We start from the raw sequence: 107,716 nt of genomic DNA on the forward strand, positions 1-107,716 counted from the left end.
ATTTAAAAACCCACCAGCTACCCTGTCACTTTATCTGAGATACTGAATGGTTCTAGATTGGCTTAGTGGTAGTCCAGAGATGTTCCATGGAGAAAAAAATGAGATCTCTCAATCTCTGCTTATAGAGAACTAAAAGGAAGGAACTATAAGGGAGTGGTATCATTTATATCTCATGAATAAACAATAGGTCAGGAAAGATAAAGTAGGTGTATGTATCTCCCTCATCTGTCAGTAAAAGAGTGGTGGTACTCCCAATAAACTTGAAAAGTCTCCTGTCTGGAAATACTTTTTTGGTACAAGAGGAAATTACCCCTTAAAACTGGGTGCTGCTATCTTCAGATCAAGAATATGCATTTCCTTTTAATGGATCAGAAATCTGAATGAACTGCAAGGATATCTACTTTCATATTAAGTGGATGATGAAAGATGAGAGATGCAAGTCTTTATAGCTTGGTTAATCAGCCAGATTCAATCACTTGTGGCTTGAGCTTGGCCAGGAAGGATGCTTAAATAAATGCACACCCTGTGTAAGGAGGGTGTTTAGAGCTGCCCATTTGGAACCTTAGCCAAGGTACAGGGAGGGCCCCTGGGGCTGCCCCTATTCCGGGGTGTGGTGCAGCAATCCCGTGTCCTTGGGACTGGCAGTGTGGCTGCTCCTCTTGAGCAGAGAGCAGAGAGGAGGAGATATGGTCAGAAGTGAGGTCCACCTTCCTTGGAAAGGTTGCCCTATATTTTATTCAGGTTATTACTTGTCTTGTTAGCAGTCTTGCATGGCCCCACTTGAAATCAGAAGTAAATAAATTCAGAGTAGGACCACCAGAAGATTATTTTACAGTAAGTCATTATGTATTTCTGTTCCTTTTGGGGAGTAGCTGAGCCTGCAACTTTGTAGTAAATGTTTCATTGAAAACAGTATGCCTCTGCACTAAAAAAGTCCATGCTGTGGTTTATTCAAAAATTGTTGTGATCTTGTAAGCCCCACAAGAAGAAAGAGTTGCACATTTCACTGTTACACAAACTTCTTACAGAAGAGCAGGGTAAAACACAAACTTGTAGGTTAGACGAAACCGTGTTGCAGTCAATTAGTGTGTCACTGCTGTGATACAGACTAATTCAGTGCCCCATGGAAAGGATAGGGGGAGATTCTTCCAGTGGTGATTCTTTGCAAGTAATTGAGAGAGTAAAACTAATTTTAAAACAATGGTCAGTTACAGTTGCTGTCACAAACTCCTTCAATTGGCTTTTAAGGAAATTGTTCTCATCTCCCCAAACTTTTGTTTTGCACTTTACATATGCCAACACAATTTTTACATACTTGCTGACATGCCAGATATTTAATTGGAAAAGATTGTTGGAAATAGTGCCAGAAATATAAATTGGAAAAGACACTATATGTCTCCCACTCCCACATAGGGGGAAATGTGTTATGTCCCAGAACTAACGAACTAATTTAGTTATCTGATATGTCTAAGTAGCACAGAACTTCCTAAAAAGCATAGAGTTCTTATGGACATTCATTGCACATTTAGGGGCTTCCTTGAATTACAGGTGTAAAGTATTAGTATTTTAACTGATGGCCATAGCATTACAGGTTGGGTTATTTTTCTTTTTCTCCTTCACCTCCCCACAACCCCAGCCTCCAGCAGCAAGATATCTGCTATCCTTTTTTGTTTCAAGGCAAACATTGGTTTGCAGTTGGATTTAATGATCCTAAAGGTTTTTTCCACCTAAATTATATGATTCTAAGTACCCACCTCTCATAAGTACAGTGGAGCATTCCTAAGTAAAAGCTGATTTACAAAGTTTTTAATAGTTTGTTATAACCCTTTCAAACATATCAGCAGCCCCTTTTCATTGAACAACTTTAGTGAGTGTTTCCCATACACAGGAAACGTCTGATTCACCTGTGGGGAGGGAAAGCAAGTGTCCTGCTACTGTTTTCTTTACACTGGTAATATTCTTTTTCCTCTAACCACCAGATCCCAACCATATGATCTCCCACGATGCCTGAATACAGGCCTAGTCCCAGTTTCTCAAGGAAAAAACAAGCCAATACCAACTGCACATGCTGAAGACTGCATCCTACAGTAATTTACTTTAGAAAATGGAAGACCTTTTACTTTTAGGAAATAGATGCCATCAAAATCTATTTTTTTTTCCTTTTAAATATAAACTCAAAAGGAAATACCTATGAAATACGTATAATGACATACTAGTTATATTACATGCTGAAGAGAGAAACAGTTTCTTAGAGTATTTTAGTATGCCATTAACTTGATTAAGTATGATGAACTATCACTTTTAAATAGCATAATTACATACTTAAATATAATATATATACATACATAATTATTACAATTATTTAATTTAGTTTTTATGACATGCCATATATCATGCTCTATACCTTCACCATGGATGTGGTTAAAGTGTAACATCTTTGCTGGGCAGTTTCTTATGATCAAAGAAAAATATTGCCTGACTTGTATGAGTCTTGCAAACACTGAAAGATTCAGCAGTAATTGATATTTCAACAAACAAAGACAGGTGAGAGGTTTTGGAAGGGAAGCAAATTCTCATGTCTTTAATTTGGACAAATCCCATTGCCAGCTTTGATATTACAGGAATGTACTTGTCACAAGCATGAACCTATAAAGCAGTTATAACTTTTTCTCTACACTCTGTTCCCTTTTCTCTCTTGCCCTTTTTTTGTCTTCCATAGGTACTTTGGTAACAGGACTGCACAGATCATGATTCCATACAGTCGCAGGACACAGGTGGACATTTTGCACTGGCTGATGTTAATCTGGGGAATGTTAGAGTACCTAAAAAATTGTATGCATTCATTTTTAAAGAGCACACAAAACACATAATATGCTTCAGGGGTCTTCTGGGAAAAAGGCCTAGGACCTCTAAGATTTAAGGCCAAGGTATAGAGCTCTAATGCATTGATTAATTACAGTCACTGTAGATTTTTCCTCCTACTTCAGTGTTCATTAAGATTAAACCCACCCAAATAAGAAGGAATTTGGCTTCCCCTGCTTTCAGGGGAGAGATATCTTATAGTATGCAAGTAAAAGCAGCATGCCCTGGTCCTTCAAAAATTGAAATACCCACATCCAGAAAAGGACAAAAGGGTTGTGTTCCTATGGAGTGTGGTCAGTTGTGCCCCATCCATGGGTTTTGTGTTCTTGCCCTCTGACAATGTAGTCCCTCAATATCTGATCAACACTCAGTCTGCCTTGTGGCACCTCTGCCCCAGAGGGCTCAGGAGAAAGGAGCACAAAGGTGAGGCTTTTCTGCTGTGTTGGTCACAGGTCATAGCACGATGGGTTTGGCAGGGAGCTCTTCTCTCAGCACAGAGCTTTCTGAAAAGGTGATAGAAAATAGGGAGCCTTCTTCAATCACGTTCCAGCCATACTGGAGCTCTTACCTTTTATATCTCCCTCTTAGTGTAAACAGAGACTTTCCCTAGTTGGGGAGGAGGAGGTAAGTGGTTGCTGGGAGTTAGCACGCTCCAGCACACAGCTTTTTACACGGCAGCTATCCCAGAGCCAAACAGCTGAAGGTGCAGTAATCTGCTGCTGAACTCAGGCTGGTCCCTCTAGGACAAAAATGCACTTTTCCAGAATGCAGGAACAGTGTGTGTGATATGTGCCAAAAGTGTGGAATGAGTATTGCAGCTGAAGAGGCAGGTAAATTGCCTGGATTACACATACAGCAAACTAGTCAGGCAGTCTCTAGGGTTACTTGCATGTGCTCAAATATATTTTTTGTTGAAGCTGATAGCAGTCCCATATATGTATGGAGGAAGAGAAGAATATAGACTTTCCTGTTGGGCTTCAACCAGAGCCAACCAAAGGAAATGGGCATTCTTGGTTTTGTCATTGTTTCTGGAGAGAGACACATTATACTCTGTCCATTCTGATGTCTATAGCTTCTTACTCTTTGGGGCTAAAGCCCTCCTTTGTTTGGTCTGAGCTTTACCCTCACAGCCACAATCTACAAAAGTTGGTTGTAAATGTGTTTACAGATGGAATTTCGTAGGATAAGTGCTATAAGTATGCCTCTGAAATAAAACTATAAATTCTGTCTTTAACTTCAGACCGTGAAATCTGGAATACTTGGGCTAGTAGAACCACTTGTAATTTTCTAGACCCCCCACTTTTTTGTTGCCAAATGCAATTGAAAAAAAACCCCTGTAGCTTACCATGTTCAGGTCATCAAATCCTCAGAGAGAACTTTTCCTAGGAAACATTGTACATTTCAGTTAGACACCTGATACTGCTGACTGCAGTGTAGTTCCATGCTGAATTCTAAAAGCTTTCACAAAAGCATCTGCACGGAGGATAGTTCTCATGCTGTACATCTCACAGGAGCCAGGCGGATTGCATGGCGTGCTTTTCATATGAGAACCAGTTACTGGTTCCATACATAAAGGCTGTGGTTATTTCTTATACTAATTTAGGTTTTTGGTCTGGTTTTTTTTTTTTGTTTGTTTGTTGTTTGTTTTTTTTTTAATTCAACTGTGGTTGAAGTTTGAACCATAGCTTGCCAGCGTATGAAATGATTTTCAAAGGAAGTGAAACATCTTTGCCTCAGTTTCCCTTAGAGCTTTGAATTGCAACTACAGAGCTTCTTGTTGTATACAAGATAGTAATTTAATGCACTTTATTTAAAAAAGGCACAAATTATTTTCTTTATAAAATGTTACAATTGCACTATGCTGTAAGAATTGGTTACTAAATATGAACTGTACAGTTTTGTAGTCAACATTGTAAGTGCTTAGTCATAAATGATTGAAATAATTACATGTTTCAGTTAAATGTTAATTTTATATGTGGTGTATGTAGCCATAAATAAATTTTCCTTTTTAAAAAAAGAATGGCTCATTGTTTCATTTCATTGACTTCCCCATTCTGTTTCAAATAACAAAATTATTTCCTTTCTACAAATATAAGATTTAAGTGTGTTCCAGTGCAAAGAGATGACAGATGACACTGACTGAACCTGGGGGATTAAATTCAGATGTGCAAACTTAAGTTGAATTTCTGTAGATCCCCTACATCTCCTAGCACTGCAGAAGGAAATACCAGGCACTACAGACAAAAACTCTGAAAGAGGAGCTAGCAGGAGTTCTTGAATATAGAGTTGCAAGTGAAAGCCAGAGTAACCTTCCATGTTTACCTTTCTTATTCAAGTTAATTTATCTATACTGCACTCCCTTCTGACACATTGCCTTTTATTATCATTGTATACACTCAGTTTTGGGGAACAAAATGTAGTATGGATTATAGGAGGTTCTGAATTTGGTTCTTCTAAATGGATCTAAGTACTTAATATTTGTGCTAGCAGTCATTAACTGGGAGATGTAAAAGTTACTATGGAAGTAAGAAACTAGTGTTTCTGTGTTAACCTAGATTTTTTTTAGAAGTTTGGTCCTAATTCTTGAATTAAGTAACTGAAAAATCAGATGCATGATCACAGTTCTGTATTTCAAATTTGACTGTTTTAGACAGGCTAAAAGGAAATGGTGGACTGTCTCATTTTCCAAATTAAATTTTTTTACAAAATGTATATCTTAATTCCTCTGAATGGTTTTCTTGCACACTCATCTTATTCTCCAGGCATATAAATTAATGGAATGAGTTACATCTCTAACCGTAGGACTGACTGTAATGCACCATAGCCATTGAAATGGGGCAGTGACTGACAGATATCCAGGTAAATGATCAACAGTGAGGCTGCTTCCTTTATAATATGCATGTCAGATGGATCCTGGAGGAGATATTCTTAGAGATTTTTACTTCTACCAGATAAAGCTGTCCTCTCCACCTCTCACATCAGCTTTAGGCACCACCTGTTTTGTGTAGAGAAGAAGAAACTGGTATCATGGTGCAAGAGTAGAGACCCAGTTTGTTTCTCTGAGGTTAAACTAGGTAAACAACTGAGGTTGACTGCAGCCAAAAGGACTGCAGCACAGTGGGGACCAGGATGTCTTTGATAAAGGTAACAGAATTATGAATAGTGGGTATGCAACAGAACACTTATGTGGCCAGTAATAGATGGCCACTGTACTTACAAGGATAGAACAGCTGAAAGCTGTCAGGACATGAAATAATTTCCATGCTACAGTAAGCAAAACAAAGTTTCATTGTATGAAGCCCACAAGCAGAAATTGAAAATTGTAGTTTCAGTGTTCTTTAGGTCAATTATGCTTGACTGCATCGTTCCAGGTGTGCAAGCCTGTTCTTAGGTTCATTTAAGTGTCTGTAAGTCACATCAGAGATGAGCTGCTGAATTGGACAGACTTTTGGACACAGTGCAGCATATCTTACCCTCTTAGTAAATACTTATGAATTGCCCTAGGTATAACAGGATGTCAGAGTGTCTACTACCTCACCACTGTCCTATACCATGAATCTTTGATGTCCATGCAAAGCGTGAGGCTTGTGCAGTTAATGGAGATTTTACTTTCATTACTTTCTCATATAGGAGAAATCATCAATCTGGCATGTATAACAAAGATAACTCCATTTGCAGGTCTTTAAAAAATCCTCCATTTTAAAGTTCTTTTGAAATTATCTGTTATCGTATACATCCAAATATTTTTTTTCTCTAAAACTGATTTCAAAATTAGCAGCTCAAATCTAATTTTTCTTTTTAGTTTTTTTTTTTTTTTTAAATTGAAATGTCATCTTCATAATGAAAATGCTCCATGGGGTTGGTACTACTTTGCATTCCTCTAATGTGGATATGAGCTGAGCAACCCTACTGCTGTATAATACGTTACAACCAACACTTGGTTACTACATGCAGATCAGCTCTTACCTGAGCATATTTTGCTTGCAAATTTTATTGGGATTTTCTTTCATATCTGTAAAAAAAGCCTTTCATCCCTGTATCTTGCACTAATTGTAAAGCTGGTGGCCTTTCAATGCAGGCATTCTTCATCTGACAACAAAAGATATTTTAATGTAACCAGGACACTGCCTTCCCATCAGTGACCTAACAGAGTTGCTTTCACCTTCATTTTTATCATGATGTATAGCATTTAAATGGTGCTTGACAGAAAGCCTATATAAACACATTTTCTAAGATACATTGAGTTTGCCATCATCATCATTTTGAGCTGTCAAGCTCAAAACCACACAGTTTCCAGAATGAGGATCAACACATTCCAAATCATTCAGCTTACAAGGGGAATACAGAGGATATGGCAAACTAAAGTGGGAGAGAGCCCTTACAGCTTGAGTTTCAGGCATTAGACAGGTCTAAATGGGGGCAGAATGTTCCAAAATCTCAAACTAACCTCAGGATTTCCTTTACTCCACTGGTTATTCCTACTCTTTCACCTTTGCATGAGCAGTGATAAAGAGGGGGCTGATTCTCTCTCACATGGCATCAGTTACTGCAGTCTCCAGCTCCACTTTTGTTTTTTCCAAGAGCTGGAATTCCTCAGTGGTGCCACTGGTGATCCAGTGCCAGGACATACATGGAAATTACTGTTAACGTGGCAAACCATGAATCTGCAAGGGCATCAGGCTGGCGAAGGAAGCAATCGCAATTTGCCAGTTTAGCCCACCCAACCAAAAACCATTCCCTGACGTCCAAGCAGGTGAGATAGCCCCACTGCTTTCAGGGGGAAGCAAGGCCAAGCTCCCAGTCCACTGGCCCTGGCCCAGAGGCAGGGACTGTTGGAGTGGAAGGACTGATCCCTGCCCAGCCTGCAGACACTCCCTTGGCTCTATTAGTCTGCAGATAGGGTTGAGTTCCCTGCCTGGCAAGGTAGCATGTTACACTGAACCAGGGCCACACAGCTCATCTCTCCCTTGATGCTTTGGATCCTTCTGCAGCCTTGTTTCTTGCTCAGATGGGCTCCAGGATTTATTGTCAATGCTGGATTCCCAATCCCTTCACAGCTTTTTGTGGGAACTAATAAACAGATCTTGTTCTTGTTGTTTAATTAACCAGCCTATATTAGTGTCCCTGGAGCTCTCTGTGCAGAGGTTATTTTTGGTTTGAGTTTCTACCCTCTCCCAGGAAGATGTCACAGAAAAATGGTGTGGTTTCTTAATGTTCAGTCCATTTCATTCATCGTGCTTTTTCTGGAGAGTGTTTGTTTGCCTTCCACCCAGCCACAGCTTATGCACAGCCTTTACAAAAACACAGTAAACCTTGCCAATAAATGTGTCTGGTGTTAGATCTGCAAACTCTGCCATCCCAGGGTCGTTCAGGCTGGCTCCCGTTCAGCAGCTGCATGTCAGCTGTGGAATTGCACTCAGAAGCCGCCCCCTCCTTTCCCGGGAGCAGCAGCAGCGACCTGCCTTTGACAAAATCGGGTGTTTCTGCTGGCAGAAGGGGCGCCCAAGAGAGTGTTCCCTGGTGTACTGTTTGCTGTGGTCATCACATCCCTGGAGCCTGGGGAGAGTGGGAGTGAAGGACAGACAGCAACAGGCAGCATTCAGGGAGGCTGATTTCCTTCCCTTGTGATCCCAGGCTATGAGCAGGTGTAGGAACAGACATTTACCTGCTCAGGATATGTTTGCTGCTCAGCCATCCATGGTGCATCTTCCCTCTAAGATTCACCTGGCTAGCTGGGTGCTGCCAGACACCAGCCCTGTCCTGTGGACACACAGCGAGGCTGTGCTGTAGGAGTGTCTACACTGCAGACCTGCAACAGCTTGTTGGCTTCCAGCTCATATCAATTCCATATATTTCCTTGCCTTACCAAGGAATGTTGTATTCTTCTGCAGAGATGAGATAAAGCATTTCTCAGAGCTCGGTGGTTTCCCTTATTCTCTTCAGTGTTTTTCTGCTTCTCCTTGATTCTATTAGAAGCTGCTTTAGTGAGCAATTGTTGATCGCACACATCTGTCTCTAGAGATCTAAACAGCAGAATCTCCATAATTTCCACTGCTTCACAAAATGATACAGTGTTTCATTAAAGACAAGTTAAAAACAGAACAAAATACTGCTCTATGTCCCTTTCAATCACCTCACCTTCAGCAATCATTTTCAAAAAGACTGTTTCTTTCTCCTCTGCTTAGAAGTTATTTTTTACACTATTTAAATGACAGCTTAATCATATGATAAAAGGACTTCCCCGAGCACAGGTCTTCCCCTTGTGTCAAAATATCAGTGGATTCCATATTTAACATTAGACACAGCTGCATTGCAGCCGTAGGTGAAGTTTCCCCTGTGAATAGCTTGCATGATATTATATCGCTGTGGAGAGAGTTTCCTGTTGGAAAGCTGTTCAGAGACAAAAGTCAGCAGGGCTCCAGCCCCCCCAGTGGAAATCAGCAGCAAAAATCCTGAGCAGCACCTGTAAAGATGTCAGTGTTTGTGGAAAGTTAGGGCCATTATAGCATAATTCAGACCTTTTATGATAAAGTAGCAATATTGTTTGGAAAGATACAGAAGGCTTGATAAACGCCCATAAAGTGCTTCACAACAGATGGCAACTTGAGCACAGAGGTCATATCAAGCATGTGGCAAACACAAATATCTGCTGCTCTTCCTTCTTGCTTCCCTAAATGTTTGCTGTGAGAATGTGGCAGATAAGACTAGTGCTCTCTGTCACTGTGCATTTGTGGGATTAATGTCTAAAAGAAATTATTACAGTGAGTTTAACATTTACTTAAAAGTTCAGAACAATTTCCACTCCTGAGCTAGGCTACATCACATTACATCACCTGTGTGTCTCCCTCTCAGTAGCTTATATCATCTGGAAGAGTGCACCACCAAATAGCAGGTGTAAAGCTAAACATAGTATTGCCTTCTTTCAGGCTTAGGGTGTAAAATGGGCTGAATATGCAGAAGCAAATATGCAAAAGCAAATAGCAGTGTAAAAAAAGAGATGGCAATTTGAAAGGCTTCCAGTCATGGGGCAGGGGAGAGATAGGGATACTTCACAGATTCTGCAGAGCTTTGGACACTGTGCCTCCCCTTGCACGCTGCAGTCTCCAGTCTGAGCCAGGGAAAACCCAAGGGGAGAGGCAGCAACTGAGAGTTTCTGGGCAGTGCATCATATGAGGCCTAAGGTTTATTTGACCCATTAAAAGTTACTAAAATCATCTCTTCCAGGAGGGTTTTACCAGATGCTTTTCTTTCCTGGAGAAGCTGGAGCCCGAGAGGTATTTTGCAGCTAGCATCCATTGGTTCAACTGCAGCAGAGGTACAATTTCCTGCAGAAAGGTCACAGGCCATTTGCAGCTTTCCGAGTCAAAAGCAATCCTTAAAACTCCATCTAAAAACCAGCTGGCAGCAGTTGTCAAGCACTGTAATTGCCCCTGTGTTGTAGCAGCTGGCTGAGAACCAGAACTGGAAACAAAATCCTGCCCAGGAGAGATTACAGGTTTGTTACTGATGGTAAAAGCAGAGCAAATGTGTAAGTGGAAGAGCAGGATGTTGCTTTTGAGTGCACAGCACCATGGCTGGGATACGGTGTTCCAGAAATAAGTGGGGTAATGAGCTGGTGCCTGTGTTAGGTGAGAGCTCATCGCATTTACGTTGAACATTGTAAAGGAATTCAGGAAGCAATGCAAAAGCTTTTTGATTGCTCTGCTTTCCCTCTGTTTCAGCATCAGGAGAAGGAGAGGTCTGGGTGGCTGGTGAGGTATAGAGATGGTATTTCAGATCACTGTGAGACAAAAAGCTTGGAAGCCAGCAGGGCAGCTGAGAGGGACTCAGCTTGGACCAGCCTGAAAGAAAGGATTTTAATGTTGATGCCTGAGTTTTGATATAAAATCAAATTTAACAGATGAAATTACTAGAGAGGAAATGATGGGAAGCTCTGACCTTTACGTAAAACATACAGACATCTGTCCTTTAACCTACAAAGGTTTTATAATACCTTAATTGTCATCAAGATAACAGAGGTCAGACTGCTCAACAAATTGACATCATCTTGTGCTGCATTTGGGCGTTAAGGGGTTTGTTTTATAAACAGACACCCCTACAGGTTAAGTCTGGGGGAGCTTGGCTCATTCAGCCTGGATAAGATCTGGCTTCACAAGGACCCAGCAAAGCTTGTGGAGGTGTTACCAAGACAGCAGGTCCAGGATCTCCACATGGTGCATGCTGAGAGCCTACAGGTCCAAGTGAAACAGTGAGGAGGAGACTAGATATAAGGAGAAACTATTTCCCCATCAAGACAGCCAGACAGTGGCACAGGTTGGCCAATCTCTCTTGGAGGTTTTCAGGACTCTGCTGGATAAAACCTTGAGCAACCTGGTCTGACCCTGCTTTGAGACAGAGGTTGGACCAGAGACCTCCTGAGGTCCTGCCAACCTGAACTATCCTGTGGTTCTCATGGACAGTGAGACACAGCTGTGGGTGCCCATGTCATGATCTGGAAGGCTTAGACCTTGACAGAGAATTATCATAGAATCACAGAATGGTAAGGATTGGAATGGACCTTAAAGATGATCCAGTCCCAACACCCCTCCCATGGGCAGGGACAGCTCCCACTCAGCCAGGCTGCTCAAGGCCTTATTCAGCCTTGCCTCGAACACTGCCAGGACTGGGACATTGACAGCTTCTCTGGGCAGCCTGTTCCAGTGTCTCACCACCCTGACAGTGAAAAATGTCTCCCTAATATCTAACCTAGATTTTTGGTCTTTCAATTTGTACCTATTACTGCTTGTCTTATTTTTAGTTCATAACAAGGAGGTAGATAAAGATCAAGCCTTGGAAGATACTCCCTAGGAAATGGGGGATCCCCATCTTCTGACATGTAGATCAGCTGCTGGAATGGCTTGAGCCAAGCACAAACTACTGGATTTAGTAGAAGAATAAATGACTGACAAGTTAAAAGAGCCTATAAAATACTGGTGGTCTAGCTCAAGGATCTAGTGGACATTTCTGGTGTTAAACCATAGGAATCGATGACTGTGGTCACAACAGAGGCACTGGCACAGCCTCCACAAGTTACATATTGGATCTTCCTCCTATACCTCTTGGTATCTGCTGCCTTGAACAGTAACAAACAACTTTGATGTCTACCAAAGGGGAAGGGTAGAGGAAGAATGGGCCACCAGCCATTTTTTTTTTCCACTTTTTACACTATGCCCTTCATGATTTTAAGGATTTCCCCCATTATTCATAACACTGGGTGCTCATGGAAGGTAACACATTTTAAAATTTCAGACATTACAAAAAGATCTGCCTTGGGGCATGAACATTGGAAATAAAATGAATTAAAACTATACCAAGGTCTTCATTGGCCCACAGTGGGTTTATGTTATATCAGAGGCAATATTTAAAAAGGAAAAGTTAACACTTATGTGTCAGTCTACCAGATATCTATTTATCTAACAGATAAACCAGAACAGCAAAAAGATCAGAATTAAAGCATGAGGCAGCATTAGCATTTGGATTCTGAGTGGGAGAAATTTCCTAATACCGTTAAAAGCATGTTCTTTGTCAAACCAAACAGCTCACAGCCACTCAACTCCAGCCCAGGCTGTAGGCAGATTCCAAGTCTGCAGGGCCATATCATGTAGAAGAGTTAAAGCAGAACCTTGTGTCTGCAGGGTACCTGGCACAACATACCTTGGTCCTCACCTTAGAATCATAGATAACCTGTGCTTAATACAAATACAAAAATATGGCTAGCAATCACAATTATGAGTTCACCATGATTTATTTATCTACTTGAAATAATTTGAGGGTATCAGTCAAGTTGGTGGTGACTGTTCCATTATACCTTTGATGTTTGACTCTTATTCACAGACTGGAAAAGAATCAAGAGCACAAAAGCAACTTAAAGACATCCTGTCCTCCGTAGGACTGAGGTACAAAGAAAAGCTTGCACAATTTCTGGATGGAGTGAACCTTCCAGTCACCAGGACTACCAATGCTGAAGTCACAGGGAGGAAAAAAAAGGAGGAAAGAAAATCCTGCCTCCACCAGCATTACTAATCAAGTACTAATGGTTTTGACATGAACATTTTCTGTGGCAGCTGATGCATTTCTAAACTAATACATGTATTCCTTAATACTATTTTCTATATTACTATGTCTGGCATTATCTCTTTAGAAATAATACAGTTTTGCTACTATAACAGAATAAAATACTACACATCCACAGTTTATAGAAATTCCTGTTCCCTGCTCTGTCTTTACAATGGGCCAAACCACCTGAGTAAGTGAAGGAACAGCTTGTTTATCAGTGTCCCAGCCACTTGTGAAAACCCCTTGCTAGGAATCCTGGTCAAACTGCTTTCAGGCTTTTGTCCTATTGAAAAAATTCATTGAAATTCTTGAATCTGCAACAGGAACTTTTTCCTGACTTATATTGCATGCATGTTTAAGAAACATTCACCCTGAAAAATATCTGATGGAAATCTCCATATCAGCCATCTGGACCAATTACAATGGGCCCACCACCATCCTGCCCAGCCAAAATGTGCTCACCTGGCAGCTTTCATCTCTGTCAGCCAGAGACAGAAGAGTGTCCGCAGTTCATTTGCAGTTGGTCACTGAAAACCCCAAGTACTAACTCCTGAGTGACATTCAGGGAGCCCACCCTGAAACAGACCAGAAGGTACCCTAAAAAATCCTCAGCAATTCTGCCTTGGAGGGTGTGAGGCTGACAGGGAAAGTCAGCACTTAGCCTGGGGATAAGGGAGGGTGGGGGAAGGTTTGTCTTTAGGAGAATGTGGGTTATAAACTGTGCCAGGTTTCACCTTAAAAAGATTATTTCCTAACTTTTCATGTAAGGGGAAAAAAAACATATCCACACAGAACAGGATAAAAAAAATGTCCCTCCTTGCTATTGAAACCTGGGCTCTCTGACCTGGCTCTACTGACCACCAAAGGCCACCAAACCTCTTTGCTTTGGGTAGGAGGGAAGTTCTCAGGGAGGTGTAGAAAGTGAGACTTGGGGGACACTTGCTCACATCATTGCCTGAACACTTACGGAAATGAAGGTGTGTGGAGAATCTCTTCCACATGGAGTGTATTCCACAATGGAGACTAACAACAGCAAAATCATGAAGCTCCAGATGTACCAAAAATAACAGTATCATACACACATTTACACCCATCCATAAGGTAAAGCCTGTCCATCACCACTCGGCTCCCTGACAGGAGAAGGAACAGCTGAGGAGAGTTCCTGGGGGTACCTGCTTGGCACTAGTGTGTTCCCAAGTGGGGTCTGAGCAACAAAATGAAGTAGGGCTTATACAGCCCAGCAGAGCTGCCCACCAGCTGTGTGGGGTACCTGCACCCTACCTCTGATACAGTACAAAATTCTGCATGAGCCCCGCCAAGAAGCTGATCTGAGGTGCACCAGAGCACATTCTCACTTGAAAGACACAGAAACTGAAATAAAGGAAGAAGTTCTGTCTTTATGAGTACAACTCCCAGGACAACAGGGCTTTCCCTCAGCTCTATATAACCAATAAAAAGGAATTACAGAAAGCACATTACTAAAATTGTCTTAGGCCCATGCATATTCCTGCAAGCATTAGGAACGGATTAAAACCAGAGCAGCTAGTGACAGTGCTATCTCATCCAAAAGATTTGCCTACCAGAGGGATGAGCAGGACAAGCTGCAGTGTCACCTCCCTTTTTGTCCTGTTTTTTTTTTTCCCCCTGTCCCATTCTAGCAAGTATTCTCCCTTTCTGCCTCTTCTCTGCCTCCTGCCAAAGTAGTTCAGGAATTAGCAGGGGATGCTCTTTGGCCTCCTTGTCATTACATTTAATTAGAAGACACCCTCATTTGCTTTGCTTTTGCTCTCCTACCTGGCAGAGTAATTTGCATTTCACAGGCCATTCTTGAGTCTTGTTCTTCCTCTGCCTGAAGTGAGCAGCACAGAGGGTCACACTGAGTGGCTTAGCAGCAGCAGCTTAGCAGCTGTGGCACAGTCAGAGTTGACAGCTGAAAGGACACCTGGAAAGTCTACAGGACTGGTTAAAAATTAATGAAAAGGGAAAAATGCTGAACATGCAGTAGGCCTGGGCTGTCTGAGGTCAGTGAAGACACAGAGAGCATCACAACTAGGTGGCACACAGAGAACAAATCAAGCCCTAGGCACCTCTCCAACACAGAGTGGTAAGAAATTCATAGCAGTTGTATGATCTACCCCCATTGCCTGGAATATCTTGACAGCAATATAGTTCTAGAATTCCCATCTCCTCTTCAAATGGCACAGCAGTTCAGCTTCCAGGTCCCTTTGCTGTCAAGCTGTGCCAGTGTTGCTACCAAGAGCAGCAACTCATACCAGATCCAGTGCTGAGTCACATTTTTGGCTTCATAATAATATGATGCATAATTTGCATCAGCAGTATCATAACAAACCATCTGCTTTCAGAGACCAGATATCTTTGCAACCCCATGCCGTAGGTTAGTAATACAGCAATGGGTGCCCAGATGAAGATAATCACAAACACTTCCATAATGTATGAAGTAAATCCAGTCTTCCAGGGACAGTCACCTTCTCAGTGGATGCTGAGTGTTAAGAGCTTTTCAGATCTCTAATAGTACAGATTACATTGAACCATTTCAGATTGCTCTTAACTTCGCTTTTGTCCATGCCTATCCTTAAGCCATGCTTCTATGGCTGAAACTTCCAGCCTTCAATACCTACAACTAAAATTTTACACTTTTGATGTGTGTAAGCTTTTCCTCAGGTCCACTCTTAAACTGACCTGGAATTATTAAAAGTACTAGTGGGCCAGGAAAAATATGTATGTTGCTACATCACATCCTGAAAGAGAGTCGTTGCTGAGGAGGCAATCTAGGAACAGAATGATGAAAAGAATCCTGCCTGCTCTGTTTCTTGCCACCTGTTCCCATGAGGCTTTTTTAGTCTGGTTCACTTAAAGAAACAGCAGTCATCTGGCAGAGCTGAAATGCAAACACAAATCAAAATGCCAGCCCTGGAATTTGTTTTGGCTAGAGATCTACATAGATAGGAAAATATGATAATTGTACAACTCACAAACTCTAGGCATTTCAATAGAATTATGTAGAAGCCAAGTTAATCACCTTGAGAGAAATAATTCAGAATCTGCTCTCTTTCCTAGAAAACATCAATGTTTAATAAAATCTGCAGTATCTAAAGTTTTCTTCCATATTTTTTTGCCTAGATAGGGCATAACCAAAGAAATCAAATTAATTCCTCATGACAACACGAGAAATAAGGAATGCATAGTAGATACAGGCTTTAAATGCTGCAGTAGAGATGTAGTTTTACAGAAAACAAAATTGTCTGTCTGTAGATGGTTTTGCTGTACACACAAAAGCAGCTGCATTACAGAAGGCTGTTAATCAAATAGGCTCAGCGCTTTCATTTCAAATCCCCAAGAAATTCTGAGAAAACCTTAATCTAAAGAAGTCACAGTTTTGAGTAAATCACTTGGAAGTCATTATGTGTTCTCTGAAAAAGGTAATTTTTCAAGCTATTAAAACAGCCCATCTGAAAAGCCACCTATATTCCTCCCATTCCCACAATTTTGTCATCCTCTTCCCCCTACTTCACTTCTCTACTACCTGCTGGTTCTTCTTGCACCATTGTAAGCACAGAAAATTTAAGACAGACATAACTTGGTTGTGCAAAGCTGATTAAAACCAGAGGAGAAGAGGTGATGTAAAGAACCTGAATAAGTTAATCTTAGATTAATGGCTGTATTCATCACACAGAAGAGAAAGCATTTGCAGGGGGGAAAAAGGGGGTGAAAGAAAAATAGCACAACTTGGACAAGGTACGGAGAAACAGCCAGGGAGTGTCAATACGCCAGCACATCATGTTCACTGAGCTCTGCTACTGTGAATCACAGCACAAGGTTTTATGTACCAACCATGGGCACTCAGTCAATTTTAATTGTATTTCCTGTTGTGACATGCCTTTGGAAAGAGACATTGTTCTGACTGAAGTGTTTTCTTTCATTCTCACTTTTCCCATCTATTCAGAGTCAAAGCAAATTATAGAAAAATAGAGCCTTCAGAGCGGCTGAAGCAGATTGTTATATGGCTCCAGTTAGCTCAAAGGAAAGAATAAAAAAATATAAAGTGGCAGCAATGCCTTTCCAAGACACAGCAGAGATGGATGCTGGACTGGGAATCGCATCATTGCCTGTAGGAATGTACTGGCAATGGGTTCTTTGCAGAGAAGGCTGGGTTTAATCTGAATCCACTCTCTGCTTGGTATCGGTACAGCGTTAAATTGAGTACAGTTTGGTCCATAGCAAACCTCTCTGCTCATGGGTGGGCTTTGAACCAGGAAAAAGTCAAGGTTCCTGTTCAGATAATCTGGCTGCCCACCAACTACCCCTCAAATTCAGATCAGACTGCAGGGACCACCTTTTCTTTCTGTGTTTATACACCACCTGCATTGCAAGTTTCTGGCCATAACCTCAAACAGTAATAAAATGACAAAGACTGCAACACATTTCTCATTCTGAAAGAGCAAAAACCCCATCTGGAAAGTGCAGATATATCAAATTTATTAAGAGAGGATAAAACGATCTTTTTTATGTTATTAGTACTATTGACTTGTAATCTCTTGATGCAGTTTAGATATTATGGAATTTCAGACTTAATATTCTACCCAGAGGATGATATAAAAGCCATTATTGATTTCCACTCCCTATAAGCAGACTTCATATCTATGTAAATTAAAGCTTGTATAATACATTTCACTATATAGATTAGTTGTCATTCAAGTGTTGATCTATTCTCATACCAACAGGCAAATTCCAGGCAATAACATACCCAGTGAAAACTGGATAGGCCCTTGCCCACTAACACTCACATCTACAGGCACATCATCAAACACCATAGGGAAAATTTGGGATGTATTTTCTTGTGAGATGAGTGGTGTACACAGCAATGCTGCAAAAAGCACCACTCACCATCATTTTCACAGGGGAATAATTACCCCCTTTATATTCACCTGAGGAGGACAGGGGAGCATAGCAATATCTTCCACCTACCAACTACTCAAATCCTTCAAATATTTTGAGAACTTCCAGAAGAGGGAGAGTAAAGCAGCAGCATCAACATGGGAAGGTCTCCCTGACAGCACCCCAGCCAGCTTCTCCACTAACACATATGTGGGGAGCAGGGAAGGTGGGCACTGCCAGCAGCTCTCCCCGTACCACAGCAAGGTGTTTCCTATGTGCTCTTCCCTTAGTGGCCAGGAAGCATTTGTTGTCTCCTCCTCAGAGTGATAAAGACAGTGATCTCAATCATTTGGCAGGGGAAAGCTTAACCCTGCCATGAATGTCCTTGTCACACACTGCAGGGAAAAACCAAAAGTTACTGCAGGCATCAGGGGCCACATCAAGCCTGGAGCAGCTTGGTTTGACCCTGCTGCGAGCAGGATGCTGGACAAGAGAACTCCTGAGACATCCTCCTGCCTGAACTACCCCGTGATCCTATGAAAGAGCTGTGGAAAGGCTTTCTGCTAAGACTGGCTTCCACCACACAAAGGAGCAGCACTAAGGAAACAGCATCAGCTCTTGTTGCTGAACATATTTCCCTTCCTGACAAAGAGATGGGTTTCAAATCACACCCCCCTTCCCCCGTCCAAACCTGTGCTTGCACATAACAGAATGTGGAAAAACTTAAGTCTGCCAAAACTTAACCCCACTCTGACCCTCCAGTCCTTTTCTAAAAGGCAGCCACAAAACTCTCATCTCCTTGAAAACAGCCTCACCAAAACCAACAAGGCCCTCAGATTACTTCTCATTAGGCTGCTGATGGGCTTTAGAAAACCTCACTGGGTGGTGAAATTCAAAGCACATCACCCAAGTAAGGCTGGAGAAGAACAATGAAGGTTTTCTAGTTTTGTATTAGGTGCAGCTCCAGCCATTGGAAGTCTGATGATGAAACTTGCTATGCAACTAACATCTTTTTTTAGTTATTTTTATTATCGTGTCACTCAGAAGCTGAACAGCACATCCACTTCTAGTCATACATCATCTTCCTTATAAAAAGAGAGGCTCGAGATTTTTAACTCAAGCACTGCATTTACAGCAACACAGTTATTAAGCATTGATAGGCATCATAGAGCTCAAGCACACAACTGAAAGCCATGGGCACAAAATGACACACAAGAGGTTCCCTCCTAACATCAGGAAATGCTCCTTTGTTGTGACCCTGAGTGGGCACTGGCACAGGTTACCCAGAGATGCTGTGGAGTTTCACTACTCAAAGATAATCAAAAGCCATCTGGACGTGATCCTGGGCAAACAGCTCTAGGTCATCCTGCTTGAGCAGGGGGCTGGACCACATGACCTCCACAGATTCCTTCTCACCTCAAGCCCCCTGTGATTCTGCGAATGAGAAGTTTAAAACATCCAACATTAAGCTGCTGCAATTCATATCCCTCTCCCAACTTCCTTGGAGGCCTCCTCTTGTGCAAAGTCACATCACCTCACAACCAGGGCAGGGGACTTGTGGGAACATTTACAGGTGGGAGCTCAGCCAAGGTGCAGTTAGCCCCTCAGCTCTCAGACCTTGTCACTCCAGTGCTTTTAGCTTCATGGCAGTTTTACATTTCAGAGCACTCTGATCCAACTCAAGGACTGAGACTCTGAGCCTCCAGCAGTCAGTACAGCTGCACATGCACAGAGATTTTGCTGTACATCCACTTTCACCACACTACCATTTCATAACAGAGAGGGACGTCTCTCTCCAACTCCAACTTCTTCATCTCCTCTCTGTCCTCATTCAGCTTCATTTTAATTAGAACAAGCTCTTATGATTGCCCCGTTTGTCCACTGGAGGTCAGTCTCTTGCTACAGAAAGACTGTCCCTCTTACCTGGTGGCTCTGCAGGGGGCAGAAAACTTACAGTAGCACCTCCTTTTCCTGTCACAGGATTTTAAGGCTTTGCGTACAAGATGAGGACAGAAGCCTGGTGCAGTCCATAATGGAAGGTTGCTCCTGGAATGTCCTTTCCCAATCAAAGTGACACAAAAAATTGCAGGAAGGAACAGTACTCAAATGTAGTGTTTTCCCAGCTATTGAGTAGGTTCGATCCAAAAGCTGCGAGTTCCCTCCTGCAGCTCTCCCACCACTGCTGCAGCAGCCAAGTGCCAGACTCTGTCTTGGGTACAAAAGCATCTCGTTGGGCAGGGCATCCGTAACTGATGAATGAGCATTTTGAAACATTTTCACGCTTTCTGCATTATCTGGCTTTGTGTGTAAATCAAATACTGAAGTGTAATTACCAGCCAATAGATTTTTACAGTCTAGTTAATCCTCCTTGGCTCGTGTGCCAGGATGAGCTCCAGAGAAGGCGGCTGTTTCGGCTGCTGCTCGGGCTGCGTAGGAGAGGTGCTGCACCACGCTGCTTGCAGCAACACCCGCTCACCAGCAAGGCTTCCTCAGCTACTGCCAACACTTTGCCAGACATTCAGCACAAAGACACGGGTGTTTGCCTCTCCCAGCCTGAGCAACAGATGATGTTGGAGGATGGCAGCAGCAGCGACCAGGAGCGAGGGAGTGTGGCAAGGAAGGGTGAACAGCCAAGAGAACGGGGCTGTTTGGCAGTCACACACGGAGCACAGGCACTGGAGTCCATACCAGTACTTCTGGCTTGGATCAGAAGCAAGTCAGCTCACTCCGTCTCTCCATGCTGTAATTCCCATGATGGAGCAGCATGTGGATTTGATTCCTGCCAGATGCAGGTAGGCACGAGACCTGCTCTCACTCCAACTCCAGGCATTTAGCTTGCATGAAGCAGAACTGAAGCCCAGCACCTGCCGTGGCCTGGTCTACAGGCTGGCTGCCTTTGAGCCCCACTTCTGTGTCACCTGGACATGATCTCACCAGCCAGCTGACATCAGGGCTGTCTAGGCTGCAGTTCCAGGCATTAAGATTGATGAGATGAGACAAGTCCCCATGCTGTGGGTCTCAAGACCTGGAACTTACAAATTCTACTTTATTTTCTCTAACTGCCATGCTAAGAAACCAGTGGTGCCTCCTGTATCTTCAGTTCTGTCCTGCCAAGATCACTGATGTTCTCAGAGGGAAATTCTGTTCTTTTCATCCCACTACCTCTCCATTTCATTCCATATATGCTTCCTGAGGCAACAAATTTTTCTGCATCCTTTCTGCAGCACTGATGCCCCTGTTAGCATTCAAGCAGTTGGGTGAGAAAAAATGGCTGCTGCCCAAACCCAGAGAAAGGCAATACCTGCAGCAGGCTGGTAATTACAGCAATTGTGCAAAGTTCACATCTGGAAGCCTTAAAACAGAACAGCACTTTGGAGGTGTGCTTTATCCACACATGCTTTTTATATATCCTGCCACCCAAGTATAGTATATTTCACTTTCTGAGCAGAACACATTACCAGTTCACTAGACTCCTTTAGCCATTTTTGTAGTCATGAATTTTAAAAAAGACCTATTTACTATTTAAAATGTCACCTTAAGTCTCTTTATCCTAATCAGGTATCAAGGCCGGCAGCGCTGCCAGTGCCATTTGTACCCTCATGTCTCATCTGATCAGTGAAGGAAATGAAAGCTGAAGCAGGCAGATGGCTGAATCGAAGAGAAAGGTCATTGCATACTGCAGCTGATAAGGTGAAGAGAATAAAATAGGGAAGGTGATCTTCAGGAAAAAGGTTAAAATGAAGCCTCACCATTTGGAGGCTTCTGTATGGAGATAAAACAGAGAAGTATCATCAATTTCACCAAAGCACTTTCTCCTACTGTTTAGAACAGACGAAAAATCCAGACCTTTCTCTTCTTCCTCATCTATGCCATAAAAAATCTTTATTTTCTACCTCCCATTTAAGAGACAGAAGAATGCCACAGATCTGTGCTGTTAGTCTCCCCATGTAAGTGAGGCAACCGTGCTTAAATGCTTTTACTTGGCTAAAACAGTAAATAAGCAGCAATGTTACACAATGAGACAACTCCCACATCTCCTCTCAAATATTTCTAGCTGTTAGCAGCTGCCTCACCATTTGGTGTATTTTAACTAGGTTTGAAAATCCCTAAAGTAAGGATTTATTATCTCTTTCAGCAAAGTACAAAGTAAATCCATCAAGCCATATAAATTATTCACATAAATTCTTGAAACCTAGCAAATAATACAGGGCAGGAGTGGTACCCCAAGAGAGGGATGGTGCATCCTTTACTTAAAAGCCTGTGGTAGACCTAAATTCAGTTTTCTAAACAGACCATGTCAACTTACAGAATAAAGATGGCTCTTAAAAAATTTTAAAAGCATGGGTCATCATGACAGTCAGTGGGGGTTTTGAAGAGAGTACAGGGGATGATCAAAAACAGGATACTCTTTCAGGTAAGCACTTGGCTGATGGCAGTCAGTTGGGTGCAAGGCAGCAACCTTGATTATCTTTCTTAAAACATTTGTGAAATTTCACATTGGTGCTTTGCATCACTTATGGCAAATCAGTGACTGGTACTGGGAGGAGCAGTGAGCCAGCAGGATCCAGGTATTTTAAGGTAAACCCCAAATGCCCCAAGGAACTGCAGACATTTATAACAAATCAAGATTGCATCACAGCACTGCACACCTTATACACCTTAACAGTCTCGACAGAGTCAGATTAAATATTCTGATGAGCCTATACAAAACTTCTTCATAGCAACAGTTTACCATCTGCTGTAAGCAAAACTTCTAAACCTTTGTTACAGCAAAATGTGCCATGCATACAAATTAGATAGACATAAATTTATGGGAAAACTTTAACAGCCATCCCTGAAAACATTACTTTGGTTGTCATTCTGAGAGTATGAAGCAAACAAAAATCCTTCTTCCTCAAAGACAGAAGTAATGATTGCAACATAATGGCAACTATAAGCAGTGTAACCAGCTGTGCGAAGCCAACCTAAGAAGAGTTTTAGGAAGCATACTAAATTTGGGAGGAAACACAAATAGAACAGAAAAACAAACCGCTGCAGGTATTGCTGAAAACACCCAAAAACCAGAACAGAGAAAATTAATACAAACAAATGTGAAAGAGTATCTCCGGTGAGGCAAAGGTGAGGGCTCACATGGTTGGGATAAGCAGCAACTTCAAAAAGGCTTAGCTTAGTGATGAAGTGTGACTCTATGGTAAATAATTCTACTACCATCACCCTCCTCCATGGAGAGGAAAAGCCCTGTGCCCTGAAGCAGCACCCCTTTTAACACCCACTGGTACCAGCATGCTCACAGAACAAGGACCCACCCAAGGGATCCCCATGGCCAACCAACCAAACCATAGGTCCTGCTGAAACAGGGAATATCCTTGGCTGGTAACATGCAAAACATCTGCTGAAAACCAGGAGGAGGAGACTCGCGAGAGGAGGAGGTAGAGGGACAGGCTGTGGGTGACAGCCCGTGCTGGGACGTGGAGTTCAGGAGAGCAAGGGCACTGCCACCACAGCTGGTGACGGCATCCAGTTTGTGAAGGGTGACAGGCAGTGGGCATGGGCCATTCAGAAAGTAGGAAGGTGACTGGCAAAGGACTAGAAAGTTAAACTCACTAGTGAAATCAAACATTAACAGCAGGATGACTCAGGAAAACTTGACTAAAAAATTTGTCAGCACTGGCAGATACCAAGAGAGCACCTGATTTCCAGCAACAGAAGAGCTAAGTTCTGCCACCCCCTTCAGTGTGGTTGGCAGGATTTCTGTTTAGAGTTGCTGCCCCAGGCAGAGAGGACACGCTGTCCAGTAGTAACTGGCATTAGGGTAACTCAAGCAGATTCCCAGGCCTCTCTTCCCTCCTCTACCCTACACTTGACTGGCAATGAGTGACTGCTGAACAGAGCAGTTTTCACGTGGTGTGACAGCACAGAGGATTGAAATGCCGAGTGACTCAGAAAGGCAACATGCTTAAAACAAGCTGCTGAGACATCTCAAAGCAGTTGCCCTCAGCTCTAATCTCCAAATCACTCTGCACATAACCCCCTGACAAGAGAAAAGCACAGAACTCCACCCTGCTCTGGCTAATCAGTTAAGAAGTTCTCTATCTGCAGCAGTAAGAATAATCTCCAAGAGACTACTATATTTAGCTAAGAATCTTAGGGGCAACTTGTCTTCTTATGTAGCTGAAAAGCCCAGCCCAGCACAAACCTGAAGGTGCATTCCACTTGTGGGAGTGCACTTCTATGTCACCCACAGATGAGAACACATTTCTCCAGAGAAACCTACGGAAACTTGACAGCACATGAAAAGAGATTCTTTGCCTGTTAGTAGAGAAAGCAAGATATGAAATTCCTCCTCCCTGTTTCGTACCTAAAGGACTTCTTTTTCTCAATGTTCTTGTTCTTTTCTTTTTAGCAAAAGATGGTCAGCTGGGAACCCACAGTCCTTCTGGAGTAGCCACACTTCCTTTAAAATCCAATGAAATTGGGAGGGGTGTTCAGTGATAACCTCAAGTCTCTCATGACTGTTCTGCGGCACACACCAGGGCCTGAGGGATTCTAGCAGGGATCATAATTTATTTTTGTTCCCTATATACCACCCTCAGCATTTTAGTGCCTGAATGCAGATCTGCCTCAATACGCTAAAAATCCTTGGACTTGAGTTCATGTATGCATGGACTCACTCTTACCAGAAACATTTGAGACTCAGAAGTAAAAATCCACACAGGGCAAGCACTTTTCCCCAAAGCATATTAGAGCAGGTTGAATTTCTGTTTGCTTTTTCAGAAAGAAAAAATGTATAATATCACCTTAAAGAAAATTCACTGTAGAAAGCCATCTCTGGATAAGCTGTTCTAATATTTATTTTAATTCCTGACTAGGAACTAATACCTCAGCTCAAAATTTAATTTGTACAACTTCAGCTTCCAGCCAGAAGATTCTGATGAAGTCTTCATTATTATCAGGCTTACACTCAGATCAGTTTACAGTGAGATTTTAAACATTTTTAGAAATGACATCTTTGATGTACCCTGAGGTATGTTTTTTCAAGGGGAAAAGAACCTCTTCATTATTAAAACAGTGCCCAGCACAGGAGAGAGAACATAGTTGAAAAATACATCAAGAACCAATTTCCCAAAGAGACATTTTCCTTCCTCCCAACTCCATCTGCCTACTGCAAATGAGCTCAATTTGGAGCTTGTTCTCAACACCATGCACCTACAATAAAACACCATGCACCCCCCTCTTACAATAAAGGTGTTTTTCTTCTCCATTCATCTTGGTAAGAGAAATCTCAAATACCCAAAAATCCAATTAATTTCAGTTCTGTGGAAATTCTTGAAAATTCAAAGGACAACCACAAATGCTGTAGAAGCAGCATGCTGAGTGACCATCAGTCCTAACTCCAACCAAGCTACAACAAGCAGTTATAAATGCTTTATTAAGAGAACCTTTGAACCAAAAAAAAAAATCAAGCTTGCATATTCAGCTTCTATGTAGAATTGGTGTCTAAGAATTGTGCTCTAAATTATTTGAATTAAGTTCAAATCAAGAAGTGGGAAATCTGAGAGAAGTAAGAACTGAGCATCAGAGGGACTACGGTTTTCAGCTGAACAGAATAAAGATTAATTTCTTTTCCCAAGAAACAATAGAGTCTAAGATGCATAAACAAATCTGTTTAGTTTACAATTAAGCTACTATATTACACAATTGGTTTATATAAGTTCTAAGTAGGATGAAAAGCCTCTCCTGGCTTTAATCTGATTACAATTAAAAGATTACATTTAAAGTACATGGGTTTGTATTTTACAGTATTGTGCTGAGTGTCAGTAACCTGCAAAGATGACTGCTTATTAAAAAAAGCGGGCAAGAACATTTGCTGATGTAATTGTATTTTCTGCCTTGTTCTTTCTGGAAGCAAAGCTGCCATTTAATGCATTTCACTGGGGAACAAAACCAAAACCCTAAAGCTATCTGTAGGGAAATTCATACCTGCTTAGACCAGCCAGGAACTTGGAGCTTGAATCAAGGCTGCAAAATAACCAAGTATGGATGTTAGCACAGGAGCAGCAGTACCTCAAGGGAATCTGGTTTTGCAGACTCCAACCTTGATCCCAGGAACACCATGCCCTGGGATTAGAGATTGCATTTGGAAGCCTTAAATTTTCACTTCTGTTATTGGTAAGTTAAAATAAAGATTAACAGCAAAATCTTACTAATCTAAGGACAGAAACACAGGCTCAAAAGTGAGATTTTATTCGTATTTGTTACTTATGCACAACCCGAAGTATGATAAAACTGATAAAAACAGCCTAGAATAGTGTTTACATCACTAATTTCAATTCACATTTCGTCCATAAAATACCAAAAGGAAAATGACAACATTGCAGGTTCAGAAAAACAGTTTGGCTACTATGACTGAAAAATTTACACTATCTTCACCGGTCACAACTGATTTCTTGTTTAATGCTTATTATTTAAAATAAGCACAAATTACAAAATGTCAGACACACCCAACTTCTGTGCTCATAAAATATATCTTCTGTCATATCAAATTTCAGTAGATTGGGAAGAATTTTCTGCTGAGATACTTCCTTTCAGCATGTATCAAAAGAACACTGAGAGTGCTCTCACCACTATGCAGTGATGTAACACTGAGGTCCCAGTTGCACGTCCAGCTACCTCTCCAAAGAATCATTTTGCAGGCCACTGTGCAAGCACAACATGATGGTCAGGACAAGCCATCTCCCACATAGTGATGAAAGCCACCATCAGGCTACAGCCTAAATTCTGTCCTCCCTGGTGGACACACAGACCTCAGACTCCAGGACACAAAACAAAGCACACTTCAGCTCTGCATTTTAAGGCAAACACAAAACCAGCTCCAACTGGGACGGAGATCAGCCAGTCCCAGCAGCTGCCCCTGGTTACCAAGAGCTGTGGTTGCTCACCACTATGCAGAGATTGGGCATACTTTGTGTGAAAAATTTTAACACCAGCCCTGAGGCAGCATGTTATCCCTCTATCATAAAGGCAGCCACCATGGATTGAAAAGTCTTATGAAGATTAAACAGCAATGCAGTAGCCAACAGTTTGCATGCAAACATCGTGTTAGACTGTTACATTCTCAGGACTAAAACTGTTAATGGTGCAAACACAGGTTAGATAATCACCTTCCATTTATCTCTTTATTTTACATACTTCTTTTAAGATCAGGAGGAACGAGGGGGAGCCTCACAGAACAAAGGAGTTTTACCAAATGTTAGACCTGGAATTACACAGACTTCTCTTACAAAGATTAAAACTGTAATCTGGTAAGGAAAGAACTCTTCCCCTGCTATGAATAAAATTTAAAAGCCTCATTAGGCAAAGCAGCAGCCTGACTCTTGGTCCAGAAAAGAAAAACAGAACAAACCATTTTAATACTGTACTGCTGATAAAAAAAAAAAAGGAAAACAAGGAAAACAGAGACAGTCAAAGCAGACTTTATGGCAACAACTATGCCTAGGAAAGGACCGAGGAAGTGAGTGTGTGTATATATATATGGCATAGTACCTCCACAGACATGAAAACTGCTTTAACTGCCCGTGTTTTACCCATGGGATGTACTGGGAAAGAAATACATTCAAAGTAAGAGTTTTGAGTCAATGTGCTACATGACTACACATGTATAAATCAACAACAACAGAACTTATTTACACACATGTTTATACCTACAGGAATAAAGACCAAGTTTAATACTTGTGAAATGTATCTGATTGCTAGATCCAGACAGTTCCAATCTTTAGTAACAGCAGTAGCATTTCTGCACTGCAATACCCACACGGTTTCCATCAGGTCTATCCTGCATCCAGTTGATCTTATGATCATAAGACTGAAAAGTTCTACAGGTATTTCCATTTTCATTTATAACACAGACATGCATCTGCTACCCAGCAGAGATCCCCTAACATGCTTCCCAACAAAGAGCCAGCAACTTAGAGCTGGTACTGTTATAGACATATCCTGTCTGCTCACCAAATGTTGGTTTTGGATCATGTGGGTTCATTCTTCAAAGTATACATTTCATCATCTGCTACATTTTTAAGATAAAAAGGAAGATAGTAGAAAATCAATTCTGTATGCATAAAAACTTAAGCCCAAAAGTGGTTAAAAATAGACTAAGGTGGGCATAATTAGTACCTAATAAAAAAGCTAAAAGTCAGTTTAACGGAACTCAACACTTCACTCAGCCATACAGTTAGCTGCCCTCAAAGACTAACAACCAGACCAATTCACAAATATCTAAGTTGTTTAAATAATTAAGAGTAAGATGTAAAGTCAAAAAAAATATATTTTATCCCTTCAAGAACGGGAAAGTAAAATAAAATGCTGGTTCTGTAACAGTGCAACAACTGCAGCATATTTTGCACGCAGCACAAGAGTTGCTACACTTAGTGGCACTTAAGTATTATGCAGTAAATACTGAAAGTAAGACAAGTTTCTGATCTGCATAAGCATAATCACATCATTATTACCAGAGTTGCTAAGCTACAGCATTCTGAATAATACCAATTCAATTTTAGCGCTTCCCTCACTAGCCTTAATACACGTCAACATCCTGCTTTACATCTTGCTAACAAAGCAACCACTGAAGCCAAGTATTTAATGTAGTTGCCAGTAGGCTTGGACCACGTTCAATCTGACCAGTCGTTCTCATCAAACTCGGAGTCGTCGTCGGAATCACTGTACTCCACGGCAATGCGCCTCGACAGGATGGTGGCCACGTCATTGCCAACGGGCTCGCGCTTTGCCTCCTGCTCACGCTGCTCCTGCACCTTCTTCAGCTGAATTCCTGCAGACACAATTACTCTCAGACAAAGCTTTCCAGGCAAGAGATTTCATATTTGGCACTGTTATTGGTGACTTTGTTGTATTCTTACAAAATACTAAGGAAGAAGGAGGGGAATAAAGAAAGCAAGCACTGAGGTAAGAGAGCCTCCTTGAGCAAGGAGGAGGGAAAGACAAAAAAGGCAGATGGGAAATAATTCTCAGGCACTGAATACTTCTGGACTTCTAAAACTGTCAACAATATGCTGAAGCTAAATATTCAAGACTGTACAGGTCATTTTGATCTGAAGATGAAAGTTTTCAAAACTGTATTTGTGAATACTATCAGACATACAGCTCCATATTGTAAGCCAGGTCAGGTAGAGCCGTAAGTCACTGGTTAAAAAAAATCAGTGGGCTGAAGCCTGGTGTTGGGTAATTCTTCTGAACAGAAGAAAAAAACAGAACAGAAGAAACACAAGTGCTGTGTTCATTAGATTATGTCTACACAAACACTAGAACACACTTGACAAATATGTGCATCTTTCAATGTTAGATCCAACCTTATGGCTGACAAATATCAGAACAGGGGTCTGGTACCTGTGGTTAATGAAATCCGCCCAGCTGGGAAAAGCAGCCATAAAGTCATTTCAGTGGAAAAGACTTTGCTCTCCCTGAAAAAAAGGAATACCTGAAACTCAGTGTGCACTTACCCATCCTGATGGCAGCCAGAAGATCGCTCCGAGCATCGCTCATTGGTGCCTGCTTCGCCTCCGAGGCCGGAGGAGCGTGCATGGGGGAGGAAGAGAGGGATGCACCTGCAGCAGGAGGGCCTGGAGGGGGAGGAGGTGGGCCAGGAGGAGGAGGAGCAGTGACAACAAGCCCACCAGAAGGAGGAGGATGAGTAGATGTGTATGTAGAGCCAGTCACCAGTCCAGAATGGGAAGGTGGCACAGGAAGCTGAAGGGGACTAACAAATGCGGTTTGTGCTGAAGGAATCATAGGGGGTGGAGGAGGAGGGGGAGGACCTGTAGGATTGTAATAATCCACCATCTGAGCTGGGAGCATCCTATATAAAACAGAACAAAAACATTTAATACATTCAAAGTGAGGACTCAGAAAATTATCTCCCCTTAAACTGCACTCATCCAACCTCAGGTAAAACAAAAATCAAAAGCAATTTGAACTGGTGACTTAAATATGCAAGTGAATATACATGTAAGAATTATCAAATATTCCTGATATACTGAGATTTAAGACAAATGCTGAAGCTAATGGCAATGTCCTTTCAGCACTCTACAAAGTGAGCTTTTCATCTTAATTCTCCTACCTAGTTAAGTATAAAGCTACATTTCTTATTAAACATCTACTCTGTGGGACTGTTAAGTTCAAAATCTTTGATGAAGAAGGGACCAAGAAAACTTCAGACTACACCCTTCAATTCCATAGAAGGTCAAGAGGTAATAGAGGACACAGACATGGAGGACAATGGCAAGTATGAAAAGAAAGATTTACCCCAAGGTAAATGTATCTCAAGTGCTTCTTCAGTTAAATTTATCAGTTTAAATACCATTTAATTAAATTGATACATTTGATTGATTCTTTAAATAGTAGGCACAGGGAAGAGCTCATATCCTTGTTAAAATGTCATTGAAAGAAATCTTAATCAGGAAAAGAATGAGAATTGGTAAGAGTTATGAAGTAGCTAAAGAACCAGATACAGGAGACAGGAGCTGAAGCCAGGTGAGTGATTACATTGAGTGACACATGCCAGTATATGACAACTGCAACACCCTGACAGTGGTCATGGACCTGAGGAATAAGCACAGTGATGTCTTACACAATGGAAGCAACAGAGAAAGGGCAGGCTGGAGCAGCCACTCCTAACTGAGTCATCTATAGCAGCCCGATAGCCATGAATCAGGCAAATGCTATCCCAGGAAGCATCAAGCAAGGATGACAAACCTTGGCTTGCATAGTAAAAAAACAACACAGGCAAGAATGACTACAACTTTCCTGGGGTTACAACTTGAAAGTTTAAGCTATTTGCACAAAGGAACAGACTCGTTAGAAAACAGATGTTTTCTAGCTACAGGAGAACCAGAACTCTGGAGCAAGCCTTCCTTCAGAATGCATTCAGGCAAAATATCTACACAGGCATTCGATAACATTCTGCCTTGAATTACAAAGTGGCATTCCTCCTGTGGTAGTATGGAATTTGTGTCTGAAGAGACCCCTTCCAATTCTGTCAAAAGCTTCTCTAAAAAGGATTTCAGACAAAGACTGCCAGATTAATCACGATCAACAATACTCTTTCTGCACACTTCCTGAAGTTTAAAATACTCTCCAAATTATTCTTTAACTACTTTCCACTTTAAAGGAAAATTATGTTGTCTTCAATATTGCAATTAGGCACCCTTACTATTTTACAATCATATTGACTTTACCAATACTTCCACTTCATTCAACACAAACTTGGTTATTTCTGCTTTCACTACTTCCTCACTTAAATTCAGTTCATACACAGAAATTATAGCCATTTTCTCATGGCCTCCCCAAGGAGGTAACTAATGTATTTGGGGTCTTTGATGCATTACACTTTAAGACGGTTATGAAAAACATGCATTCCTCTGGTTTTGCCAAGAATCCCCTAGAATAAATCAGATTTACCCATATTCTGCTGGTACCACAGGTACTGAGCTGTGCTGGCCATCTGAAGGCTGGGGTGGAGGTGGAGGGGGTTGCTGAGGTCTGTTTAAAGTGGCGTGTCTTACAGTGGTGGAGGGTGGTCTGTATTCATGCTCATGGCTTTGGGATGCTGCCATGTACTGTGGACCATCTCCTGCTCCATAGGAAGGCATTGCTATCTGCTGATGGAGGGAATGATTCGGAGTAGCAGGATAAGAATAATCTGTAACATCAGATGCATGGGACCTAAAATTAAAGTAAATTGATGCAGAAGAATAGATTATGTGAGTGTAACAGGGCATTATCTAAATAACTGACAAAAGAAGCTAAAAAGAGTACAATCAGCATTATTTTTTTTGCAAGAGGATTCTCCGATTTATCAAACACCACTCCCTTTTAAGTCCACAGAAAGCACAAGAATTTTAGTAGCCATATGGAAGCTTATGGTTTTTGTCAATTATTTTGACAGTCCATTGTTTGAAATTATAATACTTACCAGCCTGCCTCAAGTTAACAATGGCAGCAGAAAAAGAAAAGCAATACTACAAGCACTTGCAATTATGCAGAAGAACATATTTTACCAATGCAGACAAAACCAATTTCAAAAGTTAGAAAATTATTTTTGTTTGCACAATTAATTTTGCTGGAAAGGCTTAAAGAAACTGGGAAATATAAGTATTAGTTGAGCAGAGAGTTCATAAAGATACAAAGACTAGGATGCTCTGTCAAATAAGCCCAAGAGAGGGAGCAAAAGGATCTTTTCATCCCATTACTGTGAAGACTTGTTTTAGTAATGAACAATGGTGCAGCCTGGCTTTTAGTGAACACAGTGAACTGATGCACTTATATGTGAGCCTGGAAGCAAGGTAAGCAACAAAAAGCCAGGGCTTTGAGCAAAATGAAATAACAAACCCTTTGGGCATTTTGTCCTCTTTCATGCTTCCTGCCTGTTCCATTTTCTTTGCGTCACTCATGAACTCAATGCCCATTTTCCTTCTCTCCCACTCTTCTTTTCTTGTTCTTACTTTTCTCACATTAATTTGCTGGTTTCTGTTTGGATTCAGCTTGTGTTTCTCTCTCTAAAGCACAATAAGTATAATAAATACATTGTAAATTGCCACAGTCCAAACACTGGGATGTCAACATTTAATGCTCAAGTCTTAAAATTACCAAAAGAGACCCTTTTTTGTTTTTTCTTTGCTTTAGCAGTAATAAAAAAAACACAGTATAACCAAATACACTTCTTTGGGACCTGATTTACAAAATACTGCTCCTGCAGTAGCTGGCAGCATGAAAATATCTCTCAAACTGGTACATATTTCTAGATGTATGGGTTTTTTAATCGCTTAAGACTACTCCAAGGTGAAAAAATAGAAAGCCCTTTCTCCACCACAGTACCATTCTCAGAATTAACCCTTCATGGATAAAACATTTCAGGATTCAATCTCAGATATTTGATTCACTGAAATGTAAAATACTCCAACATTTATAAAATATAAAAAGCTTATGTAAGCACAAGATATCTGTCACACAAGCAACATCAAAATCCAACACAGATATGCATCCTACAATTTCTGCTTAAAAAAAAAATCCCACAGATTGCAAATACCACAGATATCTGCAGACAGCCAAATACATGTTGACATTGCTGGGAGATAAAAACATATCACTTCAATACAACAATTTTAACTCAGGAATTCTGGAAGCAAGGTGTTAAATCTGAAAAAAAAAGACTCAAAAAGTGTGAAACAACTCCTGATGAAAAAATCCACACCTTTTGCTAGATCAACCTATGCAAAGCGTTGCCAGGCTGCAGTGTTTCATTAAGACTAACAGGAGACAAAGGTCTGCATTAAAAACTGTAAAATAAAACCAACCAAACAACAGTTTTTAGACAGAGGGAGTCTGAATATATTATTAAAAGACCAATAGCAATATCAAATATGTTTCATTACTTTTCACAAAGACCACAACATTACAAAGTTCTGAGCAGATTTTTTTCTTCTAAATCAATCTCCACTGGACAGCAGACTAAAGGTATCAGTCCACACTCTTACAGTGGTTGCTGCCTCCTTGACCTAGCCATTCAACAATTTAAACACTTTTTTTCCAGTGGACTATGTTTATTTTTGTATTTATTGCTAGCATTTAATCACAACAGACATAGGAAATAAAATAAGTGGGAAAATCCTCTACTGAGACCAGCTTAGTGTAAAAACTAAGACTTCAATGCACATCAGGTAACTCCCACGAAGCTCAAAGGGAATCTCAGTCAATGAAGATGAATTCTTCTGCGTATCTCTAAGCAGAGTTTTTTGTTATTTCAAGCAATAACATCTCATCTGGTTATCTGGTTTTGTAGCTTGCTTTTTAGACTAATGTAACATCAAAAAGCTGAATTCTTCTCCCACCAAAGCATTCTTTGCAGGCAAAAGTATTCTCGACTGAGTAGATCACAGAAAAATTTAAAATTTATTAAGCTACCAGCAGAGCACCAAACAACAAACTAGACACTACAGAAGAACTACTGACATTATCTACTAGAGGCTTTGTAACTACTGCTACTGAAGATCAAATATAAAACATGCAGCAAACACTTCTTTCTCTGCAATACATAATATCATGATGATAAAATGCTCATGTGAAGCTGAGGAAGAAAAAAATCGTTACAGAATCTGTTACATCATTTATGGTCTAAAATAAACTTGAAAAGAATGTTTTAAACATGCATTGTATGCTTTGTCTAACTACTCCCATCCTGTAAAAACACCTAATTCTACTCAGTATTGCTGAACATACAACTGTGGTATAACAAACAGCTTTGCTGTAAACAGACCTAGTATCTGGGGACAGTGATCCCTCGGAAGATGCTCCATGGTACACACTTTGAGACAACCTGTTGTCAGGTCTAAGCTCTTTGTCATATGCCATCATATTCCACTCCTGGCGTCTGTTCCTGGCTTTTCTAACCTTTTTCACCTCACGGGTGGTGCCATCTATACGCTTTTGCTCCTAATGTCCAAACAAAAGAAATAAAGCATGCAAAGAGAGAGAAAAAAGGAAAGGAAGAAAGCTGGTTAAAATGCAGTTAGAGTGCATGAAAATAAGACCAGATTTACAGATGAAGCCAAGTCTTCTTAAAATTTCTCTGGACTGAAAATAAGAATATCTCCTTACACTATGAACCTCATTAGTAGCAGGACTTTTGATTTGCCTGTGTTCTGTAGGACGCTTGTGCTACTGTGATGACAATCTCCTGCTTTTCCTAATACAGAAATGTGACCAATTTTAAAAGCCAGAAAGCCAAAGTTCTTCCGACATCATGTCTTTTATTTAGACTATCCTGAAGCACTTGTAATTTTCATCTCCTGAAAATCAAACTTCTGAGAATGTTAAATAAGCTCAGGGTTATTCTGGTTATTCATTATGGTCACAATCAACAGGGCCTGGGGATGTATGGAGAAATTGGACACAATTTCTTATCCCATAGTCTATGTGAAATTACTTTTGTTTGTTTTAACTTCCTCTCCCTTCTTAGATCTAATTAACTACTGAAATTCCTCCTAGTTTCCCCTCATCATTGTTTCCCATTATCTGATATAAAAATGAATCACACTAATTCTCTCTGCAGCGAGTCAGTAATATTCAGGCCAGCAGTATATTACAGCTTGACAGACTTGGCTGCTTGTATCTTTCAATATAACATCAGGCTCAACCAATGTCAGTGTACCACATTTATCTTTACCTCACTGATAGCAAAATCTCCTAATACTGGGACCCAATGCTTTCACACCTTGGAAATGTTGTACTCACCTACTTCTGACTATTCAGTGTAAGTATAAAATCATACTAGTGCTTCAGCACAAAAAAATGAACAAGATTGCTCATTCAGACTGAGAAGGGTCAGCTGCTCCTTGTCTCAGTATTCATGACAGCACAGGGTTTTTTTTCAATCCGCTCTAGACACCTTAGAATACATGTTTTATCTATTAGTAGGTTGATATTAGCCTTTTGGCTGCTAGAAAAATAGTTCCTCAGGAAAGAACTAAATTGCTATTCTGAGAATGCAGCCAATGAATTGCATTGAGAGAAGAGCATAGTCAAATTCTGGTAGGCAAGCCTTCTAGTGGGGAATTTAGACCCACAAAGGTCTAATATATGGATATTATATGTAGATATAAAGGTATAATGAAAGGGATAACAGCTGGAAAGCCAGCTCAACAAGAAGTTCATCACAGATGAATACAGGTTTTTTAGTCCAATTGTCAAACAGCACAGAGTAAATAATTCTGAAATAATGTGTTTGGCACTACATAACTAACAGAAAACTATCAAATGGCTTACTTGCCCTTGTTTTGGCTCTCTTGCTCATTTATGCACATTTGCATGAGGAACATGCTGATCCTGCTAACATTTAGAGTGACAGAAAAGACTTCTTGAAGTTCAACACCCAAATGTTTTGACAACTCTTGCTCATTTCTACAGTAAACAGATTTTTGGTCTAATTTATGTTAAATAACAATGATCATCTTAATGGTTCTTAATCAGTTCTCCCAAAATATTTTTCCTCCACAAACATTTTAGAATCACACCCTTTTGATGTCCGATAGTCACTCACATCAAATTCTGCCAATCCACGATTTGGAGCAGAAAGGACACAGGTTCAGTCACGCTTTATTTTAAATATATAAAGTTTTGATAATTGCCATGGTTGAATATATGCTTGTTAAAAGCTTTTCATCTGTCTTTTTCAATTACTTGCTGCAAATGTTTTGTTTTTTTTTTAATTTTTGATTTTTTTTTAATTAATTTATTAAGATTTTGTTACCCAAGTCATGTTATATTTCAGAAGAAAGCCCTTTTCACTGGAAACACTTGGTCTTGTCTTCTTTCAGAACAACAATTTTGTCATCTAGGGGTCACAACTACATCTTTTTTTGCAAAATTCTAAATAAACTAAATATCCACCTTTTGACCAATATATGATGCTACTGGGAAGACAATCATTTTGATATCCTGTACAATTATGAGTGCATACATGACTGCTTTCAGTTACTGCGTATTATTTAAAGAGATCACTTGTTTTTTATGAAAAGGCAAATACATATGGATGTATAAACAACAAAAAATAAACACAGAGCTTAGCTGATTTTAATTGGATCAGATTTCATCTGGACAGGTTGTTCCAGACCAGCATCTGTAAGTATGCTAATGAATAAAAACACTTGAATCCTTTCTACTCAAGCAGTACTAAACCCTATTGGTAGTGATATTTTGATTAAATATTACATCACTACATCTCTCTAGAACATTAAATGTTTTCCAAAACAGTGGGGCAGCCCTACTACTAGCACCTGACAAAGCTACATATACCTCTAAGAGTGGTTTTAAGCTGTTCCAGTAGCAGTTTCATTCCTTTGACAATGCTGACAGCTCTAGCTTTACTACCCAGGGCAAAGATGACAGAGCTGTAGGGGAGCTGAAGCCTTTCTAGATAACTACAGCTGGAAATATTTCTCAAGCAATTAAAATAATATTAAGAGGAGTTACTTTTTTTCAATTGACTGTAATAGAAGCTGTGGCAGACAAGTGGGTGTTGTAGATTAAGACAGAAAACAGGTACATCATTCACGTTGGCAGGAAATTATTTCAGGAAACACAAAACATATTAGAGTCTTCAAACAGGGTTGAGTTAATTGTAAGTTTGATATTTGCATCAAGAATTAGCAAATGACATTTCAAGCATCTTAATAAAGAATTAAGAGCTAGTAACAAAAAGTAGCTTCAGCAAGTATTTGCAATACTTTCAAAAAACTGGAAGCACAAGTCTAAAGTATTTTCCTGACCACAAATGTATAAGATCCTATCGAAACACAAGTCAACAAGAATGATTTCTGAAATACAAGCTTTCCAAATTTGAAAGTTTTTACTTGCTTGAATAGCTTATTATTCTCAGATAAAAAGGCAGAACAATGAACAGCAAATCAGAAGAACTTTCCTTTGTTTCATCACAACTGCCCTACCTACAGTCATTTCATACAGTCAATTTAGAGAACTACTGATACAAACCAAGACAAAACTATACTGATCTCTCATATATATGAAACTATACTGATCTATAGAAAGTAAAAAAAAAATAGACTACACAGATTTTAAACTTAAAGAATTAAAATTTCAGTTTTCTTCAGAAAAAAGTTCACCTGAAAGAGCCAAATCAAAGGAAGCCTGTTAGATATTTTCAATTAAACTGTATAAAGAAACAAAAAGCATAATATTTGAGGCAAAAAGATTACACTCTTCACAAAACTCCCGCTGTAACAGCTCCAGCACTTAGGGCAAATTACCAAAATAATACTGGAAAACTGATGCACTGGTTCTGATACTCTGATACACATCTGATACTCTCAGATTTCACCAAGCACCTGAAAAATTGAGGCTGAAAAATTGAGGCTAGCTGCATTTGGTCAGCTGATGAGGAGGATGGCATTTGGATGTCTACCTTGTACTTTCCTAAACAATACACATTTATTTCACCTGCAGTTTCTCAACAACTACCAAGTTTTGTGCTTCTGTAGAGTACAAATTGAGTAAATAATTCTCATTTAACAGATTGAAAATTTAAGTTCAGCTATCAAATTGTTAATAAATGCTCTGGATTCATTCCTGGTTACTGCTACCATGAGGACAAGAATAAAAGAAAAATTACATTTGGTTCAGCAACCTGTGGAATAAAGTGTGCCTGGGAGACATCCCACCCAAACCATCCTGCTCTTTAAAGGACACAGATCATGAAATGCTTGAAAACCATCTTCTGGAAAGCTAAACCTCAGATTTCTACCCATCACAAAGTGAACTTTATCCATGCAAACTCAAGTCTATGCTGCTTTCTTCTTAGTTGGACTTGGCATACATTTAATCAAATCAAATAGCACTTCAGCTAGAATTTATCAAGGGGCATTTCTGTGATGCACGGCTATAATCCTACATGACTGGAATTGAGCGTACTTATGTTTGTAGACTGTAATAAGACAATTAAAATCTACAAAAAAATATACCATGGATGGAAATAAGCAAGATGTGTTGCCAAGTCTAAAAGTAACTTACACATATAACAGTTTTTTAGAAATTATTTTAAAGGAATAAAGAAATGTTCAAGTGATTTTAAAAATTCTTATGAAAGCATCTGTATTTTTTCCTTTAAAATAAGAATGGAAAAAATGGGAAATTAGAATGGAAAAAGCTGTAATTCCAATTCCTTTCCTCTCCCATTACGATGTCTTTTTCTAGAGCACAACAGGGCCATTTTTCTAGGTAGCAATTAGCAGATACTGGCACAGGATTCAAGAAAACATCTTGGAAGATAACCACTTGCCCTCTTAAAATACAGGATAAGCTATAAAAATGCACTAAATCCACAGCCACACAAAGAGCAACAATCTTTCCACTCACACAAACTAAGTATGACCTGGCAATTTTTATGCCTGGATAACTGCACATAAAATTGTAACGCACAAATGTGCTATTATATTTCTGCTTTTACCTTTTGTCTCCTCTTTTCTTTTCGCTTATCTTCAGTATCTTGTAACATTTTTTCTTTCCAAAGATCAAAAAAATAGGAAGGATCAGTATAGAACTTCAATCCATCTTTCTTATCATCCCTGGAAAACAACAGAAGAAAAACTAAAAATACATGAATTAGTACGTTTTAAATCCAAAAAACTTACCTTTTATGATCATCCAAGCCTCAAGCTGTTCAATAACAGCCCTTTTTAACTGGATCTCCATAAACAAATACCACCATTGTCTGCAGCAGCAGCAAAACCACCATACTTTAGTCATAAATACTTCCCATTTACCTTCCAACTAAAAATTCTTTATGTTAAAAAATAAAAATCAGATACACTGCAAATGCTGTACTATACCATTCTTAAAAAATAAATAAATCATTTATTGCAGACTGGGTTTTATCAATCTTGAAAAATCAAATCTCAATAATCAATATAGCTTTTCCCTTCTGATATAATTATTCTCTGCATACAATTGAGAAATCAAGGGCAAAGTACAAGAAGGTAAACAATTAGTACTTCCTTACCTATATGGTGAAAGAATATTCAGAGGTGGTGGTTTGTCACTTTGATTATAAATATCAGCCACCGGGTTCGGAATGCTGTTCTTTGAAACTACCTGCTGGTCTTGAACTGTTGAGCTCTTGAATGCTTTTTTCATGTTGATGTCCTGTAAGGATACTGTTAGAAACAGAAATACATTTACCACAGGTCTGAAACTACTGAAAGTCGATATACATCATCAATTTTTCACTAACTATTTCAAATATTTTCAGTAAGTTAACAAAAAGACAGGTTTTTCCTTAGTGGATAATCCTGATATTTAAGCACAAATGCATGTAAGAATTACTGTAATAAAACAGATTTAAGTCTCTCTTGATCCAGAACCTCATGTAAAATAATGGGACCACGGACTCTATCTTGGAAGATGATGCAAGAATGCTGTCACATGCATATGTCCAACCATTTTCCCTTTTTATAAGGTTTATCCTGGAGTTCTAACAGCAAAACAATTGGCTTCAAGACTGAAACACAAGGTCTGGTATTCCTCTGACACAGTATGTTTTATAATTACACATGGTATCCATACACATTCCACCCCATTCTAAGTATAATTAAATTACAGCTGCAACAACCTCCTGTGACAGTTCCACTTCTTTTCCTCTTTCAACTCCTAAGTCTCCTCAAATAATTGAATATTCCTTCCTCCTACGTTTTGCTCATGTCTCTACAGAGAGAAATACTTGCACTCTCCTACTTTGATTTTATCTTTTCACATACACAGCTCTGGGGAAACAACACCAGGCTTTTCATTCTTTCTTCTCAAATGAAAGATTTAAGTTGGTTTTAATTGTTCCTGTCACTTTTATCAGAGTTTTTTTCCCTCTTAATACAAGTTTTCATGAGATGCAGCAAGCATTGTTAAAGAAGATCCAGTTAAATACTACTCACAATTTAAAAGTGGCAGTAAACTCTTATCTTCCAACCCTAAGCACCCTGAAATACAGAGTTTAGACTGCAAGTGAAGAGGATGCTGAAGTCTACACTGGGCTGTCTACATGACACTGACCACTTCTGGATTTGAACCAAGTGATTTTTAGAAGAGTGGAAGCTGTAGGACTTGTGCAAACTACATGCACCTGCTTAGTCTCTTTATTCCTGTTGCCATTTCATAAAATACTTCTTAGCCATTCATCTAATTTATTGACTCCCAAGGACAAACTGAGAAATTTCACAAGGTAAATGAAGAGTAATAGCCAAAAATGTAGTATAATGATAACCTGAAAAAAGAAAAAGGGATGAAATTTTGCATGTTATTGTTTGTCATGATGGGCACCAAATCCCACTCAGACTTCTCTGCCCAGCTATTTTTATTATCTGTGCTGAGGCTTTGCTTCTCAATCCAAGAGCTACTTAGTTTCTGCCGTAACTTTTACAATAGAAAAAAATCAAAAATGGAATATTTAATGTCTAATAGTCATTCTCCCATTAACATCATCTGAAGTATCAAAACATCATTTCTGAAAGTACTTTCTGTTTAAACCTGCCTGCAAGTACAAGGTATTTCAGGCAGACTTTTCAGATGTGTATATCTGAATTGTTTCACTCTTGTTTGATGGAAGACATTCAAAAGAATAAAAAAAATCATTTTGCTGGAGATTTTTAGAAGAAGTTATTTATATATTTTTGAAAACTTAACCTCAATTATTTTAAAATGTTTCTTTTCAACTGTAGCATTTTATATATAAATTATTTTTATATACACTGTATTAGTTATAGCTAAGAATATAAGAAATCACTGATGCAATCAAATCTGAAGGGCTTTTTAGAACAACCTTGCAACTGACATTTTGCTTAAATGCCGAAGCTATCCAGAAACATACTATTTCTGACAGTACAATGAATTATTATAAAGACTTCAATGTCTAGAGTGAAACAGCTAATAAAATTTACTACTGACACTAAGATGACAGCAGTCTGTATATATAGCTTATTAATATGACGTATGATTAGCAATGCAAGAGTAACAACTGCTGTCAATTTAAAATAAACACTGATTAAATTCTCAGTCCATACATTAGTTTCCCCTCCCAAAAGATTGCTTTTAATTATTCTCCAAACTCGGAAAACTAGATGGGTGGTACTGCATAGCACTAATGAGACATTAATGAGGCATTAAAAAAAGGGGGGAGGGGGAAAGAAACAGCAGCAAAACCAAGATGACAGCTGCATTTCCAAAAGTACAGTATATTAATAGAATCTAGTTTGCTCATATTACTAATACAATATGCCTCAAAAAAAAAGCTGAATAGCGATCCCATAGGAGCTTATTTTATGTTCACATATAGCTCTTGACTCATAAGATAGCAAAATGCAGGTGCTTGTACCAAAAAATCAGAGTGGTTTGGTTTGGAGAGGACCTTAAAGACTATCTCATTCCAATCCCCCTACGATGGACAAGGACATCTTTCACTTAACCAGGTTTCTTTGGAGATAAGGCATCCACGGCTTCTCTGGGAAACTGATAGTCTAAACAGTTAATATGTTCCAAAACCACAAAACAACGACACGTAATAATTTCCAGACAGTAACCAGCTAAAAAAGGAAGGCTAAATATTACACTAGGCAGCATTACACTACTAAATATCAACAGTAAAATTTAATATTGGCAGTAATAATTGTCAATATAAATAAATAAACTACAAAACTCTGAATGGCAAGTAAAATATATAAACCATATAAATATTAAACATATCACAAGTAGCATTAACTACTACTGAGTCAATATTACACTACCATACTGATAAAATAAGCTTTCACATTTTAGTAAATGTCAGGAATCATCTAAACGGAAAGTATAGGCATTGGCTGGCTCAGACACGTAGCATGATGGCCAGAATGCACATTAACAGCTTTTAAAGCTAGACAGAGAAATGCTTCATCTACCCAAAAAAGTGCTTTCAGACAATATAATGATGTTACTGAAATCCTTTTTTTTTTTTTACTGTGTATTTATGAAGTGAATGACCAAGCTCGTAAGTGGGAAATATTTTTAAAGGAAATGCACTTTCTAGTGACTAGAACCCCGAAAAAAATTCACCTCGTTGATCCAAACACAGTGCCTTGTTTAGATACAGAGTATTATAAGATCTTTGATGATCACAAAACAGATTAACATATTAAGGTAGTTTGTGACCACCCTACCCTGGAATTAATAGGGACACCCAGTGTCTCAAACTTTTTCCAATATCCTGACTTACTTCCAGTAAAGTCTGTATTTTTCATTTATGATTTACTACACTCACAACCTCAAATTTTTCCTCATGAAAAAGGCAGCTTAACAGCTCCATTACTACAGGGGCTTCTTGACTCAAGAATACTTTTACTTGCTTGGCTAAAGTGATTATTCCCAGCTTGCCTTACTGAGACAACAAGATGAAATATCGTTACAGTATTGCTTTGAAAAGACAGAGGTTATTGTGCAATTAAATACTGTACTCTTGTAAACATCACTTCTGGCTCAATGCTTTCATGCAATTACCTACCTTCTTCCACTGTTGAATCCAGCTGGGTGACTTTGACAGCAAGGCGATCAATTCTGTCTTGGAGGGAATTTGCTCTGATGTAGAAGCTGTTGGCCTCATTAAACAATTCACCAAATATGTCTTCAGCATGTTTGCCTGTGTAAGAAAGAGAAGGAAATCCCTTTGCTAGTGGCTTACAAAACACAGGACAAATGGCTTCAATATCATGAATTATAATAAAACAGTAGCTGTAGGATCAGAGCAGCGCAGTTTGTCATTCAGCAAAATTTGGGGCAACAGATTTGTACAAAAATGTCTATACCATAAATTCCACCTGAAGTCTACTCTTCTGGACATCCTGGTTAGCAGTCTTCTTAAAAACACAGGGATACTTAAAAATTCTAATCCTTTTGTACCTGAACTAGTGCCAACTAACAGACGACTGAACATCAAAACCTGCCTCTGTGATGAAAAGGCCTAAAGTTACTGCAGTCCATAAAAGTACATTTTAAAATAAAAATCTTGCAATCCATAGTAACCAAGATTTGATTTTAAGCATAGCCACAGGGCAACATCAAAATTAAAGCAGTATAAAACATAAAAACAGGGATTCTTCTGCAAGGCAGCCCACTTACCTCTACAAATGCCAACTGCACATGTTGCTGTCCCTGGAGACATTTGAGAGAGATGCCACTAACCACATTTTGCCATGGACACATGGGATTTGCTGCACGACCTTTTCAGCCTCCCTTTCACCTGCTGGATGTTCTCAATCACTGTGAGAGTGGATAGTGCAGTCCAGATCCCCAGATCACTGAAGTAATTAGGTTGGAAAAGACCTCTGAGGTCATTGAGTCAAACCTGTGTTCAAGCACTTTCACGTCAACTAGACCTTGACACCAAGGGCAACATCCAGTCTTTCCTTAAACACCTCCAAGGGATGGTGACTCCACAATCTCCTGAGCAGCCAATTCCAATGTCTAACATTTCAGCAAAAAAAATTCATCCTCATGTCCAACCTAAACCTCTCCTGAAGCAGCTTAAGACTGTCCTCTCATCACTTCCTGCCTGGGAGAAGAGGCCAACCCCCACCTGCCTACACCCTCCTTCCAAGTGCTTACATTACACTTGTAGAGTGCAATAAGGCCCCCTCAATCCTCTTTTTCTCCAGGCACAAGACTCCCAACTCCCTCAGCTGCTCTTCACACTTGTGCTCCAGACTCTTAACCAGCTTTGTTGCCCTTCTCTGAATCCACTCCAGCACCTCAATGTCCTTCCTGAACTGAGGGGCCCAGAACTGCACACAGTACTCAAAGTGTAGCCTCACCAGTGCCCAATATAGATTTGCAGCCTCATGCCCTTCCCTGCAAGTGCTACAGTAGACAGAAGGTGCCACACAATAAACCAAATCCCTCCCTGATGCATAGATCATTGCTCATGGCCATTCCTCTCCCAGTCCTCCCACAGAACTAGGCATACTCATCCACACTTGGACTTTATGTCCCAGTCCACAACTCTCATCCACTCCAGATCAGTGGTTCCAGATCCCCAGTTTCATAGTTCGCCTGCCCGAGAAGTTCTCCTAGAAATTTCAGATTCCACCCAAACTCACTGCTCCCATTCACTGAACTGATGGTCCCTCCTACCCAGACACTGTTCTTTCATTTAAGATGTTTCCCTCTACAATTTCTTCAGCCAAACCCCCTCAAGAAATCCTTGCAAAAAGGAAAGTCCTGCCTCCTGCACTTAACCATGCTTTTTAAACAAAAACAAATTTTAAAACTCTGCTTCTGAATTAAACTCATCTTGCTACAACCTGTATCAAGAAGAGTCTGAAGAGCAGAAATGGAAGGGCAGGAACAAAGTCAAACTATCTAACAGTTGGAAGAATATGGAATATGCATAAACCACCTAAAAGACAGGGACTTCCAAAGCAGCCATTATTGACATTTTAAGTTGGGTCCAATAACCAACCTTAACACTCCGGAAAGAAAAGTAAAAATACAATGAAAATTTCAGTTAAGATTCCATCCTCTGGACATCTGCAGATAATAATTCAATGTAAAAAGGTGGCCACACTTAGGAAGTCAACAGGACAATATGGCCTTTTCTTGGTCACCAGCAGGAGATGGGGGGAAGAAGCAACAACTAGACTAAAACATTATCACAAAACACTGTTTGTGAATCACAAGAAAAAAAAAAGTGATTGCTGTTGAATGAAGGACTTTACCAGTACTAGTTTTCATTACTATGTGTAAGATTAGCCAATAACTAACCCACAATATTAAGATGACAGTGTACACAAGCTCTGCTTCACATATATGTATGGAAGGTGGGTAAGAAAGGTAGGCTATCTACCTGCTCCTAATCTCCTCACCTGCCAAAACAAGTCACACACAACCACAGAACAGCCTAAGTTCAAAATCATCTGGTTGAATTCCCTGCTGAAAGCACAATGAGACAGAGCAGATTCCCCAGGACTCTGACCAGCTAGGTTTTGAACACTTGCAAGGATGGAAGCTCCACAACTCCTCTAGGCTACCTGTGCAAGTGTTCAACTACCTTCACACTGAAAGTGCTCTCTAAGTGTTACCAGCAGCTAGCTGAAATTCACTTATAATCCCCCCTTGATTTAGCTGCTCCAAATGAAGATGTTACTCCAAGCTATGGAAAAAATAAGCCTTTCAATTCTTCAGCTAAATAAAGCAGTTATTACATTCTTCAGCCACCAGTATTCAGAGCTCAATCAATTTTAATAGATGTTAGTTCATGTTAATATATTGAAATCAGCCTGCTGAGAGAGGACTGCCACATCCTAGGATTAAACACATCACCCCTAGAGAAGTCAAAGAGATGGATGTTTGTCAGTTGTCTTTCAGAAGGCAAAGTGGGAGCATAGGGAGCATATTTTTTTTGTTTGATTTTTTTTCAACATTTGCCAGCCCAGAACACATGAAAGACAGATTGTCAATCTCCTGTCTGTGAAAACAGTGACATAGTAAAGCTGTATTGGACATGCTGGTGTGATTAACATGATGCAGTAATACTTCAAGTGTTTTCTATGTTGCCATTGTTTAAATCAGATCTTTAACAAAACAGAAACAAGTAGGAAAAAAGCCTGTATCTTTCAATTTAAGAACTGATTTTGGTACTGTAAGACAATAATTTAGAAAGAACAGGTGCTGCCCAACATGTGGCCAACCTATACATTAATTTAAAAATCCATCAAAGAAATTATGCATTCTTTCCTTCTAAGGTTCCCTCCAGCTACAGAAGATAGTGATTCCACCCACCCATTTGTAACTGGATTAACTGAAAACGTCAGGATCATACTTTACCCCTCCTCTTTTTTTAAAGATGCAAAAATGCCAGGCTGTTACTGACTAGTCTTGATTCCGAACTCCTTTCTCACAGTACCTCTAGCATGATACTTAATGGCAAAAAAGCAACCTTTCCAACCCAGTCTGGTTCAGCAATACTACAGAGGAGAGTGACACAGATGGGTGCAGTGTGCTCAAGCCTGCATGAAAAACCAGGAAGCAAGTTGATGGATGTTGCTCACTGCATGAATGAAAAAGTCTTCCAAGTCTCCACAGATGACACTTCCTTCATGGTACATGGAGGTAGGGGCTGAAAATGCTTCCTGTCCTGCCCGTCCAGTAAATTCTCTCCTCCCAAGGGGAGGTGAATCCCCTAGAGAAGATTCTGCCTTACATAAAAGTGCACAGTTACATACAGAATGCCACTCACTCTGCCTGTGCTCCGAGCCAGCTGGCTGGAAACAAACCCAAATCTGAAAACGCAATACAGAAAAAGCTCTCCTGAGAGCACATTTCCTTTGGATAGGAACTTGTCCATGTCTCCCAAAAAGAGCAGAGGCAGAATCAGGCCAAGTTTGTATGCAGCAGAACAGACCTGCCAGTTTTTAAAATCCACACTGAACTCACGGTGCAACACTAAAAAAACTGTTTTTTAGTGCAAGATAGACCTGAACTTGCTCACTCTATGCCTCTAGCTGTGAGGACACCAACCAGCTCTGATGCTGTCAGCAGGACATACTACTTCAGCTCCAGCACAGCATTTTTCTGTGATCATTTCTTTGCACCCAGTTGGCTCAAAAGACAGGCAAAGCAAATGCTGTCTGCAGAAAAAACCCTCTGCAAACATGACATATTTTGGACTGTGGATGAGAATGGTGGTACACTTCACTTGTTAAATACCAAGTATTCATCTGTTAAGACTAAGGACACATAATTTATTTGCATACATCTTTAACCTGATACTAACAGAACTTTAGGGGCTGTCTACAGAGACTTCAGATGACCCTGGAAATCCACTAAGGGAAAATTGTAGGATATGAATATAAGTAGTCAGTTCCTCAGCAACAATCATAATAGGATCTAAATACAGAGTATAACAGCCCCAAGACTAAATCTGGATAAATGAAAGCTGTACACATTCCTAGAAAGTCAGACAAGTAAAAAGTATATTATCCACACTTGGACAGTCACTGCACAATACCAAAATGAGGTCTTATCACGTCTCCTTCAGTAAATTAGAACATTAGCCATTCTTCTCACTTTTCTGAAACTTAAGGATGTTACTACTAAGCAGCTGTCTGAGACAACAGTAAATGAAATTCAATGACAATGTAAACACAAATTAAATAACATCAGACACTAAATCATCAGCTGCTGTTTAAGAAAGAGGATCACTTGCAAGCTTATCTGAAAATAATAACTCAATGCTTAGCTACAATCAAAATTCTACAAATTCTTAGGGCAATAATGATAAAACAGAAGTCTGTTTTGAATATGATCTTAAGTCCTCAACATTCCACCTTAAAAAACCCACAATATACCCTAACTTATATATAACTTATATACCCTAACATATCCAAAGCAGAAATAACAGTGATCAGAAATACAAAATGGTTCCTATTCAAAAAGATCACTTACAGATCAGGATGCTTCAACCTGGAAAAGATATCACCAGGAAAACAGGAAAAAAGACTTAATAAAATGAAAAATTACTATGAAAATGCACAAGATGAAAGCACCTTTCATTATTTTCCACCACACCAGAATGAGAAGGTATCAAAAGGAAGAAAGGTCAGCTTCCATTGTGGGGTGTTCTGCCATAGGTCATTGGTCAAGAAAAAGGCGTAATCTCTATTTCAACAGATCGAAGCAATACCACAGATGATAGCTTTACAAATGCTCATTACATAGGATGATTCAGATGGACCTCCAGCTCAGAAAAATCCCTAAATCACTGACTACTGCAAAGAGGAAATGCTGTGTTTCTTGTCCTCTTTCCCTATCATCATGAGCTGAACACCAGTGGGCCCCACAGTCTGAGCTCCATACAGACTCTCAGTTTTAAAACCACATCCATTTACAAAGTGAAGCAACTGATGAAGCAGTAATTTCTTTTCTAGGACCAGCGTTATCAGCACAAACAACAGCTGCTGATTGTTAAAGACTGTCTGAAAAACATCTCATGCCTTTCATCAAAAATATTGTTCATCTTGCTAACACTCCAGTCATGCTTCTAGAATTGCTAGTGGTGGTGTCACCTGACAGGTGTGGTGTGTAGACTATTCTGTACAGAGACGATGTTAGCCTGCCTCAACAGTAGCCTGCAGGCTTGCTCAGCAAATATCCTTTCAGTCTGCTTAATTTCATTCATATAAATTGAGCACATATATCTATATAAAAGAGAAGGCTTCAGAAATACTACCACAGTACAAAAAACTAAAATTTCAGTCAAATGTGTCATTCGATGCCAAGAGGCAGAAGAGTTTGCTGGCTCAATCCTGTGGAACTGAAAGGCTGGAACTCAAGTGTTGGTCTTGTTTGTTTCTTGCACTAATTTCTCTCACCTTAAAAAAAATATCTGGTTTTCTATGATCCAGTTTTTTGGTTGGGGCTTTTCTTGGTGGTGGTGGGTTTTTTTCCTGCTTGTTTTTTTGTTAATTTGTTTTTGGAGTGGAGTTTGGGGGTGGGTTGGGTTTTTAATAAACTTCAAAATAGGGAAGAACATAAAGGCAATTAAATTATTATTACAATACATAAGTGGTAACATCCCATACCATACTTCTGCTATTTAAAACAATCCATCTTAAAGCTTTTCATCTCTTCAGTTCTTCAGCATGAATCAAATACTTGCAGGAAGTTACAGATACTTACTTAAGCTGCTTAGCTGGCGTATGATAGCAGCAAGGGTGCTATTCGTTACACATTCCAGTTCACTTGTAATTCCCTCTGGCAGAGCTCCTCGGCAGAGATGCCGTGGTTCAATGTTCCTTTTCACCAAAGGCATGGCTCACAATCTGGAATTTACAAACAAATACGTATGACATTTACAGAAATGAAATTAAGAGCTCTGAATCAGTGTAGTAGATATTCAGGCTTTTTTTTCTCCAAAAAATACTTCACCTTTCTTCTTTTAAAGCCTTGCTTCAGCCTTCCCAGTGTAAGATACTGTACAATTCCTACTGGGGCACTGGAGCTGTGCATTCATGCCAGAATATGACAAGAGCACTGCAGAGCAGCAGAGAACACAGCCAATATAAGTAATGTAGGCTTTTTGTCTTAGATTTGGTGTAAGATTTACTGTACGCACAGACCTGTGCTGCAGTTCCAGAATCACTGGTCTTCAGTGCACATTTGCATTTATAAAAAACTGGCAGTCCCCACAGGAGCAGCAGGAAAGGTCGCTGTCTGGAGCAGGCTGGCATCCTGCCTTGGCAAGCTGGCCACCAACAGACTGACCAAGCACTACAGCCCCTGATGATGTCAGACACTGACCTACTCCAGCTCTGACAGTTTTCAGTAAAAATGATAAATTTATCTGATGTGTAAGGGCAAGTGCCTCTCAGAATTAGGCTGCATGCGGAAGATGGTTTTCCACAGGTGTATAGCATTCTGAATGGGGTATGGGCGTGCACTGAACAGCTTTTGGGAACATGCCAGATGCAGGAAGACATTTATCTGAGAAAACTAATGGTGTCAGAAGTGGTTTTCTTGGAAAAATGAAATAAATGAGGATAGTGTCTTGGTTCCAGCCCAGACCAAGGGGAGGGCCCAAGACATTGTGTTATTTGATACCATCTCACATCATTACCAGGGGCAGGGAAAAGGGATTCCTCTCTCATTTCCAAGAAGCAGTGCATTCCTCTACGGTCAGGAACAGCCTGTCTTCAGACAAGTCAGGCTCTGCAATGAGCATTTTTGCATATGAATCCTTCTCTCTTTAGGTATTTTTCTTATTAATATTGTTGCTGCTGCTGTTTGTTTTCTTATCTCAAGCTGTGATCTTTGCCTTTTGTGCACCCAGTTCTCTCTGGCCACCCAGAGGGGTGGGGGGCAGAAGAGGGGGAGAAGGGGAGCGAGCAAGTGACAGCATGGTTTGGAAAGTCTCGGGGAGGAGAATTGTGGAGTACCATTCCTAAACCCCGACAGATGGGGAAAACAAATACAACAAGAGATCTCAAAGCATCACAAAAGGGCACAATGGCACAGAAAACCCTGTCCTGCAGAGAGCAGCTTTGAGAGCAAGGATGCCCAAGTGAGATAGAATTCTCTCAAAAGGGAACCAATATAAACCAAAAACATCTAAAGCACTTTTCTTTAAGACAACATTAACACAATAGTCAACTTGATTAAATTTTTAACAAAAACAATTCAGTGTCCATGTACTACTCATGAATAATATTCTGTTTAAAACCATGTGGCATGGAAATTTTCTGGAACAAGAAGTTACATTATTAACAAGGACATAGTTCATTTGGGAAAGACTTAGCTGAAAATTTCTTTTTTACTGTACTAAAGCAGTTAAAGCAGACTTTCAATTTCTCTAATTAAAATCACATTAGTAAATTAAAAAATCCTTTTGCCTTTCAAATGTTGCACAGTAACTTTTGTAATGACTTCCACCTGAAGGTTTAAAATATTTTATTCTCAAGAACATCTCTAAAAGCTTAACAACCTGAATGAACAAAAAGCAAACTATTTAACCATGAGACTATTTCATAACAGGTCAGGAAGGAATAAGCTCATGACTTCTAAGAAGTAGTCTTGAATTATATGGCATGTCTTTCTTAATATGAGACAATTTGAATATGTCAGAATTTAAGGTTAGCTGAGTTTGCTAAATTTTACACAACACATCAGAGGTAACCAATTTCTGTATTTGATAAACCTTCCTGTTTGTGTTCTATGTTTTTGCATTCCTCTACAAACACATACGTTTCAAAATATTACTTCATATCCATTGCAGACACTTTTCTGAACTTGATCAAAAGTAAGTCAAAACTGGAAGTTGACTATTACTGAAGAGCAACATCTAGCACCAACACTCTGCAAAACAGGCTACTGCACTGGAGCTCCAGAAGAGAAGTCATTATGAGGAATTCTTTCACTGTAATGTAAACGTTACAGTGAAAATGCATTTCATATAAACATAATTTGGAAGAAATAAATTAAAAGGAGCACAAATGAGTACTAAATTAATTTTTTTTATGATAAGGCCACCAAAATAATGCCTGTTTTAACCATGGCCTTCTGTCTAGCATTCTCAGAGCTGACCCCTGCCCTTACCTTCTGCAGTTCACCCAGCGTCCTCACTAGCCCACACAACACACTAGGCCCAGTTGGAAGCTGGCTGCGCACCACCCAGCTAATTGTCTGCTACCTCTTGAAACACCTACCACACTGAGTACAATCACAATGCCTTCCACCAGGAGCTCTTATTTAAGTCCCTTCTCCATATAATGTTCTCTCTTGCCTGTAAAAGCTAATTTGAAGAAAATATACAACTGCAGTTTGAGCTTTTTGTTTTCTTGTCACTTCCCAAATAAATGGTCCAGTGTGTTCAAGAGCTACCAGGGGAGCGACAGACCAACACGAGAAATCCCGTTTCTCTAAGGAGCAGGCTAAAGCACACACCAGGGCTAAGGGTAGGGGAAAATAAACAACTTTCATATTTGAATGCATGATTTAAATTATTATGTAGCAACCTCATTTCAGTTTGAAGTTTAATTCCAAAAGATAAACTGAACACCAATGAGTAAATATATGCAACAAATTAAGCAATCCACTACCTGCTCCTGATCAGAGGAAAAGAATAAAAAGACCTCTGCAATTGCAGTAAGTTTCTTCTAGCTTAAAACCTTTACCTAACTGAATTAAACACTCACAGACCAATTCAGATATTAACCAATTACTAAGTAAAAAGCTTGTGTCCTTACTACTAAAGCATGACCACCTTTTTTTTTATCACACAACTCAGATGAACTTAATCCTTTTTAAAGAAAACGCATGAAAAGTGAGGCTAAATTAATTTCAAAATCTATGTAGCAAGAAGTTAGACAAGAAATCAAGACAGAACAGGCTTCTGAATTACAGGGTCTTCACAAGACACAACCACACTAATGGGAGTGTGTTACCAGGAACAGAAAACGAGAATTTGCAATGGCAATTCCACTGCCTTCCACATTCATCTCCCACCTGTTTTGAGTCACGCTCAGTCCCAGCTTCTCTCTAGACAAGATATTCACTGTGATGTCACCATATTAAATGTACTGGCATTTAGAAATCATATTCAATTTTGCAATACAGAGGTTTAATAACCTCCCTTCCCTTCCGCTGTGGTTTAACCCCAGCCAACAGCCAAGCCCCACACAGTTGCACTCTCTGTCCCCCACCATCTGGATCAGGGAGAAAATCAAAAGAGAAAAAGATAGAAAACTCATGGCTTGAGATAAAGACAGTTTAATAGGGAAAGCAAAAGCTGCGCACACAAGAAAAGCACACCGAGGAATTAATTCACTGATCCCCACGGGCAGGCAGGTGTTCAGCCATCTCCAGAAGAGCAGGGCTCCATCACACATAACGGTGGCTTGGGAAGTCGAAGTATTGCACCATCGCTCCAAACATCACCCCCCATACTTCTTCCTTCTTCTTCTCCTCATTTTATACACTGAGCATGATGTCACATGGTCTGGAATATTCCCCTGATCATTGTGGGTTGCCTGTCCCAGCTGTGCCTCCTCCCAAATCGCACAAGCATCCCCAGTACTCTCCTTGACAAGGCCATGGCTCTGTGTAAGCCCTGCTCAGCAATAACATCTCTAATTTATCAACCCTGAGTTGAGCACAAATCCAAAACACAGCTCCCTACCAGCCCCTGTGAAAAGGAAATAACTCTACCCCAGCCCAAAACAGAACACCTTCCATCCACAAATGGATGAAAAATCTAATGCATATAAATTACTATTTTTAAAAATTATGTCAGTGCAGTAGATTGGTCCCAATCCTATAATTGTAATTTTTTTACTCATTTTACCCCAGCTAAGTGCATAATGAAACCAAAGACTTATAATTTGGATAAAGGGGCTCATCTCCACTGTGAGGCCACCTATGCCTGAAGCTGCCTTTAAACCGCCAGCTGCATCTAACACAAGAGAAAAGAACCTAGCAAGATGCTATATTGCAAATATACAACTGGCTCAAGTGGAAATGTATGAGACATTAGTGTCCGACCAGGAAAATCAGAGGAATCAAAAGGGAAGAGAAGAAAAACCAAGAGGGTGAGATGTTGCTTCACTTCTCACTAAATTCATGTGTGCCTCACTGGACATGGATCAGATTCGACATCTCGCTGGACTGAACTCTGACTGCAGTACAAACGGACACTGCTCTCCAAACCCTCCAGGCAGAAGCAACTCGATTTCCACACACATTCTGAAAGCACAGCACATCAAAAGCTTGAATTAGCTTAGATCAACCCATTAACATTCAGATTTTGCACACTTCCTCAGTATTCTCACCTCCCTTTCTTTTCTTTCTCTCTCCTCCTCCTCCCATAAAACTTGCATAACAACTTCGTAACAACTCAGTTTTTGTCTTAAAATTAGAAGGCACTTATCCCAGCAGTCATTGCTGTAGAGGCAAGTGTGGTACAGAAAAACTTAAAGCATTTTTGCTTTTCTTTGCAAGCTTCCCCCGCAGCCACAGAAGTACCACTCCAGGTCAGCTCGCCTTCCCCTGGGCAGCTGCTAGACTGCATACAAGAAGTCTGACACCGCCTTGGCAAGTCAGATTCTTCAAAAATCATGTAAGAGCAGATGTACAGTAACAAACTTGAAATATGACAAACACCAAGTGCAATCTTTCCAAACAACAGCAGAGCACAGCTATTACAAGAGACAAGCTGGGTTTCTCAAATATTTGAGCTACTGGCAAAAACTCAAAGTACCAGCTGTTCCCCAAACCTGCCTTTTGTCCTTTCACATCCCCAAAATGGCACTGCAATTTACACGAGTGCTAAAAATATGTACCTAAATTTCATGGTTCTTAATTTTAAGTTCTTTACACATTCACTAATACCACAAAACAAATTCCAATTCATTGAACAGCCTCTCTACTTGTGAATGTTTACTTATTACATTTTCTCAAAGACACTGTTCAATCCCTTTTTTAAGCTCTTCAGAGATCTCTTATATTCTCTAGTAAAATATGACAAAGCTGAACATTTTACCATGAAAAAGAGCTTACTATACATCAACTTGAAATTCTCCCTGAATATAGTCTACTCTTTTCAGAGAGCTTTACAGCTTTCCATTGATGAATCTCACAGATCTCTATAAAAAGAGAGCATACCATAATTCTCCTTCTATGGAGAAGAAAAACGAGACAGACTGAATACACAGCTTGCCATGAGTAATGTACCAGATGGTATTCCATTCAGTATTAAGCACCAAAATTTGTATTACTACATATATATGAGCTCAGCAGAAGCCCAGAGAGTAACCAAATCCCTGCATCTCTTGACAGATACAAGAATGACATGGCGAGCTCAAACACCTCATGTATAAGCTCTGATAGGCACCCACCTAAATTTCAGTGTCTGAATCTAGAACTGCATTTCACCTCATCAGAAGCAGAGAAATATCACTGGTCTGCTCACATCAAGCCACACAATCAAGTTACACTACCTCCTGATCAGAGTCTCCATGTCTAGGGCATTTCAACATTCAAAACCTTTAAAGACAGTTATGTTTTCCGATATTTAATGTCCTAACAGTCAATTCAACACACAATTTCTATCTCTGAATGGCACCCAGTTTGGTAATACCACTCATTTTCCTGTTCAAGTTTGCAATCCTAGAGAGTCTGCCATCACACACCTTCAAGATTCATGCATGTGCTAAACTGGAATAGAAGGGAAAGCAGAAAGGTGAAAGACCCCAGGCAACAGCTTCGGAGATGCTCTCCCATCTCAATTTTTTTTCCCCCCCATTGGAGGTGCCATTATCACAAATCTCCATGTCCTCCAAAGGCTCTTCATCTTTCACAAGATGAAAGAAAAGGGCTACATGGAGAATAAACACTACTACCCCTCCTATCCTAATGGAAGGAAAGGAATAAATATTCCTTTAATGCATGCTCCTTCCTGGTTTTTTCCTTATCCTAAATGACTGAGAACCTGATGTTTGTGAACCTTTCCTACTAGTCATCTTTGAATGTCATTTACTGCCCGATCAGTAATGACAAGCTAAAAACAAATAAACCCTAACTGGCATATATTCTGGAAATAATTGAATTCAAGATGTATCTAATGTCATTCATCTGTACTTCTAAAAATTTTGTGGGCTTTTTTTTTTTTTTTAACTGGCTTAATTCTAACAAGAATCTGAATCCACATTTTTGTATACTGCAAAACAATACAGAATATTTAGCCATCAGTTATTGTCTCACAGTGCTCTCTAATACCCCAGAATTATTTTTTTATCAAAAGGTGTCCAAACACTTTTAATAATCTCTTCCAGTTATTCAAGTTCTATCACGCATGCAATTCCTCTCTCAGCCACATTACTATATAATAAGTATCAAAACAAAATATTGTTTTACTAAACCACAATCATGCTTGAAGTACCAAGTACTTTACTTTTATTAGAGCTAGCCCAATCTAAGAGACATTGTACTTTTTAGTTAATACACAGGGTTTTTTTCATGTTCTACATAATTTTTAATGCAACTCTCCTGATTTTGATGGGAGTTCAGTGATGCAAGGGCAGACTTTTGATACAAATATGCACGAAGTCTAATAGAATTCTATTTCCTAAGGATAACTAAAAATCAAGAATACTTCTTATCTACAACAAACCATATCTTTCAATAACACATGTAAAGTGAAACACCTAGAAAGTATCCTCCTCACAACAATTTAATATATAGCCAATTCTGTCACCATCATTTTCATAGATCTGCCTCCTGATTACCAAGTCTGCGTGAAAGGAATGACACTCAAGGCTGGAATGAAAGCAGGTTTTTTCCCCTCAGTATCAGACCACCACTTCCAATCTTCCTCTCGCATCATACCAATCTAAGTATTAGCAATGATGAAAAGGGCACCGAAATTCCTAAAGCTATTTTGTTTCTTTAATAGAGCTCTTTAATGTCTGTTGCAATGAGCTGTTTCTGAAGGTTCACCAACTTGGACGGTTATTTTCTTTTCTTTATTCGGCAGTGTTTTTGTCTGTGCTGAGATCTTCAGGGCAGATTTTATGGTCCAGTGATATTATGAAGGAAATCAAGACATTAAGCAATGACAAGAGAAAGGACAACAGGAGAAGGGATGGTAATTAGTTTTGCTTATCTGCAATCTAAAATTTTGTGGATGTGTATTTTCCTAGGCAACTCCTTCATATCTCAAAAAAAACATGTAAGAAGCAGAACAATACCTACCTCTGTTAATACAGTGGGCCTGCAACACAGAAGTTTGCAGAACCATTGAAAGCTGAATACATTAATTTAGGAATTTCCACTAATTGAAAAGTTGGGAGGGGAAAAAAGTGAACAGATCTTCACAGTAGTGAACATTTACAGGTATTTTAAATCTAGTTCTCAATATTTCAGATTAACTATAAACATGCATGAAGAAGAGGTCCTGAGGATTATTCAACCTAAAATTAAATAGCTATTCTTTCCTTGACACTACAGACTGTGATATAAAATATTTTTTGGAATATTAATTAAATTCTAAAATATTAATTTAAAGTATGATCAACAACTACGAATCCAGAAATTTACTTATTTTCTCTACAGCTTCCAGGTGAGTATTTTGGGGTCTTTTCCCCTTTGTTCTACAACCCCATGTTTGCATTACCTGTCCACTGTAGCTCAAGACAATCTTTGGGCACTTGCAATTCTTTGATGGTATCAAAGGTCTCATCAGTTTCTGCTTAAATACTTGTGTCTACAGTTCACTGCCAGTAAGAGTGCCCAAGTGAAAAAAGAAGAGTGGGGGACCACTTCAAAGTTATTGCATTAACTTTTTCCTCTCAATAGAACTATAACATTTCAAAGCCACAGTCCCAAGAATAATTTTCCCCATTCACAATGCTTTTCACAGCAGTTTCTAAGGAAATAAAAAGCTCATCATCGGGAAGTACAGACAAATTATGAAGTTTCATCTCCTGCTCCAAAATAAGGGATCACAAGCAATTGTGTCACCCAATTAAATGGTTTTATCATTGTTCAAGGAAGAAATAAAGGTATTTCTCACTCTCTGCTAATGAAGCCACTTAAGTGAAGGTCAACATTGGTTTATATCAATTTCCAAGTACGCAACTTTTCAAGCCCAACTGCAACATACCTATGGAATATAGAATGCATTTCCTGTATTAAGTTCTGACTGTTCAAATTAATGGACTCTGCCATTTACACTCACAGCATTTTTTCCACTGCCCAATATGCAAAAAATCTTTGCCAGTAAATTACATTGGATTTCTTTTTTTTTTTGTAATCCTGTCGCTTAAATATTTATACTTTTTAAACATGCCTGATCATTTTCATAAAAATATAGGAAAAGCATATACACAGTATATTTTCACGTTGAAATATACTTTTTTTTAAACACTAATATTTATTTAATTCCATCACCCCATTTTTTCACAGAATAAGCTCACCCCAGAGCATCTATGTATATCCCTTACCCAGTTTTACCCTCTCTTATTTTTCTCATGCTCATCTTTACTCTGAAAACAGATTTGAAAGCTGGTATCTTGGATTGTGTCACTTTCTTCTGATTATTTTCTCCCTTAGAACACTTATGGCTCTGCAGCAGTAGTTTCAGACCTCGAGCATCTCATTTTCTAATAGCCTTCCTGAAATGGATTTCAGATTTACAGTCCTTAAAATTCTCTTAATTGAAAGAAACAGAAAGCAATGCAAGAAATACACTGTGGTACCACTGAACTTGCGTGTTAAGTTTTGAAATCAAATTTCTCCTTCACTAACACATTTTAGTCTTCCTTGACACCCAGTGTTACTCATATCTATTCAGAAACAGATTTGCTTACCTGAAATCTAAAAGAAGTTCACAGAGTGCACAATACAATAGCGTGCTGTACTGAATCCAATCACTCTGCCAGCATCAGATCCACCCACCCTTTTCTACTCATTCTGTATCAGAATACAGATGATCCAGGGCACCTTCACACATGACTAGAGTCTCTCGCTTCTAAACTACAAGCTGTCCTTTCTCTAACCAAAATTTTGTTCATTAAGCCAAAACACTCATTACAATTTATCTCAAAAGATGTAAGGTAAAGGGTACTAAAGAAATCTGAGTAAACTGAAAGACATCCATATATGGTATACTTGTTGCTGTAAAAAAGAAAAATTTAGGGTAACAAAATAAAAGTTCATGAAAAGCATGAACTGAAAAACCCTGGAAAACATGTACAGAAGTTTTTTCACAAATAAGTAAATCTGAATCTGCTTTAACAGAATGCTATTACCTGACACTGTGCTTAATGGTAAAAGAAGGCCTGTCACATCAATACAGCTGAATGGGGAAAAAGTTGGTCTCTGCTTGTATGGGTCTAAGTCCAGCCTGACTACCATTAAATTTATTAATTGTTCTATATAAATCACATTTTCTCTTCTGCCTTCTTTCTGTAGCCACGTGAATGATCTTAGCACACAGGGAATCAGTCATGAGACCTCACATTGTTTCTTTCCGCTGAACAAACAGTGACCAGTTTAAAGTATCAACAAAAGATGCCGACACGTTAATCTTGTTCTTAGCGTGATGGCTGCTCATCCTGCTCCTAGTCCCTTCCAGATGGCTCGGTGTGAAAGGGATGGTGGGATGGGGAACAAGGAATATTCCATGCTGTTCTGAACATCTGTTCCACTGCATTCATACATTTAAAAAAACCAATAAAAACCTTACTGTCACTATCAATTTTACTATTTCAACCTAATACTGCTAGACTGACACCAAATACAGTGTAAATGTTATGCATGCATATGACAAAGGAAAAAATGTCTTTTCAAATCACGTACGAGCATTTGTTTTGTTTTTTGCTATCTTAAGAATGGACTTTTTTTGAATCACAAAGAACTTACGCTGCACTGAAAACACGGTTTTCTTTCATACAACCTTTCTGTATCATATCCCAAGAATTTATTATCATCCCTTCTCCTATTTAAGCAAATAGAATTTAACTGAGTCACCATTTGTTTCCCTTTGGTTTTATTATTTACCTTTACAGCAAAGATGCATACTACATATTTGTTGGAGCTTGTTTAAATTTCCTTTGTCCAGTCTGGCACATCACCTAAAAAATGCTTTGCTTTTGCATATAAAGAAGTAGTGGTAGCCTTTTTTTTTTTAAGCACAGTTGAAATAAATTAAAATATAAATACCTTACTACACTATCTACCTCTCAAGTGACATTTACCCTTTAAAAATACCACCTCTTTTTTGAAAACAAGCACCCAGCCAGAACTAGGAGAAACTCAGAACAGAAAGAGGAGGAAGCAATGCTTTGTCCTACAGCACAGGAAAGAATTAGATTGATCATCCCATCATCCCCCCCCCCCCCTTTTGTATCATCTTGACATGTGCGAGCCATACGGCTGCTGAATTATTCAGCTCTTTCTACTTGGAATACCCAATGATTACATGTATGAAAATTTAGAAGTACTGAAACACTGACTGGAAGAGCAGCAGATTGTAAAATCTAATTTGGTTTTGACCTTTAGTACCCTACATGGTAACATTCAGTGAGAAGTTTAAACCAGATGAAGTCAAAAGGAACAAAATCACAAAGCAGCAGAGAGCTAGTTAAAACACCAAGCTAATTAGGTCAGGAACAGCCCTCCACTAGTAGGTCGAAATGTTTCCAGATGTCATCTGGAAACAGGCTTGGATCTTAATCAGATGTGAGCAGTTTGTTATGCAGGCAGAGCCACACAGTTCTCACTTTCCACAGCAAAACTCAGCAGCCCAGACAGTTGAAAAAATGTCTACAGGCCACTATCTCAAAACCCAGATGTATTCCCATAGAATTCCTCACTGACTAGCTAAGACGAATTTAAACCTTAAAATTAAATCATGTCTCAAGTAACTTACTGTGTACTGCAACACTAGTAGATTCCCACCAGTTTAGTACCTGTTAATTTTTCTAGCACAGTAATACCGCAAAACAACAAATAACAATTAAAAAAAATAAATTAAAATATGTCTAAACCAAGAGAATTGCTATTTAATAAACACTGGTGCTAAATTAACAACCATACCAGAATATTTCCCACCTAAAGGGAATTTCTTTGTTCCCTACCCACCTATTGCAGTCCAAGAAGCATCATTACATACTCCTTCAGCTGACAATTAAAATAATAACACAGAGTGGCTTTCCATGTCCCAATTTACGATACACTACTGAGAAAATACTGTAAGTAGTTTCTTTCTGGAAGAAAAGAAACTGTAAGTATGATTCTTTCAATTGTCTCTTGAATGATGGCATTATTGCAGTGCTTACTTTAAGCCTGTTTTAGTTAGCTGATGCACATTCTTTTAAGAGTTTAGAGTGATATACAGATGCATTCTATCTGCACTACAGAAATGACAAAATTCTGTGACAAGAACCATTATCATATAATTTCATTACACTGCTTCAGACAATTTGATGCTGGAACAACTTGTAATAGAATATTAAAAGTCTGCAACTGTAAACAAGTCTTTTCTTAGTGTTCTAGACTACAATAATGTACAAATAACTCCTGCAGACCATTTAAAGTACATTTGTCCCAGTCCTCCTCCTTCACAAACAGCAAGGGTTATCAGAATCAAATGCCTTGATTATATAAAGAAAACCTAAGTTGCAGCTAGGCTTGCTGACTTACATTGATCTCATTTAGCAGAGCCTTACTGGATTTAAAGTGCTCGAAATAACTGTCTGGGTCACAGTCCATGTGATAAAGGCCACCTGGTGAGGCCTCAGGAGTCCTCCTGCAGGGACAGCATGCCATTCAGATCCTCCAATGACCTCAAGCTAAACCAAAAGCAAATTCAGTAATTTGTTTCTCAGAACTCCAATTAGCCTTACATCAGAAGGGAAAGTAAAAAAAGGGATCAAGTATTCAATTTTTTGTCAAATAATATCCATTTTATGGCAATACACAGTGTTCCCCATTTCCCATATCTAATATTCACCACAAAAAACCTTTTAAAAAAGGACTTGGGGTGGGGGGGGGGAAATCTGGTCATAAACTCTTTTACCCCCAGCAGTTGATCCAAAATGTCACATGAAGTGTTACGTTTTCACATAATTCAGTTAATCTAAAATTTCAAATGTCACAGGGAAGTGCCAAGTTTTCTTACAGTTCTTTCCCGTAAAAGAAACCCTCTGGACGTCATATATGCATATACACTCAAGTACACTTTGTGTACATTTATGTTTTATAGATACACACGCAACTTATACGCATTTATTATATATATGGCACACAGAGACGATGGAAGAGACCAATAATGTAGGTCAAACAGCAAAAGAAAAAGCACTTCAGATTAATGTTGAATTGCCATGATACATTCTCCACCTCTACTCTCAACAAACCTCCTCCCCCTTCCAGCTTTCACCAGGCAGGAAAGACTTTACCACTGGGAAACACCTGCAATGATGCTTTTTCAGGCTACCACACTATATATCACAATCCTTAAAATACTTTGCAGTCAAAGCAACTTCAATATCCATCTGAACAGCCACACAACAGCAGCAGAAATTTCCTGGTATGCGTCAGGAAACACACAGACAGCCCATGAAGATTTAAATGATTACAAAATAAAGCAACATCCCTGGAGTTCCTCAAGGTGAAGCTTTACACCCACACTACAAATTTTTCTGATTTTGACACTCCTACCAACACTTGACTTTACCTATATATCAGAAACCTGGAAAAGGCAACTAGTCTGTGTGAGGGGGGAACCAGATTTATTTTGGGTGCTTTCATGGGAAAACTGAACTAAATATTTTGTGTCTGGATCCAACAGCTGAGTCTAAGTGAATTGAAAATTCCTAACTATTTTTATCCTGAGCCAAGTGTGCCATCTGTTCCCATGAAGTCCATCTTCTGGTAGCTACCATACTACAGCATTATCACAAAGTGCCATGTGATCAGGGGCTGGTGTATAAGTCAAGAAAGATACTATGAGTGACAGAAATCAACAGTCAAGACAGTTGTAAAAATAAAATTAAAAAAACCCCAAACAATCAAAATCACAGAAAAACCAAATCACCACCCCTAAAAAATTGCCACAAAGCACAAGCAGCCTTATCAAGGACCCCCATTACTACAGTTCTTGTATTGTGATTATTTCACTCTGGTGCCTAAGGAAGGCTGAGCCCTGGTCAGAGACTTTCCCAGGGTGGGGATGTATTTTATATCTTTCCTACATGTTATCTGCCTGTGCACAGTAACCTGAGCACTAAAGATGCTATTTCCCTCTTCCAGGTAATCTTCCTCACTCTCTTCCACACAGCTAATATCTCCAAGTTAATCACAGAAACCATTCCTGTTTGATGCATGAGAAATAGGCAATGTGTAATTTTCCAGTTCACAAAATTAAATAGTAACAGTTCCAGATGACAGCAGAACAGCCAGTTATCAAAAGTACAGGAGCTCCCTGTACCCCAACAGCTGAATCAGAAGCCAGTAAAACGGGGTCCAGCAAAAATCAAGACAGATCATACTCCTTTTCCTGCCTTTACCAATATTGAAAAAACATTTTTTCAAAACTAATCTACATTGGCAGATATCCATTTGTACCTCTCAGCAGGAACAGAATACTAAGAGAAATGAAACTGCAGTAAAAAAAGTAAATCTAAACACACTTTGTATATTTGTTATTGATATGTAAGGAACACTGAGATTGTAAGCAGATACATCTCCCCTGATAAAAAATATCACATCTTCTCTTGGTGTGTCTTGTTAGGATCACAAATTCAGATGTCAAGGTTCTGCCCACCATTACCTTCTTAATAATTCAACATATGTTGGCCTCAGATTTTTCTTTTTCCTGCTGTTTTGAGGTTTTAGTAGCATTTTGGGTTGGAATTTTGTGGGTTTCTTTGGTTGTTTTTTGGGGAGGGGTTTGAGTTTTTTTTGTTGGGAGTTTTCCTGGGAGCAGGTTAAAGCTAAAATCAGTGTCAGGCAGTACTACAAGTAACATGTAGTTTACTTTGATAAAGGAACACTGGCATACAAAACCTCATTTTCAGCATTAAAGAGATTTCCTCATTACACATACAGTAACTCCCATTGTGAGACAAATAAGCTACTATAAAACCATAGTGAGTCTCAGACAGAATTCAGCAGTTAGTCCTCTGTAAAAATCCCCTTTCAACTCTTGAAGGCTGGAAAGAAACTTGTGTTCCATGAAATCTGGCATTGTATCAACACATCTCCATGGAGCTGGAAGGATAGAAGTGCTCCAGAAACCAGCTTCAAGGAAAAAAAGCATTCTTACCATGTACAAATAATCACTAAGAGGAGGCTTAAGCAACTACTTCTCCTAGCTAAAACTCATCAAATCACAGCTAATATTACTGGGGATGCAGAGGTTATCAGTGATAACACTAAATTTTTAAAATCTGCTTTATTCCTGTATTCTAAATCAGTCCATTAAAATACCCCTTGTGCAACCTTTTGTCTGTCTGTCTTCAAGACATATATGCATAAATATGTCTTGAAAATGTAAACTTAGCTTTATAAGGGACTATGAAATTTCAGAACTAAACAGCGACTATTTGAAAGCATCACACTGATTTATAGCTATGTCTGTAATTCTCTTTAAGTCAATGCCAAGTGTGGGTGAATGCTAAGTGTGAGCTGGGAGGAAAGTAGTCTTACACAGAATAATAAAAGCACAAACCATTAAAATACATGGAGTCCACAATAAAGAACAGCATGAGTTATCAGTTTTTTCACCTGTGAGCCTTTAGGGATGTTCAAAGACTTCAGAGGCTGCATTAGCAAGTACAACAGGAACATAAGCACCTTCGGAGCAGAATAGGTGCTGGTGATGATCCTGAGTCCATCTTGCATACACTTTTTTGTAGGGAAACAGAAATATGCATTCCAACTAGTGCTCTCCCAGTCTATGGACCATCAGATGCTGACACTGCCACATACACCCTAACAGACAATGTTTGAGTACTCATCTGAAAGAGTTCAGATACTTCACAGCTGGAGAATCTGCATCATAAATAAAATCCTGTATCCAAACCAAACCTACAGCACAATACATCCTACAATGTTGTTTCAGCATGCTTTAATTTGCTATATAAAGGCTGAAAAAGAGCAGTTTTATTTTGTTTTAATTTTGTCAGGACAAGATGGAAGAGAGGCAAATACAGGTTAAAAAGAAAAAGAATCATCTTAAGGCGGAAGATATGTTTCAGTATTTTTTAATTATGCTTCCCTCCAATACTTACAAGTGAAGGTTCCATGGATAAGGAAGGAATAAAAAAAAAATATGTACAGGAGTCAGCTTTCTTGATCCTCTCACTCCCTATAATGCACTTGGCCGCCCAATCCTTTGGAAACCTTTGGGAAAGATCTTGTGTTCCTTACTAACTGGCAGTCAAATACACAGCAACATCCTGGCAACAGAGCCAACTAAAACCCACTGAATGAGGAACAGACTGCCTAAACCTAGCAAGGCTGCAACTGCCAAGGAGCATCACCAAGACCATTACAGTAAGGTTACCCAATACCTGCACACCCTGACATTAAATTTACTCTCCAAATGTGAAAGAGGCAAGAAGCAGCATCTCAATTACATTGCTGAGAAGCACAAGAGCCACTTGTGTGCTGGTCAGCATCATCAAGGCCTGTAGAAGCATCAGAAATTGGATCTAGATCACATCAATACTTAGCAACAAATGTTTCAACCACAGCACCAGTTATGTTTCTTTCTCAGAAGCAAAACCCAGTCATTGCCTTAAGATCAGCTCCATTTAAAGTTGTGCTTTTCACGACAGCTGTAAGCCAACAGCTCCTTGATTTAATTAAATGGATTCCTTCTCCCATTCTTGTTTCAACATTTCTGCTGTTATAGCTGCTGCTCCTGGCTGAGCTGCTTCTCATGCTGGAATCAGATTGGAAGCCAGCAAAAATCTAATCCAGGGGAAAGAAGTCAAAGCAGTTTATGGAATTACTACCCTTATATCTGAGAGCATGGAAGTGCTAGTGAAAGCACTCGATCTGCTTCAACACAAAATTAAAAAAAAAAAACCAACCAAAAAACAAAGCAATTCAAGCTGAACTCCCATTTCACACTCAGTTACAGTGTTTAGTTGTGTAGGTGAACAGCAAGCTAAGTACAAGTGACTAGATAACAAGACCTGAAAGACTAGCAACTGCTTCCTAAAGAAATGGCACCAATACTGTCATCATATAAGAATTTTACTTCAGTCATAGAATATGCTGAGTTGGAAAGGGCCTGTGAGGATACTCCAATCCAGCTCCTGACCACACAAGGCAACCCAAAACTTAATCCAGGTCTTTAAGAGTGCTGTGCAAATGCTCCTTGAATTCTGACAGGTTTGGGGTCACGACCACTTTCCTGCGGAGCCTGTTCCAGTGCTTGACCACAACTCCCAGTGATCCATTTTTCCCTAACATCCAATCTAAACTTCCCTGATGCAGCTTGATGTCATTCCCTTGCATCTTGTCACTGAGCACCTGACACGTGCTGGATCAGCATCTCCCTTTCCACCCCCCTCACAAGGCAGTTGTAGAAAGCAGTAAGGTACCCTCTTCCCCAAGATTACACACAGTACCTTCAGCTGCTCCTCTAAAGTCATTCTTTCTAGTTCCAGTCCATCTCATTGGTAGGAACACAAACCAATGACACTAAAGAGCTCAGAACTCCTGCAGTTTTCGGGAACTTCCTGCTGACACATTTGCCAAAATCAGGTAGGCATCCCAGCAAACTCTAAGTAGGTCAACAAAAAATTTACTGAACAGAAAAAAAAACTATATCCCATGTGTGCATTACAAATTCTGATTATCTTTTTAGCTACATAAATAGTTTATGTCTGTATCCTTTCCATCTCTTTCTGAAAAATATGCTTTTAGTGAATGCTAACCTGGTATACATTGATTTCTGTGATTAGTTTACAAAATGAAACATGCAACACTCAAATATTTAAGACCAAATTTATTTTTAAAGAATGAAATATTAAATATGTACTTTTTAAATAAATACACAATACTCCGAAACAGGAGCATGAATAGCAACTCAAGACAAAAATTAGTTTCCTCTTCTCAGGAACAAGAAGTCACTTATCTGATGAAAGGTACCATCAGATCTCAAGAGGAGTAGTTGCCCATAGCTCCTGGTAAACTGTGAAGGTCCCTTTTTTCTTTTCCAAGAGACTAAGATAAAATCAAGGACAAACCATTAAAAAAATTAAGGAACCATTCTCTCTATGTTTTCAATCTAAAATTTAAATTTAATCCAAACTGATCTTGTAATGCATAGAGAACAGAACACTTCTTTACCTGTTTACCATGAATCACCAGTCATAAAATGTAAACAGGTAGACTGCATGTTGAACTGATCACATTCATACTTCCCAACTGAATCAATCAGCATTCCACAGCCAAATACCTGAAACCAGTCAAGTCTTATACTGATGAGAAGATGTCCTGCCCACATTTTACACCCACAGTCCAACCTTCTTCTCCTTTATAGGAGTCCTACTGCTAGTGCTTTATCTCCTCTTTCACATCCAGCACCACTGCTTTGTGCTTATTCACCACTCCAGTTGCCTACACAGCAACCAAGATTTGTGCCCTTCACATGTCCTACAGCTGCTTTGCTCTACTAACCTGCTCTCCACACCTCACTTCTGCAATGCCATGTCTCACTGTTTCTTTGGAAGCTGCCAGCTGGTCCAACAAGAGCTGGAGGCATTGGTAAGTAACAGGAGAGATATAAATTAATCCTTCCAATTACTCTTTCACCCCTGCGGTATTCCAATCCAGTGTTTGCCAACAAGCACTATCAGGTATGAAACTTTTTCTTACTTTTTTTTAATTATTGAAACTGTTTACTTTTCAGAGACAGATTTTAAAGACTGTTTCTTACTCTCAGAACAAAGAGTACAGCAACTAAAAGAATGAGACAGCGTAGTTGCTCCTTCCCCATTTCCTAACCCACTGCCCAGAGATATTCCAAACTCCCCTACCACTGGCAGTGTAAAGCATCCTGTTCAAAGACTGTGTTCTTATTTGAATATGAAAACTCTTCCAACACACCCCATAGCATGTCAACTATTTCCACAAACCTTCAGAAGTAAATGCTACTTCTCCCCAAACAACAAGGAAAATGCACCTAGCTTACTAAAAATGCTGACAGGTTACAGACCAGGCAGCCATCTGTAAAGACTCAGTGTTCTATTTCTTAAGGAGCCACTAATAACAAATTTTAAACTTTTTTAATGCATAGCTTAGGCTACCTTGTAGCTGCAACCAGATAATTTAAGGGCAGTCTGTTTTACCTTGAAGGCTCTTCTCAGTGGTGCCAAACAAGATGAGGCAATAGTCAGAAAGCGACGCACAGGAAGTTTCACCTGAACATGAGGAAGAATTTTGTTACTGTGCAGTGGCCACACACTGGAACAGGTTGCCCAGAGAGGTTGTGGAGTCTCCCTCACTGGACACATTCAAGAACTGTCTGTTCACAATCCTGTGCCATTTGTCTGGGATGGCCCTGCTTGAGTAGGGGGGTTGGATCAGATGACGCACTGTGGTCACTTCCAACCTGACCCATTCCATGAAATACGCAAACTGTACATAAAAAATGAGGAAGCTTTAATGTTAATGTTTGATTTACAAGTAAAAGTAGAATCACAGCAGCCTCCTGCAAACTTAAAGAAAGCAGGTTGAAATCAATTAGGGCACCTATTTCTAAAGAAAGAAAAACACAACTGACTTTTTTCACCCCTCCAGTTCCACAGTGGCTAGTAGTGAACTCTGCCATGAGTTTGTTTCAAAATATTTTGCATACTGGACCAAAACACTTTCCATATTCCCTATTATTAAATTGCCTTGAACAAAAAGATTTCCTAGATATTCATTCTTAACACTACTAGTAAGTAGATTTTGAACCTAAACATGTTTAAGTGAAAACAAGGGGAGGGGATTAAATCCTGTAATGTTAATGTTCAGGATGCTTTTGTTTTTCTTTACATAAACAACAGAAACAAAAAAGATACAGGATTCTTAAGTGAACCTGCTCTAAACCTGCAACTTGCTGTTGCTGTTATACTAGTGATAAAATCTCCCGTGAAACACAAGTATTAGTTTAAAACCCATTGAGCTGATGAGATCCCCCAATCCAAGAGGAACAGACTTCTTAACTACAGCTGTGACCAGCTGGCTGCTAAACAGAAAAAGGACTGCTATTGCCATCTCTGTGATGAGGCTCCAGCGGGCAATGCTGCAGTTGTTGGCACCCTTCCTGAGGTTGAGAACCACATCAAACCAAGCAAAACCCATTGTTTTTTGGAGACCAGCTTGTTTTTTATGGACTGACAGGATGACTGTAGGCACAAACACATTGACTCCAACTCTCAAAGGCTGTAATTTAAAGTTATCTTTGATTACATGGATCTTCCATACACCCCACCAAATTGTGTAACAAACCTATCAATACTTACATTGCTCTTAACTACACTTTAAAATAATCAATGTAATCTACATAGACTACAAGCACATATGGAAAAAATCAAGCCATTAGAGACTAATCTACACACAGTTCAAGAAGTAATTTAACTACATCAGTTAAATTTAGAAGCTGATTTATTTAATCATTGCACAGGCAATGAAGATTTAAACCTCATCTTCAAGCAGGTCCCTGTGCACTAGCTGCATAATTCAGAGGGAAGTTATTATGATGCCAATCACAGAAAAGTTCAGAGAAGAGGCCAATGACTGCATTTATTTGCAGAAATTAAAACTTCCCAGTCTCAGACAGTGATAACAAAGAATATTTCTATATGTGATGAGCGTGCTAAGGCAGACACCACTTTTAATACAGAAAGTGATTTGCTAACATCAAACCCATTTTGCCAGGCTGCAATTTAATTCAACTCCATGCAGTCAAGCCCAAAATATAAATAAGTGCATACTGAAGAGTTTAACCCCAGAGAGGCAAGAGCTAAGCCCAAATACTCAGCTTCTCCTAACATCAAGATCAGACGGAAAACAAGAAAAAGCTCATCAAAAATGCATGTAGCTCAAGATCAAAATCTGTGAACACTTCTATATGATGTTTTAAGTTAGTCTTTCCCAAAACCGGTTCCACATCATTTTGACTTGTCCTGGGGTGACTAGGACATGGCTTTACCATCTGTAATGCAAAATTCTGCAATACTTTCACCTTTCTCATTTTCCCACTTTCACCTTTTTCCACCCCCATGAGACCATTGGGAAAACACTGTCCTGCTCCACTGCTATGCAATTAGTGCTCTGCAGCTTTTCGCTGGTCAAGTAGTCCAAAAACCTCCCACTATTCTTCAGTGACTATTTCTCTCCTGCCCAACCTACTTTTCATACTCAATCTGCCCCATTCCAAAAAGCTTCTTTCTTTCAGGGGACTATTCTTAATGGTTTGTTTTAAACCAAACATTTAAGTTATTAAATAATTCTATAATTTAGCAGCTTCGAAGGTTAAAGGATACAGGTTACACAACTGAAGAGTCAGACAGTAAAGGCAAAAGCCTTGGCACATAAATTTGGTCTAACCATGACTAAAAATATCCAAGTTACTTTCCCAATAAAAGTATTTCTAAAGACTGGAAGAGTATTATCCACACAGCAATCACAAATATAATTTTAACATCTGTTTTCAAAATGTGTATAAAGTATTTTTATCTGCCAGACTAAATGTAAAGGTCTATTTCTTAGAATTGCTTTTATGTGATGACAAAATAATTCTTCTGGTAGCCTACTGAATTGACAGCTGGGGCTAGTAAGCATCAGAGGCTGTTTTCAAGCCCTGCATGTGGTATTTCATTCCTCACTACATGCCCTCTAACTTTCCTTGTGGAAGGCATTTTTGTACTGTAGTGTTGTAGGTTTGTAATGGATGTTTAGAAAAGCCAGTGAATGCTAGTCACAGAGGATGGATGGCATTTTAAGAAATCAGCAACTTTAACCAACATTTAATATACTGGTTTTATCAATCTGACAACTTTTTGGAGCATTTATGTTAGCAAAACACAGAAGGAAAGCCAGAGAAGCAAGACAAGGCACAACTATAATCCAAGTGACAAAATGAGTAACTTAATTTCAAATTCAAATGCCTTACTATGCATGCAGAACAGGTGAATTAAGTTTTTTATTATGACTTGTAAGTGAAATTTTCTTTAAATGGGTATTTAAAAAGAAAATATATTACATTTCTGTAGAAATCAACCATTATTTTAAGTACAAGTTTCTCATTTTATTGATAAGGTAGCTTACAAATTTTATGTCCAATGAGAATGTTTGTGATACGTGACTGATTATGACCAAAAATTAGAATTTGTTTACTAGAATTAGGTTTTAATTTAAAAAAAAAAAAACAAACCTTAAAGGTTGATATTTTCAAGTATGCTCAGCATTGTCTTTATACACTCATAAGTTGTATTAAATTCCAGACTAGTTACACACTTTACACTTCAATTAAACTCTATATGAGTTGGGCTTAAACTGTACAAAAACCAGAAAATGCTTGATAAAACTACACTCAATGAACAGCAAATATCTCAATATATTTTTTGTAGTTTTATTAATAAATATAACCAAAGTAAAATACTCCAAAACCAAGGTTCTTATTCCTGTAATAACTAATTTCTATAGCTTCCCATGAATAAAAGCAATGACGTTTCCATTCAGCACAAAATGCAACTGAAATGTAACAATGCTGTAACATTCAATGTTTCATTAAATAATAAGCAATATTCTAATCTAGTAGTCTAGTAGTGAAGCATATTTGCAGTCCTGGATATGCCCATTAGGTTTACCCTTGGGGTTTTTCTGGAGACTAGTGTCACTTTCCCTGACACACTTCCTCTGCTTTCGACACTTAGCAGAAGATCTTTTTTCCAAATTATTTCAGTATATAACCACTGATTTACCTTTCCATTTAATGGGTAATGCATGAGGGGTAAAGGGGGAAAGAGTGGGTTCTCTTTCACCTTTCTCCTTCAAAAGCTGTTACTTTAACCCTCCCACTCCTGTGTGGACTATATTGCTTCCTTATTCCTTCATTCCTCAAAACAGTTTCCTACTTGAAATTGTGAATGCACGTATTTTCCAGAATTATTCTTTTTCCTAACTTTAAGTGCAATCTCTTTCAGAACATATATGCTGAAAAGTATCTTGAGTATCATCAAGCATATCCTCAGAACCAAAACTGAAACAAGCCTAAGTGAATTTCAGCTAAGGGGAAAAGCGTGGCAAAGGATTATAGCCAAGGTTACAGACAGAGGCAGCTCTAGGACACAGGAGAACAGTATCCTAAACAACAGTCTCCTAAAGCACTGCTGCATACTTTACTGTTTCTCAGAGACCTTGCAGCAAGGCTGGCCATGGCTTCTGCCAAAGGAAGCACTGTAGTGTGCAATGCAGGAAGAAAACAGTCTCTCCCTACAAGAAGTAATACTTCTTTTAACCTCACCCTCTCAGAAGGAAGAACAAAAGATCTGCTCTTCAGCTTCTTCCCCTGCTCAAAAGCTTTCTCTCTCCCACTGCAGATGCCAACAAGATGCAGATCCTGTAAATACACATATGCATACACTTACCAGCTTTACTTATTGTAACAAAATTGTCTGAACTTTGCAGCAGTCCTTCACTAGCATCTCCGGGTGTGTCTCACCTCTTAGGTCACACAGTGAGGGAAATGCTACACTTCCAGGAATGCAACAGATAGTCCTCATCTAAAGGTCCCTGGAGTTGAGTGCGGCAGCTGAGACAGACTGGGGGCAGGGAAATATCTCCCCACACAGCTAGTTTAATATCAATAAATACAAATCTTTTATTATCCGTTGGACTTTGATGCAAACAAACAAACATTCAACCTCAGCAGATTTAGTTTAAATCTCTTAGACAATACATCAACAAAGTACAGATTATACAGGGTAAAAGTAATTAACAGATGCAAATTTATAAATCCAGTATCTCATGAACAACCATGAATAAAGTAAATTTATTTCCATTTCCTACATAATAAGATTAGTATTTAAATGCTACCAGTCTCCTGGGTGGGCAATGCTTATGATGTTTTTTTTTCAGGGCCTAATAAAGCACATCTTCAACATCACATAAATATAAACCTCCTTCTCCAGGCTACTTCAAGACCTTCTGGACAAGTTTCCAAAATTAATCACTGGTCTTCAGTTTGAGGGACTTATCACAGTCTTCAAAGCTATTTGTAGATTCACACAAATGCGAAGTAAGTAACAAGGAGTGTTTAGTAAGAGCTCTCTTGAACAGCTTACCATTTAAAAAGGAGTGCAGAATGTCCGTACTGCTTACGTGTTTGAGATGACAGCTGCTCTCTAACTTCCTGGTACACTCAGGTGGCTTTTTCTGCAAACAAAGACATTTTAAACTCAGTCTTTCAGTAAGAGAATAATTAAAACTATGCATTAAAAATGGGATTCAGTTCAGTGATCAGCTGAAAAAAAAAAAAACTTAGTAAAATATGCATGAGGAGAACCCAGAGAGTTTTAACTGTTTTGTGCTAAATATTTCATGATGCAGCTTAATTTTTTTCAAGGTAACAAAATAGCTTGTGTTATTTTATAATCAATTTTTAAATAGAAAGATCAGCAGAGAAAGTAACAGTTACCCACTTGAAGACTGCGGGGATGGAAAAATGAGGTAACGGCCTACAGTAATGCACAATAAAACAGCAGGCTTAAATCCCTCTGAGATTCTTCACAGCAAATTAAATATTACTGAACAGAAACCCACTAAAATGGACTAAAAAAAGCAATGAGAATCTCTTGCAAAAATTAAGTAGTGAGATGTTTCCATGAAACTATTACAGTTCCTAGCATCAAGAGAACATTGTGACTTACAGATTAGCATTTAGTCTTACACTAATTTTTTATAAATTAAGGTCTTTTTGCAATTAAAATATAAATGCCCTTTCTGCAAGAACTGTATAAAAATGATCTCTAAAACAGATCACTTGCTTAGAGGAGGCTGATACTATTACCATATTTTTAAAGGGTGCTATTACACATTTTCTTGCCTAAATATTTTAGACAATTAAAATTTACAAGAGGAAAAAACCTCCATCTCAAGGACACAATTATAAACCGAGATTTATAAGAAAGACAAAGCATCGATAAAAGCAAGAGACTGTTGAAGTCACCACACAGATTTCTCAAAGGCAAGACAGCAGTGTCCTGCTTGCTCACTGTTACCACCTGCATTGCTCACTTTCCTTCATCCTCACTCAGAATAGCACAGCTTTAAGGTGCCCAGACCTTGATTCCACTAAGCACTGGTGCAGTAACCACCCATTCCAAATAAAATGTTGTCCTCTAGTTAACTTGCTCACAAAAATCTCCCAGTTTGTCAGGGTGCTGGTCCTCACTTAGGCGTTTATGTGCTTAGAGAAAAAACTTTTAAAGAGACACATTATAAAGGCTCACATACATACAATTCATTCATGATCTCATTACCAGGACAGGTGTACTGTATGGGGAAAGTGCCTTCCAAACACAGCTTCCCAATCCCAGTTAAATTGTGTCAGACAGGATCCTATTAGCCCAAGTTAACATAAGATGGATGTGGACCTGCTGAAGGGACCCCAGGAGGGCCACAGTGATTATTAGGGGAGCTAGAGCATCTTGTCCTATGAAGACAGGATCCTGGAAGGCTCCAGGGAGACCTTACAGCAACTTCGAGTACCAAGAGGAGACCAACAAGAGAGCTGGAGACGGACTTTTCACAATGAAAAGACAAGGGGGAATGGTTTTAAATTGAAAGAGGTACGTTTAGGTTACATATTGGAAAGAAATTCTTCACTGTGAGGGTGTTGAGAATGGATTGCCCAGTGGAAGTGTTCAAGGCCAGCTTGGATGGGGCTTTGAGCAGCCTGGCCTAGTGGACAGTGTTCTGCCCATGGCAATGGCATTGGACCTAGATGTTCTGTAAGACTCCTTCCAGCCCAGGCCATTCTGTGATTCTGTGATTTCAACCAGCAGTGATTTAAGTATGCCTGTGGCTCAGGAAACAGTAAATCTGCTTTAGAGCAAATAGCACTACATTAAAAACACTACAGAACAGACATCATAGAGCACTTGCAGTACAAGGTGACTGAAACTTTATATAGATCTTAAACCCTCTAGTACTACCAGGGTGGCTGAGAATGTATTCACACACCACATTATCCTCAGCAGCAAAGGCACCTTATGAAGTGCTCAGTTCCCTACATGAGCTGCACGTTTTCATTCACATGCTGCAGTTTACCACTTCCATCATTCACATCTATGCACCATCTGCAGCGCTGCACCACAAACAGGATCCCTCAGTCCATCCTGTGATGAAAGAACTCCTCACTCAACAATATAAGATCTATACAGGGATGGAAAGCAAGCTGAGAATTACCACACCGTGAGGACAAATCTCAGCTTTCACAGTGAAATAAAATCAAATTAACTATCTTGACGTATATTTCAGTATAAATCCTTATCTGGTTAAATAAAAACATCAAGATGTGGTTAATGTCAAGCCGTTTTAGATCTTTTTTCTGTATTCAGATTTTTGAGATATACATATTTTTCTTAAGTGGAAGATTGAAAGAGGCCCAGAATAAGCCAACAAAATGTTGGACTCTCTTTGTGTTCTGCATTTAAGATACACAGTTATGATGAAAACACAAGATACAGAAAGGAAAATATGTTTTGGTACACCACTAACAGTCCAGCAAGACCTATCTACTGCCCAACTGTGAAAACACACACATTCCCTTTTGAATGGATTCTTTCTTTCCCATGAAATCCTCAAGAGGAAAAAAAAAAACCAAACTACAACAACAAAAGCCATTATGAAACGATTCCTACTCATTATCAAGTACATCACTGACTCCTCTGCCAAGTGCCCCATTTGACGCATTCACTGACTAAATTACATAAAGTACTACACAGTATCAACAGGATAAGAATTTAGACATGCAGAATGTGTAACAGTGACTTCTGGTAAGAAATTTAAATCCAGCTAAATTTTGTTTAAAATCAATGTTTTAAAGCTTTCTAAACAAAACTCCTAGAAATGAGGTTATTATAGGCAAGCAATTTGAAGAACAAGCTATATGGCACACAGAGGATTACTTCAGAAATCCACAGGAAAAAAACATAAAGGATTTAATGCAAGACATAACTTTTACACAGATTGAGGATTAAAAGTATCCAAATGGCAGGTCATCATGAAAATGGTGAAAAAAGGATTTTATTTTGAAGTCTGCTTTCTGGGATGTGGGGAGGGTTTTTAAAACATGTTTTCATATATGGAGACCCAAAGCTTACCGTTACAGTTTGAATTCAAGCAACTGCATTACCATACCTATGCATACACACAAGAAAGGAAGGTCTTTATAACTTCAGTACTGGTTTGCCTTGTTAAATTTGTGCATGTATTCAATCTTAAAAGCATGAAACTCAGTCTTAGAAACTACTGTAACACACATTTGGAAAACACAGACAGGTTCTGAAGTCTTCAAAGAGCAGAACCACACATCAATTAGTGGTTAGGTTCCCCTTGATCATAAGCACTCCTACAGTGGGATGGGGGCTTTTCTGTAAGAGACATACAATCAGTTACTTAAAATTATGGATGCGCTCTCAGTAGCACATCCTAAGCAGCTTTCATGAGATTGATCAAGACAACTCAGAAGTTCCTTATCTTTAAACTAGACTTGTTTCATATCCCAGTCTTAAATTCAGACACAGAACAGGAGCAGCATAAATACACGGCAACTCATGTTTTCCAGGTGGTCTTTAATTAAACATTCACTTGCTGTTGTCTAGTCTGAACTCTAAGTCTCCACAGCATTCAGAAGTGCAAAATTAGTTGGGATAAACACTGTACTTGGAGTGCAGAGAGCAATCTGCCCTTTGACAAGTCCTCAAGGGACAATTTCCCACTCTGCATCTTCTTGAGAGCCACTCTGACAGTCAGACTTAACCACAGCACCCAGTGTGTCCTTTGCCATCAATTCCTTCCAAAGAACAAACAAGTTCAAGCTCTTGGAGTTTTTCTTCATAGCACAGGCAGACAAAATAAAAACATCCAGCCTGTGTGGAGTACCTGGTGTCTTTTATTCCATTTCAGTTGCTGGATTACAGCACATATATTCACTATTTGATTGAGTACAGCAGTCCTTCAGTACTGGACAGAGGAAACCCATCTAAACAGCAGGCTTGCAAAATCCTAAACATCCTATGGAATTTATCTGAGGTAAAACACTTGATCTTCAGAGATTTTGCAATCCACAAAAGCCAGCCCATCAAGCCTACGTGCCAGCCAGTAACAGCAGTGGTTTGTCAAGACATTTCTTCGCTGGAAAGAAGCACGACCATCCCTTCATCTATCACCTCTTTGGTGTCTCAAAAAGAGGCTTGCCCAGCACTACGCTCTCTTCTTACAGTCAGCACTGACTTTTTACTGCAAATGAAGCCAAAGAAAGATTACACCACAAATTACTAGTACCAACCACAAGAGACAGGAAGTAGCTCTCTTATCTTTGATACAAAAATAAAGGGTTCTTCTACCACCAGGAAAGACAAAAAGCCAGTACCTCTGAGAACGAACAGATTTCAGGTGGGATATCAATACCAAAATATTTTCAAACACTTGAAAAGATTTGCTGGCAACATTCACCACCCCTAAATTCTTCACAGATAACAAACCTAAATCACAGCACAAGTCTTCTGTATTATGAGCCTGTTCCTTCTCCCAATACAGCCGTGCAATCTTCTCCAGAAAGTCAGAGTACACATCTTTACAAAGTAACAAAAAGAGCTCACTCCTAGCCTGTAGAGATGTCTCCGTAATGCTTCACAAAATGAATGCTGATGGCTTTACTTAAGTGGATCCCCATTCCCATGTAACAACACTAAAAATGGGTCATCCTCAGCAGACAGCATCTCTAAATTTCAGTTGTTACCCACCCAGCATTACATACCACGGTTTTTCAGTTACTAAAATTCAAGAATATGTTCCTTAAAATAGAAAAGCCCCTTAAATCCGACTTTCTGGAGCATTCAACCTCACTTCTTGTTGTTAGCAGACACTGCTAAAAATAATGAACATCTAGACAGATGCTTTGTGTAAGTACTCCAGACAGAAAACCTGTGGGTTCATTAAGGGGATTAGTCCAAGGCTAGGTACTATGACTTTCAAGTTAAATGCTTCATTAAAATACCTGAATTTGGTGACAAAATCAATCCAAAAATATTGTCAGGTCATTAACAGCTGACATTCAAATCAAATATCAGATCTCACCTTGTGCTGGACAAAACTTGAGATTTTCTTCACTCATACTTCTCCAGAACTAGTAGAGGGTCATGTAGAGGTTGCACCCTACAGTTTCATAATGTTAGAGAAAAGTGGCAGAGTAAAGGAAGTATCAATCAGCACAGGCCACAGAACCCCACTGAAAAGCATTAGCCAAAAATACCATATACACACACATATAACCACAAGTAAGACACCTCAAGACTGATAAATGAAATCTAGTAGGCTTCAGAATGTCCAGGGGAAAAAAAAGAAACTAAACAGAACTGATGTGGTTTTTAAAAAGGGGAAAAAATACCACACCAATAAAGAGATACAACAGCAAAGGAGGCAGCACCAAGGTCCTACTGAACGACTCAGCACTACCGTAGCTGACAGCCAGCTTCAATTCCATGGAATCAGAATTATGCAGATGGTCACAGCCTGGATCAAGCAAGCAGCTGCTCTCTCTAGCACACCTCATTCAGGGCCAAGACATATTTTTTACATCTCGACCTAGCTGAAAGCAACTACTCACATCACTCCACGGCTAATTCCCCCACAGCTTGTTGGTGAAAGAGAAATTAAAAAACCTAAGAGCACTCAGATTTAATGTTTAGAGAACAGAAGGCACATCCTTCACCCAAACAGACAGAATAATGCTTTGCATATAGAGGACTGTGTATATGGAAATAATTTCACCTTTCCTGTTATTGTGTCATGGGGCTTTGTAGAAGGATCTACACAGATTGGGACTATTGGAACTATCATTGGGCTATCATTTATAGCATGAAGTTTAACAAGTCCAAATGTTGGACTTTGCACCTGGGACGAAGTAATGCCAGACACAAGTAAAAACATGTGGAGAGGGATCTGGAGTACATGGAAGGCAGAAGCTCAATCTGAGTCAGCAGTGAGCTGTGGCAGACAGGAGGGCAAACCCCATCCCAGGATGCATCAAACAGCATCACCAGCCAGGCAAAAGTGGGGGCTGTCCTGCTGCATTCAGTGTTGGTGTGGCCTCAGCTCAAGGACTGTCTGCTGTTCCCAGCTGCACCAGTTGTGAAGGTGCTTGAATGCGTCCAGAGGGGTTCAACAAAGCTGGAGAAGGGGCTGGGAGGAAAAATCCTGTAATGAGTGGCTGAGGACTTGGGGTTTGTCTAGTTTGGAGGAACAGAGGCTGGGTAGTGACCTTATTGCTCTCCACAGCCTCCTGAGGAAGGTATGTGTAAAGGGAAGTATTGAGCTCTGCTCCTTGGGAATGCTCCACAGCTGCACCAGGGGAGGTTCAGGCTGGACAGTAAGAGGTGTTTCATCACCAAGGGAGGGTGTCACACACTCAAACAGGCTTCCTAGAGAGGTGGTTGATGCCTCAACCCTTGGCAGAGTTTAAGAGGTGTTTGAACAACATCCCTAACAACATGCTTTAACTTCTGGTCAGCCCTGAAGCAGTCAAGCAGCTGGACCGGATGAGGACTGTAAGTGCCTTCCAGCTGAAATATTCTGTTCTCATAAACAGCTCTCTCACATGCACATACTTAGGTATGCAAGTAGGTAACACTGCAGTTTTACTGCAATGTACCTACAGATACAGATCTCTATATACATAAAACCAGTATGTTTTATCACTAGAAAGGTACTTGTGAGAAGTGTGAGGTTTTCTCCCAGTTTTAAAGTCTCAAAAAGCATATAAATTGTTTTCAAACAGACATAGGTATCATACAGATTAATCATTAAAGAGCCACCATTTATAAAATTAAAACTCAATGCAATTAAACAGTTTAATGACTCCTTACAGCTGATCTATGGGGTTCAATCAAGGACATTATTATGTAAAGAAGTAAGGTGGGTGAGAAAGGAGGGACAGAAATTAAAGCATTTTAACAGGTGAAACTTATGTATTGAATTATTCCATTTTACATCCCAGCTGGAAAGCTGCTCCTGAAAGAGACTGACATACTTTAGCTACATGGTTCAGGTCTATCCCAACTTCTCTAGGGGCTTTTTCCCCTCCCTCCTACTGTTTTTAAAGGACCAGATACAACAGGACGTTTTGCTTGTTTCTTTTGGGTCTTTTTTGTTATAAACATTCTTATTTATAAGCCAGTTAAACTAAAGCAGTTTTGCATGGATCTGTGACCTCAAATCTCACTCAATGTAGAGGAGCTTAGCAGTTTAGGAAGATCAAACAAATCACCAGAAATCCAGAAGTAAAGTCCAGTTTTTCTTTTGAAAAGAAGGCTGAAGTGGCTTAAAACCATCATGACTGCTGTTACCATGGTATTTTTATGGTTTTAATTAAGACCTGTTTTCATACAAAGGAATTTTAAACTATTTTTTTTAACATGCGTAATGAAAAATATCAACTTCATTATCCTAATCACATAACCCACCCAGGTCATCAACTGCCTTACCATCAGATTCAACACCACACAGTGGATACTAACTAATGAGACTAGTTTTACCTGTTCCTACTACATATTCCCATAAATCCTGTCCTTCAGATTACTTCACTATGATATTCACAGCCATGTTTAGTATTTTCTGCTGAGGGGAAGGAAGAAGAGGCAGTCAGCTGCCACAAATGCAGAATCTTACAAACTCATTTCCACTAAGAGATTTAGAAGCAATGAAGATGTGATGTGACCACAAAGAAAACCTAAATTACTTAATAAACACAATATATACACAATATCAGTTTTCTCCATAATAAAGTGACTGCAGGTAAATTATCCTATTCTGGATTGATTTCTTGTCTGCATCCCTTCCTCAGTCTTCCAACAACCAGAAAATACCCATTTCAATTTTGCCTTCCTCTATTAGCATTTTGAAAACTATAAATAATTTAGATTTCCAATAATTAAGTACAGATTTACATCATGTAAAATGCAAAATATCTTGACTTTTGGGAAAAAAATAAACATTTAATGTGGCAACTGGTTGCGGAAAGACATGGGTTGCCAATAAACATGCAAGAACTTTCTTTAATTTGAAGAGCAGCTATTCTGTTTAACCCTATGTAGGCAGGAGTGGAGGCACAGCACGTGTCACAGGAAAGAAGACATGCCCGGTTGCAGGGCAATGCCATGTCTGCCCAGGCAGCAGCTGACAGCTCCAGAGCAATGTGCAGCTTACATTTGGAAATGGAAGCAACCAGACATTCTGGTTATTACTGACCACGTCATTCTGGGATGGGAAGAGAGAAAAGACAGCAGGAAGCCTGGCACAAGTTCAAATCCACCTCTTCCCACCTCCATATAAAAAAGCAGAAACCACACAATGCTTTGAAGAACAACAGCTTCACTTCCCAGAGAGCAGGGCCAGAGCTGTACAGCTGTGACACACGGCTTCCTCTTTCCCTCTTCATTTAACAGCTGTTTGGTGCTGGCAAGAGAGCAGTACAGGAATAAAGTACAACCAAACTGGGAGGCTCAATTAAAACTACTGATATGCAGTGCATTAAGCTTTAGTTCAAAGAGCACCAGCACATGCACTGCAGATGGGTGGAAGACTGCAATTAAAGCCACACCAGATGCAGAACTTGTTGCCTTTACTCTTCTACCACACCAGACCTCGGATTGAAATGCTCATGTAGCTCCTCAGACATGACCTCTGTGACCAGCATGTGCTGAGGAGGTGTAAGCACCACAATCATTTGAGCCAGCCATTCATGTTATGAAACCTCTGCCAAATTCCGCATCAAGCGCAATGAACTAAAACAGATAATTCAAGAAGATGTAAAACCTTCTTTTGTTTGGAGGTTTTTGCTGATGTTTGGGGTTTGTTGTTTTGGTATTTTTTTCAAAGGCTCCTTTATGAAGTACCACTTTATCATCTGATCTCAAATGACACTGTGTTTCCTTCTGTGCAGATGTACACTGGCTTTGTTGTTGTAGAAAACCTTGCTGCAGATTACCATGGGAATCACACTTTTTTTTAGAGGTGAGTGCCCCCAACACTTTCAAGATCCTATGTTTTCACAACTACCTCATTTTCAAGCATAACAACATGATAGAAATATTTTGCCCTTGAGAAAGGCATTTATTTAGGAGTGGCCTCTTACCAAGTTAAGATATAAATAAGTCTGTTCTGCAACAAAACCACTACTTATGAGCCAGCTGTTCCATAGGTCATGTTCTCTCATATCCAGAATCACCAAAAGTTTCAAGCCTACAAAAAAAATACTGCTTAAGGTTCCCACTTTGGCCAAGTTTATTCTTCTTTTAATACCCAGTAAGAATCTGATTCCAATCAAGTCCTATATGCTTTGAACAAGAAAAGAGGATGAATACTTCATTATACACCTGCAGAAATGAGCAAAAAAAAAGTATGGAATGCATATTTTTGAGAACCCTACTAATATAATGCAAATCACCTAATCCGCCGTGGAATTCAATTATTTCTACAGTCTTATCTTCCTACAGTTATATTTATTTTAGTGTTTTCTTCAAAGTGGATTTAGAAGCCTCAAAAATACACTTCTGACAAAAGAATACTTGTCCTTCCAGCTTCATATTTCAGATAAGCTTTTGTTTGAAAGTTTCCTCCATAATTCAGTTCTAAAATATCAGGTTAAACATCTTAAATAGAATATAGCAACCCCCAGTAACCCTTAATTAAATTCACTAGTTTTATTCCTCTAGATTCAACACCCATACTTCTCACTCTCACAGTTCAATCTCCCTGATGTTTCCCACCCAATGCTAAAGCACGTAATTTTTCACCTTTCTTAGCCTATCCGTACAACTGAATGAACCTAGACAAACTTCTTTGAGTAACCCGGACTGCTCTATGCTGTGTTTATTGTTCTGTGATGAGCCATGAAGAAAGTTAACTTTGACCAACACATCAAAGCTGTTCACTATTTAGGCTATCACCCCTTAAGTTCACAAAACCTAATTCAGTGTACTTTCTAAAGCTCCATATTCAAAAGCATTAACAGCAGTAATTCCACCAAGATGAATAATAGCGGGGATACTCAAACTACATATTTGGAGTTAGGGTATTAAACACCACCATTACCAAAAGTAGAAAATGAGGCTATATTTTTTATATCTGAACCTCAACATTGAAGTTTGCTTTAAAAAAACTTGATTATTACAGGCTGCCTATGTGCCTCTCTAACTTCCTCAGCTCATTTGGCTGAGAAAAACACTTGCCAAGCTTGGATTAGCATTTAGCAGCTTCGGGACTAACTGCGCTTGTTGTTTCAACCTTGACAACCAACTGCATGGACACACTATTATATTTAAGCTTCCAGAAGCATTTAACATTTGATTCTGCTGAAAATACAGTTCTATTATATGTTTTGAAAATAAAATCACTTTTTCCTCTTTTGGAAATCCATGATGATGCCAAACATATGCTTGTTTTCCAAACAACAACTGTTTAAAAGAAAGAAAACTCTTTCTGATGTTCCTGCCAAAAACAACATTCTGTGGCTTAAAGAAATTTGATAGTAAGCAGTTCACTCAGCTAAGGGAAGAAGGATTTACATTTGGCAAGGATTTACACTTCAGGTCTTGCATCTACTTCCCTCCATTTTAAATTTCTTTGGGGATGCATGTGGCAACTGGGAAGGGTTTTTGTTGTGGTTAGTTGAGGTTTAGTTTGTTTACATCTCCAAGTATTTCACTTTCCAAAAATAAGGCATCTGTGGGTTTTACTAGAAATGACACAAAGCAGAAGTTCATCATGTTTTTCTTTTTTACAGGGAATACTAGGATATAGAAGAGAGTTTTGAAGGGAAGTAAAAGACCAGAAAAAAACGCATCAGCGAGAGTTTGCAGCAACGAGAAGTGGAACAGAAAATGTAAATGAGGAAGTGGCACACAAAACGTTAACAGCTTCATTTTAAAGCACAGAACAGGGAGGGAAGGCAAAAGATTTTGCTTCAGCAGCCTTTGTTACAGGCAGCAGTAATGCTACAGACCCAATAAAGGTGGTTATTTCACTGCTGCCCCAATAGTTTCAGATTAAGAGACAAAATAGCTAACAGAAACATGCAGATTGGACTGTATAGTACATAAGATTTATTTCTGTACATTTCAGAAAGCCAGGGGTTTAAGATGAGGATTCAATCTGCTACAATATTTGACTCTGTCCTTCATTAGTAACTCACAGAAATAGTAACTGGACCAATTTACTGAGCAATGTAAAATATTTAGTCCATTCCAAGCAGCTAAGAGAACAGAAGTTCTTAATTTTGTCCCAGCTGTGGAGTATTATGTGCCTCTCCCCAGTTTTTGCAAATAGAGTTCTAAATCCCATTGAACAGAGCCTTGCCATCACCCTCCAAGATACAGAAATTACCGAAGACTGCTAAACATGCTCCAGCATCATTCCAATTAGTCAGACAATGCTTCAGCCACCTGAGCAACTAAGCACGACACCAAGCTGCAGATCCACGCAAGCTTCAAGGCCTCCAGAATTGTTAGTACAGCAACCAGAACAACATTTCACAAAGCACACACCTCTTTCAGTAAGATGGCAAGTAGTCTAGAAAAAAGATCAGAATCCCAATGATGTTACAGTAGTATTTCAGATGCAGATATTCCAGGTTAAAAGGGTTAAGGTCTTATTAAGGTTAAAAACCACTTATTAGTCCACCAACATGGAAGCTTCTCTTGTCGTTTTCAGTGCAAATCCAATACGGAAATTCAGCAATTAGACATGTCTTCACAGCATGAACAGCTTGAGCTATTAGGTGTAGTTCCTTATATTCAGCGTGTGCTTGTGTGGAGCTACCCACTTGGAATCACAGGATACCTGAAATTTCAGCATAGTCCACAAGAGCATGAGCAGCGCTTGATGACAGAGGTAAATGTTATAATAGCTACACTTCATATGAGGGCTGAAAGATTATACCTTGGCACATTCTCAGGCATGCCTCTGGAAGGCATCACACCATGCCCAAGCTTTGCAACTCTTGCTAGGAACACACAGTGATTGCTACAGCGAACATGAACAAGACCTGTAGGATTGGAAGAGAAAGTTTTAAGAGAAGCAAGCTGGCTGAGCAGAAAGAGACAGGATCTCCTCTATCTAGGGAAAAAAAGAAGCTGCTGAAATGCTAGTTCCTGATTCCTTCTGCCAAAAGAAGGGTGGATAGAAAGCACGTGGCTTTCACAGCTGCTTGCCTAGCAATGCAAATACCTTTCTCCTACTATTCAGTTAAATAACCTGAAGCAACTTGTATCACTGTACCAAGACATCCTCTTTAAATATGACTTAAGATTTAACTGCAGCTCCAATCCAGCTCCAGAGGTGAGCAGAAACTTCAGTATTCCACGTGCAGAAAACATTGATACAATACAGCCTTCAAAGTCAGAATGAAATCAAAGGCTTCATTTGAAGTGATGTGTTCTTGTCCGTGTTTGCAGCTGTTTAAGCATTCAAAGCAGCAGCCAGGCTTCAAAAAGAAAAATACTACTTTCTCAGGAAATAACTCTGCGGTAAACCTGTGCTGATATAAGTTCCAGAGAATTTCAACATTCTATAGAGAACTCATCAGCAAAACCTAACTGCTGCAGAAAAACAAACTAAAAAGCCACATTGCCACTAAAGCCCCTCCTTCTAATTCACAAGTTCAAACTTCATTTATCCATTCACATGTAATGAGGCAGAAGAACTTCTCAAAGAAGTGCTTCCATAGGCTGTTTAAAGTTTCAAAATAAAACAAGCTTTTCATGCCTTGTCTTCTAGCACATTAGTCCCCATAGCTGCCTGTTGCTCTGTTAGGACAACGCCAAATCCATAGCAGATGAATGGTTCTCCTCAGCATCACTTCATACTGACCTTTTCAACTATGGGATTTCAAAACCAACATCAAGAAATCAATTCCAACACGCACTGGATACTATTAACCTGTTTTGATGTATTATGCATCATCCATTACATACACAAGCTCTCCAACTATTACTTGTTACAAGCAAAGTGGTTTGCCACTGTGAATATGCCCAAGAAACCTGGGATTCGTCAGCTGAAGTACTGAATAACACTCAGTTTTTCTGCCTCTAAAACATATTCTTGAAAATGTAAGAGTAAATCAGTTCAAGCATGCAAGTGGCATGAGTATAATGAATACTCAAAACCAAAATATTTAATACATCTGGCATACTATGCTTTACATTTAATAGAAACACACACTGTCCCCTATCACTGAATTTGGCTACCAATTCTCTGTTAGAATAAAGAGATTATATTTGCTAGATAGGAAGGGGCTCCAAGAATCTTCAAGGAGTTACTAAAATTCTGCTGAACTGAGAGGTCCTCAAAAAAAAAAAATCTTCATACAGTCTGGTTCATTTCTAGACCCAGAAAACATCATCAGTTCAATGGCAGAATATTTCAGTATGGGAAAGGAAAAACTAATTCATAACATGCTGAAATTCCAGACACCTAGAAATGCTTAACACAAATAAAAACCAGCAAATCCAACAAATATTTACCATACTTAGAAGCCTTCAAATGATTCTCCAGCTACCTCACCTGCCAAAAATAAAGAAACCAAAGATAAGGTGCAAGTTTGCAGCTTAAATCAGCATAAAGGCTGTCACTTTGATCTCCAGCTGTTTGTAAAAATTTCTTAATTTCTTCACAAAAATTTTGGTTCTTCTTGTGGCTGAAGAAATTACATCCATCAGTAGCTAAAAATATTTCAGTTATTTGAATTTTCAAGAGGGGTGAAAAACAACTGTGCTTTATCAGTAAAGAAAACCCAACACAACATTTCAACAGTTTTTAACAAAGGCTGGCTTAGATCTAAGTAATAGTTAAATGTGAAGGAAAACATTTTGTTAAAAATTTAACAAATAAGTCTGGTGTAATTTGAGGTTATTATCATTATTACCCCTAAAGGCAGACTAAGTTCTCAGGAGAGAATATAAGTGCTATGGCAGTTCTGCTACAGCGCTAAGGCTCAAGGTGCTTCAATTTAATTGTCGGTCCAAATACTGATTTTTCTTAGATTACAGGTATTCTGTATGTGAGCCTTACACACAGAGAAGTTAACAGTCACCCTCTACCTCCACCTTTTCTTTTAAGAGAATAAGCAGTGACAGCCTACATCTCATCATACTCCTTGTACAGGGAAGCTTCCGAATGCAAAGTACAGTTCTATCCTACACTGGAAGACGTGTGTAATCTGATCCTATCGATGATCTCCATACACTGAATGCCATTAAGATTAGAGAACTAAGAAATTAGCCTGGCAAAACCAATTGCTCCCCATCAGCACTGTACAATAATGTATTTCAGCTATTGAGATAAATAACAAAACTTAGTAGCATAACCCTCTGGGCACGCACAGCCTGGTCAGTGACTTACACCTGTAATGCAATTCATGTGATACACTGCCTGTAGCTCAGGATCCTATGCAAGCAAAAATAAAATAAAAACACAAGTAATGACCACAACTTGCCTAATAATTTTAGCTGGACCAGCTGGACATGAGCCAGGAAGTAATAACACATAATAACACATTCCATTTGAAGTGGAAAGTCCAAGAGGAGTTGTATTATACAACCTGTATTAGATTCCAGTGCAGTTACAAGATAACATTAAGTACACATCAGCTAAAGACAGGCCTGCAAGAGCAGATAGAAATTATCTGCAACAGTGTTTTTTGCTCTTTCCTCACACAAAGCAGCCAAGAGAACTCTGGAAGACAGTGCTCTGGGGCTGCTCAAAAGGACAAAGAGGACACACTAAGATGTGACTATTCATGCAGGAAGTTTAATCAAAAAACGAAGACTTGCAAAGGCATGAAAGCCAATTCACTGTCCAGGTGACATCAATACAGTGATGGAAACACTCAGCCACCATCAGCTCTTCTAGAATTCTTCACCAAAGCATCTGCTCTGGTTTGGTTAGCTTTTCAGAAACCCTGTCCTTCTCATCACTGTATAAGACACTTCAAAACACTCAATCATCTATCAGACGATGGCTTTTCCTTCTCTTTCCTCCATACAGCAATACTGACTGCAGACAGCATTATTCTTGTTTCAGAAAAGTAAATGGCATGTACCTTCTCACTGAAGAATAAAGTAAATAAACCTGAGCTAAAGTAGGCACACCGAAGAGTAGCTGATGTACAAGGAGTTTATATTGCGACTCCTAAAATCATGATCCCTTGAGGCATGTTTTACAGACAAGGCATATACTGAAAAACAAAACAGGTTTATGCTGTTATTAACCATGAAATGTCATATGTTATACCATATAAATCAAACATGAAGCCACAATAATGTACTCCTGCTATGAAAATACCTTTTTTAAGTACGAGCAATTCTATTTCTGACATGTAAAGTTATTTTTAATACTTCCATGGACAAATAGAAAGATTAACAAAGACTATTCAATTTCTGTAACTATTGACTGTAATCAAGACTATTGTTTCAGTATCTGATTAAAAAAATGTTTTCTATTTTCTCTTTATTTGAGGAAAATAGCCATGGAAAATGAGAAGAGGACTGGCTCAATTATACATTATTTCATGTACAACAAAACCTCTGTGTTCACTGCCTAATAACTCCATTCATACTGCCGCTAGCTATATAAACACAAAACTAATCTTCCAGCAAGGGACAGAAAAAGTTTGCTTTGCACAACTCATCCCCAGAATTCAGCTGGAAATAAATCAAGTTTCCACATCATTTTAAGGGAAACATAGTATGGTCCCAGTCTCAAATGAATAGCTGCAGATAAAACATCCTAATTCTTACTAAGAATGACTTGGGGCCTGTGGGCAGATAACTGTCCTTCCATCTTAGCATATTTTCTTCTGATGAGAACCAAAATGGCAAAAGACTGTAGGATAACAGCTAACAAAGTTCCACCGCTCAAACACAGGGTTTAATCTTCAACCCTTTAAGTTTGCAAGCACTGTAAGCAGTAACTTTCACAGATTTCCAGCCTGAGCACTACTCTAGCATAATGATTTTGTATCACATCAGCCTCCATATATTAAAGGCCACATAATTTTGCATCTGAACTACAGATCTCTGTAGTGTGGGACAGCATACTGGAGGATAAGAACTGCAGCCTTATTCCATTACTTCATTCCTCTCTTCAAGTACACTCACTATTAGTTTATGGAAAATACTGTATCAGCCCAAGTCAAAACAACAGTCTGTCTCCTCTAAATGTAGCAATTTTTTATTCCCTGTGTAAAGTTTTAAAAAGGCCAGTCTTGCATGATAGGCAAGACAAAATAACCTCCTCATCCCCAGATTAAAGGTTTCTCAAAGCTCCTGGCTGCTTTCATAATTTGCCCCCATTTTTTTCTTATGGGAATACTGAACCCTCATTCCCTGTAGTTTATAAAAGAGGTACAAAGGACTACAGCTTTTTCCTATTCCTGCACAAACAGCACATACACTACACCACTTGTGCTTTGAAGTGTTTTCTATCAATGAATCTCACAACTGTATCCAATAACCCATCACTCAAGCACTGGCCCCACTTCACAGATTACTGCTCAACCTGAAACTATCAGTCCTTCTCCTGTTATCTGCAGCGATTACTGAACTATATCAGAAAGAAGGAGCATAAACAAAGTATTTCTTAGCTGCTTTTAGGTCAGCGTTAGACATTGAGCAGTTGAGATAAATCCCTGTCTTCACACGCCTGCACTCACCCAGACTCCAGGCTTCTTCTCAGCGACACATTCACTTAAGAGCCAAGTAGAAAAAAACGATTAAGCCATTAAAAAACAGAAAAACAAAACAACAAAACAACCCCCTCCAAAACAAACAAACAAAAACCCAAACAAACAAAAAAAAAAACCACAAAAAAAAGCCACGTGCTGGGGCAGGGAAGGGTTTAAAAGTTCCCGAGCTGTCAAGCACTCCCAGCGCCCTTCAAAGCCAAAGACGATTATTTCTAAGTACTTGAGGAGCGCAGGACATTGGAAGCCCCGCCGGTGGCACGCCGCGGGGGCCGCTCTCGGGGGCCGAACACAAGCGGGGAACGAGCCCCAGGGCGGGCGGCTCCCGGGAATGGGCGCCGTGCTCTCGCTGCCCGGACGGAGCGCTCCGGGAACACTTCGGGGGCCCGTCCCCGACCCCGCGCACGGAGAGCTCCGGAGCCTCCCCCCGGCCGCGGCGAGGGGCCGAGGTCGGTGGGAGGACTCGGAACAAAGCTGAGGCGAGAGGGCCCGAGGACGGGCAGCTGAGCCCGGGCCAGCGGAGCACAGCCAGCACCTCCGGAGCGACCCACCGGCGCCCCCGCCGCGGCCGGGAGGAGAAAGGGGGCTCCCGCAGGGCAGCGGCGGGATTATCCCCGCAGGCTGGAGACCGCTAAAGAGCGGCTGCTTCCCCTCCGCGCTCCTCACAGGCGGGGAAAGGACCCTCTGGGCGCCGCCGCCCGCCTTGCCTCCCTGCACGATGGCCGCGGGGGGCTAGAGCAGTGCCCCGCACCCACCTGACACCGCGCTCCGTTCCATCCCGCTCCAGCCGCCGCCGTTCCAGCGCCCCAGCCGCCGCCGCCGCCTTCGCGGGCTAAGCCGCCGCCGCCCCGCCCACTCAGCCGCGGGCCCCGCCCCCTCTCCGCCCTTATGGCTCGTGCGCGAGGGGCGGGGCGGAGCCCGCCAATGGGGAGCAGGGCCCGGCGGCGCCGATCGCTGATCGACGTGGAGGATGGCCAATGAGAGCGCCGAGGGGGCGGGGACAGCTGTCAATCAGCGGCCCCTACCTGGGGCTGGAGAGCGGCCGGACGCGGGGGGTGGCGATTCTGTCTTTCCTCCATCCCTCGCTCCCTCCCTCATCCATACATCTCTCCCTTCATCCTCTCGTCTCTCTCCCGGCCGCCTCGACCCCTGACAGCTTCGGCCGCGGTCCCGCCTGGCACCGTGCGGCCGCCCAAGCGCCCAGGGTGTGGTGGCTGCCCTGGGGTTCCCATCCGGCCCCCCGAGACCCACGTGCCCCTCGGGAGCAGCCGCCCCTTCCCCGCCCGGCCCCGGCTGGGGGACAGCCGTGCCCGGTCCCTCGCAGTCCCCGGGGCCATCTGGCGCCTCCCCCGCGTGGCTCGCGGGCCCGGGGCCGTGACCCACCCACCGCCCCGGCCCCTCTGCTGCCCGCAACAGGCCTCTGCGGCGCTTCTGCCCTCATTCCGACTGCCACAGGCACACCCACCCCCCGCTGCCCTTTTCTTGCCCTTGCGACCCAATTCCTGCTGAATCCAGCTCCTGGGCATCCGGGCCCCCAAGAGATCCATGTTTATCCAGGCGGGCTCTCGCCCCGCTGGGCAGGTGCACAGCGAGGGCTGCGGCCGCCGAGCCAGCCCCAGCCAAGTGCCCCTTCCAGCTTTGCCCGGCCTCCCGTCCTCTGTGGTTACCCCTGCGGCGGGGGCTTCTGCTACACTCCGCAAAGCCTTTAGGAAAAAAAGTAGGTGGGAGTGTATCACGTGAATCAGATTTTGGAACGGCAGGGTGGGTAGAACAAGTGCTAAATGGATTTTAATGGCCCGGGCGGCTTCAATAACTAAAGGCAACCAACACAGGACACCCAAAACCAGCAAGCCCATGAAGATGAGGAGCAGCTGCTCTGCCCAGTTCAGCAGGCTGTCCAGATCGATAAAGTCTCTGCTTGGCCTTTGTATGGGACAGAGAGGTCAGGATCTTCCCCCGTGATCATGGCTCGGAATAATGCTCTACAGAAGAGGAGCAGGCAGGACCCACGGCGGTGAGGGGCAGCCGATGGAACCAGCTCAGTATCCTGCCCTCATCCGGGGAGGCTCAGGCCGGACCCCGAGGAGCCGTGGGGCAATGGTGGCTCGGGCTGTGGAAAGCTGAAGGGGGCCACTGTCTTCTGGAGTCATATTGAATAAATACCATTTAGTCAATAAAAACAATCACGGCTGAAAGTAGTGATATAAAGTAGTGAAAATAATTTTTAACACCATCTCCAGTCAATTTGCAACCAAAAGTTTACTGAACTCAAACCCGGTTGTACCACTTCAGTTACCCACATCTTGCCTTACTGCAAAGTTGTAGGCTCATAGGCACCTCTTTTCACAAAAAAAACCAAAAAAAAACCCAAACAAAAACAACAGAAAAAAAGCAAAACAACAGCAACAAAAAAAACACTATGTGAGGTTGCTATAATTTTCCGAAAAATTATTTGTATTTGAGGTACTCGTATAGGTCATGGTAAGAAGCAACAACTGAGAATTACTCCAGGTTACACAGCAAAAAGCAGCAAGCCAGCTTTGAACTGCGGTGACAGTTTTATGATCACTAGCAAAGTAAACAGAAAAGAAGTCTTTTAAGTAGCATAACCCTAAAAGAAGGAAGCTGCAGGCTTTTTACTCAGCATAAGGGCTTAGTGGGACAAAAATCCTAAGAGCAAAATAGTCTCAAGGTTTTCAGAAAAATTTGTTCCCCATCCAAAGAAAGAGTATTTTTCCTAAAACACTTGCAGCAAGTGGAAACTCTTCAAAGACTTTAAAATAAAACAGAGGGAAAATGACTTGCTATTGTTAAAACACAGCTGCATACATGCTTGTTCAGTGGTCCTTTTTTCATGCTGAAAATGGGATCTTGAGGTTTCAAAATACTAATTTCAAATAGACCTATCTCTACCAGTACTTTTTTCCTGCTCCATCAATACAGGTAAGTAGCCTGTGTGATGCAAGGTATTAATTAACATTTATTTCATTCCGGCTGCTTCCTAGTCTCCTGGATTACTTCTTAGCTTTCATTTTTCTCCTCTGTATTCATGACATTTTTAATGCCATTTCTAATAACATCTAGATCTTGTAAGAAAGGAACTCAGGCACAGCTTTATTACTGCTGTTTTGACCTTGCCTTTGAATCTGCAAATAAGGCAAATCTGCCAAACCATTTGTGTTGAACTGGTATTGAGTTTTCATTAAGAGAAAAAGAAAGGTAGTTACATTAAATGCAAGGAATAATTGAATCAGCATTTATATGAACCAATATTATTTTTAAGTTAAGCCATGCTTCAGAAAAGCCCTCTGAAGGCAGTAAATAGAGGTTTAGACTGGCACACCAAGAGATATCCAGGATTGATCTTCTATTAATTTCACTTGAAGGAAGAACCAGACTTCAGAGGATAATGAAAAGGGAGGGTTATTGGAGACTGAAACCAAGATGAGTTAGTGGAAGTGAGCATGACATTTTCTTAATGTCTGTTTATAATATTACTGGCTTAGATCAAATTTATATGGACCTCCTTTTCTTGAATAGTTTATTCTGCACACACACAAAAAGAAACAGCATAAGAAGAAACAATATTTTGAAAGCCTGCTATACAGCTTGTTGCTTCCTGCTGGAGAGCATATTTCATGATATGAAAACCTTTTTGTCTTTCAGGAAACACAAAATTGCTGAATAATGTTAAAATAAATAGTGTTGCGCAAATGATTTACAGCGCCGCCAATAATCATTACAGCATCTCTGATTATTAATGGTACATTGATAGGCCCCTGCAGAGTTTCTTGCTGAATCAGCTTTTGAAATAAATTGGTTTCCCTCCATCTGCAGGCGCACCCCAGAGAAAGGGGAACCGTGTCTCGACTGAAGTAATTGATTTAGGATAGTCAGCAGATACAGACACTGCACAACCTGCGATGCTCTATGAATTACTACGTCTCTGTTAATGGAATTTATTTTCCTTTATCACTGGTTAGCCTTGATAAGGCTGTATATGTATTCCTCATGCTATTCATATTTTCAATGTTTTTGGTATTACCATATGACTCACAGTTTTCAGGAATACTTTCCTAAGACTCTTAATTTTATCTCGCGTTTTCTTTATTGTTTTCCTTCTACTATCCCTGGATTGCTGGAATACTGAAAGACTAGCAAAGAATATGAAACCAAGATGCAAGTAGATCCTCAAAGGAAACATTCACTGTAAGTTCAAAGAGTCACTGTGTAATCAATCTTGAGGAAAAAAAAATGCAGGGAAGCAAGAACAAAAGGAAGCCTAATAACTTTTCAAGACAGCTACTTTCATCAACTAAACAGGAGTTGTAATTCTTCCAATTAATAGTAAGGTCCATTAGCTGTAAGTCATAAAAACTAATTGCTATGCAAAGCACTCGTTTTTCTTTGCTGGCCCTGACATTTTGGGAGGGCAGTGTATCAGGATATCCTATGAAGCATAGACTGGTGATCTATAGCAGCAGTGGACAGACTCTCTTAATGGCTTTACAGCATTGCCAGTTGAACAAGCTCCCTTTATAAAAATAAACACAGGAAAGACACGATTCCAAGTTCCCTGAGAGATTAAAAAAATATATACAGAAAGTTGTAGTTACTAGTGCACTGTTGATTTAGTGTGGCACAGCTAGGACAAATGAGAAGAAAGTAAAAATTAGGAACCAGGGTGAATATCATAGGGAAGGGAAGGGAAGGGAAGGGAAGGGAAGGGAAGGGAAGGGAAGGGAAGGGAAGGGAAGGGAAGGGAAGGGAAGGGAAGGGAAGGGAAGGGAAGGGAAGGGAAGGGAAGGGAAGGGAAGGGAAGGAAGGAAGGGAAGGGAAGGGAAGGGAAGGGAAGGGAAGGGAAGGGAAGGAAGGGAAGGGAAGGGAAGGGAAGGGAAGGGAAGGGAAGGGAAGGGAAAGGGAAGGGAAGGGAAGGGAAGGGAAGGGAAGGGAAGGGAAGGGAAGGGAAGGGAAGGGAAGGGAAGGGAAGGGAAGGGAAGGGAAGGGAAGGGAAGGGAAGGGAAGGGAAGGGAAGGGCGCAAGGATAGTAGGGTTTCTGTAAACAGGACAGTGTAAAATATTTCAAACAGTACTGTAACAAACACTTTCCCATCAGCTAAAGATGAGCTATTTTTTTTTTCTCCTGACTAGATTCGCTATAGCTTTTTACAAACCCAGCAGTCCTTTCCTTTCTGTTCCTCTTTGTATTATGGCCACCAATCATAGCAGGGGTGTAATGCCAAGAGAGAAAAAAAACTCTTATATAGGTAAAAATAGGTTTTCTTAGAGAAAAATAAAAGGGTAGGGACTAACAACATGTTGTTCAGTGTCAAAGGATTTATGCAGTGTTCTGGGAAGTCCCTAGCTGCTTTCTCACTCTACTAAGCCCATAAACAGACATGGATATTGAAAGATTCATGATAACTATGTTGGATTGCTCCCAGCCTGATGTCCAATAGTTACTGGTAGCCTCACTCCATCTGATTTGTCTGTCTCTCTTGTCTCTCTCTCAAGAGTAAAGTTTACCAACAGAGATTGCAACCATCCATTTCCCACTGACTTTCAGCAAGAGGTTATCATCTAAGTCCCTTAGGGCCTCTTAGAGATCTCTCTTCTCGTTCATAGAAAAGAGTGAGTGCCTCAGTGTTGTACTCTATTACCATCTCTGACTTTGGGAAAGTCAAGGGGACAGAGTGAAGATAAGCTATCAGAACAAGAAGTGGCTTTGGCTTATATTTGAACCCCTGTGATTTGCCTTAGATATGAAAGTACTTTGAATGACACAAAACTGCAGAGTCAAACCTTGGAATGTCCCAGTGGCATCCCACTTCTTTATACAGACATTAGCTGCGGTCTAGTATGTGAGGTAAGGGGAGGGAGGAATAATGAAGGAGACAGCTGTGATGAAAGGATTAGTTATGTTAAATTATTTTTCTTTTTTCTATTCAATTATAAGAATCATAATGGGTGCCAATAAAAAAATATGCTCCTGGCATATCCTGGAACTGTTAGGAGGAATATTACATAGCAAACAAACGTGGGGAGTACAGTAAAAAATGAATAAAAATAGAAAAAATATAAAATCCATCCGTTTCAACCATATGTATCTCATGGGAATAAAGCTGTCATGGAAGCACCTTGATTACTGATTTCAGTGTCTATCTCACAAGTATCAGCTTCTTTTTATGCACAAACATTTAGATGGCAGGATCAAATGACCAAGTGTACAAGGATGCACAACAGTGAGTACAAAACGCTTCTGAACTTTCCCTAGCCTGTTGTACACAGCTTCCTTTTAGGAGTGCTGTGACAAGTGAACTGTTAAATCCTGTAATGTGACAGGGGGGTGACACAAGGCCAATGAGACTGTCTCCTTCCAGAAGGTTGACCAAGGAGTTAATTTTCCAGTTGAGATGCCACTCTCCTGACCCCAGCTTCTAGAGACAGTTGGATCACCAGTCAGATTCGCCCAGTGGACTTGGCATCTTGTATCCCACAGTGGAAGAAGCTGAGACATAAGGGATTAAGGTATGAAGATAGAGGTAAAAAGTTGGAGAACACCAGAAGAAAATTAAATGTATGAATCACAGAGGTGAGATGGAATTTTACCGATACCACCTTTCAAAGATGTGTGTAAATTAACTGCAAATAGAAAAGTTAACACTAGAATTAAATTGTGAGATTATTGATAAAGACATGGAAAATGGGGCCAAAGTGGCAGAAAGAGTTCTCTTAATCCACCTTCCTGTGCCAAGCCTGCATAAATGAGAGAGATATGGTTATGGACTGGTGTCTGCTTTATTATTTTAAGGTATTTAATCTAAAGCAGAGAATTTCACCATTTCATCAGGTATTCTTGCCTAGTTTCTATTAACTATTCTAAAAACTTTTTGCTAGTATCTAATGTAACTCTTCTGTGATGAAATTTTAGCACATTCTTTTCTCTTGATATCTGCAATGGATACAGAGAATGGATGACAACCTGTGATTATTTGAAAGCTTCTCACGTCTCTCCAGTCATTCACTCAATAAATTAAAGCCCCAGCTCTTTCTTTCTTGCCTCATTGGACATGTTTTCTAATTCTCTGGTCATTTTCCTTTCTTTCTTTTGAGCTGCCTCCACATTTGCTGAAGTTCACTGCCCAGAACTAGACACACAGCTCTCAATAGCAAAGTCTCATGTTTGAGACAGTTTGCTTCACTGTAATAGTATGACACTGTTGATACATATCCCACTTGTGAGTCACTGCAACCTCAACATCTTTTTCAGCAAAATTTCTGCCTGTCAGCTGTTTCCCATTCTGTGTTAATGCACTTGATTTTTCCAGATTAAGTGCAGACCTTGCATTCTCCTTTGAAGTAAGTTCATCCTACTTTCTTTGGCCAGCTGTCCCATTTGTCAGGATCACTTTGATTGCTACTCCACCAGCTTTGTGACATCTGAAAATGTGCTAAACATACTTTTTACTTCATCATCCAGGTCCCTGAAGTAAACACAAAACATTACCAAACTCAGGACACATCCCTGGAGAATCTGAAGCAACAGTTTTCCATTGTAGTAGTGAACCTTTGCTAACTATTACCTGGTCACTGCCTTCCAAACAATCTTCTCCAGCTTCTTAAAAAGAGATCTAGCAATGTTAAAAGCCTCTCTCTATACCAATGTTTTAAAGGGAGCTGAAGTTAAGAATTTCCTTAAAATTCATGAATATGTTAAATTTGATTACTTGTCTCTTGTTTCTGTTGTGGAATACTTAGTATTTGCATGAGAGACACAAAACCGTATTTCAGAATAGGCAGTGAGCTTTGGGAATTTTGGATACCAGGCAGGGGAAAGTTGGATTTTCACTCAAAGAAAGTTCTTAGATTTTGAGCATCAGTAAATAATTTGTGAGTGTTTGCTCACATGACTGAGGGTCCACATCACTGTGATTGATCTTGGAAATCACAATTTTATTTTTAATGAAGTTTTAGAATTCTGTGTTTATGAATTTCATTTTTGTTAAAGCTTATTCTTTATTGTCCTTAGCAACATAGCTTCGGCATGCAAATTCTCTAGCTTTTATTCTTTTTGGCTAGTGCTAATACACATTTTAGACTCAAAATCAAGGGAAATCATGCTCCTCCTCAAAGCACAATGCACATGTCATTATGCAAAGTTGAAGAGCAATCACCGTGATAGGTTTCCATCTTGCACATTATATCCTAAGCCTCCTGTTGTCTCCAATTAGACTTGTGTACCCATGAAGCATGAAGCACGAGTCCCTTCAGATATCAGTCATGAGCTCAGTCCTGCAAGGCTCCCTCGCCCTTGCGTTTTCGTAGGCCCTTCTGCCCGAGCTAGGCGGGACTTTCAAAGTTCCGCCTTTGTTTTCTGGGTCAGCACGCTCGTTTCTTTACAAGATGAAGAAAAGAGCATGAAGAGTATCATTTTCTGTGGGTCTTACGTCTGCCTGAAAGCTGCACGGATGCCTGCGGCCTTCAGGGGACATGCCTAGGCTCTCCTTTCTCATACACAATTCATATTGTATTCACACGTGCCCCAGTGCGCAATCAAATCTCATCCGAGCGCATGCAAACTGGGATAGGCAAGAGGCATTGGCTGCACTCTGAATGCTCGCTGTGTCAAAAGGAACAGGAGTCCTTACTCCCAATGGTAATTAAGCCTTGCTGGGAAATCAAGCGTATGTCATATAGAATAGGCTGCCTCTCCCGTTTTCTTTCACTCCCTCCCCCTCTCAACCCCATTTTGGGTAGGAAGGAATTTTAAAAAATAGAATGAGGAGGAGATTTTAAGTAATAATCTTAACAGCAGTTTTTCAGTTGTAGGGAAATGTGTTGTTTGGATAGCAGCATTACAAGAGGAATTTTTAACTGATACTGGAAGGAAATAACAGCAACCACAACAAGACAGAACAAAAACCTGTCAGAATAAAGAAATCCTGGTCAACCCACAGAAAGGGCTATTGGGAGGCTCTGTTGCAGCAAGAGAATAGCAGAGCCTTTATGCAATGTAGATGCTCAGGGAGGCGAGGCAGCAAGGAGAAATAGAGGCTATTTGCTCGTTCGGGTTTAGCTGGAATGGGAGATGGCTGTCTTTCCTATCATACATCAAATTGAGCTCCGGAACTCCGCAACAAAAACAGTTCGGTACAGATTGTCTGCAGCTATGTCTTTTTTATTCTCCTTTTTCAACCAGTGCTGCATGGGAAACCACATCTCACACATGCTCTCCCAGCTGAAAAAAAAAAAAAAAAAAAAAAAGTCAGTTTAGAAACAACTGTCATTACATAGCATATTTTCCTCATTATAAGGCACTCAAAGAACAAGAAAAAACCATCTGCTGTAACTTGGCTGCCCTTTCCATTTTAGGTTAATCCACATTTCTAGCTTTTTCATCCTCATTCCCAATTAAATCCTTCTCAAAAAAAAATTGATGGTTTTACAATTTATATTTAAACCTTCTTATTGAGTTCCAGTTCTTTTGTCAGAGTGTCAGACAGAATCATCATATCTTATAGAAAATAGTTCTGCCTAAACTTTGAACTGATCTTCCATTTTTAGGCAGATCTCTGGGGAAAAGGACTTAAGGTCCCATGGGATTAACAGTCCCAGCTTTGTGCTAGATGCTAAAGTATAATGGCATCATAGCATACCTTGAGTGTTATGTATTTCCTTGTACGGAGTTCTTGTGTAGAGCATTCTGTTCACTTCCATTTTACATTTCTAGGAGGTTGCTAGAAGAAGCTGTTGTACTGTGCTTTGTAGAATCAGAGAATTGCACCATGTCCTGTCTCTTGGGGAGGCGTTTGATTTTTGTTCTGCTTAGTTCTATCTATTGTGCCTTAATCTAATACAAAAGTATCTGTGTGGAGAGCAGAATGATGGGAAATGTTTGCCCTCGAGTTCTAATGCTGTCTCTCCTATTTCAGTCTTGTTAATGAACAGCAAAACAATACAACAAACCGACAAGTCTGAGCTTCTCTTTGATATCACAGCAGGCACATGGAATGGCTTCTCCCAGGCATACTGATCGCTTTTACCACATTTACACTGCTCTAATAAATGCTGCTTGGAGCCGCTCCAGGCAATTGTAATTAATTCTCAGTGGGATGCTCATAGTGGTCACCCCGGATCAGAAAGGTCAGGACTTTGTCTGTGCCTTTACAACATCAGTAAAAATTAAATACCCACTTTCCCAAAAGGTCATCACAAGCCATATACACAAAACGATCAATCTCAATCAGTTTCTCATTCCCTGCTGTTTCTCATTATTTCTGCAGATATCCTAAAAATTAAAAGTAAACACACAAACAAATCAAGGCAGAAGGCGTTTTCAGTGTTGATCTAATCCTCTCTCCTATGCAAGCAACTGATGAAGATACAACCAGGGAAAGTGAGAGAGCCCCCTGAGCGTGTGGAGAGACAATTCACCTATGGGGACTCTGGCTTTAATTAATCTCCCTGCCTTCTTAGGGTGGCTAAAAGAGGAAAATCCAGACTGGAAAACATCTGTTGCACCGCGGAGGCAGCAGCAATTCAAGGTAGAAGCCTAGGGAACCTGAGGGAAAAATGCTTCCCGTGCTGCCTGCGCGGGGCGAGGAGCGAGGGCTGGAGCCGCCGCTCAGCACCATGGACAGGGCGCAGCGGGAGGGACGGGGACACGGAGGGATGGCACGGAGGGACAGGCAGGGAGGGAGCGGGACAGGCAGGCCGGGAGAGGGGCTGCCCACCCCGTGGACCCCCGAGACTGCCGCCCCATCCCCGCGGGGCCGCCCGGCAGCCGGCCGGGAGGGGAGCCGGCTTGGGGAGATGGCTTTCTTTGCTGCGTGCCTTAATCGCCAGCGCTCTGCTGTATTTTCCGTAACTTGTCATGTCCTTTGAAAAGGGCAATGTGAAATTCGTTGTCAGTTCTCTTTCTGTTTCTTTTCTTTTCTTTTATTTTCTTTTTTTTTTCTTTTTTCTTTTTTTTTTTTTCCTGCAGTGTATCGCGGAACCTGGCAGTTTCACAAAGGAGGAGGAGACCCCAGTGCAAAGTACAAAAATAAGGAAGAGAAATAGAACCGAGTGCTCACTTCAGCCAAGAGAGCAGGCATCAGCCAAAATCATGCGCAAAATAAAACCAGTTCTGGACTGTTCTAACCACACAGCTACTAATAACCACGGCCTTCCTCAGGGAGAGAACATCAGTCAAATATTCCTCATTGACACTGGTGTAAATCCAGCTGCCTCTTCCAGTATAACTGTTTTCTCTTTGCAGTGCCAGAGAGCACAGATTTGACCTTGGTAATTTTATTAAAAATATATAAATTTTACAGAAAAAAAAATCTGCTTCTTCCTCTGTATTGTTTCTTTATCTGACAAATATTATTTTCTTCCACTGGTATGGTGGAAATCCTGAGCACATTATCACTTCTTTCAGAAGCCATGTAATTTTGCTTTCAAATGTCAAGTCCTGTTGTTCAGTATGGGAAGTGCCAGCTTCAGGGCCAAGGCAGCCAGGTTGGCTTAAACAACTGCAAGAAACAGTCTTCAAAGGCTATCAGACACTAGGTATCATTACACTGCTAATTTCCCTTGGGACACTCAAATCTCTGCTCATAGGCTCCTCACAATCCCTGCAAAGTCTTCGTCTTAGCCTCACTCTCTTTACATCAATCTCTGCCTCCCTCTCCTCCACTGTATTCTCACTTCAGCGCATCATCTCTCTCACTCTGTTTTTCTTTATAGTCATTGTGCACCACCATTAAACCAGCCAAGGAAGAGAGAATGTTCCAGCCTCAGTGCTCTACTTCCTTCAAAAAGCCAGGGAGCCAAATTAAGGGGGATACCATCACATCATATATGGTGTTTTCAGGGTCTCTCTCTTATATTTTACTCTCTTTGACTGCAAATCATTGGGCAGTCAAACTCTTTAACAGCAAAATCTCAGTTATCTTTGGCTACTGCTGAAGTACAAGTGAGAAGAAATTATCTGCCTTCAACTTGTACACAAGATAATTTCATTTTACATCAAATAGTGTAAGAGATGAAGGCAGATGATGGACTCTGGCTGGTGTTTATTATATGAAGTGCAACAACTCCTATGATGCAGCCCTCCTTTTCTGCTCTATCTCTCTATTGATTCCCATCACATAATTAAATTGTGAACTCTGAAAGGGAAAGCCATCTTTCATTTCAAGTACTGCTCAGCGTCTGGCCCAGCAGGGCTCTGAGCCCTTATTAGATCCCCGGCAAGGCTGCAATGCAAATAGTAAAGGGACTGCATCTGCCTGCTCACCAGCCCCAAGACTCCATGCTTGCCTAATGCAGGGGTCTTACATATCCAGTAACACAATAGTTGGAGTGACAGATCACTACAGTGCTATTGTGCCGGAAGTGTTGTTATGAGTATAAAGGATTGAGCCAGTTATTAATCATCTCAAAGCACTTTACACAGGCACAAACATAAATCACAGCACTCCATCCAGTTGGGTAATTACATTCTGCCACAATAAATTCTTTCTAAATTTTCTATCAATAGTAGTATTTTTCACTTACAGTCCTAAACTTTGTGCTTTGTTGCTTTATACCATTAAATAGCTGATGTATTTCTCTTCTGAGGTGATCAGTTGCTTTCTACAGAAATTCAAATGTCCACAGAACTGCTGTATGTTCTTTATGCAGCTGTCAGAGAACTCAAAAAAGCCATTTCTTCATATTAAATTATGTATAAATGCACAATATTTTTTCCTATAAAGAAAATGCATCAATGATGTTAAGCAACAGAGTTCTTCAAGCAGCCTTTTTAAATGCCAGAAGAGCAAACATGGATTTCTAAATGACATTTATTCCATTATGTCATCAAATCCAAAAGCATCCAGAAAAGAGAGAAAATACTCTAATCTTCTCCTAATGCACCTTTCAAAATTTCCACACAAGTTGAACAGTTCTGAATATAAAATGGCAACTTCATTTGCAACTGGCCATTTATTATTTAGTATACAGTCTATATAGCTGTGCATTCCTTTATAATACATGAAGGTAGCTTTCAATTAGCAAAGTAGGGAAGATTTGACCCTCTAGACAGCCATGCTGGAGGACTTTTGAAAAGCTTTGTGGAACTGAAGCCTTGTGATGCTATTCATAGCTACCACTGAGGATTTGTTCCTCAGAGAGAGCAGCTCCCCCTGAACACAGTAAGGTGTTTGCGTACAAATGCAAATGGCATACTGGAGCATTGCATGCTGGTGACAGTGCAGGTCGTTTCCTTTGTTAAAAAAATTAAATAAAAATCACTTTCCAGCTGCCTTACACAAATCCTGATGCACTCTTACAGCTTCCAAAGAGAAGATAAATGGACCATCTTTTCAAAACAATGTCTTCGAAATTATGTATTACACCTGATACCATCAGTTTTGCAGCTATCTTTGGAAGCTTCTCTGATTTAGCAGCAAACTAAAGAGATAAGCAAACACATACTAGGATCTACATCGTTGCTTGGAAACAATCAGTTTGGGAATGGCATAATCCTATTAGTCTGAGGAAGACCAAAATTTTAATAGACTTCATGCAATTCAGATGCAAACTCTTCCTCTCAAATCAAATTTTACTACACATATAACAGCTTTCCTCTTTTTTCCCCCCTCCCTAATAAAGGGCATAAAAAATGCCTCGTGGCATCACAACAATGAATAATGATGTGCTAAACCTTTATTGATTTGCTTGGCATTCTCATAGACTCCCCACTCCCAAAACATATGCACTGAATTACACACTCATGTTTGCAGTATTAAAAATGCATTACATTCAAAAGAGAAGATTGGAGAACTTAAAGGACTGCTGATGGAATATAGAGGTCCAGATTATTCAAGCTGAGCTTGGCACAAGAGCACATCTGGGTGCACAGGAGGGATGCTGACACCCACAGTTTCAGGCAACTCAATCAGTTGGCACATATCTGATTAGAGTCCTGCTATTGACAATGGAGAAACTCTGGGATCTCCTGTGACTGAGCCAGAGCAGGGGCTCACTTCCTGTCCTACTCCTTCTCTGCTGAGTATGGAAGAAGCCTCACTGCCTGAAAAGATCATTGAAGTTGAGCAGAGCCTCAGGCCTTCTCTGATGTATTTTTAGCTGTCTCAGGAGTCAAATCCACACCCTGGGGCTGCTGCAGCATGGCAAAGCCCTGTGCTCATGCTGTGGTGCCTGCGTGGAGGGTGCTGACTCTTTTCCTCAGCTCCAGGATGGGGATAGTTCTAGTGATGACTCATGAAGACAACTTTCTGAATTCTAAGTGATGTAGAGCATCAAGAAAGAAAGAGAGGTTGAAGTCTGTAGTCTTGCATAGCTACATTTCCAATTTCAGGAGTACCAAACTGGGCACCGAAATCCATCTTTATTCAGAGGAGCTCTCATTTACACGCCAAACTCTCTTCCGCTTCAGTGGAGCAGAAACTTGTATAAAGTGTACCATGCACACAATGCTTTCCCAGTGAAATTACTTTCTGCCTCATGGATTTGGCTGCTGGCTTCAACCCAGCCAAGAAGGGGAGTTATCTAACCTTACTGTGTCAGTGTGAAATTCACCTGTTGGCTATGGGCAGCTCCCTCTCAGCAGATACCATGATCAGAGCTGCTATGACAAGCCAGATTCGGTTCATACCTGCTTAACAGCCACACAAAGGATGGGAGCAGCCTTACCAACAGACCTGCTTTTCACCCCCAGACACCTCTCTCCAAGGCAGGGTTGAGAATTGCAGGGCAGGAATAATGCTGAGATACTACTGGCGTTGCCTGGACTGAACTCCATTGTTTCAGGCTGTCAAGCAAGCTTGCACTTTCGACATTAAAAGCGTGAATTGCAAAAGTACAAATGGGAGATAATTCTCAAAAGGCATTTTTATAGCCAGCAGAAAGCTTCATGCCAATTGCTTAAAAAAGCTTTGAAAGTTTTCCAAGACAGCACAACACAGTCACAGATCACTTCTACTGGTTTAGCTTCATAATTGCCTTCTCTTTCAATACATATTTTTGTCTTTAGCTGAGTTCTCTTACCCTGCTGCCCAAGTTCTCTCTCACTGCCAATATCCTTCAGGAAGGGATGAACAGAGCTTCCTTTCCCACCCCACAAACATGACCTGGCTGTGCTGCAGGTTTCCATGGGCAGAAGCACAAGGTGCACTTACCTAGCTGTGCCTAAAAATATTTCCAACATTCCCAGCATGAAGTATGAGGGAGAAAGTCCAGCTCTGAGGCACAGCACAGTTGACTGCCAACTCCTAAAACCTGGAGTGGGTCCCACAGCATTTGGCAATTTCTATTTGGCCAATACAACACTCACAAAGCTTAACCTATTCTGGCACCAAGAATTACATGACCAGCTGAGAAGAGGAAGTGTGTGTGTTTCAGCCAGTCTCTCCAAGTGCTGGGTTTTACTGAGACAGGTTTCTGCAAGTAACTTGAATAAAAGATCGTAACTCTTAGATCTGAGTGTTAGATCTGAGCTCTAACACTCCTTCTGGAGGTTCCCATAAACCCTTTTTTACCTGCATAACATCTGTCTTCAGCCAGTGCTGGAAGTCCAATGAATTTTTCTAACCTTCTTTGCTGCCATTTCTGCACATTGCAGAAGAGCTAGACTGACCTGACTAGCTAGTCTGTTCTGCTGTTGTCTAGACCTAGATTATCAGACTATCCTAGACTATTCTGCTGTTATCTAGACCTCCTGGGCACTTGTATTTCCACCTTGAGATCTCCAGTGCTGCTGGAGACTCCTACAGCTCTGTAGGTGCTGTCCTCATTCCTACATCCAAGCACTGAGAAAATTTTGAGCTAGCAGTTTCAGAAATCCAAAGTAATGGATAATAACCTTTTCTCACTTGTGTTCCTTAACTACTTTTTCTCTTATTAAGAAATCTGCCTTTTTTCTTGTCTTTTCTACACCTTCAGAGCTTTAGTGATTGGCCAATTTCTTATTTCTTGCTCTTTGGATTATTTATATACTGCATTTTTATCTTGGAAAGATTTCTTCCGTCTTCAGTGTCTAGCTGTCTAGCCACAAGGATCTTCCTTATTAATATGTTATTCTTAGCTGGTTGTTATTATATGTATTATGTATATATGTGGGATACAGCTGTTTGGGCAGCTGGCTGATCCTGATGGTCAGCTTTTGCTGGGAAGATATCAGCACAACATGATAGTGATGGTGTCAAAGTAGCTCAGCCCCCCCCTTTTTTTTTTTTCTTGAACTTTTCCTCATCAGTCTGAAAGAACTTTTCTAGTCTGGAGTTATAGCCCCTGCCTTCCAATTCCCACCCCATATATCCCCAGGCAGGAGGGGGGTCTTTCAACTCCAAATGTGATCTGAGCTGTTTTTACTTTGCTTGGCCCTGCAGGAAGCCTGGGGTTGGGATGGTTGTGGATGCTGTTCACATGGAAATGACTGGAGCCAGCACAGAACATTCTTTGGGGTATCAGGGGCCACCATGGGGAGCAGAGGCTGACATCAGCAAGGAGAGGTGGGTGAGCCAGTGGCATGGAGCCAGCCAGGTGAAAAGGGGAACAAGCCAGGGAGGTGAGCCCGGTAGCACCACAGCAATAATTGTGTGTCCAGTAAGACAGGAGGCAGCTGACTGTGGCAGAAGGCGAGTGTGCACGTGCTGAGGAGGGAAGAGCTTTCCCTGTTTGTCACAAAGCAGCAGTCAGGACTAAGGATGAGTCACAAGTGCTAAGCTTCACTGAGAGGATTAAACATTTCAAGCACCAGCACCCATAACCCTGTAACCACAGCACTAGCACTGCTCTTAATGGGCCCTTACCTGCAGTGCTGAGTTTCCAGGGTTTCGGGGCTAAGGTTCATTAGCTTTTTTTTGTCTGAACTTTCCTTAATCTGCCTAGAGCTCTCTTTTAAGCATGGTTAGTTGTTTCTGCTTTCTTTTTTTTTTCTTTCCCCTAATGACCAGGCAGCTATGCTTGATTAGTTTTCCTTTTGCTTGTTTTTGCAGGCTATAACCATAATGTTTACATTGACAGTAGCAACAAAGAGCTCTTCCATGCAGAATGAAGCCTTCGTGTCTAAACACAGTGAAGCAGTGTAGAGGAAGGTAGGATGATAAGAAAAAGGGCAGGGTCTGACATGGCAGAGCCCAGGCTGTAAACAGCTCACCAGTGGGCAGTTACAGAAACGGAGATCTGGCAGCTGCACAAAGCTCATTCCAGGGGTAGCAAACAGCAAAGAACAAGTATCTAATGTAAGATATGTTTGAAATGCAGAGCAGCAAATCAAGATGTGAACCAAATTAGCAAACTTAGAGAAATTATCCCAATTGGCTCCTGAGGGGAGGAGGAAGACACTGTCAAGCTGACAAGGTACACAGGGGTGCTGTTGCTCCCCATCCTCTTGGTATGAAGCCATCAATCTGAGCACCCAGAAGGGCAGTGGAAGGGGCTGCAAAACACTGGAAGAAGGACCAGACACTAGGAATGGATATAACAATTTTATATTGTTTTGTATTGTTGTTATTGAAACTTCTTCTATAGTAGTATTTTTTTGCTTTTATTTCCTTTCTTTTCTATATTAATTAGATATGGATTAGTAAGAAGTCTTTTTATCAGATTATTTAGATTTCAATTTTGCTGACAGCAGATTCTTACCCCTAGCCAGTGTGCTTCCTTTTTGTCCATAACAAGATTTTGAGCTTAACACGTTCAATAAATCCCCGATAGTTTGGGGACTAAGGGAATTTCTGATTTCTCTCTCTGTTAACAGCTACACACATCAGGCACCTGAAGGCACTAACATTCTCACCATTTTCCCAGAGCAATGTGAGTGAGAGTGTGTAAGAGACGGTCCGAAGATTCCCTCATCTGTCTCACAACTGTCTCAAGGACAGAGACTGAGACCCTGAATATCACAAGGGACTTGGTTTGGGGGTTTGGGCCTAGCTGAGATGGATGTTTGCTAAGTGATTGTTTGCAGGTGGTTGCACGGTACACTGCTCTCGTTCCTGCTGGTGAGCAGAGGCTTGTGCGTGGTACCCTGTGCAATGGGTTTTCCACGACACCTTGCCCTCGTTCCTGCTGGTGAGCAAAGACTTGCACGACATGGATCACTCTGTACCCTACACCTGCTCCCCGCGCAATGGAATTCATCACAATGATCATCAATCTCATCTGGTTTTGGCCCTGCGCCCCTCGCTTTGCAAAAGACTATAAAATTATACCCCAAACTTACCTTCCTTTGAGATCTCCCCAACGGACAGAAGACTCTGC

General features: G+C 40.2%; 1 protein-coding gene across 5 annotated transcripts; it reads right to left on the reverse strand.

Annotated features, from left to right (window-relative positions):
- Positions 1-26,081: 26,081 nt before the first annotated feature.
- WASF3 (WASP family member 3) lies at positions 26,082-90,283 on the reverse strand. Of its 5 annotated transcripts, none has more exons than XM_088051929.1 (11): positions 90,220-90,283; positions 72,786-72,876; positions 71,966-72,061; positions 49,120-49,262; positions 42,950-43,084; positions 39,431-39,584; positions 38,879-38,996; positions 34,175-34,350; positions 31,321-31,584; positions 29,364-29,719; positions 26,082-28,675 (listed from the first exon to the last, which is right to left on the reverse strand). In XM_088051929.1, exons 4-11 carry the CDS (start codon positions 49,250-49,252, stop codon positions 28,518-28,520), a joined length of 1,494 nt encoding a protein of 497 aa, XP_087908055.1. In that variant the 5' UTR covers positions 49,253-49,262; positions 71,966-72,061; positions 72,786-72,876; positions 90,220-90,283; the 3' UTR covers positions 26,082-28,517. The 5 variants fall into 5 exon arrangements, with proteins under 5 accessions (XP_087908055.1, XP_087908053.1, XP_014112872.1 ...); XM_088051927.1 differs by lacking the exon at positions 71,966-72,061 and adding an exon at positions 89,435-89,468 and having other exon boundaries at positions 90,220-90,277; XM_014257397.2 differs by lacking the exons at positions 34,175-34,350; positions 71,966-72,061 and adding an exon at positions 32,251-32,417.
- Between the last annotated feature and the right edge of the window lie 17,433 nt (positions 90,284-107,716).

The sequence above is a fragment of the Pseudopodoces humilis genome, chromosome 2 (assembly GCF_049639895.1).
Source record: "Pseudopodoces humilis isolate 2021_Gansu_Grassland_sample_001 chromosome 2, ASM4963989v1, whole genome shotgun sequence".
NCBI classification, from domain to species: Eukaryota; Metazoa; Chordata; class Aves; order Passeriformes; family Paridae; genus Pseudopodoces; species Pseudopodoces humilis.

Excerpts from the sequence above, each read along its gene's own strand:
- WASF3 (XM_088051926.1), bottom strand. The coding sequence starts at position 49,252 with ATGCCTTTGGTGAAAAGGAACATTGAACCACGGCATCTCTGCCGAGGA. Across the intron at positions 43,085-49,119 it reads ACGCCAGCTAAGCAGCTTAA|GCAAACATGCTGAAGACATA; the intron begins GTAAGTATCTGT and ends TTTCTTACACAG. Across the intron at positions 29,720-31,320 it reads GTGGTACCAGCAGAATATGG|GATGCTCCCAGCTCAGATGG; the intron begins GTAAATCTGATT and ends TGTTTTATATAG.